We start from the raw sequence: 144,179 nt of genomic DNA, 5'->3' as shown, positions 1-144,179 counted from the left end.
AAGAAGGAAAAATGTGTAGAATAACGTGTCCAAGAACCTTATCATGGCAAAACACAGTTCCGATAGAGATAGGATGCGTTCACATGGAAAAAACCCCAAAAAGGGACCCGAAAATGGACGTGAAAATTCATACGAGAAGAACCAATTGCTGGAACGAAGTGCGATAAACAAGAAAAATGTCCGGGAGAAGGGGATTCACATGGCAAGTACATCAAAACTCAGTTTGGAGGGAATTAGGAGGAGTTCACATTGAAAAAATGTGAAAAATACGTACGAAAAGGTCTCGAAAACTTGCAAAAATGAATAGCAGATGAACTGTGCATCAGAATGACAGGGAGCAAAAAGAAAAAGTGTCAGGGGAATGGGTAGGGTGGGGCTGGCACATTATATCAGTGTTTCGAAGCAATAAAGGCACATTCACATGGAATAATCGTCCAATTTACGGGAATTGCGTAAAAAATTAATAACTCAAGAACCATCGGTTGAAACAGGGGTTGGTAAGAAGGAAAAATAGGCAGTTCCAAGGGGATGAACAGGGCTATAAGGTTAGATGTGAGTCTCAGTGAACGTTGGGTGCGTTCTCATGGAAAAATCGTAAAATAAAAGATAAAGGCAAATGGTCAAGGAACAGCCCCAGGGACAAGGTGAAATAGAACAGAGGAGTGGGAAAGGGACCCCATTAGAGCATAAAAAATGAATTTTCCGCAATTGGAGGTGGATAGATGTATTTCCATGATGATATGCAGAACTGATGCGCAAGGACGTGTTGGTGCGCAGGTCGGACGCAGATAGCTCACGTGGTGAATCCCGGAAGGTCCCCAAGAACAAAGTACTCTACTTTTTAGCACAAAAACCAATGTAAAAGCAAGCACGACATGAGACAAGAGACAAATTGGGTTCAATCTCCCCCATGCCTTGTGTGAGCGCTTCACAAAGCATGTATTTAATGTATATTTCCAATCTTTATGCTAAAAAATAGCCCAATTACAAAAATATGACAAGCTTTTAGCTTTTGAGTTTGCTTTCTACCAAAAATAGGAAAATAAAGCTAATGGACGGTGCCCATAGAGTTTGGCACGCCCAATCTCAATGTCCAAATAAAAATAACATATCCAGGCGCATAAGCGCATACAAAATAATAATAAATAATCGATGTCTCTATAGACATAATCAAAATATAGGCGTGGCGCCTATCAAAATATAGTCCAAAGGTCGAAAACCCGCTAGACTCCAATGCTTTCCTCCGCCACTGTTGCTATCTCTACACATCAACTGAAGCATTCACAATCGTTAGTAAAATAACACAATTAAACCGACAAAAGTGAATACCTAGCAGTCTTCAACTACATAAATAAATCAACTGGTTAGAAATAAATCCTAACCTTAATTTATTACGAGTGCGCACTCTAAACTCATAAACGTTTATTAATTTAATATGCATTTTGCGGAATCACCCGCTATGGAATCACCCATGTACACACTAAATTAATGAAACGCCCGAAAAGGACAGGCGTCCCCATTAACTTCTCGCACAAAGAATCCTCTTTGCGTATGAGCCCCGGTCATCTAAGTTTACGGAATCCACCGTAAAACCTCACGGAATCCACCGTGGAATATGCCTCCTGGCATCATACCCCCGGGGTGGGATAGCAATTGACCTCAATTGCTATTAGCTCAATGTGGAGCTAACAGAGTGGGGAAAGCATTTAGGTCTCTAGCGTGCATCCATTGTGCTTCCTCTACAGGATGGTTCTTAAATTTTACTAGATATCTAGAATACCTTCGGCCAGTTCTAGTGGTCATGTAGTCAGTGTCTATAATAGCTTCTGGTTCAAGTATTTCAGTCTCTTCTTCTAGTAAAGGTGGGTTTTCATAGACAGGGTGGATAGGTAATTGTCCTCTAAATGGTCTCAATAAACTAATATGAAAGGTATTATGAATTTTCCAATGGAATGGCAGTTCTAACTTGAATGCATTGTCATTAATCTTATGAATGATTCTAAATGGTCCGTAGAATCTAGGGGCTAATTTAACAACTGGATGTCTATCTACACTTTGGAGTCTACGCTTTTCTATTCTAAGCCAAAAATAATCATCAACTTTGAAATTCATGGCTTGTCTTTTCTTGTTGGCTTGTTTGGTATATGATTGTTGGGCTTTAGCAATCATATCCTTTACTTCATCAAAAATAGTGTTATGCATAACAGCAATATCATCGGCACTTTGTATTCTATTAGATAAAGATGCAACAGGGGTAGATAATCTATATCCATAAATAACTTCAAAAGGTGCTTTCTTTGTAGATGTGTGCGGTGTATTGTTATATGCAAACTGTAATAAATGTAAATGAGTATCCCATGTTTGAGGTTTAGAGATAGTGTATGCACGTAAAAGATCTAAAATAGTGCTATTTGTGGCTTCAGTTTGTCCATTTGTTTCTGGATGAAATGCAGATGAGAAATCAATCTTTGTGCCTAGATTTGCAAACAGTGTAATCCAAAAATTATTACAAAATCTAGAATCTCTATCTGAAATAATCACTTTCGACAATCCATGGTTAGTAAAAACAGTTTTCAAAAATAACTGTGCTGCTTGTGATGCTGTTAAAGTTTTCTTACATGCAATGAAATATGCTTGCTTACTAAATCTATCTACAATTGTCCAAATCATGTCATGGTTAGATTTAGTATTTGGTAAGCCAGTAATGAAATCCATAGATATATGTTCCCAAGGTTTAGATGGAATAGATAAAGGCATTAATAACCCATACTGTTTACCATGATGTCTCTTTATTCTTTGACAAATCAGACATTCAAAAACAAAATTAGATACATCTGCATCCATATGCGGCCAATAAAAATCTTCAGTTAACATGCGTAATGTAGAAATGATACCTCTATGACCTTGATATGGGGGACAATGAATTTCATTTAAAACAAAAGATCGGAATGGAATAGTAACACATAGTCTCTTTTCAAAGAACATGAATCCATCATTATATGACAATGAATCAACAGGAATGAAATTATTTTGAACTAATTTTTGCCAATCAGAATGAAAAGTAATATCCTCGTGATATGTGTCTTTCATAGCAATCAAAGAATCAAAAGATATGATAGAAATGTTATGAATTGCAGGTCTTCTACTCAATGCATCAGCAACTACATTTTCTTTTCCAGGTTGGTATTGAATGATAGGATGGAAACTTTGAATGAATGAAGCCCATTTGATATGGCGGTCAGAAATTTGGGGTTGGCTAAGTAGATGTCTAATGCTTTGCTGGTCGGTCTTTATCATGAATTCTGAACCCATTAAATAATGCTTCCATTGTTTCAATGCTTGGACAACTGCTAAAAGTTCCTTGTCATAAGTGGAATATTTAAGCTCAGAGGGTTTCAGCTTAGAACTAGAATATGCTATTGGATGGTTGTCTTGCATTAGCACGGCTCCTATTCCTGATCCGCTAGCATCGGTCACAACTAGAAAGAATGGTCTGTTAAAGTCAAGTAATTGTAGAACAGGGGCATTGGTCAATGCACGTTTGAGTAAATCAAAGGATTTCTGCTGGTTTTCACTCCATTGATAAACAATGCATTTCTTAAGAAGTTTGGTCAGTGGTAAAGCAAGTAATGAGAAATTACGTACAAACTTCCTATAGAAACTAGCAAGACCAAGGAATGAGCGTAATTCATGTACATTTTTAGGAATAGGCCAATGCAATATTGCATCAATTTTCTTAGGATCAACTTTAATTCCTTCTTTTGATACAATATGACCTAGATATTCTATTTCTGTCTTAAAGAATTCACTCTTGTCAGGATTTGCAAACAATTGATTTTCTTTCAGTAATTGAAAAACTAATGATAAATGCTCATAATGCTCTTTTTCACTTTGACTGAACACTAAAATATCATCAAAGAAAACAATCACACAATATTGATATTTTAGAAAAATACGGTTCATCATTCTACTGAAAGTAGCAGGTGCATTAGTTAATCCAAATGGCATAACTAAGAATTCGTAATGGCCAAACTGTGTCCTGAATGCAGTCTTAAATATGTCGGATCTATCTAACCTCACCTGATGATATCCAGATTTAAGGTCAATTTTACTAAATATAGAAGATCCTTGCAGTTTGTCCATAAGGTCATCAACTCTAGGTATAGGATACCTATTCTTTACAGTGATCTTGTTTAATGCTCGGTAGTCAATACACATCCGATAAGTATTATTCTTTTTCTTGACTAAGAGCACAGGTGCACCGAATGGGGAACTGCTAGGTCGAATTAAACCTCTATTTAGTAATTCTTCTACTTGACTCTGGATTTCTTTTTGCTCTATTTGATTGTGCCTATATGGGGCTTTGCAAGGTGGTTGTGTGCCAGGTATTAGGTCAATCTTATGGTCTTCTGGACGTGATGGTGGTAAACCTGGTGGTAGGTCTTCTGCAAAACAATCCTTAAAATATGCAAGAAATTCCTTATGCCTAGGGTGCATATGATTTTCTTTTGCGTGTAGTTCATTCACCCAAATAAGATATGATTTAGTATTCTTGCGTAGTGCACGTTTTGCTTGAGTATGCGAAAGCAGTGGAAACATATGAGATGCATGCATACCAAATAATGTAATAGATTTTCCTTGAAAATTAATATTCATTGTGTGTGTGGAATAATCTATTTTGGGATTATGTTGGTGTCTCCATGGCATTCCTAGAATAATGTCGCTAGACTGTAATGGGACAACTAAGAAATTTCTTCTTTCAATATATGGACCAATTTGAATTTCTAAATCTTGAACTTCTTGTGTGCCATTGTACCTAGTGCCTAAAAATGCAGCTTTTATGCGATAGTGCGTAGGTACAGTATGCAGTTTCAATTCCTTTACCAATTTTGCTTAAATAAAGTCATGCGTACTACCGTCATCATGCAATATAATTCTTTCTTTTCCATGTACCATACATTTCATAGTCAACAATGAATGTGAAGTAGGCATACCTGGTAAAGTGTCGGAAGTAGTAGTAGGATCATCTTCATCTTCAGTGAAATCCGGCATATCCTCATGCTCGTCTTCGTCCATAGCTCCAAGGTAGTTGATATGTGCTGATGGCTTCTTTGAATGACAATTTGCTGCGAGATGGCCTGGCTGGTGACACTTGTAGCATACGATGGGCTTGGCTTTGGTCACATTATTTGCAATGGCTGGGAGTCTGGGTATATTTGGATTTGCTTGTGGAATAGGCTTAGGATTTGGATTGACAATGGATGGTAATGCAGGTGGTTTAGGCCAATTCTTGCGGAAAGATGGTGATGAGAAACGACCTGGATTAAACCTTCTGAAATTTGAATTGAATTGTTTAGATCCATAATTACCGTTTGCTTGGGATGGCTGTGGTCGTCGATCTCTTCCGCGTAACTTATCTTCAGTGTCGTGAGCTAAGGAGATGGCATCTTCAAGGGTAGCAGGCTTGAACATATTCACCTCAGCGTAGTAATGTCCAAGAAGTCCAGACATGTACTTCCGCTTATGTGTCGTCTCTGGTACGTCTTCAAGCATGCGTAGCTGTAGGAGTGCATTCCAAAAACGCTCTGTATACTGTGGAATAGGCTCACGATCGCGCTGTTGAAGTAAATCCCATTGCTTGATTGCCTTCTCATGAAATTGCGGTGGAAAAATTTTTTGCATGAACTTCTTCTTGAAATCTTCCCATGTAGCAGGACATTCTATACTCTTGCGGACTACAGTCCACCAAAGTGATGCTCTATCTATCAGATGATTAGTAACACACTTGATTTTATCTTTCTCAGGATAAGTTTCCTCATGGAAATAGTCATCAAACTGGCTAATGAATGATAAAACAGTCTTTCCTTCTCTTATGCCATTGAAAGTGCGAAACTTGAAACTTCGTTTACTTATCTTGGATTCCTTGCGAATGGTTTGTGCTTCAAGAGTGGCATCGATGGTACGGCGAATCAGATCTTCAGCTTGAGGTTCTTCTTTATCAGTGGATGCTCCTTGTAGCTTTGTCAATTGCGCTTGCAAGGCTTGCCTAGCTCTTCGCTCTTCGTCCAATTGCAGCATGATAAGATCCAGCTTTTGTTCCATGGTAGGCTCGGGTAGGTCGTCTTCAGCCATAGGATCATCCATATGTGGGGTAGTCATCCTGTAAAACTCAACAAACCTTTCTCACTCAAAATCAGTTAGCGGGATGAGCGTAGCTCAAATTTGGGGTTACAAGGCTATGTATTTTTGGGTATTTTCTTCTTCAATTTTCAGAAATTCTGAAATATTTCTGTCTCCGTTTGCTGAAAGTACTTCAACGAACTTGTAGATAGGTAAAACAGCTTGCTGCGAACAACTTTCCAGTTCAGAGTTTTTGCAAACGAACAAGTCTTCTATGAGTTTCGAGCGTTAGTCAGTTCTGATTTAGTCTGACTTGCAGAGTTGCAGACTTAGCAGACTTGCAGAGTTGTTGACTTGCTGAACTTAGGGAAACTTGTAGAACTTAGGCCAACTTATGGAACTTGCAGTACTTCAACTTGATAAACTTGCCAAATCTGACTGAATGTGTGTGACCTGTGTAGCTTGTGACTTAGTTTGATTATGGAACTTATGGCTTACTAAGCCCAATGTGAATTTGAGGTATCGCGGCATGTTGACGTCGCGTTTGAACTCGGCGAGAACATACTGACGCCGCCCGAGATGGAATTTATGAGGCTAAGCTTATTAAAGCTTAAGACTAAGCTTTATAACTTTTGATTTTTAAGCTTTTAGGCTTGTAGTGATGAAACTTAGCTCTGTTTTTTTTGACGACTTGAAGAAGGAGATGAATGCGTGATCCTCCGCCTGCAGAGCCTGGTCCTTCGCGATCTGACAGTTGAAACAGGGGTTCTTGATCGCCAGAAGTCTGCCTGTATCGACGGTTCGCGACGAGATTGACTGTAGAGGCCGTTTGTTCCTGGAGCTCCGACTTCGCCCGAGATTGGTAGCGATTGGAAGCCCTTGATCTCTGCTCCGCTCTGATACCACTGGTGCGCAGGTCGGACGCAGATAGCTCACGTGGTGAATCCCGGAAGGTCCCCAAGAACAAAGTACTCTACTTTTTAGCACAAAACCCAATGTAAAAGCAAGCACGACATGAGACAAGAGACAAATTGGGTTCAATCTCCCCCATGCCTTGTGTGAGCGCTTCACAAAGCATGTATTTAATGTATATTTCCAATCTTTATGCTCAAAAATAGCCCAATTACAAAAATATGACAAGCTTTTAGCTTTTGAGTTTGCTTTCTACCAAAAATAGGAAAATAAAGCTAATGGACGGTGCCCATAGAGTTTGGCACGCCCAATCTCAATGTCCAAATAAAAATAACATATCCAGGCGCATAAGCGCATACAAAATAATAATAAATAATCGATGTCTCTATAGACATAATCAAAATATAGGCGTGGCGCCTATCAAAATATAGTCCAAAGGTCGAAAACCCGCTAGACTCCAATGCTTTCCTCCGCCACTGTTGCTATCTCTACACATCAACTGAAGCATTCACAATCGTTAGTAAAATAACACAATTAAACCGACAAAAGTGAATACCTAGCAGTCTTCAGCTACATAAATAAATCAACTGGTTAGAAATAAATCCTAACCTTAATTTATTACGAGTGCGCACTCTAAACTCATAAACGTTTATTAATTTAATATGCATTTTGCGGAATCACCCGCTATGGAATCACCCATGTACACACTAAATTAATGAAACGCCCGAAAAGGACAGGCGTCCCCATCAACTTCTCGCACAAAGAATCCTCTTTGCGTATGAGCCCCGGTCATCTAAGTTTACGGAATCCACCGTAAAACCTCACGGAATCCACCGTGGAATATGCCTCCTGGCATCACGTGTCCCCACACTTAAGACCTTATTGGGCAGGGTAGATTGATCGTCACGACCATAGACTTGTCAACCGATTGGACACTGGCGTCTCCACACTTAAGAAATTACATACACTTGCAAACAGAAAAGTAGGATTAGAAACACTTGGCCCATTTCGCGTATGGTCAAAGGAACCGTCACTACTACAGAAGGGTTGGGGTCGGCTGCACTGCAGGAGATACCACGGCTCACTCTAGCATTCAGTCAACATGGTAGGGACCATGCAACATAACCCAGGGAGGTAGCTAGTTGATCAAGTCCATTGGGGGAGGTGTCGTGGACGAAGGATAGTCACACAACTCACGAGCACTCAAATGGAATGAGAGAATAGTCACTCGCCCCATAACTTACATCACTCGAGGTAATATTGATGGAAACCCAGATCTCACATCCGGTTTAGAAATCGACAAGGGGGTGGTGCAGAGCGAGTATGCAAGGGTGCATAGTTGATGGTACATCAATGCGTCCAACCCCGTCTAGCATAGGTGCAAGCAGGAAGGCCAAAGAGCCTTGCAATGTAGTGTACAGAACAGAGTGACGTGTCATGTGCTGATGGTAGAGACCCATCTCGTGCGTGCATAGGGAAACAGAAACATACATGACGCCAATGGTCGTAACATCCCTCAATCCTCACCTCTCAATAATTGATTGAAGAAACACCAGTCACACTCAACCCACCCTTTGTCGCACTCTCTGTTGAAAGATACAGAGGGTAGCCCATTCCTAAAACCCATTGATGTAATCCTCACCATCACTTGTACAAAGGTTGTATGCCTTGTGTGCATTTGATGGTGCAACTATGCATCCGCTCTGTACCGGCATACAATGCAATAAGGAAGGCCAGGGAGCCTTATGGTGCAGTACACAGGAACAGATTGTGCGTTGTGCATTGAGAGGCCCATCCCGTGCGTGCAATACTCCGTTCACACATCTCACCTCTCATTTGGTTTGAAGGAAAAAATTGGTCACTCACCTCACCCTCTGTCGCACTCGTTGATAGATACAAAGGGCAGCCCAGATGCACGTCCCCATTCTGTTAGGATGAAAGCTCACATCACTCAAGGGGTTGGTGATGAAGATCATGTCTATTGTTGTTGTCATCAGGATCTTGAAGATGAGGCATACCTAGGGAGGCAACCCACAAGTCTCGTACTGCAATGATTTGTAAGAAATGTCATCTATTAAGAAGGACAAACGGACTGATATTGCTGAGACGGCGCACCAAGGGAGGTGGCTTCAAATTACCTGCTGAAAAGGTGCAGCTAGTGAGTCAGCTATCCTAAACTACAGGGTGTTACTACATTTTCCACAGTCAGCTTCCCGTCCAAGGGTGTTTCAATCTTTTCTTGGAACGAGGCCTGTTATGACAGGGAATTTCTTCCTTTTCTCCCATAATAATTTTATCTATTTTTTTTCTATTTTTTTCTTTTTTCGTTAAGAAAGAGAATGGTAGAAATACCATGTGTCAGGACCAACCTTGCCACCATTGTTGGATCAGACGAGAAGAGAACAAGGTAGGGTTGAGAGCTATCTGTGAGGGGCTAGCAGAACGAGACTGCCTCATGAGGAGAATCATAAGGGCTATCAGAATCACGAAGAGAATGACAATGTGACACCCAAAACGGAGAGGGTAGGTCGACTGTGATTGTCAAGATCCCCAAGGAGGGAAGTACTTCTTCAGACGATAGCCATTGATCAAGAAAGGATCATCAGAGGCATCAACAGTCTGCACCTAAACAGAGCCATTAGGATTGACAGCAAGTACCTTGTATGGGCCCATCCACCGTTGTTGAAGCTTGCCAATAAACTTGCCAAATCTCGAATCATAGGCTAGGACAAGATCACCTTCTTTGAACTCCTTATGCTTGATGAAACTATCATGATAGGCCTTGCATCGTGCTTGAGTGGTTTTCATGCACTGTAGGGCCATCCACCATATCTCATCCAAACATTCCAAGTGCAGGAGGTGGCGTTGCAGTGACTCATCATCTCCCAAGCATTCTTTAACTGCCACTCGCAAAGAGGACAATTCTAGTTCAACAGGGAAGACAGCTTATGTACCATACACTAGCTGAAAAGGGGTCTGTCCTCTATAAATGCCTTATGGGAGGTTATGTATCCCCAGAGGGCCTTTGTAAGTCGATCGTCCCAGTCGCGCAACAACGATGTACAGCAAGCGTTCTTGTCAGGATCGAGCAAAGGATGTGATTGGTGACTTCAACTTGACCATTGGCTCTAGGGTAGTAAGGAGTGGACTTGCGATGTCAGATCTTATACAGCTCCGTCAACTCCTCCATGATTTGGTTAAGAAAATGAGTACCTCTATCACTTAGCAACTTGAGGGGACTGCCAAAACGGGTAATAATATTCTCATACATGAATAGGACTACGCTGTTACCATCGTCCCCTTCAGGACTTTAGCTTCACACCACTTTGTGGCATAATCCGTACATACTAAGATGTATCTATTCTGCTTCCATCTGGTGGGTGGATCAATGGGACCCACAAAATCAGTCCTCCACTTCTTGAACGGCTTTAGGGGAAGAATGGGTTGCAGTGGCATGGCACTTGTTTTGGTGGGTTTTCCCATTCGCTGACAAGCATCACATCTCTTGCAGTAGTCATGTGCATCCTTGTGGAGGGTAGGCCATCAATATCCTGCTAACAGAGCCTTCCTGGCTGTCACTTCTCCTATGAAGTGTCCACGGCATGGTTCGTCATGGCATGCTTTCAATACTATGTCGATTTCATTCCCTGCAACACATCTTCGCAACACTTCATCTTTGCCTCTCTTGTACAGTGCAACGCCTAGCAAGGTGTAGGGGGCTGATTCTAACAGAACTTCTTCTCACGAATTGAGATGCCAAGAGGATACTGTTGAGTTGCCAGGAGGTTGGCTATGTCAGCATACCAAGGAGTAACTATTTCAACTAGAAACAAAGAAGCATCAGGAAGGTCTAGATCATCCTGTTCCCCTTCTGCAGTTTGAGGGATCCATGATAGATGATCGGCTAGGACATGGGAACGGCCAAGCTTAGTGACCACTTCAAAATCAAACTCCTGGAATAGGAGCAACCATCTCATCAATTGTCCTTTAGCATCTGCTTTGTTCATCAGGAAGGACAGGGCTTCATTATCTACGTAGAACTTAAAATGTGTTGACAGTAGATAGTGTCAAAACTTCTCCTGTGCAAACACCATTGCCAAGCACTCAAGCTCTGTCACTGTGTAGTTTCATTCCCTATCAATGACCTTTTGGCTTGATATATTGGTTTATTTAATTTAAAGGGGGCCTTTTGACATAGAACAGTACCTAGCCCTTCAATTGATGCATCTATGTGCATGTGAAACTCCTTTGTCCAATCAAGAGGCTATAAGATAGGTGCTTGGATAAGGCATTATTTTAGGGTATTAAAGACTTCTTTATAGTCATCAGTCCAAAGAAAATCTACATCTTTTCTTAGGAGCTTGTGCAGAGGGACTGCCTTGGTTGCAAAATGTGCAATAAATCTTTTGTAGTAGCCCACATGGCTAATAAATCCTCTCAATTGCTTGAGGTTTGTTGGTGCTGTCAAGGCGGCAATCATCTCAATCTTCACCGAGTTTGTTGCAATCCCTTGTGCAGAGACAATATAGCCCAGAAGAACTCCTGATGAGACACCAAATACACATTTGTCAAGGTTGAGAGAAATCCCATACTCTCTACATCTGTCAAAGCATTGCTCTAGTTGTCATCAAGATACACCTCAATGAAATCATGCAAATGATTCTGGAAAGCAGGCATCATTACTCGTTGGAAGGTGGTAGGAGCATTACAGAGCCCAAATGGCATCACTCTATAGGCATAGGTCCCCCATTCTGTGGTGAAAGTTGTTTTGGCTTGGTCCTCTTCTGCAATTTGGACTTGGTTATATCCGCTGAATCCATCCAATAGGGAATAGAGCTCATGGCCTGCCCACTGTGTCCAATAGTTGGTCTGTAAAAGGGATAGGGAAATGATCCTTCTTCATCTTCGAATTGAGCTTTCAAAAGCCCACACATATTCGAAGTTTCCCGTTCTTCTTGGATACTACCACAATGGGTGAAACCCACTCACTGTTAGCCACGGGATAAATGAACTCGACTTTAAGAAGTTTCAATAATTCAGCCTTCACCATAGCAAAATAATTAGGATTCATACGCCTTTGTCTTTGCCTTACAGGTTTGGCATCAGGCTCTAGGTCAATGTGATGTTGGCATATTGTGGGATCAATCCCCTTTAGGTCTTTGTACAACCAAGCAAACACGTCTAAGTTCTCCTTTAATAGATCTCGCAGGACCACTAGTTCTTCTTTTGAAAGATTGAGATCCACTTTTAGGTGACGTTCAATACCATCAGTATCCAAGAACGTCACTTGTCTTTCACCTTCCACTTCATGGATAAATGTCCCACGGATTGCTTCTGGATAGAGATTTGACTCTTTCAAGGGAGTAGTGTCATCATCTGATGTTCCACTAGAACCAGTGTTCTCCTTCTGAACAGATGACTCATTTGGCTGTTGAGTTTGCTAAAAGGGTATCAGAGCTTTGTTTGCTTCTATGTGAGTGGTGATTTCTTCTGGACTTAGGGATTCATCTTCAGAGGATGTGTCCAAGAATGTCACATAACACGAACCTTCTAGAGGCCGTGGCTCCGAGGGCTCCGATTTTTGTTGATAGGGAGCATCATCATCATCTTTTCTCCAAAAATGAACGGTCAAGGCGACAAGAGCTACTGGTGAACTTAATTTTTATGCCTTTGATCCATTATTTATGTAGATTCTTCATACTTTGTGGTCTATTAGTCAACCCAAATGGATCCAACACCCCGAGATCTTCGGCCTCTGAGGTCTCCGTAGAGACATCGACAAGATCATCCACTATCAAAGGATCTTCTTCAACTGCACTTTCATAGCCTACTTCGTTTTCTTCCTCATCATTTTCATATTCTTCCTCTGGAGGCTCTGTCTCTGCTTCTGTAGAAGCTCTATAGGAGAAGAACATATATTCTGCCTCTGCGTCTCCTTCTACTTCTGCTTTTTTCTCTGGCTCTGTCTCTGTTACTGTCTCTGCGACTGCCATGTAAAAGGGAGAACAATACATCCATGCTTCTATTTCACTGTCAGAGGTAATTTCATAAGTTAATTCTAGTTGAGGCAGGAGGTATTCTCCCATGGACAAGGACTTTGCTTCCCTTGGTAGTTGGCTTACAGTGCCCACTATTAGGAACTGTGCCTCTATTTTCTTGGGAAATATCTATTTAACAACCTCTTCATCTCCTAATGTACCATTTGTTACCTCGTTGGAGGATTTAGTTATGACTTCGATGGATGTGGATCCGTTACCTTTTTGTGATCCATACAATTTCAACACCACTTTGTTGGGTCCTCTACCTAGGGTTAGGGTTCCTTTGAACCAATCCGTCCTAGCTCTCGCTTCAAAAAGCCAAGGTCTTCCCAACAATAGAGGGTATGAGGTCCCATAAGAATTTGGTTTGACCACCAAATATGTCAGCCAATAGTCTCTTCCTGCAAGGGTTGTTTTTACATATGGAAGGATGCCCAACGATTTAATTCTGCTTTGGTCTGCCAATATGATAAGCCACTGTGTAGGTTGAATTCCTTGCAACCCTAAGTCCTTCATTGTCACATCCATCATTATGTTTACTGATGAGCCTTCATCAATCAATGCATCTAAAATAAAGCATCCTTCTATCCATACACTAATCTCTTAGCATTAGCCACATCTACTTTCTTCACAGGCTCTGCGGCCTGATGGGGAATGGGGCTACACCCATTTTTATCTTTCCTCTTTCTTCTAGCAATTGCAGCATCGGTACTTCTTCTATTTTCGAAGGTACTTCTACATCATCTGTCTCCTAGACCTCTAGTCCTATTTCTGGGACTGTCTCTGTGACTCTCTGTGGCACTGCAGTGCTCTGTATTGCACTACTCTGTCCTATACTGCTCTGTCCTTCTGTTGGCAGGTTGAACTTCACAATCTTAATAGGAGAATTATTTTCGTTCTGAACAATCGGTTCCTTCTTCTTGGCGCACGTGACATCGACAACTTCCAACTCTACCAAATTGGAGGCAGGCTCTTGTACCTTCTGTTGGCTATCAGTGCCATTCACCTTTACAGGGGCTGGACTTGGACAGTCCTTTGCAGTGTGGCCTTCTCCTTTGCCTCGGCTGCATAAGGGCTTGTAATCCACAAATCATCTAGGGTTTGGACAATTCGGGGAGATATAAGCCTTTTCTCCACACCTGTAGCATTCCACTTCTAATCTCTAACCACCGCCAGACCGTCGTCCTCTGTAACTTTGAGAGGGAAACCTCCTTGGACCGAAATTAGGACCAAATTCCCGAGGCTTTGGTCCAATATCTTGTGTTGTCATTTTGGATTCTAGCAAGTTGAATCTTACATTTTCATCCAAAAAACTCTATCTCATCTATAATGGTATTTGGATCCATTGCTCGTCATTGGCTCTCTTGCTCAAACTTTGCCATGATACCACAATCTGTTGTGGAGTGCATTTTGTTGATACACTCCATGCGAAAATGCCGTCCGTGTGACATGTTGCACTGTATATTTTGTACTGTACATTGAAACAGTCAATTAGTTGTCGCATATAAAATCTAGATACGAAAAACCCTAAACATGTCATCACCTTTGGACTACATCCCCTTGATAATTTCCACTCCTCAGTTGAGACCTCCGCCCCTTAGCGAGACATTGTGCTCAAAGCTCCATGCAACCATTGCGTTGACATAAACCGTAGCATATCCTCCATATCCTCGGGATATCGAATCGGTCGATGGTGCATACTACGTTAAAATTCAGATCACACTTCTTCTCGATTTTTCCTGGCTTGCTCGTACCTAGCAAGCCACATCTCCATGAAGTTGTGGTGCAACATATAAAAATGATTCCCTTTCTCCTCCATTGCAGCATCCATTCTTTTTTCCACCCCATTTCCAACCACCACATCTCTAGTCAGTCTATCATCGTCCTTCAGCAACCATATCATATTGTTGTCTGAATCCACCATCGGTAGCCACCACTGTGAAATATGCACTAATGTGCCCGAGACACCAACCAACCTTCTAGCCAAGCTCGTTATCGCACAAAGCCTTTCAGGGTTTTCATGAAGTGCTCCAAGAAAAACATCCATCGCATATAGATAGGTCCAACAATCTCCACTTCATCTACAAGATGCACCAGAAGGTGGGTTTGAATTGTGAGTATATTGGTGTGCAGATACTTCTCAAAGAGATAGACCGTCTCCACTAATCCCCGCCTTGTGGATTCAATACAGGATGTCTTGATCTCCTTCTATGAGATCCATTGCACTAAATTTGACAACCTGTAAATTGTCCCATGTATTTCTGAAGTGAGGCATCTTGTGATCGCGATCAACAGTACAAACTACCACAAATGAAGAAGCATTACAAACAACAACTACACTCCAAATAGCAAAATACGCAAGCCACTTACAATCCATTTGTAGTACAAACCTAACATATCTTATGCCAATCATGGGATTTTAGCCCTGATAATTGGTTGTCTTTAGAAAATGCGGACCTGAGAGAACGCATCATACCCATTAGAGTATGGATAGACTTGATAATTTTCTTCACAAGGTGCTCTTCTTTAGTGGACAAAACCTAAGGAGTGCGAGGTAGCTGCAAGCGACCATCAGCACTCAACTGTGGCCAAAGCGCCTCCATCTTGCCTACCTCCTTTAAATCCATTCATTCCCATGCAGTGTCTCTCTTTCTTGTGATGTGGTCTCATAGTAAGCTACCCACATTCTTGAAAATATGCATGGGATCCAACAAGCGGTTAATCTATAAGTGGGTCCAGTACGGCAACTCATAGAAAACTGAGAATCGTCACATTCTGTTTCGATGTGACTCCATGTGGACCACTTTTTGCTCGTACCATCTTTGGGCATTCATTCGTGCTAGAGGTCATCCAAGAAAACCTTCCCTTAGTTCACGACCCTCCGACAAGAAAGCAGCGTGTCCTTGATATACCATCTTCTTCATGGTTCATGACCTTCGGGAGTCTAACTATGGCCCACACAATGGACATGTATGATAACCTGAGGTAACTAGACCTATCCCAACACCTCTATCAAGTGAATACAAACTTGAACGAGCTATGATAGATATTGCCAATGAGAGCGGAAGCCTACTTACTTGAGCACTCTTTGAATCTCGAAAAGTCATCCATGGTCCACATGAGAATGGCTTGAATATTGGCGGACCGTGACCATCGCACTTGCTCATATCTTCCACGGTGAACCCCTCCTCCCACAAAATCTTAAGCTCATCGACTAATGGATGAAGATACACGTCCATATTCTTAACTTTGTAGCGGCCATGAACGAGCAAGCTAAGGATGAGGTGTCCTTTCTTTATAGAAAGTCGTGGAGGGATGTTGTAGTTAACAAGGACTACATGCCACACACTATAAGAAGCTGAGCACTGACCGAATGGGTTCCCGCCATCCATAGCAAGACCGAGTTGAAGATTCCTTGGCTCTCGGGCAAAGCCTGGAAAGGTAGAGTTAATGTGGCTCCATACTCGTGAATCCGCTGATATTCATCGAACTCCATCTATGGATCTATTCTGCGCATGCCACATTGTCAAGCTCGCCATGCCGGACGTACGAAACATATGATGTATACGAGGGATAAGCGGAAAGTGTCTAAGAACTTTTTGAGTGATGGTTTGCCCCTGTAAGTCCTGGCGATACCTATGAGCACCACACTTTGAACATGTCTCCATAGTCTCGTATTCTCCTTGAAACAGTACGCAATCATTGGCACATGCATAGATGCTATTGTAGTCCATACCAAGCTTTCGTAAAACATGTCGCGCATCATCACGAGACTCAGGCATGATATTTGCAAGTGGTAATATATGATACTTTAGTAATCTTTAAAAAAATCATAAAACACCTTGAAAAAGCACAATTGTTTTTTATGATGGTGTTAAAAACAAATCAATGAAGCGTACGTAGAAGGTACCTGAACAACTCGATCACACTCACATCACTTCACCCATATTTTTCTTGCACACTTAGGAGTGCAAGTAGTATCTTTAGACGAGATACTCGGCACCCATCATATAATGGTATGGATGCTTCCTCTCTAAGCGGATCAAATATCTCAACATCCATGGGCATCAATGCATCGATCATTGCATCCATCTCAGGCTCCAAGATTGTAGAAAATTCTAGAAGGCTGGATGTCTCCTCTGGTATTGACGGTATAGATTGGGTAGTACCTTCCAAGTGGTGGATCGACTCAGGCACTCCATCCATCGCACGCCCACGAACTCTTCTAATTGGTTGCAAAGGGTGCATTTCTCCTTGGGATGAGACATCACCTCCCTGTAATAAATTCTAGTGCCACATCCAATGTTTTTCTATATGATATCCAATTAGTTTGCAAATATAATGCATGATTGATATACACTTTTCTTACCGTTTGCTCAAAATCTGAGATCGCCTGATTAATAATCTCTGATTGAAACTCGCCGAAGCGTCGTATGTGTTCCATAGACAATCGACGTTTTCATCTAATTGCCAACTTACATTAAGAGTAAGGACATGGGACACTCTAACTAAGATACGTCTCGTGATCTTGAACATCATGGCCTTCATCATTTTCCATTTGGTCTACGTTACGACAAACAATTTGTTTTTGTTATCATTGTTTTTTTCTTTCTTAAATTGTTTGAGAAGGGATTTCTTCTCTTGTAACTCAACAAAATTAACATATGTAAAGTCTCCACCTGCCTACAAATGGGCCTACAATATGTAAAGTCTAATATGCTATGCATGGGGACAAGGGAGTAGCTACCCTATGTTAGAGTGTTTCCCGTTTCATGGTATTGCACCGGACCACTACTACTACTAGTACTCACCTTCTCGAACACACCAAAGGTGCACCTTTAACAAAACCTCTCTCTCTCTCTCTCTCTCTCTCTCTCTCTCTCTCTCTCTCTCTCTCTCTCTCTCTCTCTCTACAAAAAAAAAAACAAGAAATTAAGAAATTAAAGAGCTACCACTACCACTACCACTACTACAATAACAAAAAACAAGAAAAGAAGAAATTAAAGAACTACCACTACTAGTAGTACTACTACAAACAAGAAAATGAGAAATTAAAGAACTATTACTACTATACTACTACCACCACTACCACTACAAATAAGAAAAAAATAAATTAAAGAATTACTACTACTACTACTACAATAACAAAAAATAAGAAATGAAGAAATTAAAGAACTACTACTACTACCACTACAAACAAGAAAAGAAGAAATTAAAGAACTACTACTACTACTACTACTACAAACAAGAAAGAAAAAATTAAAGAACAAGATCTTACCCTCTCTTTGTTTTCTATCCATTCATTCTCCTCTCTCCCTCTCTCTCTCTCTCTCTTTCTCTCTTTCTTTATTATGTTTCATATTTATTCCCTCTCTCTCTCTCGTTCCTTCTTTCTTTTTCTCTCCTCCTCTCCCTCTCTCATTTCCTCTCTTTCTCTCTCAGTATACATCATTTTTAACAAAAACAAGCAAAAGAAAAAGAGAAAAAACAAAAACAAACCAAGAGAGAACAATGCACTCACCGCAAAGGTCCGAGGATGGATTTGGCAGCTCCTCTTCGCAATGGCGACTTCTCTTCGCCCTTCATACACTTCCTCCTCTTATTCACAAACGACGGTAGTGGCAGCGAGAAGCTCTCATTCTACCTCTTTCTCTCTTTCTCTCCCTCTCCCTCTCAAATGCACAATGCAGTTTGCTCTCTCTTTCCCTCCCTCTTTCGTGCAAAATGCCACGCTCGGGTTTCGGCCCGCTTTTTTTCGTCTGAGTACCGTCACTATTTGCATCGCCACTAATTAGCGTTGAAAATGGCCATTGTTATTCTCTTATATCCTTGTAGTGATATATGTAATGATTAAAAAAAGTGGTACATTCTCAAATTGTTGCCATAAATTACTAAAATCATTCTCAGATGGGATTCGTAGAAATCATTGAGTCAAAGGTTTGATTTTTTACAATAAAAATGTGATTTAATTTTTTTAATACTATCAAAGTAAAGGTGTGTTGTGATTAAGCATGGTCATAAGGTGATGATTAAGTGCATCAATAGAAATATTAATATGCCCAAGTTGATATTGGATCATAGCATGAAATTTTTGTATAAATGAAGCCCATTTAATATGCTTATCAGATATGAAAGATTGAAAAAGTAAATGTTTACTAGCCTGTTAGTCTATTTCAATAAGTACTTTGGATCCCATAAGATGGTGTTTCTAGATATCTAATGCATGCACTACAACCAATAGTTTTCTATCATAGATATTGTAATTTTGTTCTAAAGGTTTTAACTTATGGCTTCAATAGGGTGGTCATTTCGCATGAGTATTGCAACTATGCTAGATCCATTAGTATATGTTATCACTAGAAAAAAGGAATGGTTAAAATGGGAAAATTGAATATAGGAGCATGTTTTAAGTACTTTAGTATATCAAAAAATCTTTGATAGCTAGCCCCCAATGAAAAACAATATTTGTATGCAACAAAAGAGTTAATGATAGAGCTATCAATGAGAAATTACACACAAATTGTCTATAAAAGCCAGTTAAACTAAGCAAAAGAATGAGCTTCATAGACATTCCTAGGTATTAGCCACTCATTAATAGAACTTACTTTTTATGGATCAACTTGTATACCTTTAGTGGAGACAATGCAACCTAGATATTCAATTTGGATTTTTTTTAAACACTCTTAAAAGGGTTAGCATAAAGATGGTTATGATAACAAATCAAAATTAATTATTAGATGTTCTTTATATTCATTTTGTGATTTACTAAACACCAAGATATCATTTAAAAATCGTGAGCCTAACAAAAGTTGCAAGTACATAGTTAAACCAAAAGGTATTATAATAACTCGTAATGATCAAATTGCATATGAAAAGTCATCTTAAAGATATTAGCTGAATCCATTCCAATATGATTATATCTAGATTTTAAATCAATTTTTATTGATAATTTTAGCTTATTTTAATTCGTCTAATATATCGTTCATTACGTGAAATCAGATATCTAATTTTCATTGTGACATTATTAAGTGAATGATAGCCAATACAAATTCTAGATGTTTTGTTTTTCTTCTCTACAAAAAGTACATGCAATCCAACGAGTGAAGAGCTAGGTCTAATGAGGCCTTTGTCTAATCACTCAATGACTTGTCATTGGATTTCCTTTTGGTGTAGTGGCCTATGTCTATATGGAACCTTGTGCGGAGAAGAAGTTCTAGAAAATAGTTATATCTTATGGTTTGAATCTCCTCATGAAGGTTGTAATTGTGAGAAATAATCTTTGGCAAAAAAATTATTTATAAGTGTCAAGAAAATAGTTATATCTTATTATCTAAATCTCCTCAAGAATATGGTAATTATGGTGGATCATCTTTAGCAAAACCAATGTTTATAGTCACTGCAAGGGAATGGGCAAAGATAGTTGCAACAAAAAAGTTCAAGAGAGAGCAAGAGAGATCGTGGCTTTGAGAGGGAGAGGGAAAGAGAGAGAAAGAGAGCTTCTCACCATCACCACCACTGCCATCAAATGCAAAGAAGAGGGAGAATCGCACAAGGGAGAAAGAAGGGACATCGCGAAGAGGAGACGAAGAATCCATCCTCAAGCCTTTGTGGTAGATACATTGCCTCTTCTTGCTTTGTTCTTGTATTTTCTTCTTTTTCTTTTGTTTGTTTTTCTTTGTAATGAGATAGAGAGAAAGAGAGAAAATGAGAGAGGGAGAAGAAGGAAGGAAAAAGAAGAGAGAACGAGAGAGAGAAAAAAGAGGAAAGATAACAGACAGAGAGAGAGAGAGAGGGAGGGAGAGGGAGAGGGAGAGGGAGAGGGAGAGGGAGAGGGAGAGGGAGAGGGAGGGAGAGAGAGAGAGAGGAGAATGAATGAGAGAAACAATGAGGGGGCAAAGAGAAACAAAGAGAGAGGCAACAAAGAAAGAGAAAGAGAGAAAGAGAGGGGGGAGAGAAAAAGAAATGGAGAATGAAGGGAGAGGTGGATAAAAGGGTAGAGAGAAAGGAGAGTGAAAAAAAAAGAAAGAGATAGAAAGAGAAGGGGAGAAAAAGGGACGGAAAGAGGGAGAAAAAGAGAGGGAGAGAAAACAACAAATAGAGAGTGAGAGAGAATGAGAGAAAAATGGAAATAAAGAGAGAATTAAAGAGAATGGAATGATAGAAAAGTAAAGGCAGAGGGGGAAGAGAGGCATGAAGAGAGGTGGGAAGAGAGGGTCTTTTAATGTCTTGTTTTATGAGTTTTTTATTTTCTATCTATGATTTTGATTGTAACAAGATGCGTTGAGTGTGAGTGGAGAGGGAAAGAGAGAAGAAGTGAGAGTGGGAAGGGAAGATAGGGGAGATAAGGAAACATTGAGAGGGAGGGAGGGGGAGAGAAAAAAAAAACAAGGATGAAGGGAGGCAAAATAAAAAAAGAGAAAGAGAAAGAGAATGTGAAAGGTGGGAAGAGAAATAAATAAGGAGGAAGGGTGGCAAATAAAAAAAGGGAAAAGAGAGAGAAAGAGGAACGAAGAGAGAAATAAAAAGGGGTATAGACCTTATCAAGATCTTCACTGATGAAAATATTGCAGATTTGCTCACGAAAAGTCTGAGTGCTTTGCCTTCCTCACGAGATTGATGGGCGTTGGATGAGATGACGTTTTTCCTCATCTTGTTGTACATGTGTATATTATATTGTCTTTTCCTTTTCTTTTCACTCCTCACTGGGGCAGATTCGCCTTTAAGTGGGAGCTTGTTGGGAATAAAGGTGCATCTGCCTAGCCGCCCGTGTATTACTACACTAACAGTACCCGCCACTATACACTGCAGGTGGTAGGCGCCAGTCATCATCACTTTATTCTTTATTCTTTTAGTGACAATTTGAATAAAGGAAGGCCCGATCACACATTGTGACTCTTGGAGTTTTCATTTGGTCTCTCTCTCTTTCTTACTCTTACTCTCTCGCCATAGCTCTTCCAAGTAAGCTTCGATCCTTCTCACCTTTCAAGCCTTAGTGGCTACAATATACTCTACCTTTGTAGTAGATAAGGCCATGCATTTTTGCACTCCAAACATCTAAGAAACAGTGCCTCCAACACGTTGAGATTTTTGCAATCACATCTACTTCAGTCTCTTTGAAGGAGCAATGAGGGCTTAGGACAAGAATCCCATAAGCATAGAAGGAGGATGTGCTACCTAGACTTTCCTATAAAGCATTGTACTTGTTTGTCATTTTCACATGAGATAAATACAATGTCACTGCCAGTCTTATACACAAGAATGTGTTTATGAGTCCAAGTCTCAATCTTGGAACCTAATTCACTTATATAACAAGTCAAGTCCTTGTCTTTGTCCATGTCATCATGATCTTAATCTTCGTCTTTCATCCACCATAGCATCTGTCATGCTCTAAAGCCCACATCTTTTTACATGGTATCAGAGTGTAACTGAGCATGGCTTAGCATGTGTTAGCTCCATTTCACTCTCTACTTAACCCAATTTGAATGCTAAACCCATCTCCAACTTCATTTGCATTCCTACCTTCCATGAGGCTTCCATGGCAGCAATACCCAACAACACCCTATCAGCTTGAAGCCTTCATATTTTTCTCCACATGTCAAATTTCTCTGAACTTCCTTCTAGAGAAGTGTTTCTCTACTTCCAAAGCTCCTCGTTGGCACATCAATCATTGACATTGGGCAAGTATAGCTTCAGCATTGCCTCTTTTCAGAGTTGTTGTCATACTTGTGTATGTGGACAACAGCACCTACCCAACTTGGAGGATCTGGATCTCTACATACAACTCATATCTTTATCTGAGAGTTCTTCTGCGAACTTACTCCCCAGCTCAAGGCACCCCTCCTAGTTCGTTCATGTTGCTGCTGCATCTCCCACAAGGTCTGATTCCAACCATCTCCATAGGGCAATGATGGCCCACATAGTAGGCTTCTATCAGCCACAAGGGCTTGTGACGATCCCTTCGTGATGATCACATAGAGCAAAAGAATAGCCGCCTCTCAGAAACCCTAATCCTTCCACCATAGTCAAAGTTGACTAAGTTTCATTTCTCACTTCATTTCCTTATCTTTACTAGTTGGAAGGCTCAAGGGACCCCCTCCAACTCTCATCTACTCAATGCCACTGATTAATCAACAAGGAGGACAAGACTTTGAGGATTTTTGAAGATTTCAAGATCTCAAGCTCCGTTTCGACCTCACTCTTCCCACTCTTCTCATTGGAGATCTAGCCTCTCTCTCTCTCTCTCTCTCTGAACACCCAAGCATTGAAGGGTTCACATCAATCAAGGAGGGGAATACAACTTGAAGACTCATTGAAGATTTGAAGATCTCTCAGGGATCTGGCTTCACAAGTATCTCTTGATACTAGTCACTTAGTGCTTTCTGGGCACTTGTGCTTGTTAGCACATTCAAAATCATTTCTTCTGCTAAGAATTTTGGAGCTGATTTGCTGTTGTCCCTGCAAATCCAACATGGGAAAAGACTCTCCAACAACTCACTTCAAAGAAGTCAGGTTTCACACTTGGCAAACCCGCATCAAACTCATCCTAATGAAGAAGGGCCTATGGGCCATTACCATTGGAAAAGAAAATAAGCCTCGTGATGCAGACCCGGAGATCACTTGGCAAAAGAATGATGATAAGGCTCAGGCCATTATCAAATTGGAGCTAGACAACAGCTATATCCACCATGTGGATGACTATGATACTTCACATGATACATGGAAGAGACTTCACACCTTGTTTGGTGCATAGTCTAAGTCATCAAAGTATGGTCTCTTGATTGAAATTTTCAGGCTTGATATGAAGTCCAACACATCACTTGCCACACATCTAAATTACATGGAAGGACTTCTAACCCAACTTACAAGAATCAACATTAAATTGGAAGAAGATGTTTTCATTGGTGTTTTGCTTAAAAGTTTGCCTCTTGAATATAATAATGTATCAACAACTTTGATCAATATGCCAAACCCTAAGCTTGTTGATATCCAAGCATCACTGTTAGAGGAGGAAAAGAAGCTAAAAACTAAGGAAGGACCAAGCACCTCTAGAGATGAACAAGCATTATATGTTGGCAACAGGTACAAAGGCAAGAAGGACAAGCTTTTCTATGACTTTTGCAAAAGAACCGAACACACTAAGAAGTTTTGCCGCACCAAAAAAAGGTCCCAGAAGGCCTATCTTGCTATAGTTAAAGAAGAAGAAGACCATGGAGAAAATGAAGAATAAGACCACTAGGAGAAGCACAAACCTCATCAGTCCTTCTATTCGAGTAGACTTTTTTACCCTTGTATTGCCTAGCCCTAATGCTTCGAACATAAACTTGTAAACCCCTCATGTAACCTCGTACTACAGTCTCTATACACTTTGTGAGGCCCCTGTTACAACCTCTGGATGTCCACCATATTTGTGGTACCCACACTTAGCCTTTTCTGCGATAGCCTCTAGTGTTTTGCCATGTCTATAGTGTACCCACACTTTACAGGTGTTGCTTTCACTAAAGCCTCTATACGCTTTGTACTTCTAGTTGTGATTGAGGAGGGGTGTTGAGATGTTTGCAATCACACCTACTTCAATCTCTTTGAAGGAGAAGTGAGGGCTCTAGACAAGAATCCCATAAGCACAAAAGAAGGATGTGCTACCTAGACTTTCCTATAAAGCATTGTACTTGCTTGACATTTTCACATGAGATGAATACAATATCATTGTTAGTCTTATACACAAGAATGTGTTTATGAGTCCAAGTCTCAATCTTGGAACCTAATTCACTTGTGTAACAAGTCAAGTCCTTGTCTTTGTCCATGTCATCATGTTCTTCATCTTCATCTTTCATCCACCATAGCATTTGTCATGCTCTGGATCCTGCATCTTTTTACACAACAAAGGTGAAGGCATAGCCATAGCTGGACTTTCTACTGTCTACATGTCCTACTACATAATCAAAGTCAGTGTATCCCACAACTCTTGTATCTTGGCCACCATAATATATGCATGTATTTGTAGTTCCCTTAAGGTATCTCATGATACCCTTCATGGCATCCCAATGTTGCCTACTAGGTGTAGTCATAGAGCGTGCCACAACTCCCACTACAAATGTTATGTCAGGAGACAAGTGGCTATCATGGAATACATAATGAAAGTCAGTGTATCCCATAACTCTTGTAACTTGGCCACCATAATATATGCATGTATTTTTAGTGCCCTTAAGATACCTCTTGATACCCTTCATGGCATCCCAATGCTGCCTACCAAGTGTAGTCATAGAGTGTGCCACAACTCCCACTACAAATGTTATGTCAGGACAAGTGGCTATCATGGAATACATCAAACTGCCCACTACAGATGTATAAGGGATCTTGGCCACCTCAATCTTCTACTCATTTGATTGTGGGCAATTAGCTTGACTAACCTTCACATGAGAAGGTAAAGGATAGCTAAGAATCAAAACACTTATAGTCAATGGTTGCAAGATATTGCAATCGGTAAGCATTCGCATTCCCTTTAATGACATGTACCAAAGCAGCAATCCATAACGATACATGTGATATGGTAGCCATTACCAAAACATGGTCAATAGACCCAAATACAAGTAAGGAATAAAGAGCACCAAACTTGGCACCTCGTGCAAGGATAAGTTCCTATGGGTAACCTTCAATAAGGAATCACCGAAAGATACAATATAACCTACATCATCCAATTGTCTAACTAGGCTTTTGGTCAAAGCCTGAACATGATGTATATCATGCAAAGTAAACATACTACCTGAAGGAAACTGCAACTAAACATCTCCAATACCAATGATATCCAAGACTAGGTCATTATCTTGTTGAGTGAAGTATATAAGATCACATCCCAAGTATAGCAAAAATTTATTATCTATAAATATATGATTGCATCACAAAATTTTATTTGGACTTTCTATTACATGAGATGGCATTATGTGGATGGAAAGATTGTGGTGATTGATCAAGACTTACAGGATGACATGGATAACACTATGATGATGTTAGAGGTTTGTTGGCTAGAGATGAGCTCTTAATGATACTGATCAACGTAACTTATGATGGAAAGGGGGATTTGTTAACAAAGGAAATGTATGTAGGTACTTGGGATTTCCTATAAAAGCTAGAGTTAATGAAGGAGGGGAGTGCTTTTTGATGGATTTTGTAATATAGCATTGCTTTTTGGGATATTTTATATATAGTTGCTTTGTTTCCTTTCCATTAGTGCCATTTGCTCAATCTTTAGCCTTCCGAAGTGCTTGTTGATGGTATTTTTTCCCAACTGTGCAAAAAAAGATAGAGCTATTTGAAGAACAAAAAAAGGAAAGTACTGCAAGAAAATATATTTTGTGGCATCTATTGACATGACAGTTATGCGTGTGTGTATAGCTGTCTATCATGTGTGTATCTTTAATATAACAGTTGACAACTAGAGTTAGTCAATGGTTAGTCACTAGTCACTTAGAACTAAGTTAGATATACTTTGATTTCGAGTGTGATGGAAAATCTCACTAAGAGTTGTTTGCTCTCTCTTGCCTCTATCTCTCTCTCATCTTTCTACATGGTATTAGAGCCATGAACCCCCATGACTCCATGAAGCAATGGAAGCCTAGGAAGCTTGGAAGCTTGACAGAGAGTGGGAGCTAGAGTATAGAGCTAGAAGTTGGATCTGAAATCTATGCAAACAATAGAGTGATGGCAACCAAGGTGTATACTTCAAGTGGTATGTATTAGAGAGATATGAGTCATACCTATGTAAGAGCCTATTGAGGCTTAGTTTTTGGGTTATTTGGTATGTATTCAAGCTCTTAAATTGAGCATTATGATCAAATAAGGGGAGCAACTAAAAAAGCGTGACTGTTGAAAACTGCGCATGTTTTCAAGCAGCAAGAAATGGGCAACGTTAACAGCACAACAAGAATTGATTTCTTTATGACAAACATTAGATTTGTAGCATCAGCACCTTAGTTGAGTAGCTCTACTAAGGCTTGACATTTGGCAAGTGTTTTGATCATTGTAAGAGTGTACTCGGTACTGATTGTGCTCAATTTTAGCAAATAACAAGCAGCATTAAATCTGGAGTGGATTACTGTGAGATTATACTTGTGTGGGCAGCAACATTATTGACAAGTCGAGCTTCTTTTGTGTCTACATTTGGTAGATGGTTCATTTTTGGCTTGGCATTGTGTATTTAAGATATTAAAGTGAGCATTTTGATCAAAGAAGAGGAGAAAATGAAAAAAAATGCAAATGCTTAAAATTGCACATGTTTTCAAGTAGCGAGAAATGAGCAACATTAAGCAACACAACAAGCATTGATTTCTTTACGAAAAACATCAGATTTGTAGCATCAGCATCCTGGATGAGTATCCCTATTGAGGCTTGGTATTTGGCAAGTGTTTTGATCATTGCAAGAGTGTATTCAGTAGTACTGATTGTGCTTAGTTATAGTAGGTAACTAGCAACATTACTAACAAGTCAAGCCTCTTTTTGGTCTACATTGGGTAGATGGTTTACTTGTTGGCTTGCCATTGTGTATGCCTTCAACCTCATGTATTTGGGCATGAACATGAGCCTAAATTTCACTTATTAAAGTGCATTTATAGATCTGAAATATTCTACAAGCTTTCTTGAATATTGATAGTCCAAGTTGATCGATGGCCTATATGGACATCATGGCAATAGAGTTTGCATCTCGGTTGTATGCTTTGGAAAGGTTGGAGGCTATTGAGCTAAAGTTAAGGAATATACTATGCAAATGAAGACTTAAACAAAATATGGAATAGAATGTATCTCATTGTTTTAAATCAATGGGATGTATATGAGCATTAAATGAAGAGATTTGGATTGTCTTTCTGATGATATTGCAATCGACTGTTGGCTATTATAGATTTTGGTATGTCATCGAATGTTAAACCATGTCTACATGTGTAGTGGGTAGTCAATGTAGCCTCATTGGAATGCTTTTGCCCATGAATGGTATGTACTACTATGACATCTATTTGGGGATGTTTTTGACATACTTGTAAGCTGAAAACACCCTAGTTTTTTTGCAATCAATTTAGTATCATAAATCTATGAATTGAAATTGTCTTACATAAGCAGTGTCTAGCAAACACTTGCTTAGTGATTGGTTGACCTAGTTTGCAGGGAGTCATGCACTATCTGGTCACTTGTTAACTATTAAAGAATGCATTGAATATATAAAGCTGCAGATATGGCAAATGCTGACAAGATTGATAATATAACTCAAATAGTGGGTGACAAACTCGATAATAATAACTATGCTATCTAGAAGTTAAGGATGGAGAAGTTTTTCATCCGAAAAGATTACTAGGACTTGGTTATAAGTGTGGAGACTGAGCCCAAACTCCCCAATAGGAATGCAACTCCTAATCAGCTTAGGGCACATCAAGCATGGACTAAGGGAGCTCGAAGAGTGAAAATGCAAACAAGGATAAATATTGCCATTACTGTGGCAAGCATGGCCACATTGCAAAAGAGTGCTAGAAAAAGTGGGCTAATGGGTCAATATGCATCTTCTAGTCATGTAGAGAGCCTAAGACTAGGGAGAGACTATTTGCTATGACTTATGTACGCAACAAGGGTAAGCAACAAGAAAAGTCTAATTTTGTTTGGTATAAAGATTATGGTGCCTCAAACCACATGACACCACATTGCGAGTGGTTTGATGAGCTAAAAACATGTGCTAATGGCTATGTATGTACTGGAGATGATTCTCAGCATGACATAACACACACATGGATTGTTCCTTTGGTTATGTCTGATGGTAGAAAAAAATAGTTGCATAATGTATTGCATGTTCCATGGATCACCAAGAATCTATTATTTGATGGTCAGATGGCCCAACAAAACTTGTAGGTCTGATTTAATAAAGATGGCTGCTTTATAGAGGAGTATGGTAGAGGATGTAGATTGGTTGTCAAAGGCCAAAAACATGGTAGGATGTTTACACTAGATGCAAGCATCCCTAAATTGGATGCTTCTAGGTTTCCTCATGATGGGGGCAAGTGTTCGAGACATTGATTTATGGCATAAGTAGATTGGACATATAAATGTCCAAAAGCTGAAAAATATGCAACATAAGGACCTTATTACATGGCTACCAAGATTTAAGTATGTTGATTTGGGACATGTATGCTTAGCATGTCAATTTGGGAAACAAGCCAAGTTTCCATTTGCAAAGAGTAAACAGAATAGTAGTAGGCCATTATAGCTTATGCACTCAAATGTCTGGGGACCTATGCATAACGCATCACTTGGTGGGTCTAGATACTATGTGACCTTGGTGGATGACTATAGCAGGTACACATGGATATACATCATAAAGCATAAGGATGAGGTTTTGGATAGCCTTATGGATTTTAAAGCTCATGCAGAAAAAGAGCTTAATTGTTATGTTTCATGCTTATGGTCTAATGGTGGTGGAAAATACATGTCAAATGAGTTTGACATATACTTAACAAAGCATGGGATCAAGAGGCAGATGACTTGTAACTATACTCCTCAACAAAATAGAGTGGCCGAAAGAAAGAACATGGTAATTATGGAGATAGCCTTGGCCATGTTGAATGAGAAGGACATGCCTTTGCAGCACTTATGACTGTCTATATTATGAATAAAACACCTACAATATGAATACATGCAAAGACACCTTATGAGTAGCTGTATGGCTACAAGCCTGGCATCCAACATCTGAATGTATTTGGTAGTATTGCCTATGTTCATATTCTAGATGACAAATAGAAGAAAATTGACCCTAAAGCAGTGGTGTGTTTTCCTTGGATACTCACTGGAAAGAAAGGCATACAAGTGCATTGTTTCGACTATTTGAGAAATATTGCTTGACCTTGATGTCATGTTTGATGAGCTAACATATTGGTATGGTGCTAAGCAAGCTATAGTATATGATGATACTTCACAGGGCATGTACATTGAAAATGGACAACAAGACACTATGTTTACTAATGGACCTACTCAGAATGCATCTGGCTGTGTAAGTCCTTGGACAGAGGCAAGCTACAAAGGCATGGATCTTCATCCCACTGACATGGATATATCAATGAGGGGGGAGATAAAGGAAAAGAGAAGAGAAGATTTTTTATGATGTTACAAGTCCACTAATTTTAGGATATGACTCTTTTGAGAGTCCAGATAGCGAGTTTGGCATACTTGCAGTAGTTACACCTGGAGTTAAGTGGAGATACATACTGCTTCATAAAAGAGTGGGATCTAGTTCATCTCTATTGCGAAGATTGCAGAGAGAAAAGAAGCTTACCTACAATGGAAACTTAGTGAGACATTATGCATACATGACAAAAGTGCAATAATACAAAGAGCCTACATCTTTTGTAGAAGTAGTTAAGGATGAAAACTAGTGCAAGGCTATGGATGCTCAATATGAGGCTTTGTTGAAAAATAAAACATGGGATTTGGTTAAGTTGCCCGAGGGAAAAATGCCTATTGGATGCAAGTGGGTCTATAAGGTAAAGTGTAAGTCTGATGGCTCACTAGAGAGGTATAAAGCCATATCGGTCAGGAAAGGATGTGCTTAGCAATATGGGCTAGATTATGAGGAAACCTTAAGTCAAGTTTCTAAGATGGCAATTGTACAGACTGTTATTGCATTGGATGCATCCAAAGGCTAGAATCTTTATCAGATAGACCTTAAAAATGCTTTCTTGAATGGTGATTTGTAGAAGAGCTTTATATGGATCAGCCAAATGGCTATGTGCATCTCAATTATCCATCATATATATGCAGATTGAAGAAAGCATTTTATGGCTTAAAGTAACCCCCATGGGCATGAAATGCTAGGACTACTTCCTACTTGCATGCACTTGGATTTCAGCTAGGCAAAGCTTATCAGATCCTATTTACTAGGAAAACAAAGATAGAATATGTGATTTTGGTGATCTATGTAGGTGATTTGGTGATCATGTGTGATGATATACAAGGCATTAATGACATAAAAGCCATGTTGCAAAAATAATTTCAGATTATAGACTTGGGAGAGCTAAAAATTTTCTTAGGGATTGAAATTATACATATACCTCATGGAATCTAGATGCTTCAAAAACAATATGCATAGAATAAACTCCATATTTGAGATTTCGTGAATTTCCCATCAATATGGGAAAACCAAATCAAAACAGATTTTGTGAATTTTGGGAATTTCATTAATTTGGAACTTGGTGCAATGGAACATATTACTGCTTATGGTTGTTTCCAAGAGATTGAAAAAAACTCAAAAAGGTGATGTTAATAAATACATTAATTTTAATGTCCTTGAAAATATTCAAGGAAAGTCTTCAATCGATGGATTCTTGTAGATTTTCTTTGGCCTTCAATACAACCTTTGGGGGGATTTTAAATTTTTTGGGACATTTTGTACCTTTCTTCATTCAAGAGAAGACAATGCTATCTATTGTTTCCCATCGTTCAGGATCTTTTTTGTTGTACATCCAATATTCATCCCAATAATTAACATACACCTCTGCATCTGTAGCATTTTGACGACTACAAACTAGTGCCCAATATTATATGCATACCTTGTTGAAGTTTTTGGAATTTCTATTTGTATCAACCTCACTTTGTGTAACACCAAGCCATATTGGATATACTGGATCTGAAGGTCTAACAAGCACAATGTCATCTTTCTTTACATCAAGCATTGGTTCAAATGCATGTTTGGGTAGTTTGCTCAAAGGACCACAATAGTGTTCATTCAGCTCTTCCAATCCAGTAAGTCATCTACATTATCTACATCTATATTAGTTACATCACTTTGTGTTCTTGGCCAAAAATCCATGAAAAATAAATCTTCTTGGACATTTGGAGTTTGAAGAGTGTAGATTATATGTTTCCAATAATCAATCACTGGTGTTATAAACTTTGTAAACTCTGCTTCAAGTTCTTGTACATTTGACCATCTTTCCCAATACTTCAAATAATATTTAACTCCACTTACTACTTCTTGATGATCCTTAACATACTCAAACACCCTTTGGAAGAGAAGGCTTTGATGCAAAGTCTCTCTTCCATAATTCAATGCCACCTTCTCTTGGTAACCAGTCTGAGGACTTTGGATGCATCTTGTATTGCATGACAGGTGTATCTCCTTGCATATAAAACTGAAATTGAAGAGGTTTTGAGTGAGCAACAAGTGTATATTTGGAATCACACAAGTATCCCTCAATGTATCTCTTAAAGTCAGGCACATGTGTTAATAAGAAAGGTGTAGGACTTGTCGTATGGCATGATTGAAAATGTTGCATAAGATGAGGAAAAGTGAAGGTCATGCTCATCCTTAGCTTCTCTAAAAATTTACTAAACATTGCATCGATTTCTTCATGTGTATGACCCACCATGAGAAACCCAAGCTGGATCATCTTGAATGTTCCTCGTGCAACAAGCAATGAGAGATATGCAAAGACATAGTGATTTTTGTTTTCTGATCCACAATTATCAAGTTGAAGTAGTAAGTTCTCTGGCAATCGTTTGAAATGATGATGGTCATTCTCTGGTGTATTATCTTCTATGCATGATTTATTTTGTGCAACACCTTGATGGTGGTCTAGTGCTTTTTTCGAGTTGAGGGCATTTAGTAGCACAGAGGTTTATCTCGGCATTCCATCTACTTGTAGATCATCATTTTCATTCCTATGTAGTCGCTCCAAGTTTCTAAAGCACAACGACAATGAGGCAATTGTGAAGTTAGGATCATGAGGCCATAGATCGAGTGAGAAATGTCCATATCTACCTTCTCCATGTCCATGTGTAATCATGCCTGTTAAAGAAACTCGTAGTTGAGTAGATCTTTCAGTCTCTTTTAATCGAAGCCTTAACCTAGGGATAGCTGTCTTTTGCTAGTCCATTTTATCATGTATGATGCACAAGTTTTTATCTGGATCTAACGCTAAGGCCAAGCGCCAACTGTAGTATATGTTCCGACAACTTTGTTGTTGTAGCATGTGACATTGACGCTTCTTTAGAAGCACATTTCGCTCTTGAAGACACTTTGTTGCTGCAAGTTGCTCTTTGATCTCTAAGCAAATACTATATTTGAAGAACTCACTTGTCTTTGCTAAGGTTACATTCTTGAACTTTGTGTTCCAAATACGATTGAAGGTGGACAAGGACATTCGCTTACATCCAATACCACTCAATGTTGTATTTACTTCTGCCCATATATCTACTTGCTTGTAAACATCTGGGATGACCAATTGTGTCTCCCTTGATCCATCTTGCATTGTTCTACTCTTGTGTGGCATTTGCTCTGCATTCTTCTTAACAAAGTCTCTAAGGATGGCTCTTCCCATCTCTGTGTGATCCCAAATTGCTCTTATTACCCCCTTGTTTCCATGCATTGCCCTCCTCACACCATGCTCAAATTATGTTTTGTACCTGTAAAAAGATGTATTTGGAATTCCATGAATCTCATACCATGCCCTTCCACATACCACTTGTCCATTGAAGATGAAGTTGTACTTCCTTGTTCCCAAGTGATCAATCGTGCATGATGATTCAAACTTGTCATAAACATAGTTTGTGCAGCCTTCAAATTGCAATCCCCAAAAGTATTTACATAATTGTTGCATTGCTCCTCTATCAGTAAAATGACAATACTTCTCTTGGCAACAATCAATCATGGAAACCTGTGAAATGGAGTCCATAGAAGTCCTCAAGTTTGCACCTTTAGGGGCAATAATTCGAGGCTCTTTATTGACCATACAATATGATCTCTTCTCAACAAAAAATGATTCTTTTGTAGAAACATAATCTTCATTGGTATCTTCCATGTTTTTGGTACAAGCATTTGTAGAGATAAACTGCATGTATGATTGTTGTTGTAGCAGCAATGCTCCATCATCAAAGGTGACTTGTTTAATAGGCCATCTTTCCAAAGTGGCACAATGGAGGTTGTCATCTATGTATGTTCCTATGGTTTGATCAAGGGCTTTAGCTACCACCACACCAACATCCTCTTCTCCTAGAAATTCAAAGTTTATCACATCATATGGAAAAGCCAATAATGTACCCCCTATCCCAACACACACAGTGTTGCCTTCTGTCCATAGTATCACTATACGTTCTCTCCAACTTTCACGAATGCTAAGCACATCAATATCCTCAGAAGGTAGGACATGGTTTGATTCGTAATCATCTCCTCCGTCATGAATTATTATTGAGTTTGAAACAACCACCACATCTTTCTTTCCCCATTTTGCAAAACCACCTACAGCTTCATGAACCTTCATTGCGTCAATTGTTGGAAATGGCAAATATGCTGCTACATTTAAACATTTATCAATAGTCATTGAAATATATCCATCTTCAAGTGTTTCTCCATGGCATGTCTCATTTGGATGCATTGCATGCACTCTCCCAAGTGCAACAATCTCATGATCAACTAGCAAATTCACAGTTTCTCCAAAATAAAATTTGTTATTCATGATACTTGTACAAGTGAGAAAATGGAGATTTTATCAGTTGTATGTTGTCACCTCTCAGAAAGAAGAAAATAGTAATGAAATTGCTAAATACAATGAAGTATCAAATTTCATTGAAACAAAAAAAGCACTTAAACATTAGATAGAATTAGTCCAACTTCCATAATAGAAAGTATTAATGGAAACATTAGATTTGACCATATGGCCAAAGACAAACTTTCTTATGAACTATGCCCTAAAGTAAATAAGAAAAGTTTCTTCTATTATTTTTAGTTACCCTTGATTTTACTTTATTTTATTAGCTACTCTTTGAGTAAGCAAAAACTTCCTTGTGTGTTCTCATTGGAAAAAGATATAGCAAATGTTCAAAACTTGTACTATATCTATTCAATACGAGAACAATGATTAACATTATTTATAATATGTATAAGAAAAGATTTAGCCACCTGGTCAAAATCTATTGTATGTATTCCATACCATAACAACTTTAAAAATTATTTGTGATTCCCATAGGAGAAAACATAGTCAAATGATTGAAACCTTTGTTGTATGTATTTCACATGACAAAAATGATAAAAGTTCATTGTGGTTTCCATGGAAAAATATTTAGCCAGATGGTCAAAACCTCAAGCAAAATACATACAACAAGGATAAAAGCTCATTGTGATCTTTATGGAAAAAGATTTAGCCAGATGGTCAAAACCTCTATTGCAACTATTTTACACAAGACTTAGGATTAAAATTCTTTGTGATGTCCACAAAAAAAGATTTAGCCACATGGTCAAAACATGTATTGTATGTAGCCTGGATGATAGTAAGGATAATAATTGTTTGTGATGTCCATAGAACAAGATTTAGCCGAATGGTCAAAGCCTTTATTGTATGTCAACAAGGATAAATAATCTATGTGATCTCCATTAGAAAATATTTGATCAAATGATCAAAATCTTTATTTCATATATTCCACATGACAACAAGGATAAAGTTATTTTATGAGAAACTTTAACATCGTGCTTAAATGTTGAAACCACAATGACCTCTAAAGAATAGAAGATTTCATTCCCTATGACACAAAGTTATAAAGATTGAGGAAATTTTAGCATCAATTAGAAGCTATTTGAGAAGGAAATATAATTTTTATCATGGTTAAATATTTATAAATCTTATACTACCTACTTGTTGATAATAGTAAAATGTATCATATTCTATTTTTTTAAGTTATACTATTTTAGTATAAATCATGTTATATTAGTATATCGTACTATGTGCATATTATGGAATATATTATCAAAATATATTTTAAAAATATATGTATTAAATTAATTCAGTAATAATTAATAAATATAAATTAAATATATTAAATCATATTTTATAAGATTATGTATATTTAATGTATCTAATATGTAATGTGTAATATCATTGAGGATTTTGAAGCCACCTTAGTGATAGTTCGAGAGTAGAATCTCTAGCAGGGTAAGATAGAGAATATGTAGGCAAAATCTCTAGTTGTGAAAATAGGGGCAATATCCCAATGGTGGGTTCTTAAGGAGGGGTGAGGGGGAAGGAGCGGGTCTGGGAGAAATGCCCCTGGTGAGAGTTTGAGGGGAACGTCCTCTTCGGCGGAGGTTTGGGAGCAATGCCCCCAGTCAGGGTTTGGGGATAGTGCCCCTTGTAGGGATATGGGGGCAATGCTCCCAATGGGGGGTTCGAGAGGTAGCACCCCTTAGTGGGGGTCTACGGGCAACACCCCTAGTAGGGGGTTGGGGGTAGCACCCCTAATGGGGGTTTGGGGGCAATGCCCCCAACGGGGGACTGGGGAGCAACACCCCCTCGTGGGGGTTTGGGGGCAATGCCCCCAATAAGGGGTCCGGGGGTAGGGCCCCCGGTGGGGGTTTGGGGGCAACTCCTATAGCCATTACGTGATTTTTGAAAAAAATAGCGACTTGAAATATTTAATAAAATTAAAGAATAGATAGAAAAATAAGATCTAAATCTACTCGTATTCCATAACAAGTTATGGTTATTCGAATAGCGTGATACATTAAATGATCCCTTTCATGAGGTCGGTCTTTACAACTAATCATGATGTTTTTCAAAATGAGTTTCTCTTCCCCTCCCTCTCTCTTCCACGCAACTCTCTAACTTGAGTGTTTTCTCTATTGCATTTTTACAATTGCAGGTTTTGCATCTCTAATCCTCTGTATTTTTATCTTTGCTCATGTCGCCCCTCTCTTACTACAAGTGTTGCAGCCCTAATCTTTGGTGATTCTATCCCTCTCTTCTTCTTTGACTACTCTCCACTATTTCATTTTCTCAAATTGAAACAAATTGTGCAAAGCAAATTCTGGTTCGAATCAAGGTATTATGACCAAAACTACCTGCATCTTCAAATTAGAAATCTTGCTCCAAGGCTTCAGCAATTCAACCGGGCAGTGAGTGAATGATCACCACTCCACAGCGTGTCTACTCTACTTCACATGTGATTTTTATTACGTTGGCACACATTATTAACTTCTACTAATTACAATTGTTTCTCAACTCTTCTCTACTTTATTTTTGATTTTGAGTTAAACTACATTGATTTTGATCATTTCAATCCATATAATTACTACAAATCACAATACTACTCTTTTGTATGATTAGTATTAAATAATATTAAGATCAAACACCAAAATTATTTTCTAAATAAGAATCATTTATGAAAATTAAATGCAATCTTTATTTTTGTAGCAATGAGATTAGGCACTCACTCTTGAGAATTCAATGTATTCTTCTTCTTCTCGATTGCTTGATTGATCTCCTAGAGCGCCTGTCTTTTTGCTATCTATCACTACCTTGCAAATGACAGCTTCTTTGCTATGAATATGAAAAACATGATTTCTTGCAATGCTGAAAATACTCTTTTTGGTGTGAATATGAAATATTTGATTTGTGTAATGTTGAAAAAACTCTCTTAGATGTGAATATGGAATAAATGGTTCTTGCAATGCTTTTATCAATGAGTGCTTTCAAAATACTAACCTTTCTTTCTATTCTGTGATACTATATACCTTAAGGTTTCGTCTCAAGGCTAAATCTAGCCTTATATTTCTTGTATCCTTCAATAATATTAGAGCATTTTATCAAGTTCTTATACATTGTATTATACTTTACTATATAGAACTTTCCATTATACTGTATTTTCATAGTAAAAGCACTACCATCAAATTTTATGGTTACATTCTTTATAATTTTGCAATAAGCATATGGCTATACAATACTTACAAATACTCGATATGATCTTGCCATAGGATGTAATTTGATCTTCTAACAACACATATCATGATCTTTCATCAATCTATAGATTAGACCATATGGTCAAAATTTTTATTATAATATAAGAAGTACTTTTTGTTATTTTATTCAATACAATCTGAGATTTGGCCATGAGGTCAAATCTTTTATTATAATATAAGATGTAATTTATGTTATTTTTCCCAATATACTGTGAGATTTCGCCATGCGGCCAAATCTTCTCCTTAATCTACCTCTTGGCCAAAATAAGGACTCTTGTAGTATCACAATATTTTGCAACAAATCAACCACTTTGTTCATTTTACTACAAGAATGACATTTCACCATTTGGTCAAATGCTTTCTTATATTATCAACCCTTACTTACTTCCAAAAGGAAAGGCTAGTTTCTACTTATAATTCCTTACTTTCTATAATTTGCCCATGGGTTAAATCTCGTCTTGCAACAAACAAACCACTTTTTTAAAAATTAATCCTGAAAAATTAAGACTAAATCTATGGTGGGTTCAATTACACAAATTTTGGGTATGCTAGATTTGGTTGTATGGCAAAATGTTATAAGAAAAACATATTCTATATTATCTCCAAAAAGGAAGACCATATTCTACTTGGAACTCCTTGATTACCTACTATATTTATAGAAAGTTTTGCCATGTGGTCAAAACTTGTCCTTAAACAAACAAACCACTTTGTTTCCATAAACCATTTCTTTCATTTCAATTTTTCATAACTTCCTATCTATATGTTCATATATAAATATCATATCATTTTACCACAAATTAGCCACTTTTTCCATTCCACTGCAAAATAAAAATTGGCCATATGGTCTAATCTTTTATTTTGTTATCAATGCTAGCATCCAAGAATCCCCCAGTATTGTTTCATTCAACCATATGATCAAATCTAATCTCATACGTCTTGCAAACCATGAGACCACTTTTTCATTCCATTATAAGATAATATTTGACTATATAATCAAATCCAATTTCACAACATGTTGTAGCAAATGAATCACTTTTTTCATATGGTTATGAAACTAGATTTGGCCATATGGTTAAAACTAGTTTATAGAAATCGTCTTAACTTATAGGTTTCACCATGAGGTCAAATCTCCACCTTTCAAGTGTTTTTTACATTACCTTATATTGATATCTATGAGATTTGCCACATGGCCATATTTGTTTATATTTGAATCTCATATCACAATAAACAGCATCATCTCTTTAACTAGCCTTTAAAAACCTAAGGTAAAAAACCATGGCAAAGTTTCTAATCTTATAGATAAGTCTTATGACTAAATAGAGTTTGACCACATGGCTAAAACCAATGACAATATTTCTACAATATAGCTCCTTTTAAGGGAAACTTACATGTGCACTAATTAAAATGTTAACTTTGGGCCAAATGGAATCGTGAGATTGCTATATAACCACATTGATATATGGGTGGATCTCATATTAGACTAAATCTCATTCTTTGATTAAATAGGATTTGACCACATGGCCAAAAATCTTAGCAAAATTCCTAGAGTATGATTCTTGCATAGAAAACTTACATGGAGAAGAAATCCAATGTTAACTTAGGGACAAAATCATCCATTACATTTTTTACATAACCACAATGATTTTTCACTATATCTCATACCACACTCACACTCAACATTTCATTATCACTTGACCATTTAGTTAAGCCCATGGTCAAGTCTCACTATTAGTAGAATTTGATCTTCTCACACCGAAGTCCATGGAAAAGTTTTTACTATATGATTCTTGCAAGAGAAACATAATTAATGCTAACTTAGGGACAAAATAATCCATGAGATTTTATACATAAGCGCATATATTTATGGTTTGATTTCATATCACACTTAATCTCAAATTTCAATATTTCATTTCATGCAAGAGTCCCTTTGGAGTACATTTATCTTGTATTTCGTAAAATCTTGTGTTGTTGTGTTTTCAATTTTCAACCTAGAAATCTTATACATTTATTTGGGTTTTGTGAATTTTGAATATTTTTAAATCCACTTTTTTCTGACAACTTTTTCTCTTTGTAGAACTATTCAATGGCAAAGAAAGATAGCATATCCAAAAAGGAGACCCAAACCATTGATAGAGTTAGTGGTGATTTTGTGTATCCATGGTATGTGGATGTTTATGATAGTTAAGGAAAAATGGCTGACAACGTTCTCTTATTTACTTTAAAGAGTAATATTGCATTTTTTCAACAAGATGATGTCATAGAGAAGATAACAAATGGATGTGTTGGGAAAATGGGAATACCATGTAATCTTGTTAAGATCAAAGGGAAAAATGTAGTATACAAACTTGATCCTTTATCATTTCACTTTGCCCATATTAAAGAGGACAAAGAATACTCTTTGAAAGCAATGGGATGGACCTTATTTGAGGAGATAAAGGGCACAAAAGACATTATATTAGCATTCCAAGCTGTCCAAAATAGTGAGTTACTTTTCTTATTAAAAAAAAGGTGATCTTCCCAACAAAAGAATGAAGCTCCAAGATAAACAAATAGACTTGAGATATTCACCTTCTCCTCAATAAGAAAATAATTCACCAAATCCCACAAGCTCAAAGTCAAAATCACCTCAACAAAGTTCCTTGTCTCAAGCTCTTGTTGTTAGTATGGCTACTAACACTACTGAGAATGATGCCAGTTTACCTTCCATGCTAGAAGTTACACCTGCAAAGCCAATAATTTCTCTTGAGGTCAAGCGAGTAGAAACAACATTTGATTTTCCTGAGATAGTTAAGAAGAAGGGAAAGAAGGAAGAATTAGGATTTCACATGTTTGAAAAATTCTTTCCATTTGGTCCAACAACACAATTTCCTATTCTCGTTGATAGGTGTTATGAGGCACCTCCTTTGTATGCTTATAGGTCACTATGTTGGGATTATGTAGAGAAGCTAACCACGTATTTCATAAAGAATCCCATGAATCCAATGATAGCAGCATATCTTATGCCTTTTGTACAAGACAACAATGAGAAGAGACCCATGCATGGTGATGAGGTGGATGCTAATAAGTTGGACACTTATAGTTATTGGATTATATCAGGGCTTCACTCAATTCATGTAGCAAAGATATATATTCAGAGTAATACTACACATTGTCTAGCAACCAAGCATTTATACACCATGAGAAATGCTAGAATATTAGTTGATTGTCCTTGCGAAAATGTGCATAGAGCTTTCACGAATGAAAAATATGGAATCACATAATGTTATGAAGAATGCCCCTTATGTTTAGCAACTTCAACAATTAAGAGATCTATGGATAGCATTTGGTTCTCCACCAAAACCCCAACAAGGTCTTTTTAAGACAAGCTCTCAAAGAGTACCATGGCAGGTGATCACATATAAGCTTACCTTCTCTTTTGTGAAGATTAGTGTGATGCTCTTTCTTTTGTTCCATGCTCACTATTTTGATCTTCTTTTTGTAGAGATTTGTGGCATACATTGGAGAAAATTGTGCATCTAGAGATTGCCATATGATTATTAGCTTCCAAGAAATATTTTATGGTTGGATCAAAATCATGAAGAGATACTCTAGAGGTGAGCTTATATCCCAAGAGGAGAGTTCGAGAAAAAAGGAAAGGCAACCTTCTCCTACTGCATTTCGTTGCCTTAAGGGTTTAAAGGATGGAGACATTCTTACACTACAAGAGGAGATCAATGAAGGTCATATCCTTTTTCTTAGAAACAAATGGGATAAGGAAGATATGATTGACATGGAAACAAGGGCTAAGCAATCAAGCAAGATATGGTCCTAAAGAAGGAATTAGTCACTCTTTTCAATGCTTCAGTTCCAGAAAGTAGCGTTGTGATGAAGAATTGGGAAGAGCTTGTGGATGATTACAATATCAATGATGAAGTCTACACAAAGATTTTAGCCATTTGCAATGATTAGGTATCAAAGAAGCTCACACGTGGAGCTGATACAGGGTCCCCACCAAATGGAGCAAAAGATATTGTGAACTTCCTAATTGGAAAAAAGCAAAATCCTCTTCAATCCTCCACTACTTCCCCTTGGCATGTATATGTTGTCGAATGCAATCTAGAAAGCTTTGATCTTATGCATAATGTTTACAAAGATCCAATTACCATTGGGATTGTTGTTCTAGATGCAGCACATGGGGTTGAGGAAATGAAATGGAACTTTATAAAGTTTGGAAACGTTGTATCCACTCTACTACAAATGACATGTGAACCTAAACAATTCATGTTGTTATCATTTCTTGATCGAAAGCAAATGGCAGCTTTGGAAAATGCTCTTGCAAGTATCGCATGCTAGTTAGCAGTGTTGACTTCCTACCAATGGATAGAACGTTTGCTTTTGGATCTATAGATTCTTTTGTGGTTTTGACATTAGTGACCATGTAGAAAAGCTTCATCAATTTTGAGTGATATATAAATAATGTCAACAAGCCTTCCATTTTGGACTTTGAAGGCTTGGACAAGGAGTGCAATGATGAAGATCTTAAAGAAGAACAAAGGATTGCAAAGGCCATTTTGAGAAAGAAAATGAAAGTTATGGAAACTACAATCAAAGCATTCAATGATGCTCATGAGGTTGTATTTGATGTATATGCAAGTGGACTTAAATCTAAGGTGGCATTGGTAAATCATATGAAGACTATTGCAATGGTTTGCAACACTCAAGAGCAAAGAGAGCTATAAAGAATGGGATTAGAGGGTCCTACACGGGGTTAGCATATGCGAATACCCAGTTACACTGATGGGATATTTAAGGTGTGCTAGGACCTGATTAGGGTACCATTTGATAAAATACAAATATGTCTCCTCACCTTCACCTTCAGCTCCCATAGCTTCCTCTCTCTCCCCTCTTTCTCTCTCTTTTCATGTATTTCTCTCTCTTCTCCTAGTCTTTCTCTCTCCTTTGCTCTCTTCTTCTCTCTCTTCTGCAGTCTTCTTCCTTCTCTTCTTCTCTCTCTCTCTTTTAGTTAGATTAGTTAGGTCTCCTTCATTACAGTTGGTATCAAAGCTTAGTTCTTGATCCTTCCTTTCTCTCTCCTTTCCCTCAAATCTAGTCTCATTTTCCAACAATAAACCCTACTTTTTAGGTACACAGGCATAGATGGCAGCTTTCTTGGATGACACATAGGAGCTATGATAGGAGGCTTGGCCAAATCTGGAGGCAAGGAGACAAAAATAGCAACTTGTTTTCAACTTTGAGGTAAAATTTTTGGGCTTTTTGGGTAAAGGAGATCACTACAGGACTAAGCAGAGGTCTACATTGGTTACTTTTTAGATATGAGTCTTCTTCTTCCCTCAAGCTTCTTCAAGGCTCCATGGAAGAACTTCCCTTCTACCCTCCCTCTCAAGCTCGTATGGCATCCCAAAGCATCAGATCTTGCTTCTCTTTGTAACTTTCGAGTTCCAAAGGTTGTTGCTTGACATCAATAGCTCTTTTTCCATCTAGCACCTTATTTGTGGGTGAGTTTGCTTGCTTTATAGCTCCGTGAGCATTGGCAAGAAGAGCATGTTGTCAAGCAAATGGCATATTGTTTAAGAGCCGCATAAATCTTTGCTATGTGCCATTCTGGAATGAGTTAGGAATGCCTTCGAACTTTCCTCCACTTGAAGATCCTGACAGTTGGCTCATATCAATTTTGGATACAGGAGAACTTTGTTGAGCTCTTCTTGAATGTTTTGGTCAGTGTAGCCACTTCAATGTGCCTGTCATTAGGAGTAGTCTCCTTGGATGCTGGGAGGAGCTTTGATATCGATACCTGAGCAGGAAATGCAACTTCTACCTCAGGTGTTGAAGAGGGAGAAGCCAAAATAGAGTGGGCATCAACGTCTGTCCTAGTCTGAAGATCTTCACAAACAGGCTTCTTACAAGACTGTACAATTGTGGAGGAAATATCTGCAAGATCCTCTATTTCAATTCTGCATGTATTATCTATATCTTCACGTATATACAAAAGGACATATGCCTCTTGCCAAAGCACAACCTTTTCACTCGCCCTTGATACCATAGAATCATTCATGCAATGCCATGTGGCTGGAGATGTCCTAATAAAGCAAAAATAATGGCCAAACATTGTTGACCATCCGGAATGCACAAGTACAGCGTACAAATTATACTTCAGCTTACTCTCCTGGATGTCTTTAGTATTTCCTCCCTTGATCATAAAAGGTCTCAGGTCAACTGAGGACTCATAGTCAATTTCCTCTCGATTTTACTCAACAAGATTGAAGATGATTTGAAACGCTTGAGATGGACTGCAAGAACTTGTGGAGCCTTTTCAAAAGCCAGCTATTTTGTTCTACTAGATGTATTTTTACAGTGCGAACATGAGACCTTGTTTTCTTCTTCCAAAGCCTCCACTACTATAAAATTATACAATATGTCTGACACAAAGCCTTTATAAGGTCAAACTGCGCTTGCCTGAAGCAGGTGATGGATTTGAAACTCTTCATCAGGTTTTCAAGGGCCCTATTATCATAGAGCTTGAATCCATGTCCTGGAGCTCCTATTGCTTTGATGATGAACCACCAGGGCATTTGCTCACCATTGAAGACGCGGTAGTGCGATCCAGGCGATGCTAAGCCTTCATTAAGCATGACATCGACATTGAGATCAGAGAAGACTGATGACTGAACGAAGCTACCCTTGCCAGCTTTGCCAAGACGGTGTAATCTTCTGGGATGTTGAGGAGGGATCTAAGGGCAGATTTAGCATTCTAAATTTCAATCTCTCTTATCTCGAGAGAGTCATCCAGGTTTACCACATGCCATGCATCATTTCACAACTAGGTCTATCACATTGATACAGGATCTCTACACCTCTGTGGATTGATGTAAGAAACCATCCAGATGCTCAGTGCTTGTTTTGAATGATCTCACTGCACCTACTATCCTTTTTTTTCCAGACTTTGCCTCTAGAGACCTCCCAAATCTTATCTAGCGACAATATCGTCATATAGCAAGACAACCTTTTCAAGATTGGGAAATAAAGAGGCTAGGACATTGAGAAGAGTCTCATTTTTCATCTTGAATAAACCCAAAGCAGGTAGGCTTGATTGTAGATCCTTTGTCTGCTTTTGTATATTCAGATAAGAGACATGTCCAGAACCCATGGCATAAATGTTATTCACTTCACCAACCACATTAGTAGGTGTATTCTCCCTAAACCACATCTTCATTGCTGGATAGTTCAGGGTATCTATTAATATATGAAAAAATTCTTATGAGGTTCCTTAGCATAGAACACAGTAGAGTTTACAACAACAGAGGCTGTGAGCACATTTTTTGAGTAGACCACATAGTGAGAGAGTTCTAGATCCTCAAGCTTCCATTCATCACCATTAACTTGGTCTATCAACTGGTTAAAATGCCGAATAGTTAGTTGCAGTGAAAGACAATGGAGACCCCTTGGCATGGTTCTAGCTGCAAGTCTGTTAAGAGAGGCACCCTCCTCTTTCAGTGCTATGACCTCCTCTTCACTAGCTAATAACGAAGCTTTCAACCTCTTCATTAAAGCCTCACATCTACTTTGTTGGCCCTTAGCTTTGGATAGAAGTCGTTGAGAAACTTTGGTCTTTTCTATCACCCTGTTTCACCAATCAGCATTTGTCTCCTAGATTCAAGAAGCAATTCTTCGGCTTTTCTGTGTGACTGCAAATTCACTGGGCTAGACTGGTCTTGCATAGTTTGAACAAGAGAGCTAAATTTTTCAAGCTCATTCTTCAAATTAACAATGGAAGACTTGCGGATGTAAGCAATGTTCCTACAAATACTCCATCATCTTTGACAAAGATTGGGCTGCAAGAAGAAGGGCAACCACAAATTTCTTAGAGAGGGCAGCCATTAACTCTTCCCCAAGCTTGAATAAGGTATGTCAATCCATTCTTGGTCTCTCTTTTACATCCAATTGTTGAGCTCAACCACTTGATAAGAGAGATGGAAGAATTGCATGCCTTCTTGAAGCTTGAGAGTGCCAATTGAATTCCCATCCCCATTCCACAGTCTTGAAATGCATGCATGGCTGAATGCTCTTTAAATTTCTTTCCCCATTGATCAAGATTTTACTCTAATCCTTAACCGTACTCTTGTCTTCAGTCTTGACTGATAAGAAAGAAATTTGTAAAAAGGGTAAGTCATGCAATCAGTGAGTCACTGAGTGCAGAGGTAACCCCTTCCCCTATCCCATTTCCTTATTGGTCATGCATCTCATGAAAAGCCCAACTCTTCAATTGAAATTGCATAGCATGCTGATTTCTTGAATTAAAAATCCCTACCATGTATACATAGACCAGGTGAGTCGGGAGCAAAAGAGGGAACCCTGAAGCCCCCTCCCGATTAAGACCCTAACGGGGTGCACAACCTGGCCCGAGGGGAACTTTGCCCACCTCCCAGTGATCCAGAGCCCAAAATATCTTGCAAGTGTAGGTACACTTGAATGAATAGCCTGATCCTGAGCCCAATCATTTACATTCCACAACCTTGTAGATGTATTGGTAATGAGATGTATCACTTGGGAATGTATGGTGGATGTATGCAATGATGGGCAGGGTATGCAATCAAGAAATGGTCTCAGCAAGAGAACTATTGATGCAAATTATGTATGAATCTATGTGGCATTGAGAACCACCATTGAGGCCCAGGATGTCTTGGAATAAGCACCTCAAGATTGGGATAATGTATGCTCATTGAAGGAGTTCTTGTAGGGTGTTGCAAACAACCAGTCCCACACAGACAGCCCTCAAAAGTCAATTACAACAAAGCCTTCTTGTGTGACTGAGCATAGATCCCATAGCTCAATTCAAAGAGGGCATCATTTCCTTTGGTCTGAGCCAAAAATCTCCCCATTTTGCCCTACGGTTTGGGAGATACACCCAATTTTGTGCTCAGAGGTATTGTGGGACAGGCAGCCCACAAAAGTCAATTATAGCAAAGCACTAATCATTTACTGTGAGAGATATTTTTACATAGCATTGTAGAGGGGATCAAGAGCTTTAATTTGAATTAGCAAGTTTGGCAATCGAAGCTTGCTAGCTCTAGATATTGCCATTTATGTAACAGGGGGTCTAGCGGACTACACTTAGGATGGTAGGCCACAAGGGAAAAGCAAAGGCCCAAGAGGACTTCCAGCATGATATAAGGGACTCACGTGCCTCAGTGAATGATCCCCAAGAGGATCGTGAAGACATGTTTGAAGATGGTGCCCCCAAGATGGACCGCTTGGCTATGCTTAACCATACTTTATGCCAACATGAGACCCGTCATGCCGACCGGCATTGAGAGTTGGAACAACGCCATAGGGAGATGGAAACCCGCCAAGATCAGCTTCATTCCGAGATGATGGCCAAGATGGACTTACTCATCGAGCTCATGGGCACTCTCATCCCCGCCATCGCACCCTCCTCAGCTCAGTCCAAGGAGCATGTTCCTTGCCGTGAGGCCAGTCGCCCTCCTCCCTTGGAGACTGGGCGTAGCCCACAAGGTTTTGGTGGCACCCATGGCTTTCCCCATAGCACTAATGAGACGGGCGAGCCCTCCACTTGACATGATAAACCCATCTTTCCCTCCCCCATTACAAACCCTTAAAGCCCAACTTTGGGACAGCAGCTCCCCCGATATGGAAGCTATATGTATACTCATGGGAATGGCCAGGAAGGGCCTAATGAAAATTTTGGGTAGCATGGAATGCAAGGTGTACATGGGCAGCATGCACATGGCAATGGGCAGCATGCACATGGAAATTTTGGGCAGCAAGTCCCCAATGTTCAGTTTGGTTCACATGTATTGCATGGGCAGCGTGGAAATTTTGGGCAGCAAGGCCCTAATGCAGGTGCACATGGGCAGCATGCACATGGTAATGGGCAGCATGTGCATGGCAGTTTTGGGCAGCAAGGCCCCAATGTTCAGTTTGGTTCACATGTACTATATGGGCAGCATGTTTATGGGCAACAATATGGCCAAAGTTTCGGTAATAGTCAGCAACAAATAGATGTACATGAGCAACAGGGCTATTATCACCATATGCAGTATGGACAGCATGAGTATCATTATGAGCAGCAGCCACATTGGTATGACCCTCCATATAGACAGCATGAGCATTATGGTCATGGGTAGCCATCTGTTGTACATGAGTAGCATATCTGAACTATTACTGAGCTGACCAATGGTGATGATCATGTGTCTAGATTGCTATCTAAGGCTGAACGCATTAGACACCTTACTAGTGATAGGATACGGGAACTGCATGCTGCGGGCTTATGCTATCAATGTGTTAAGCCGATATCTTGTGATCATCCAGACAAATGTAGAGCACAAAATGCAAAAATCCTATTTGTATTCGAATATCATTATGCCAAGGATAGGACAGATCTTGCTGAAGACCATTTTGTTGTGGTTCCAAAGCAAGACAAACTTTCATTCAAGAAAGAAGATCATGTAGATCTTAAAGATCATGCTCATATTACGGATCAAGAAAACATGTCCTTTTAGGAGACCCTTTAGTCTATACACATGTCACACAAGGGTTGATGCAGTACACTTTTCAACTTGTGCAACCCCATGTGTTATTGACAGCATCCAAGCGTTGACTGAGCTTAATCATATGATGCTTATGGCAGACCCGATGCAATAGCTAGTGATACTGACCATTTTAGCTTTACTTGTGGATGGTAACCCAATGCATGGAAAGGATAACCACTTTCCATTTGACCCCGATGATAGTGCAGAGACCCACACTTTCACCTTCAGCTCCCATGGCTTCCTCTCTCTCTCTCCCCTCTTTCTCTCGCTTCTCCTAGTCTTTCTCTCTCCTCTGCTCTCTTCTTCTCTAAACTACAATCTTCTTCCTTCTCTCCTACTCTCTCTCTCTTTTAGTTAGATTAGTTAGATCTCCTTCATTACAAGAGGTTGAAGCACAATTGCGGAGGGTCCACGAGAGTGCTAAACAAAATTCAAACTCCCAAGAGGTTCCTTCTATACTGAAGTTCAAGTTCTTGAAGTACCACCCGAGGGCATAAAAGAATCAAGCCAAGATATAGCAAGTCTAATTATGAAAGAGAAATTAAATGCTACTTCAGGTGTTTAAACTCCATTCCTTCTCCTTTCATCAAGGAAGACACATTGATGTAATTTTGACTTTTTTCTTGAGAAGTTACTTCCATTAGCATTTGCAATATTTTCTTTCTTTGGTGATATTACTTAAAGAAACTATGTCTTTAGTTATTTAATTTTTTACAAAAGGCACTAAGCATGTTTGGTTTTAAAAATCTATCTAAGTAAATATTTTGCCAAAATAGTATTAAATAGCTCATTAAAATTTATCATCCTTTGTAAGGATAACTGTTTAATTGTAATCTAATGTGTAAGAATACTTATCATAAGGAAAAGTTTGAGCTAGCTATGCAAAATTTACTTAAGTCTATTTTAGTTCTTATTTCAATTAAACTCTTATATGTGTTGTGTAATGATCTTGTCATGTTAGTTTTGGTTAGATTTGTCCACATGGTCAAATCTCTTATCTCTTATAGCCTCTTTTACTACATCACTAGTGTATGTTTATGCATGTACCTTAGAATAAGAGAGCCAACAATATATTGCACACCCCAAAAAAGATTCATTGCATCTCCCAAAGGAGTTTTACCTTAGCAGCAAATATTGCAACAAAGATTTCCCTCCAATATATCTTTTGAGATGTGTATATGGAATATTAAGGTAAAATCCTTGTTACAATTCATGTGTTTAAATATCTATGGGATATAACTAGTTCAAAAATAGAATGATTAGTCCTTAAGAAGAAACTATGAAAACTTATCCAAATAGAGTATAGCTTATCTCAATTAAATTGTCATGTGTCACTTAAATGTGACATAGTTTTGGTCATATAGTCAAAAGTATCATGTTTAAATTTTCTTTTAATAATTAGGACTAATAAACACTTTCTTTGTACATGCCATTTTGAAGGCCTTTTTAGAAACTGAGTATGTTTAATATTATAATGATAATATAATTTTTACAAGAATCTATTGTTACACTACAAGGATTTGAGCTAATAGCGACGCCGATTAGCGACAGCGGATAGCGGCATCGCTATTTGCGACGCAATAGCGACCCAAATAGTGACACTCCACAGGGAAAAAAAGCAGCTGAAACCAAGCGCGGTTTTCATTTTGCATTTGCGGCTTGTGAGTTTTGAGAGCAAGAGCGAGGGAGAGAGCGAGTGTCGTGAGAGAAGGAGAGGAAGAAGACTTGCCGCCGCCGTCGTTATTCGCAAAGGAGAGGAGGAGCCTTCATCGCAAAGAAGAGCCGCCCTACGCTCACCATATCTCATCGGTGAGTCTCCCTCTCTCTTTCTTTTGCTTGTTTAAGGTTTAAATCACTCTCTTTTGCTTGTTTAGGAGAGGAAATGAGAGAGAAAGAGAGGGAGAGGGAGAGTGCATTCTCTCTCTCCCTCTCCCTTTTGCTTGTTTAATGTTTAAATCACTTTCTTTTTTGCTCGTTTAGGAGAGAAAACAAGAGAGTAAGAGAGAAAGAGAGGGAGAGGGAGAGGGAGAGAGAGAGGGAGAGAAAGAGAAAGAGAAAGAGAGGGAGAGGGAGAGGGAGGGGGAGGGGGAGGAAATGAGAGAGGGAGAGAAAGAGAAAGAGAGGGAGAGGGAGGGAGAGTGCATTCTCTCTCTCCCTCTCCCTTTTGCTTGTTTAATGTTTAAATCACTTTATTTTTTGCTTGTTTAAGAGAGAAAATGAGAGAGAAAGAGAGGGAGAGAAAGAGAGGGAGAGGGAGAGGGAGGGGAAGGAAATGAGAGAGGGAGAGAAAGAGAAAGAGAGGGAGAGTGCATTGTCTCTCTCCCTCTCCCTTTTGCTTGTTTAATGTTTAAATCACTTTATTTTTTGCTTGTTTAGAAAATGAGAGAGAAAGAGAGAAAGAGAGGGAGAGGGAGAGGGAGGGGAAGGAAATGAGAGAGGGAGAGAAAGAGAAAGAGAGGGAGAGGGAGAGTGCATTCTCTCTCTCACTCTCCCTCTTGCTTGTTTAATGTTTGAATCACTTTCTTTTTTGCTTGTTTAGGATAGGAAATGAGAGAGAAAGAGAGAAAGAGATGGAGAGGGAGAGGGAGGGAGAGAAAGAGAAAGAGAGGGAGAGGGAGGGAGAGTGCATTCTCTCTCTCCCTCTCCCTTTTGCTTTTGGAGAGTGTTAAGATATATTGTGAGAGGGAGAGGAAATATAAGAGAAAGAGAAAGAGAGGGAGGGAGAGGGAGAGGGAGAGAAAGATAACATATATTGGAATGATAGCATATTCATGATTATGGTAATGGTATCCACTTTACTTTTTTTATGGGTACCATTACATCGACTCCTTAAGGGGGCTAAAAATTAGTCATACCGTTTATAAAGTCTAATTGGGAGATTTAAGATGCACGATAATAGACTTATCGATAATGGTATGCAATGTGCTTTGCCATGGGCCACGTACATTGGTGACTCTTTAAGATGGCTTAAAATTGGTCATGTCCTTCATAATGTCCAAGTAGGGGATCTAATTGTGATATGCATAATTCATTGTTTTTGTATTAACTTTATAGGCATAACAAATTAGAAATCATGCCAACTAGTCAACGGAAGAACTAAAAGAAAATGATACCCTAGCTAATGGTCATTACGGTACTTCATCAAAATGAACCCAAAAGTATTGTTATAGAAGAAGAATCCCTTAAATTGAGTATAGGATATTTTCTCTCAGGTCTTATGACTATGAGTAGAATTGATTGAAATAAATTTTATTACTATAGTTGATAAATTTCATAGATGGCATTAATTTTAATATGCGATCCTAGGACAAAAAAACCACATTTCTAAGATGCTTTTTGTTGAGACTCATTTATTATTAGACTAAGAGATCCTCAATGGTGCTCATAAATGGATTACTTATACTCAAAGCCCTCTAGTGCAGTTTTTTACAATAATGAATAATTATCTACCGGGACAAACAAATCCTTGAGCATGATAAAAGGCCGAGATATAACATCAAAAAATCTCTCAACTACTATGTACAATGCAAGATTTATGGTCAACTTGCAACTTGACGTACATCTCCATAAAGCTATCCATTTAAGCCTCGTTTGCTGTAATGTAGATAAGATGGAAAACGAAGAAGGTCTTATTGTTCAAGATCATGAGACGTATCTTCATCAGCGTGTCCCATGTCCTTGCTCTCAATGCAAGTTGGCAATTAGACGAAAAGCCGATAGTCTATAGAATATATACGATGATTTGGCGAGTTTCAATCTAAAATCATTGATCAGGTGATTGCGGATTTTCAGCAAACGGTAATTTGAAGTTAATATTAATAATGCATTGTACTTGCAAGCTAATTGAAGACCATACACAATAAGATTGGGTCTTGTTGGCAAATTTTCTATCCAGGGAGGTGATGTCTCGACCTAAGGGGAATTGCACCCTTTACGGCCAATTAGAAGAGTTCGTGGATGCGCGATAGATGGATTGCAGGAGCCAATCCACCACTCGCAAGGCCCATCTATACCGTCAATGCCAGAGGAGACTGACAACCTTCCCGACCTACCTACAATCTTGGAGCCTGAGATGGAGGCAATGATCGATGCATTGATTCCATGGATGTTGAGACATCTGACCCACTTAGAGAGGAAGCATCCATACCATTATATGATGGGTGCCAGGTATCTCGATTGAAGACATTGCTTGCACTCTTAAGTGTGTAAGGAAAATACGGTTGAAGCGATACGAGTGTGACTGAGTTATTCAGGGACCTTGCACATAGGCTTCATTGTTTTTTTTTTAAACAGTATTATTGCAAACATTTGTGCTTTTTCAAGGTGTTTAATGATTTTTTTCAAGTTATTGAAATATCATATATTACCACCTGCAAATACCATGCTTGAGTCTCGTGATGATGTACGACATGTTTTACGGAAGCTTGGCATGGACTACAATAACATCCATGCATGTATCAACGACTGCATACTGTTTCGAGATGAATACGAGACTATGGAGACATGTCCAAAGTGTGGTGCTCACAGGTATCGACAGGACTTGCAAGGGCAAACCATCCCTGAAAAAGTTCTCATACACTTTCCGCTCATCCCCCGCATAAACCACATATTTCGCATGTCTAGCATGACAAGCTTGACAACGTGGCATGTGTAGAATAGGTCCACGGATGGAGTTCAACGAATATCAGTGGATTCGCGTGCATGGAACCACATTGACTCTACCTTCCCAGGCTTTGCGTGAGAGCCAAGGAATCTTCGGCTCGGTCTCGCCATGGATGGTGTGAACTCATTCAGTCTGTGCTCGACTTCTTACAGTGTGTGGCCTATAGTGCTTGTCAACTACAACATCCCTCCATGGCTTTCTACAAAGAAAGGACATCTCATCCTTAGCTTGCTCGTCCCGGGCCACTACAAAGTAAAAAATATGGACATGTATCTTCGTCCATTAGTTGATGAGCTTAAGATTTTGTGGGAGGAGGGGGTCACTGTGCAAGATATGAGTAGGCGCGATGGTCGGCGGTCAGCCAAAATTCGAGCCATTCTCATGTGGATGATGCATGACTTTCCGGGATTGGGAGAGTGCTCAGGTGAGCAGACCTCCATTCTCGTTGGTAATATCTATATTTTATTTCATTCAATCAAGTATTTACTAGGTCGTGGCTCGCCTTACAGGTCTGGTTACCTCAGGTTATCATGCATGTCCATTGTGTGGGCCATAGTTAGACTCCTGAAGGTCATGAACCATGAAGAAGATGGTATATCAAGGACACACCGCTTTCTTGCCGGAGGATCATGAACTCAGGGAAGGTTTTCTTGGATGACCTCCAACAAGTATGAACGTTGCAAGCTGGTACGAGCTGAAAATGGTAAACCCGGAATCACATCCAAATGGAATGCGATGGTTCTCAGTTTTCTACGAGTTGCCATATTGGACCCACTTATAGGTCAACCACTTGTTGGATCCCATGCATATTTTTAAGAATGCGGGCAGCTTGCTATGGGACCACATCACAGGAAAGAGAGACACTATAGGGTCACGAATGGATTTGAAGGAGGTAGGTAAGATGGAGGCGCTTTGGCCGTAGTCGAGTGTTGAAGGGGGAGTGCAGCTTCCTCGCGCTCCTTGGGTTTTGTCCACCAAAGAAGAGCGCATTGTGAAGCAAGTAATCAAGTCTATCCGCACTCCGACGGGTATGATGTGTTCTCTCAGGTCCGCATTTTCTAAAGATGACCAATTTTCGGGGCTAAAATCCCATGATTGGCATAAGATATGTCAGGTTTGTGAATAGAATAGATTGTAATTAGCGTGGGCATTTTGCAATTTGAAAAGTGGCCATTATTCATAATGCTTTCTCATTTGTGGCAGTTTGTCCTACCGATCGCGATCGCAGGATGCCTTACTCCAGAAATTCGCGGGGCCATTTACAAGTTGTCGACTTTGGTGCAATGGATCTCACAGAAAGAGATTAAGATGTCCTCTATTGAATCCACGAGGCGGGGAGCAGTGGAGACGGTTTGTCTCTTTGAGAAATACCTGCCCACTAGCATGCTCACGATACAAGTTCACCTTCTTGTGCATCTTGCGGACGAAGTGGAGATTGCTGGACCTATCCATACGCAATGGATATTCTTCCTGGAGAGCTTCATGAAAACCCTGAAAGGCTTTGTGCGACAACGAGCTCGTCCAGAAGGTAGCATGGCGAAAGGTTGGTTGGTGTCAAAGGTGTTAGTGCATATCTCACAATGGCTACCAACGGTGGAACCAGATAATGAAATGCTATGGACGCTGAAGGACGATGATAGAATGACTGGAGATGTGGTGGTTGGAAATGGGGTAGAAAAAAGAATGGATGCCTCAATGGAAGAGAAAGTGAATCGCTTTTGTATGTTGCACCATGCCTCCATGGAGACGTGGCTCGCCAAGTACCAGATTGTAAGGCAAGATCAAGAGGAAGTGCGAGCTGAATTCCAATGCAGTACGCATCATCGACCGATTCGATATCCCGAAGGCATGGAGGAGATGCCGCGGTTTATGTCAACATGATGGTTGCATGGAGCCTTGACCGCAGCATCCAGCGAAGGGACAGAGGTCTCAATGGAGGAGTGGGAGTTCTCGAGGGGATGTAGTCCAAAGGTGATGAGGGGTTTAGAATATGTCGTATCTAAATTTTATATGCAACATCTAATTTGAGTGTTTCAATGTACAGTACAAAATATATAGTACAGCGTGGTCGCGCGGACGGCATTTTCGCATGGAGCATATTGACAAAATGCGTTCCACAATGGACTGTGGTGCCATGGCAAGGTTTGAGCAAGAGAGCCGGCGACGAGCAATGGATCCGAACACGATTGTGAATGAGATGGAATATTTTTGGAACTTGCAAAGTATTATTACGGTGGATTACCGTAGCTTCTCCATGATACTATTCGATGTGCAATGGTTCAAAGTGGTACTTGGAGGAGCTAGAGCAACATCTGGATTTCTCAAAATAGAGTCCGAAAAAAAATGGACGGATTTGCACGACACCTTTGTGTTGCCGGCCCATTGTGAACAGGTGCATAGAGTCATTTGCTTGCTAATTGTAATACGACATGGTTTATGTCACAATGGTTTGAACTCGCTTTGTACGTGTTTGTGAATAGGCAATCTTCTATCCAAACCCCCGACAACCTCAATGGTGGTATGTTATACCTTCAACTCCTCGAAGTGCGAGAGTATATGATCAAAGCGACGTTCCAGGCATAGATGAAGATAATATGCAAATAGAGGGGTCGATATTACAAGGGGTGGAGGCCACCGCAAGCTTGGAGCCCGCATCGGCTAACAATGATGGAAATACAATAGTCCAAGAATTTTTTGAGAACGAGACAGACTCGTTCTTTTGTGGTGACATGTCTATCGACCTTCCAGTGTATGCAGAGTTGTGTCAGGAGATTAACATGGGACCATAGAATACTTCATTCTTGGAGAATTGTATTACTCAATTCGTTGTTTAGATCTTCCATAAAGGTACATAAGATATGCATTTTAAGAGGGATTTTTCAAAAATGATTTATATTACTGTGCTTTGTATAGTTTAAATTGATTATTCTAACACCATTTTTTATTTGTGCAGGTGACATTTTCAGGATGAGTCGAGGGATGAGCGATGAGGAGTTTCATGACATGATGGCACGCATGTCTCCAGACCAGCTCGCGAGATTCAGAGAGATGGCAGACCAAGAGCTATCTCGTTCTTCATCAGGGCGCTCTGCTAGATCTGCTTCAGCACGATCAGATGCTTCAGCTTCGAGCAGACGATCTCGACGCTCACGACTTGGGCCAGAGGGAGGAACTGCATCGGGATCAGGGGGGTGCTCCTGTGGAGACACGGATGTGGTGTCTCCATCTCGTCATTCAGCGGGAGCTGCATCACCTCCAGGATTTGTCACACCTGTGGGGATATCTACTCCAGTTACTCCGACTTTTGCGCAGCCGTCAGCAGGTGGCACCCCTTTTGGTGGTACCCCCTTTGGTGGCACCCCTTTGAGTGCCACTCCGAGAGAGGTTACCCATGTCGGTACACCGGATGTAGAGGGGTCTCCTGGATATGCCCAGGAGCATGACGGAGATGGGAGAGGACCCATCTTAGGCAGACTCCTAGGGTTATGGATACCTGGTTGATAGTAGGTCAGGAGCCATCATCATGAATGATGAGGGGAGGAGGGTGATGGCTCGTATGAGAGAGTTGTGCCAACAAGTTTTTCGGCACAACGTCTTGGATCATTGGAAGAGCATACAGGAGGGGAGCAAGGAATACATAGTAGCATCCTTGCACGAGGAGTTTCCGGTGCCAGCCGCAATAGATAGATTCTCTACGGGATAGATGATGGATTGCATACGTGCATACATGTCACATAGACAATCCGACGCACGCAAGGCAATCAAAAGTGGGGCTGCAAAGCCCGAGTGGTTAGATGCAGACGACTGGCGCCAACTAAGGGAGGAGGCTACAGATTTGCCAGGACGTTGGAGTCAGCAGTGGGAGGCGGCGAGGGCACGACTCGAGGCCGAAGTGGTCCATCATCTTGGGAGTGGCGGCCACAGGACATATTTGGAGGACTTTGTAAGTTTCTCTTTTGTTTTGCTTGTTTGTTTTTTTGAAATATTCTTTGTACTAACAATCATGTTTCTAACAGTTAGCATTTTGTTTTCTTTGCAGCACTCCATTACAAATCGCGATCCGCAAGGCCTTGAGACTCTATATGCAAAGAGGCATGGTCTCAATGCATTGATCGACCGATTGTATAGACGCGGCGGCCTTGTAAGTCACTCATCTTTCTTGTCCGTAGTTACCATGAGATATTTAAATGCATTATTGTATAGTGAATTGATATGTTGTTTCTTTTTCTGCAGAATCCGTTTGATGCTCCTTTGCGGCGAGACAAGCTTTCGGGGAACGAGGATTTATAGCTCGCCCTTGGATCCTTGGAGCTCACACACCTTTAGTTTTTAGTCGCATGATCTATGTAGACATTTTCTATGTATTAGTGATATCCTTTCATGATTGTACCAATCGCATTTTATGCGATCATGTATTTATTTCATGTATCAGTTTTATGATTTCAGTATACATTCTTTTTGTTTGCAAGCGCTTTGTATGCAATAGTGCAGAAACTATTTTGTATGGCTCTCATACAGCACACTGTCCTATATGTGTTGCCCTGTCACAAATTTTTTTCCCTGTTACCGTTGCTATTTGCCTCACAAATTTACTGCGCGCGTCGCTATTGGCCTCGCTATGTGCGTCGCAAATTAACTGGTTGTGTTGCTATTTGCGTCGCTATTTGCATCGCTAAATGCGTTGCAAATGCGATGCATATAGTGATGCCAATAGCAACGTTTCTATGGCGTCGTCAATAACGACGCTTTTTGCGACGACGGGGGCAAATTTTGTTGTTTGTATTTTCGTCGCTTTAAACGTCGGTATAAGGTCTATATCTTGTAGTGTTAGTATCTCAAGTATACTTATAATTAGCAATAAAAAGTAGGTATGGAAAATTGACTTTATTAGAATAGATTTTGCTTCAAAGAAATCATCATATATATTTTTTTCACCTCATGATATTACTCTTGGTTAGATTTTTCCATATGGTTAAATGTCTCTTTTCTTAAGACATCATTTATTAAGTAGTACCTATGTATGTATTTATCAATGTGAAGTTAAATTGCTTTAGTGTTCTATGTCAGTTTATAGCTTAAACATTAAGTAAAATGACGAAGAAGTAAATGAATCTAATGTGCTTCTTTTTCTTCTTTGTAACTTCAACTAAGACATCTATGGTTGGATATCTAACAGATTCAACAATAGTAGAGCACGATGATGTGATTGATGTGTCCTGATAAGAAATGCAACACAGTTATGTGTAATACTTGATCTCAATGGTATTCTTTTACAACGATGCTTTGCTAAGTCTAAAAGGTTTCAAAGCTTTCAAACGGGAAAGCAATGGCTTGTTCTTCAACCAGGACGTATGGAGTTTATTGAAGCCCTATTTGTAAGATTCCAAGTGGGAGTTTGGTCAACAACTTTACATAACAATGTCAAGGCAGGTATTAAGTGCTTGGAGATCCATGCAAAAATGAAGTATCCTTTCTTCATGATTTGGGTCCAAGAACAATGTCATAGACATCGACTCAAAATCATATATAGGCCGAATAATATGGGAGTAGAAGCAATGTTCAAGCTTCTGAAGTATGTGTGGGATCAACATGGAGATGTTTGTCAGCATCCAAGACTATTCTCATAGATGACAATCCTTACAAAGGATGTCCAAATCCTGTTGAGAATTGCATTTATCCAAAAACATTTGATATTGATCGTAAAGACTCTATCTTGATCAAAGAACTTCTACCATACTTCACTTGCTTAAACAAATACCATGATACACATGAAGTCATCGAGTTTGATCGATATGAATAGGATCCAGTTCAATATGGACATGAATTGTGTGCTCAATTCAAGGTTGTTATTGATGAATGGACTAGAGCAGAGAATGATGGTATTTCATCTTCATCATCAGCACCGCACAAGACCACAATTGATAAAGATGGTATATATGTTCAACCTTCAATTACATCTTGCTTCAAGAGACCATCTATTATACAAACATCCTCAACAAATGGCTCATGTCATCCGTCTCTTACATTGAACAGCTCACAATTATCCATGTTGAAGCAGACTCCTTTAGTCTCTACTTTGAAAGATATGGAAGCAATGCAACTTACTCATGAGTTAGGATATTACAAACATTTCATAAATGGTAGTGCAGCTAAACATTTTATACAAAATCTACAAAATTTGTATTTTTTCAATATACATAATGTAACAAGGCGATGACTCTATATGAACTAATTTTGACTTTCATAATAAATATATCCCTTACATTAAAGGCTTTTGCATGGCTATAAAGTATATACTTGTTAGAAATTTAAAGTGTTTTATGTAGTTACCTTGGTGTTTCTAAACACCACCAATATCAATGAGAGAATCCACTTGATGTTTTTTATTCTTTCAATAACATTAGTTAATTGTATTGAAATTTCTTATAAAGTGGTTTAAATCCTATTTTATACTTTATGATCGTCTATTATACAAACATACTCAACAAATGCCTCACGTCATCTGTCACTTACATTGAACAACTCACAATTATCCAAGTTGAAGCAGACTCCTTTAGTCTCTACTTTGAAAGATATGGAAGCAATGCAACTTGCTCATGAGTTAGGATATCACAAACATTTCATAAATGGTAATGCAGCTATCTACAAAAGTTGTATTTTTCCAATATACATGATGCAACAAGGCAATGACTCTATATGGACTAATTTTGACTTCCATAGTTAATATATCCCTTATATTAAGGGCTTTTGCATGGCTATGAAACATATACTTGTTAGAAATTTAAAGTGTTTTATGTAGTTTCCTTGGTGTTTTTAAATGCCACCAATATCAATGAGAGAATCTACTTAATGTTTTTTATTCTTTCAATAACATTAGTTAATTGTGTTGAAATTTCTTATAAAGTGGTTTAAGTCCAATTTTGTACTTTATGTCTTAGCTAACAAATAAGTTTTAGTTAATAATAAAATTTATGTCTATTGCTTTGGAAATACAAACCATTGGTCAAAGGTTAAATCTTTGGTCTTAGAAAAATCATAAACTTCTAGTTTGGTATATAAATGTTCATTTTATGATATGCAAGTTCATTTAGCTAGTCAAAGTATGAAGCTAGTTGATTTTGGCCAAAGCCAATATTCATCTTGTCCATATATTGTCAACATAGATAGAAATTTTGAATAAAAGATATTTATATATCATGCATATACATACAAAAAATGTAAATGGAGTGAGTAATTATTTAATATACTTGTGTCTAATAGTTTACACAAAAAAAGAGCCATCACATCATAGGTTATCCGAAATTATTACTATATGGTATTAGGTCAAGTTATTAAACCACACCTAGTTAGTGGTGACTCTTTTTTTAAGGTCCTAGTTCATGAAACTTATACATGTCACTTTAAATGATGCTATATCTAAAAGAAAAAACTCATATTATAATATATTCAAATCCATAACATTATAAATTTTGGCCATGATAACATATTTTCATACAATGTTTAAGGCTCTTGTATTCTAAATTCTCTCTCCACTCCTTCAAACCTTTGTATTCTTACATTAAACTTGGAAATTTCCTAGCTATATACTAGTTAAGCCTCCTTGATGTTTCCACCATCATACAACATCATATTTTGTTAGTATGTTGTAAAAGATATAGGTGAAATCCAAATCTCCTAATAGGCACATAGCTTACATTCATCATTTAAGCTCTCAAGATGTGTGATCTCATATTTGTAATATACAGAGTGCCCTTTAAAGATAAACATAAACATAATGCTCTCTTTCATTCACAAAAGTATGACATTCATTAAAAGTGGGACTTGGGAAATTCCCAAAATCTCTAATATGGTGTTAATATGTTAAAGAAGTACGACATGATGGACAAACCCATGGACGCACCATTAGAGCAAAATGTAAAGCTAACTGTTGATGCAATAAATATGATAGAGACTATGACTATGTATAGATAGATGGTTGGTAGTTTGATCTATCGGACTATCACTAGACCGGACTTCACTTATGTAGTTGGTTTGATCAACTAGTTTATGTAGTAGCCAAGTAAACCTCATCTAGATGCTATGAGATGAACCTTGAGATATGTGAAGGGTACATTGTCTTATGGGCTATTCTATGAGCATGTAAGCCTCTTAAGCTTATAGGTTATAGTGATGCAGATTGGGTTGGTTGTATGTATGACAAAAGATCAACCAATGGATATGCATTTGGTCTTGGAAGTAGCATGGTCAAGTAGAGTAGTAAAAAACAACCTATCGTGGCTCTCTCAAGTATAGAAGTAGAATATGTGTGTAACATTAGTTGTATGTGAAGTTACTTGGCTGGTTAAGTTGATGGATAACTTAAGGATTCATGTGGATAAACTAGTCAAGCTATATTGTGATAACATAAACAGTGTGCTCCTAGAGCAAGCAATCCAGTCTATCATGTTAGGTCAAAGCACATAGAGATCCATTACCACTTCACTAGGAAAATGGTACTTGGAGGTAGGATAGACCTCATATGTGTAAAGATTGAAGACTGAGTGGCAGACATATTTATCAAATCACTTGGTAAAGATAAGTTCACTCATTTTAGATAATTTCTTGGCATACAGGAAGTGACTTAAGCTTGAGGGGGAGTGTTAAGATATGTAAGCTCAATCTATCTACTACCTACCGACATGATAGATTTGTGTGTGTGTGTGTGTGTAGTTATCTATCATATGTGTATCTTTAATAAGTCGGTAGTAGCTGACTTCGCTAGAGTTAATCAGTGGTTAGTCACTAGTCACTTAGACCTAAGTTAGATGTACTTTACTTTTGGGTTGTGATGAAGAATCTCACTGAGAGTTGGCCTACTCTCTATTGCCCCTATCTCTCTCATCTTTCTACATATCCAATCTGACTAATCTTGTCATGCTGTGATAGAAGTGAAACCACTCTTGATGAGGGGTGACATGAAATGAAGCCCATGAATCAAGCAGCCAACACTGAGCATAGGTAGATGAGACATTAGTCAATTGCAAAGCATCAAGAGAGAAAAAGCTGCAAGTATGTGGTCATCATTAGAATCAATTTGCATGACATTAATATCTTTTAATCTTGATACTAAAATTGCTAGGGACAATGCTACAATCATCATTCTTCTCTTGCACTTTATCATTTCTATTTTCTTTGTGCTTGTCATCACGCATTTTGTGGCAATATGACCAAATATGACCTTGCTTCTCACAATAGTGACAAGTCAATGCAGACTTATGGCCACATGACTTACTAAGGGGTTGTCCATGTGACTGAGAATGAGACTTTTGGGAGTCTCTTTCATGGAGGTCATTACCACTCCTACCACTATTGCCCAAGCCTGTCAAAGCATGAGAGGTGCAGGAAGCATCAGCATTCTTTTTAACCTCTTCATTCAAGAGTGCACCCTCTATCTCTTGCAAATTTAGCCCAAATCAATACACATATTTGCACACATAGCAGTATGGAATGTGTCCCATTACTCAAGTAATGTAACTGATAAGAACAAGGGAGGAAGATTGTTCTTAAATTCAATTCCTTGTGAAGACAAGTGGCTGAAAATAGAATGAAACTCATTCGAGTGGGTGAGTATAGAGGTCCCATCCTTCATATAAAGGTCCATGAGTAGCTTCAGCTAGTACATCTAGGAGGTAAGGCTCTACTTGTCATAGACATTGCAAATCTTATCCCATAACTCCCATACAGTCTACGTATCAGAGACAATATTATAGTAGACCTACTTAGAGAGTGACAAAATGATTGTAGATTTACATAACTCATCTACTTTGGCCCAATCCTCTACATCAAAACGTTCAGGCTTCACACGCTCATGTCTCAATGGCTTAATCTACAATTTTTGCACTAGAACCTACTAGATTTGCACCTCCCAATAGCTTTAATTTGTGCCATCCAACTTCTCAATGTTAAACATAGCATTGTCATTTGACAAGCATTTGACCTACAAACCATAATGCAAGAGTTGAAAGCATAATCCAAGACAAATAGGCTGCTGTGAATGATAGCAAAACAACCCAAAAATCACAGCCAACTTAAGGGCTAAGCAAGAGAAACTACTAGAAGGATGACCTATCCATTAACTGTAATCAAGTAATTGTAAAACCCAAGTGACTAGCCTCAAATAGATTGCATAAATTTGAAATGATGGGATGCTATGACAAAATACAACAATATACAAACAACAACCATGTGTGAGCAATCAAGAAAGAAAGACCAAGGACAACTAGCACTCAATGATACATGTGGTAGGCATAAACATCATGCACATAGGAGATCTCAAGGTAAAGAAAGGAGAGTTGTCGAATGCATAAACCATTGAGCAAAGCTCAATACATAGCCCAAAAGCATATAAATATCAATGACAGCACACTAACAAACATAAGTGACATCCAAAGTAAGCCATCAAATTGTCGAGTATAGGGCAACTACATCCAATACATATTAAGAGAGCATGTACATGAAGTGTCCCACGGTCTAAGTGAAAGTAAGCTCAAGCTCAACTACATAAATCCAAAGCTCTATGAAACTTGCAAAGTATCACAATATTACTTCCATTAGAACAAAATTGAATGCCAAAATGAGCAATGCAAGCTCAAAAGATCAAGTACATGACATTCGAGTATCCAAGATACACGAAGCATAAGCCGAAAGCATAAAACCCAATAGATTCTTCAAGCCTATAACTGTGTAAGCCACTGAAGTGACAAATGCATGATCATAACTAAGATCAATGTAACAAAGCCCAAACTCAGCTCAAAAGCATATCATAGCGTATCAAGAAGTATATATAACAATTGAAGTAGCAATACATCCACTGAGTATCTTGTAAAGCATTAGTGAGCATTAGGCATAAGCTTTTCACTGATAAATGCTTACTACCGTGTTATTATAGCATTGAAATGATAATGAAATTTGAGCTATTTTAAGCTCAAATCAATCCCAAAAGCATAACCATACCATCTGGGTACCAAAATAGCATCCCCAAAACATCAAACATGCATTAATGAATTTACTATTTGTTGTACTAACTAGGATAATTCTATTCTATTGAAACAAAGAATAAAATAGCATCCTCGAAGAATCAAATGTGTATTATAGAATTTACTATTTGCTGTCCAAACCAAAATTGTTCTATTCTATATGATATAGAGAAGAAAAAACTACACAAAATCAACTCTATGAGTCTCAATTCTCTAGCTCTCGTCGCACTCTTCATTTCTAGCTATAGAATGCCTCGATTTAATACTATATGCAAAAGTTATGGTCAAAATATGATAGTATTGTCAAGTTGCCATAGTTGTACGTGACTTCTAAAGCATGCTCTATATCCACTCAAAATAAATAGAATGATTGATTCTCAACTAAAAAAGGCTCAACTAAGCCCTGAGAAGCTAGAATCAACCTAGAACAAAGCTGGAAGAATAGCTTGGAATTACATGAGCGAATTCTTGTTGAAGAACTCTTCTTATTACCACCAATAGGATTAGGACCACAATAGCAAGAGGTTGTGAGTATTGAGTAAAACATTGTGCATTTGCAAGTAATATACACATTGCATGCACATAGACTTTTGACTGTGCTTGTACATGAGCAATAAGGCACAGTTGGAAATAATTTATTTGTGTATGTGGGGAGTACTAAGATGGAAAAATAAAAGCCTTGAAGAATGATTAAGAAAGGTATTACAAAGTGTTTGGATAATGGCATGTTACTGAGCCAAAAGGGATGCAATAAAAACCTTGTGATAGGGAGGATATAATAACTGGGAGGAAACTCTACGTGAATGTAAAAGGAGAGATATAATGAAGAAGGGAGGATAGTCTAATATCATTGTCCCCTCCCCCCTTTTAAGTATAGAAAATAAAAAGGAGCTTATAATATCCATCTTCTTGCACCCATAGTTTATGTGATGTAGCCACATCAATAGTGTGATTTTCAATATGTTAGGGATAGCGCGAAACTTTTGGAGAGAAAGACTATAGTAGTTGCTAGATTTTTTAGGTAGGAGAGAGGAGCCCAAAATAAAAAGAAAGAGGAAGATAATGACTTGACAAACTGGTCTCTCTTCTTCTTGGAAATAAAGCCAATGATAGTGTCCAAGATGATGTTGTTATCATTCTATATATAGTGTTACACTGTGTGATTAATAGATGATTGATAGAGCCTTGTTTTGCCTCGATTGACTAAGTCAAACACTCATAGAGAGAGAGAGAGAGAGGAGACATGAGTCAAATATGGAGTCAGAGAGCTCATTTATTAACATCTCTTTATGTTGGACTGCATCGTCATATATTTTTCCTCCTCACAGAGCTCACAGAGGACAACATCTATTGCTTGTAGTGGCACTCTAGCCTCACATTGCTCCTAGTCCAAAAGAATGCTAGTTGGGAAAGAAATTTTATGCTAGTAGGTAGTGCTTCCTCACTCACTTTGCTTTGCCGCATCTAAAATAACCATCCAGATCAAGTTGCACATGTGCTTCATCCTCACTCCCATTTTTAACCCAATCTATCCTAAGAGCCGCACCATGCACAAGGTGTACTACTCTCTCTCCTTATCAAAATATAGGCTATATCATGACTCCATTCGGAACTTTTATATTAAAAAATGAATAATAGCAAATTAGAAGCCTTGTAAATTGTCCATTGTAAAAAATCATTATGAGGAAAATACCCTCTCTCGCTCACACACACACGCACACACACACACACACACACACACACACTCTCTCTCTCTCTCTCTCTCTCTCTCTCTCTCTCTCTCTCTCTCTCTCTCTCTCTCTCTCTCTCTCTCTCTCTCTCTCTCTCTCTCTCTCTCCCCCCCCCCCCCTTAGAGTACTAAGAAAAAAGAAAGCTTGGGACATGTAGAGGGGGGGAAGAGGGTTTGTGCTACATGTTCCAAACAAAGAGGAAAAATAAAATATGATTTTAACTAGTGGATGTAGACCAACTACATAGTGGATAACATGATGAACCTTTGAAGATGGAGATAAAGGCAATGGTAGAAAGAGTTATGCATATGAGAGAACCATGCTTAATGTTGGTAGGTCCTCCAATCAATGTTAAGCTTTGATACCAATGTTGTTGATAACCCACCTTAATCCACAAATTCACAAACTAATTGGCCTCCGAATAGAACATGAGGAAAATAGAAAAACAAGAGTACAAGAAGAGCTCGATGCAAATTGGAAGCACTCATCCTCCCATGCATTGAGAGGGCTATCCCCAATGTGTGTATCTATAGATTTCCATTACTCTTGTGCCCAAAAGTAACATATTGCATCCATAATTTTGTCTCTTTTTGTGAACAGCTCCCTTCTCCCTAATGTCTAGTTAACATCCAAAAAGTTACACAATATCTTGAATATTTTAGGCTCAAAATAATAATATTAGCCAAGCTTACAAGCATACAATAAATATCTAGCACTTAAATTGCATGAATATCAATATTAATTATTACTGCTCTATCTAATGCTTATGAATCTTTCTCAAAGTCCTTGATCTAAATATTCGATGCCAACACAAAACACATAAAATGTGTCTGTGTTCCTCCTGTGCCAACAATGCAATAAATGCTTGAGCTTCTATGTCTACTAGGTCATAATGATATGTCAGCATTCTAATCATGGTATCAATTTACTTAAAAGAGAAAGGCATTGACTAATTGGTTTATTGTCCTAAATTTTCTACCATTTTGACAATAGTTCTTTTCTTTGAATTTGGTTTTAACCTAATAGGGGTTTTGGGTCTAGTAGAGCATACCTAATGGAGATGTGCATATCTTACATCTAGGTTACTCTTTGAATCAATGGTCTTATTCACTTCTTTGTGCTAGGGGCTCTTATTTAGTTGATATGGGAGTTGTCTCAAGAATTATGACTATTTGGGTTGCACATTAGCATTGGAAGTAGTAGCTTTATGCTTCATAGTGAATGGGGTAGCAATAATGGAAGATAATTGCGGGTTTAGATTCTTGGTGGATGGATTGGAAGAAATGACTATTGTGTCAAGGGCTAAAGGTTGCTTGTGCCTAGCTACCTACGTTTACTTTGTGCACAATTCTTGTACACCTATACACTGTATGTGGCAGCCACCCTTCCTTGTCTAGTTTATTATTTATTATTTCTATGACAATAGAACAAGGGAAGGCATGTTACACATTGTGATTGTTGGAGTTTCCAAATACTATTTTGTTCTCTCTCTTGCTTGAACCTCCATAGCTCTTGCTTCCACTTGTGCTTTAACTCTTGCTCCACCTTTCAATTGGTATCAAAATGGGTATTTGAAAAGCTTCACTAACATTCATTTCAGCTCGAGAAGAGAGCTTCATCATAGTTTTATGGCAACCATTCATTGAGGTATAGGTGAGTCCCATTGCTTCCCATATCGATCACAAACCTTCTAGCCTTGATCTAGACCTTTCCTTAGATGGTTTAAGCTTCAATAAGTGATCATTGAGATTCAATAGCATTAGCAATAATCTCCAAGATAGCTAGTGTGATTTGCACCTGTTTAGTTGTCCCATATCTTTGATTAAATCGTCTCTTCCAACTCCTGCTTCAGCTCTAGGATCATTGGCCGCTCATTTGCCATCCTCCTCATCATTGAAGGCTTCCATTTGTGTTTGAGTGGTTGAGGTGTCAAGTGATTGACCTATTTTTCAGGATAGACCTATTGTATACTCTTTGACAACATGTATTTGAATGCCTATTGTTTCACTAATACTTATGTGATGCTTCTGGGGCAAGTTTGAATACCCGAATGATGCTTTTATGCGCGGGAAAGTCTTTTGGATCCATTAGAGCTCAATATAGCTCCATTACTGAATGGTTCTTTGCTAACATACCTTGTGGACATCAAGCATACACTATGAAGGCTTATGTGTTGAATGCTTATAGGCAGTTTGGGGATTCTATCTGGATGTCTTGATGCTTGGCATTGATTATTATGCTCAAATATGCTTATATTGAGCTCTAAGCTTTGGATTTGAGCTTTGTTAGACACATACTTGCAATGGCTATTTGCTTTAGTAGTTTCCCAATTATGGGCTTCAAGGCTTATTGTGGGCATATGCTCCTAGATGTATTCCTTCATGTCTTTGGCCACCTCAATATTATGAGACACATGTATTGAGCTTTGCTTTGCTCATAAACATCTAGATTTTCTTTATGGGAGTACTTTGATGTTTTTCATTGTAGAGCTTGATTTATTCGAGACAGTTGACTCTTGCTTATGTATATATGCTTAGTCAGTTTCAATATACATTGTCCTTGCAAACATCAATGATTGTGGGCCGATTTAACTTTGACTCGTACACTCAGTACTTCCTCTTGTTAGATGGGTATGTCAATCTTGGATGCATGCTTGGTTATGTACTTGAGCTTCATTATTTATATGGAGCGAGCTAGTTGTGTAGATTGGTGGATCTTTGTTGCTTTTGAAGATCTCTTATGCACAATTGGCTTATGTACATGCTACTCTTTCACTTGGAACTGCATTCTTTTTCTCTCCCCCAACATTTTATCATTCCAACTTCTCTCTCTCTCTTCAAATTTTTCTCCTCCACATTTATACTTGTGGAGTGTTATAGATATCGTAAGAAGTTGTAAAATTGTAAGATGGAGTTGGTAAGCAATGCATTTTTTCATTGGAGGGGAGGAAGAGATGTTAAACACCATTGCTTTCTAGGTATCCCAATGACCTGTGCTTGTGTGGGTGCTAGCATGGAGTGTTAGTCTTTCTTATTGATACAAATTAGCATCCTCTCGCTTTGTGTGCAAGGAAATCTAGGCTGTTTTGTGGCAAGCTGCCATGCCTTTGTTTCCATTGCTTCTTTCCTACGCATTGCATTTCACTTTCCTCATCTTTCTCTCCTTCTCTCTCTCTCTCTCTCTCTCTCTCTTCATTCTCTCTCTAAGTTTTTATTCTCTCTCTCTTCTTATTTCTCTCTCTAAAGTGTTTCTTTTTTCTCCCTCCATATCTCTCTCTCCCCTAAAATTTTTCTTTTTTCTACCTCTCTCCCCCAAAATTTCACACACACACACACACACACACACACACACTCTCTCTCTCTCTCTCAAAACTTTCCTCTAAGTCTTGACTCTCTCTCCAAATTTTTCTTTACTCTCTAAAATTTTTAAAATTCTCTTTCTTGCTCTAAATTTGTATTATTCCTCTCCCATAAATTCCCCCTCTCAAAATCTATTCTCTCTCTCTCTCTCTCTACACACACACACACATACACACACACACACACATCCTTTTTGCTCTCTCTCCCCACATTTTTTGTCTAATTTTTTTTTCTCTCTCTCTACTTTTTTTTTCTCCTCCCTCTCCCCCCAAAATTATTTCCCTTTAAATCTCTCCATTTCTTTCTCTCTTTATCCAAAATTTTCCCTCTCTCTCTTGCTCTCTTTATTTTTGTCAAAATTTTCCTCACACACACTCTCTCTCTTTGCTTTTCTTCTCTCCAAATCTACTTTTTCTTTATTCTCCCTCTCTTCCCCCAAAATTATTTCCCCCTAAATTGCTCTAAACTCTCTCGCCCACTCACACACTCGAAATTTCTCTTGCTTACTCTCTCTCTCTCTCTCTCTCTCTCTCTCTCTCTACTTTTTCTTTATTCTCCCTCTCTTCCCCCAAAATTATTTCTCCCTAAATCGTTCTAAACTCTCACCCACACACACACACACACTCTCTCTCTCTCTCTAACTTTTTTCTTTTCTCTCATAAATTTTTTTGCCATCTAAATCTCTCCAAACACACACACACACACACAAATTTTCTTATTCTACTCTCTCTAATATTTTTTCTATCCAAACTCTTTCTCTCTCTCTCTCTAATTTTTCTTTTCTCCACATTTTAAAAAATTTTCTCCCACTAAAATTTTCTATTCTCCCTCTTGAAAGTTTTTTTTCATCTAAAGTTCTCCAAACTCACACACACACACAAACACACACACACACACACACACACACTCTCTCTCTCTCTCTCCTACCTCCCTCTCCCTCTTCACACTCTCTATCTCTTGCTCAATTTTATAGTTCTCTCTCTGTGTCTCTTTGTCTTATCTCTCTCTCTCTAATAGGAAGTGACCCCAGCCTCAGCCACCCCTCTAGAGAGTAGTTATAGACTTTTTCAATGTAGTTGAACTCCTAGCTGTTGCCACCCCAGACACTACATCTCCTACTAATAGACGTCATTGAGGGACATCATCAGGCGGCATCACTATTGACATAGCTACAACATTACGCAAAGCATGACGCCCTAGAGTACCTACTTAGCAACATAGGCATGCCCATATGTCTCACATTTGCATCATGATTGCTCATTACAAATGCAGATTGGCGTTGACTCAATCGGAGGTAGCTTGAGAGTCTTGATGGATTCCATAAACTAAGGGGGAGATACTCTACACTCTTTTAATATTTTTAAACCTAGTTTTTTTTAGCTTTTTCAAATTTCCATACTTCTCCTTCCAATCTTCCGTGTAGACCTACACATAAATTTATCTCTATCTATTCTTCTCTGATGAGAGATGATGATACTAGTTATATTGGTTATGGTCTCATAGGCCATTCTAACCTTTTAGGGGTGTTAATAGATATTATCTTATATATATCTCTCTCTCTTTGTGAGCTACTAGTTGCTCCCACCAACATTGCATGCTTAAGCTCCCGCCAAAGGCATAATTTGCTCTTGCACCACTATCACTACCCTAACTCCTACCTCCCTAGCTCATTTGCTTGCTTTGGCCCCTGCATTGCTCTTGTTGCCTATTGACACATTGCACACACAGAGAGAGAGAGAGAGAGAGAGAGAGAGAGAGAGAGAGAGAGTGTGTGTGTGTGTGTGTGTGTGTGTACGTGCACTATGTTGCCCCAAAAGTTGTTTGAGATCATCATGCTACCACCAAAAGCTTTGGCTTTGTCGTTTGGCTTTGCCAATAGTTAGAGTGTTATTAAACTAATAGAACTCAATAATGGATACCCAGACTATTTTGGAGACCAATTTTGAACCTAGAAAAGTTGTTAAGAACATGAATAAGTATCCCATAGATATATATTTGGGATATTTATATGGATGTCTTTTTCTTGTTTTTCCTTCATTGGACATGTAACCACATGACAACAGGCATGTGAGAATTGGCCAAGGGCAATATATTTGTAGCGACCTCCTTGGAGATATCTAGATGCTCATAGGGGACGGAGGCAAGAGTAGCAATGACGGTGTTTGAGAGGTCATAGAAGTTGGAGACGAGGAGGTCTCGCTCCATCAATAGGAGGAGGTTGCTATTGTGGTAGCAATAGGAGATAAGAGCTTGGATGTTGTGGAAGAGGAGTGCAACTGTTGAAAGACTAGTGGCATGGAGTGCGGGATTCCAATGCCCAAGTCGTGGACCTCCTAAAACAAAGGGTTTGAGTAGGCCCACACCACTATCTCAACCTCCGCAACTGCTTGTCCATGAGAGAGAGAGAGAGAGAGAGAGAGAGAGAGAGAGAGAGAGAGAGAGAGAGAGAGAGAGAGAGAGAGAGAGAGAAGATGTCTTATTTGACAAAAGTATTAAAGTGTTTTTTAGAGGGATTTTTCAAATTAGGTTAAGTTTGAGAATTAAAATTGGAATCATTTTGGTGCTTTGAATATTACCAAAGCTAGAGTCTAAATAATGAAATAGTATAGTATTATTCTTTCCTTTAAACTAGTTGTTCCTTGTAAGTGGGATTAGCCCCACTAATGATCGGAAATAATTTATGTTTAAATGCGGGCTGTCATAATCAATGATTCATCATTCTCATGATAATCGAGCTTGACGACGAGGATGGACTGAGATGCGTCTGATACGAGATGCTCGGCAGGGCATTGCGGGAAAGGTGCCCCGGAGCCGATGCTACCAAGAGGGCATCTGCATGTTGGCGGCGGCCATGCTCCTCTCATCATCGTCATCACCATGGCGAAGATCGAGCTCCTGCTGCGAGGGAGCGAGTGGATTGCGTGGTGATAGGAGCTGGCGTGGTGGGCCTGGCTGTGGCCAGAGCTCTGAGCATGAGGAATAGGGAGGTGCTGGTGGTGGAGGCTGCCCCCACCATCGGCACCTCCACTAGCTCCAGAAACAGCGAGGTCATCCATGCGGGCCTCTACTACCCTCCAGGATCCCTCAAGGTCTGTGTTACCATCATCACCTTTCCCGTCCTCCTTCCTCCAAAAGTATGTCACCGTTTGGTATTTGATTAAGTCCTACCAGGATGCCTCAAGCAAGTAGTCATCAGTACCACAAGAGGCTTTAGACAAGTTCCCTCTACAATTCCCACATCAGGATGCCTCAAGCAAGTAGTCATCAGTACCACAAGAGGCTTTAGACAAGTTCCCTCTACAATTCCCACATTGTGAACTATGACAACATCATGAGCTTCTGTGAGGGAGGGACCGTATACCTGGCTAGGAGTGGTTGGGGTCAAGGTGCTGAATCCTCAAAGCTTTGAATTGCCCATTGTTTGCAAATCTCTCTAGCCTTATATCTTTTCTGCATAACTGCGAATTTTGGATAGTTTGAATTTGAATGGCTAGATAATACTGGGATGTAATCATCTAGAATGACAAAGATTTCTAACTGAGAATAACTTGTGCAGCCTTATATCTTTTCAGCATACACTGTACATCTTGGATAGATTTTATTTAAATAGGTAGATAATACTACTGTGTAACCATTATTTAGAATGACAAAGATTGTTAGTATTCAATTCATTAGTGACAAGTATACACTTTGTGCTTGGAATGCATCTTAGATGCCCTTCTTTGCTTCCTGATCCTGCCTTGCACTTGCAAGGTTCATCATGTTGATATTTGACAACCTATAGCTGCATCAGGCATACTCGATTTTTATCGGAACCCAAAATTTTCGTTCTTTTCACGGTGTAAGGCAAGGGACATGATTCAAACTATTTTTCAAATTTCCTATGTGGCTGGGCAGATGCTCCCAAATTCAGAGGTACTTGCAAGCTCTATCCAGTATGCAGAGTGAATTCCCCAAATAAAGATCTCAAGGCTTATTGACATTGTAGGTTATTGTTCGATGGATAATTGTAAAATTTTGTGAAATTGGTGTCATAATAGAAGGGAAGAGATTTGGAGAAAATCTCAATCAACTTAACCCTCAAGATAAGTCTAAAAATTAAATGCTTGGGGCATTGGTGGGAACTTAATCCTTGCTGGCATGCATGGGATAATGTTCCCCACTCTAGACAATCTATAAGAAGATCAGAACATCTTGCTGCCAAACCATATCGATTTATTGAATGGAAATTTCCAACTCACCATTGTGCAAAGACATGACCTCAAGCTCTAGGACAGCTGTAACTGAGTGCTTGGAAGCATGACAGACAATATGGATAGATCTCGACTAGCAAAAGAGGATATGCAATTCTTGATTGAGAGATATAAGGTCTAAATGCACATGGTATTGTTTGACCATGCCTCATATATGGAAAGGTTGGTCCCTAAAAAGATGACAAGCCAATGGTAAAAATAAGAATGATGTTACAAAATTTACTTTGGCTAAACTTAGTCTCTATGTACTTATGAAAAGGTGAGCTGAAATGAATGGTGAATGAACAATCTCCATAAAGTCTTGCTCTCATTGTAAGGGAAATCCCCAAAAACATATTTGTACATGATTGCTCTGATTTTCCTGCTGCCAGGCATTGCTGTGTGTTCAAGGGAGAAAGGCCCTCTACTCTTACTGTCAAGAGCACAGTGTGCCTCACAAACAGTTGGGCAAGCTTATTGTTGCCACCAATGCTAATCAAATTCACATGTTAGAGTCTATACAAAAACTAGGAAGGACCAATGGTGTTGAAGATCTCTGCCTCATCAGCAGCACTGAAGCTGCTGACTTGGAACCACAATTAAGGTGTGTCAAAGCTTTGTGGTCACCATCTACTGGAATTCTAGACAGTCACTCATTCATGCTGTCACTCCAGGTATATTCACTTCTGATCTACATGCTTGCAATGCTTTTAACTAAAATGTTGCTTCTAAAAATCAACAGATTTATGTATCTAATCTATGATTTTTGACAAAATTAATGATCAAATTAGTTAAGCAGTAGGAGCAATGTTCTTAGTGTGTTCTTTTAGAGTTACCAGATGCCATGGTGACATCCTGCTACTATGAAGAGAGAAGGGTGATTTTGGCAGCCTGTATATTCTTGTAGTCCTTGGTCTCTCCCATTGCTTTTAGTTTATGAACTGCTTTTTTAAAGTCGGTTATTATAAAAAAGGGCTAATTGGGAATGTCATAGAACCTTTGTGCTTATGAATGCCAAGCTACAAGGTCAGAGGGTTTTTTCCCCCCCTCCCCTGCCCCCCCTTGGAATGCACTGCAAGGGGGGGCGGGTTGTTCCTTCTCTGACCTTGGAATGCAATGCTTGAAGACCTTTTTTAGTGATTTGAGGCTTTCGGGAGCTGCTGCTGCTGTCGTATTGGTCAAATTCCATGCATAAAATTTTCTGCAGCAAATCCACAGCTCTAACAGAGTGGGAGACTGCACTAGAGAGAGTCTGAAAAAAGAGGTGGAACTGTTTGGGCAACCAGCTCTTTCCCTTCTCTATTTGTGAACAGTGAATTGCACAGTCGCAATGAACACCAAAAACCTACAGCAGAAGGGAACCTTTGGTGGAACCTAAGTGCCACCAGATTGAGGAATCAGATGTGAGTGTGAGATAATACAGATGCACTGGATGCTTATGATGCACTCAATAAGGATTTTCACAAGAGCAGAATGGTTTTTGATAAAGCTCTCACAACCCTCAAATATAAAATGAATTGCACTCACTGGTGCAACCTATTAGAAGTTTTTCTGCCAGAGCAGTCATGATCTTCTTTGCAGTCACTCGTCTGTCTGTTATTGATATGGCCTAGTGGATTAAGGCAATGGTGGTTTGTTCTTCCTGTTAGGGTTTCTGTTATCACCTTGGACATTCAAGATGGGTGTCCATATGTTAGCAGTGTCAGCTCATGTGTGAGTCTAGGCTATGCTTGATATTACTGGGTAATTTAGGCATTTTATAGTGGTCATATGAGTGATTATTTAGGCACTTATTGCTGGCCGACCAGCTGCCATATTTGGCATATTTTGTGCCTATTTATTCAGTGGCTCCTTCTCCTTTCATCCAGTCATCATCATTCTTCAGATGGTTTTCCTGTTGGAGAGAGGAGCCAGTGTTGGTGCCCACACAGCGAGTGACTCACTGTTGTACGCGTCTTTCTCATGTTTGGTATATGGATTCCATTTCCCAAGCACATCTTTGAGTTCTCTTCCCTTGCAGTGTTCTTTTGTTCTTTTGTTTCCTTTCTCTTCTATCTTGTGTTCAGCAGTTTATTTCAGCACTTGTCTATGCTTTCATTGCTGCACTACTTCTGACATGGTATTAGATTGTAGGATCTCAGTTCTTGTTGCGATTTTTCTGTTGATTACAAGTCCTTTTTTTCCCTGCTGATCAGGCTTGTGTTTTTTAGAACAGCAACTTGCGTTTTTAACTTGTGTTTGGATTTCAGTCTGCAATCGTCAGTTTGTTGCATTAAGTGCTTCACCAACTTGTGTTCTTGGTTTTTTGCTCTTAATCGTGGTTGGATGATTGTTATGAGGACATGTATTTTTGAAACCTCATTTAACATGTGGATTAATTTTTAATCACATGGTTAAGTAAATGTTGCATATGTGAGGTGTAACTGGGATTAGAGTAAATTTACGAGTATAGCAGCTAAGAAATGCGTTTCTTTGAGTTTGAAACTTACGAAACGTTTCTTAAAGTACGAAACATTTCTGAGAGTAAAAAACGTGGGTGTTTTTATTTTTTTTATTTTTTTAAAAGTGAGTTGGAACTCAAAATATGGTTTTTTTGACAAAAACTATTGGCCAATGTTAAATATGATGATGATGATGTGTAATGACTCATGAGGGCTCAAGATTTTGGATAAGAGATTGATTTTTTTGTGATTTTGTTTAATTATTAGACTTTGTCAATCTAGTTATCTATTCTTGTCTCAAGATTTGAATATTATACAACTTTAGTCTAATTTATGAGTTATTTATGATATATTATGATTTATTCTTGATTTTGACATTTTGTTAGTTTGTTTTGAAATGAGAATCATGATATTGCAACTTGACTCAATCCATATTATAGATAGACTATTTATATGTTAATTTCAATTTTTTTTGTATGATATGTATGAATCATAATGCTCGAGTTCTAAACCATAGTATAGCTTGTCCAAAGACTAATTTTAACATAAGTGACAAGTCAATAATGGATCATGGATATGTAACGTATAATGTATTATTCTCAATTGACTCTATTATCACTCAAACTCAATTAGCCATTCTTTGTTTAAGAGAGAGTTTCATAGAGGTTTAGAATCTCTTTCCCTAGTCAAAACTATTAAAAATTCCTATATAAAAAAATCCACGTTTCTTATTTTACCCTCTCTTGAAAGAAACTTACGAAATACGTTTTTGATGTTTCGTTTCTAAACGTTTCTAACGTTTCTGGCTGCTATGTTTACGAGCCCACTACTCGAGGAAATCATGGGATTTCAAAGGTGAAAGTTGCTATAGGTTATGTCGCATAGGTACTTGGTGGTATCTAGTGCCAGTTGTTGGCCTAGGTCATTCATTTGGCCATAGCTGTCAGTTCGTGATAGAGAAGTGACGTTTAATGGTACCTAACGCCAATTTGATTGTCAAAGATGGTGCAAAGACACTCGAGAATGAAAGTTGCCTAGCTAATTCAATTATTGGCTAGTCAGATTATTTTTCAGGACATCGTTATAATTATTAATTTGTAGTATTTAAAGACTGAAAATTAATATTTAATTATGGATAATGCTGGAAAATTCATTTGAGAAGGTTGCCACTTGTCAAAAATGCCCTTGTAAGATTGAAAAATGTCTTTAGAGGTTGGAGAGAGGCATTTGTGTATTCAGCCTGCAAGAGAGAGGGAGGAGATGTTGGTTTGATTTGCAGCCATTGGAGGACCTTTTAAGGCAGTGAGGAGCAGAAGAAGACCAATCAACTGTAAGTGACGGCATCTATGGGCTGTTTAGACAGGGTAGCACAATAAATGATTGATTTTCTTCAGTTCTTTGCATCTACAAGTTGTTGAGATAGGGCAGTAGCAGTAAATGACAATTTTTTTTTTGTTCTTCGCAAAGAAAGTGCAAATTTTCTCTCTCCTTAGCATCCTCTCTCATCTCCCAGCCTTTCTATAGCCTTGCTCCGAAGATTACAACATTGAGATTAGCAGAGGTTGAGAAATTTCAGATTTCTCTCTTGTAAATCCTAATCTGTAAACATAAAAAATTAGGGTTTAGTAGTAGCCTCGGAAAGTGTGCCAGAAAGTGGAAGCTCCAAGACTTGGATTCAAGAGGACTGACGCTGTTTTTAGTCAAATTTAAGTGGAGAGATTAAGAAATCAATGAATTTGGGGCATTTTTCATCTTTGTCGAAGCGGGTGAAGGCCAATTGATCGCCCGAATCAAGGGACAAATCAGATTGAAGACTTGCTGTTCATTTTGGATAGCAAGGGAAGTTGGAATACCGAAAGGGATTGGGAGAATTCCATTGTATACCAACTTCGGAGAATCTCTAGGGAAAAAGGGCAACTGCTTCTGGCTGCACACTTGATCTCAAGGGAGATGAGGATTGCGTGAGGACCAAAGTCCATATTAGTGGCATTGTCAAACCAATCAGAAAACCCCTTGGATATAGCGGGGGCAAACGATCAAATCGCCATGTGACCAATGGATCTACCTTGTGGGGGTGGAGGATGAACTCTCTCAGTGGTGGAGGTGGGGTTGAAGTGCCCTCGAACTTGATATGCTCAAGTTTTTAGATAGGGAGGAGAGTCTCTAGTCTTGGGTGGACTAACCTCGGCCTTTGAGTGACATTCATCATCAAAATGGCCAGCCTTTGGCAATGCTGATAACACCTATTCTTTTTAGGGACATTTTACCAGCCCATTTTTAATCATGGAGGGGAGTTACTATGCTCCTCACTAATTGAGATACTCTCGGTGTTGTTCCTTTCACTACCTTGCTTCATCTTTTGGGAAGTCAAGGCTCTCTCTGAAGATAAGAATTGGGTTCTCTTATGAAATTAATTGAACAACTAAGCATAAGGTAGTATGAAATCAGCTTTTCTTCTTGGACAGGGTGGTCAGTTTTCTTGATTAAGCACTAATTACAACAAGTATAAAATTCACAAAACTAAAAAGGCATACTTTACCTCTTTAATCTTGGATATTGGACACGTCATGGGCCCCAACAACTGAATTCCTTTGATCTCCTTTGCTAATCCAAGTGTCTCTTGTTGTCAAAATTGACCAATAAACCTCCAGACCAATTTACCTCTTGGTTTACTTGGAGATTGGTCTTCACGCTACTCCTTGAAAGACAAATTCAGCCCCAAATCTGATATTAGCTAGCTAACCTCTTGAATCTCCTTGAAATTTTTCAATTTTACTCGTTAGAATTCAAGTCCTAGGCTCTCAATTTTGAGCACACATCTCGAGGCAGCTATCAAAATCCTTATTTTTGCTGTAAATTAGGGTTTACAGTAGAGATTGATTGAAATCTCTTTCTCTGATGGCTCACACTGCTATAAAATGCTGAGATAACTTGAGAGATGGTTGGGGGGTGAGAGAGAATACTATAGAGAGAGAAATTTCAGAGTTTTATCGCTAGAAATGTTGAAAAACTACTACTGCCTTGCTCAAACAGCCATGGAAGCCGTCACCTACAGCTTAGGACCATTAGAAAGGCTGCTACCCCCTCTTGTATGTTGTCATCTGCACTAGAAGGACCTTAGGCTGCTCTTACCTACTCCTGGAGGGCTTCAAACTGTTGTCACATGCTGTAGGATTGATCCTTGTTGGTTGCAAATTACATCAACAGCCTCTTGTTGCTCGTTAATAGTCTCATTCTCTCTCTCACAATGGCTGGAATAGACTCCACGAGCCCCTGAAAACGTTTTTTTCAGTTGCATGGGCAAGTTTTCCAAGTGGCAGCCTTCTAATCCCATTTTTTAGTATTATCTAGCTTGTTAAATTAATTTTTAAAATATTAGTTTTGAAAATTAATTTAATAATTATTCTAGTGCTCAAAAGGTTAATTTCATGAGTCAATAATTAAATTGGCTAGGCCAATTGGTCTTTCAAGTATCCTTGAGCGGTTATTGACCCTTAGGCTAGCATTAATTAAATTAATTAATTAATGCCTAGTCTCTAATGTCACCACTGACATTAGTGGCCAATAAATTGGTATGGGCTCGAATCTGACATTGGGTACCACCTAATACTTGTTAGGCATAACTTATTACAACTTTTATCTTTGACACCCACTGCATTCTCGGGGTCCTTTGCATGTTACCATGAAATAATTGCCATGCTCATCACATATGCTAAACAACCTTGCACATTTGATTAATAAGTTAATCAATTGTTATCGGCAAATTAAAGCATCTCAAAATTTCACATCCTTATGATGTAGTAGTTGACACTCAAACTCATAGAAGGTGGGTAATTGGGGCAATGAGATAATGTGCTGGATGAAATTGGAGTATTTTGTTAGTAATTTATTTATGAATAAAGTGATTTGATCATCAGCTAACTCGGGTAAGCTAGTGGTAGTGAATTGAGCAAGTAAATGGCTATAGTCAACCAACTTGATAGTCAAATGATCCCTCTCAGTGATTTTGAATGCTTGCCGCTCATGGGCAAGGTTGATACGTTGGATATGATCGCGAGCCGTGTGGTGGTTGACTAGGTGTACGGAATGCTCAGCTGCAAGGTCAAAGTCTTGGAGTTGATAGTGAAATTTAGGCATAAGACCTTGCATTAGTGCAATGATGGCTTTGGCATTTCTACTTTTCCAAGAGTAAACTACCTCGTATGAGAGTAGGTTGGGGCTTGCGACACGTGGGTGGGATATCTTGTGTATAGGTTCAAACAAATGGTTGGATTGGAGAGAAACCCCTACCATTGGTGCAACTCCACACTTGGTTGTGCAAATGCAAACGTTATAAAGTGATAGGATGTGCTTATGTTTGAAGATCCTCCTACTGTGGTGTATGGTTGTATGGTGGAATGGTGAATGGTGATGTGGAAAATTGTGTAAATATTGATAGAGATGCAACGGAAGAAAAGAGTGGGATGGATAGAATTGAAAATTGTGGTGTGGAAGGAATGGAAGTGAATGAAAATTCTTTTTTAGGAAATTGAAAGTTAGATAATGATGCGTCACAAACTTTAAGAAACAAAACTTGAAGAAGGAAAATTTAAGTTTTTCTTGTATACATCTCTATAGATTTCTTTCGTCTTGATGATCACCAAAACCTTGGTCCTTGCTTGAAAGTAGAAATAATAGAAACGGAGACAGAAGTAAACACTTGTGTACATGACATAGGACTAGAAGGAGGGAAAGTAAATGAAGGTTTGTACTCCATGTGTGTCTCTCCAGAAGGATGGCGAGTCCCATATGGAGGTTCCGTTCTTTTTGGAAAATCAATAGTCTTGTGTGTAGAATCTAAGGGTGAACAAACAATGTTACCTTCCAATTGTTTTTGGGTTCGATGCATAAGAATTAAATCGCACACGGCCTATGAGATCTCATAGGGTTTGTAGATGCCATGATAGTTAGATGTCTCTCTACTAGTGTTATAACCTTGCTAGGCAAGTTGTGAAGCCCACTCTTGCTCGGTTCTTAGCATAGGATGTTACAGAGATTGAAGCTGTGAAGTAGTGTTCAAAGTTATCTTCCCTTTGATAGTTCTTGTTTTTGATGTGGATCTTTTTGATCAAGGGCCTAGGTTTCTTTAGAGAGTACCTAGCTTTGATACCATGTGAAGAAATACTCGAACACAGAATACAAACACAATTGTATGAAAAAGCACAGATTGATAAAAGAACTCAGTAGGGTTAGGGTAACTCAGACACAATGAACATTGAAGATGAATGAATCAATACAATGCTCAAAGAAGCAAACACACTATGCAATGTGGATACCAATCCTTGAACTCTTGTGTCTTTGAAGGACGAGGTAGAGGGTATGAGTTGGAGAGAGTATCGTACTCTGTACAGATCTTGAAACACGACAAATAGCCTTCAAATGTGTACAATAGCAGCAAATGTGGATTGAGAGAGTTTGAATCAGGCCGAACATGTTTGGGACAGCTCGAACAGTGGACAGCAGCTGGAAAAGTGTCAAAATGATGAGGGCGGCTATTGTAAGCTGAAAATGCAGCAGTAGATGACATGGCAGGCTAGTAACATGCTGGATGCAGTAAGCATAGGTTGGAGATGCTTGCGGCAGCAAAAAAGCAGTTGTCTAATGGTCATGTGGCTGATGGTGATGGCTGGGAACAGTGGCAGCAGGCTGGAAACTGCCACCAGCAGCTATATGCAGCAATATGAGGACTGGATGCAAGCACTTGATGATGGACAGCAACTCGAACTGTGATATCCTACATTGAAGGGGTGTGGACAACAGAAAACTAGGTGCCAATAATCTTCAATATAGGATTTGGCTGAGTGGTGGGCAGCCTATCTATTTATAGATGTATGGATCCTCTCAAACTAGGGTTTGGCACGTTGATGTGAAGAAAATTGCTAGGGTTTGCACTGAGGACACACAAAGTGTATGACCATGACAGAAACACAAAGAGACAGACATAGACACAGAGGGCAAAACTCAAACCCTAAACGCAAAACTCAAAACAGAAACTCAAACACAATTAGAAGAAGGGAGAGAGAGAACACAACTCTGAAGTGAATGAATGTTGTAAATGAATGTAAGAGTGTACAGTGTGTTCAAGGGCAGAGCAATGTTGGAGTGTGACGTCCACCAGAGACGGATCCCAAGTCTGTGATCACCAGTCGGAGTGTAGGAGTGCTGAATAGTGAATGGCAGTAGGCTGGTCACCAAAACGCAGCAGTTTGGAGGCTGGAAATTGGTAAACGCAGCAGTGTACCGCCAATCGGAGGCTGGAAACCGTGCACAGTCTGCTGTAAACAGTAGGCTGAAACAATGTTTGATGTGGCTGGCGATGACTGGATGATCAGAACGCAGTAGATGATGATATTGCCAGCAACTGAGGTCAGCATGGATGAAGGTGCCAACAGTAGGAGCAAACACGGATGGAGTGGTAGCAGTCTCGAGGGTTGGACAGCCATGTGGAAGGAGACTGATGGTTGAAATCTGCACGTGGAGTGAGAAATCTGAACAGACGGAATAAGGCTGAATGCGGGTAGCCTGCCTATTTATAGATGTGAAAGGGCCCCCCAAAAATTAGGGTTTCCATTGAACTCTCTCGAACCGCTCCCCGTTTTAGGGTTTTCACTAAACTCTCTTGAACCTCTCCCCGTTTTAGGGTTTAATCTAAAAGAGCATTTTTTAGTGTGTTTTGGGGCTGTTTAAGAGGCTTATTAGCAAGTAATGTATATTTTAGCTCAACATCTCCTCTCATGCCCAGAGCCGAAAGGTTAGGCTAATCATTGTGATGTTTACTTACCCCAAGGCGTCCCACCTCAAAGTAGCTAGGGCATCGGACAAAGGGTGTACATCAATTGCCCAGTGGCCTACCAAGACTACAGAGGTGATGGTTATCTTACCAAGGGAATCCAAGTAGTCACCCCAAAGAGGATAGGGCATCGGACAAAGGATGCACATCGGCTGTCTAGTGGCCTACCAAGCCCTACAAGGGCGGATGAAACCACATGGAACTTTTTTTAAAATAATAAGTGAGGTAAATTTTATGGGATGTGGCCGATTGAGTAAAAGTGACCTAGAAGACGGGAGTAGGGAGGGTACACCCAACACATCACAAAACAATACAAGCTAACCCATCCATTCAGGGTGTTGATGAGGAAAAATAGATGATGAGGTATCCATGTGATGGAGGATGGTGGTGTGGTAACAACAGTCGCCGGTGGAAACAACTTAGGATCCACTTAAGTGGTGCTCTGTACAATGAGATGCAAAGTATGCTATATGTTGAAGAATGCTCATGCAGCATGTGTCACTTGGATAGTGTCCCTCATGGGAAAATTGTTCACTTGCCCAAGCGCCCTAGTACAAAGATGATGAAATCATGCAATGCAAAGGGTAAGGTACAATAGGGGGGAAAAGCCGATGTCGAAGACAAAGTGTTGAAGCCTGTAGAATACCAAGAAGGGTAGGAATCCCCTCTCAACCTGGATGTAGATGTCGAAAAAGGAAGAGGAGCTTGATGTCGGTCTTTGTGTGGTGTCGAGAACCATAAGGAATGAAAGAAGATGAAGTAGATGAAGCACCCCGCTAGAAGAGCAAGGTAGAAGTCACCACCGTGATAGCATCGAGAGATATGTTGCACAATTCGCCTCGGGAGGGGAAACCGCCATGCTGAAAGAAGAGCAAGCACTCCTAGGATGATAAAACCATGAAAGGAATGGTGCCCATCCCTGCATCTCTAGCCCAGGTAGGACCAAAGCAATTTGCAAGTTAGCCCTACACTGAAAGACAAAGCCTTGCAAAAGAGATGAGAATCTACAAACATAGAGGTTAGTGGTGAGATGCTCCACAGCAAAACATAACAGAAAGAAAATCTAACTCAAAATAAATGCAATGAATGTATATCTGTGTGAGTAAATGCAGCGGAAGTTAAAAGAATGGAAAAACTAAGGACAATGAATCCTATGGGCCGCCCTACTCTAAGAGTGCGAAAAATGAATGCTAGATTGACCTAGGGTATCCGAAAGGACCTAGAGACGTGCTAGTCTAAGAAGGTGGCCACCATCGCGTACATCCAATAGTAGGGCTCTGCCAAGGGAATGCTTGACGAGGTGGGGAGGAAGGTGAGATAGATGCATGAAGTGCAACGGGATCGGAACCTACGGACCAATCAACCAGTGCCTTAGGGGGTAGTGAAAAAGATGGGCTACTGAGGCTGTACTCGAGCCACATGTCCAACAGCAACAACGGGTGCTGAAGGAGCAGATGAAGTAGGAGCGGAAGGCGTAGCCCCACTGGATTGTGTAGTCGCAGCGGTCTGCTGAGGCTTTTTAGGTGGAAGACCTTGGGCCTTGAAGTGACACTCCTTGTCCACATGGCTTGCTCCCTAGCAGTGTGTGCATAACCGGTTTTTCTTAGGGAGTTGCTACCAGATAGGTCTAGACTCTTTGGTTCCATTTGAGGAAGAGGAGGTACCCTTTGATTGGCTTGCCTTTGCATCTTGTGAGTTCTTGCCATTGGTGGTTTTCCCTATCGAAGAAGAGGCAACCAACCCCCTCTGCTCTGAATAAGGCTGGGATGAGGATTTCTTGTGGACTTGATCATGCAGCCTCGCGTAACGCAAAAACTGGCACTCAAACTTATACAAGGTTGGTAATCAAGGTTGGGAGATGATGCGTTGAATGAAATTGAAGTATTTTTCAGGCAACTTATTCAAGAAGAATGTAACCTGATCGTCATTTAACTTTGGAGAGCCAGTAGTGGCGAACTCGGCAAGTAACTGCCTATATTCAGCCAGCTTGACTTTTAGATCATCCCCTTCCTTAATAGAGAACTCTTGAAGCTCAAAGTCAAGATTGATGTGCCGAGTACGATCACAAGCCGCATAGCGGTCGAGAAGGTGATTCCAATGCTTCGACGTGAGCGGGAAGTGTGGCAACTGAGAGTGAAACTCAGGAAGCAATCCTTGCATGAGCTCAACATTGACTGTGACATTGCGGGCTCTCCATTGACGGATGTAATTAGGGTGAGCTAGTTGAGAGTTCGGCATAGGCTCTAGACCAATGTTGAGGTCCCAAAGACCCTGAGACTCAAGCACTTGTTGTATGAAATTAAACCAAGCGGTGAAATTTGACCCGCTAAAATGAGTCTTATTCGTGAAGGCATTCTTGGCCATTGCAACTGGAGTGGTAGTGCTCGGAGATGGATAGTGTGAAAAAGTGTAGTGTGGGTAGGATGGGGGAGTGGAGTACACTTGGGAATGGGTCCCAGAGTGCCCACCAGGCATGCGGGTAGTGTGCAAGGTGGATCCATAGGTAGGGATGGGTTGACTAGGCATGGGCATGGTAGCCACATGAGAAACCCAAGGAGACGGGATGGGAACACGGGGAGCAGAAGATGGGAATCCCTGCATAGGTGTAACCCAAGGAGAGTTTGAAGACGCACCATAAGCGGAGGATGGAAATCCTTGCGTTTGAGTGGTCATATGAGATGTGAAGTTGGGGATAGTGAGGGGAATGCCCATCACAGTCGACCCAGGAGTTATGGGTGTGCTCATTTGCTGAAAGGTGAGAGACACTGTGTTAAAGGGTAGCATTCCCCCTAACGAAGTACCATGGTGCAAAGAGGTAGAGAATGGGGTGGAGAAGGAAAAGATACTAGGAGCGGATATGGTAGATCCAACCCCTAGGATGTGTGATGCGAATGTGGAGTGTAATCCAAGGTTTTGGAAAGATGATGAGAGGTGATCAAGGTGTGATATAGAAGAGGGTGGGATGGGAGGGAAGTGAGAAGTGTGTGTGATATGCTCAAATGAAATAGAAGGTGTAGATGTACCTGAATTTTGTTTGCTTCATGAGCCCCCTCTATTGAAGTTCACATACGCAAAGCCATTCAGATCGTGTACCTCGAAAGAAAAAACATACAAGGGTTTTGATTCATGCAACACAAAAGAATTGTACAAACCTGACATTGGACCTGGTTGAGATGATGAAGATGGATCGCCAGACGTTCCGGATGCCGTATGTCCTCCATGATTGGAGAGGTGGCCAGCCTCACCAACCGGTCCGGATGTGGTAACAAAATTGGTAGGAGGGGTATAAACATCACCGTACTTGTTGCGATAGTAGTCCTCAAAGTCCTCCTCTATCATGCTAGTGAAATCTGGAATAGGAGTAGAAGAAGGTGAAAGTGGAGTGTCGTCCTCCTCATTGAGTCCATAATGCTGTCTCAAGGCCTCCAATGATGAAGAAGCCTGATAGGACATCATAAGAACTGGAGAAGAAGGTGTTTGGGACATTGTGGTTTGGTAACGAGTCGTATTGTGTGCCTTGCACAAAGACTAGCTCTCCACAATATCCGCAAGATACTCTTTACAAGTGCACCGACTCTAATACCATGTGAAGAAAATTGCTAGGGTTTGCACTGAGGACACACAGAGTGTACGACCTCGACAGAAACACAAAGAGACAGACATAGACACAAAGGGCAAAACTCAAACCCTAAACACAAAACTCAAAACAGAAACTCAAACACAAACAGAAGAAGGGAGAGAGAGAACACAACTCTGAAGTGAATGACTGTTGTAAATGAATGTAAGAGTGTACAGTGTGCTCAAGGGCAGAGCAATGTTGGAGTGTGACGTCCACCGGAGATGGATACCAAGTCTGTGACCACCAATCGGAGTGTAGGAGTGCTGAATAGTGAATGGCAGCAGGCTGGTCACCAAAATGCAGCAGTCTGGAGGTTGGAAAATGGTAAACGCAGCAGTGTACCGCCGATCGGAGGCTGGAAATTGCGCACAGTCTGTTGTAAACAGCAGGCTGAAACAATGTTTGATGTGGCTGGCGATGACTGGATGATCAGATCGCAGTAGATGATGATGTTGCCAACAGTTGACGTCAGCATGGATGAAGGCGCTAGCAGCAAGAGCAAGCACGGATGGTGTGGCAGCAGTCTCAAGGGCTGGACAGCCACGTGGGAGGAGGCTGATGGCTGAAATCTGCACGTGGAGTGAGAAACCTGCACAGACGGAATAAGGCTGAATGGGGACAGCCTGTCTATTTATAGATGTGGAAGGGCACCCCAACAATTAGGGTTTCCACTAAACTCTCTCGACCTGCTCCCCGTTTTAGGGTTTCCATTGAACTCTCTCGAACTGCTCCTCGTTTTAGTGTTTTTACTCTAAAAGAGCATTTTTTAGTGTGTTTTGGGGCTGTTTAAGAGGCTAATCAGCAAGTAATGCATATTTTAGCTCAACAGTTGGACATAGACATTGTCTAGGAAAGCGGTGATTTGATGGTAACTCTAATAATAAGCATGTTTTTGGGCTGTAATAAAGAGCTCATTAGTGTATAATGCATTTTTAAGCTCAACATCATGGACATGAGACACTTGCATTTTCAGCTAGGCCTGCAAATATAGCATTGGCAAGTTGATGGGCAGCAGTAGTTATGCCAAGGGCAAGAGCAGTTGCACAATGCCATCTTTGGAGCAGTTATTCAGGATGAAGGATGAAAGTGGTCATCTTGAGGATGGGGGACTGAGGGCTGATTGTGAAGTTGTACTAATGGTGACCATGGAGGGTGAAGCTGAGTGATGGTGATCAATTTAATTATTAGGGGATGAAAGAGTGGCTTGCCCCCATAATCTCCTTCTATAGAACCTTTTAAGGCAATTTTCTCATCAGAAACTCTAGATTCATCTTTTGCATTAATTGTCTTGATTTGCATTTTGGGGTTATATGAGAGCCAAAAATAAAGAAGTAATTATGAGATTAACTAATGATATATCTTTGGTAGCTTAACACTGTCCTCTCCCAATTGGGAGTTGTGCAATCTCACCAGGAGAATGTTACGTTTGATGTGCACCTCTCTCTGGCTTACTTCAATACTTTGGGTAGTTCCTAGATTCTTATAGGAGGAGCCAAAGATTGGGAAATATGTGGAGGAGGAAGGATAGGCATGGTAGATTGAGATGAATAGGTTTGCCTGTACAACTCCCTTGGAGCTTGGAGAGATGGAGATTCCCCCTCTGGAGGGAGCACAGACCATTGATGATGAGGAATGCTTTGATGAAGATAGAGAACCTCCATGATGTGAGAGAAAGTATTGATACAAAATGTTAGTTTGTGTGCTCTTGAAAGCTCAAACATTCATGATAAGTCAAGTGTATAAAGCCTTGGGCTCTAATACCAGGTGAGGATTTGATACCAGAAGTGCAAACAAGAGGGCATGAAGAGTCTGAGCAAGATGACTACCAAATGAATGCTCAAAATGAAATGAGTGAAAATGGAAAGCGTGAGTGGAAAATCCTTTGCTTAAGTGAGGTAAGAAATCGATGTGGAGTGGTAGGACCGGTGCCAATTGTAGGCTTGCAGTAGAGGGTGGAGCATAGGGTCAGGAACACTTGAAGAGGTGGTCTGGGCTCTGCGAGGGCAAAAGAGCAGCCAGCCACCTGTTGATGTTGGAGCTGTGAAGGAAGAATACTGAAAAGCTGTGATTTACTGTGGGCACAGTCCAGAGCAGCACAGCTGTGTTTGAGGCTCAAAGGCTGTACAAGGCAGCTGAACTTGCACCTTGTGCAGGACAGTAGCATGGCAGGAAAAGGAGACTCTGGTCACAGGCGGTAGCAGCAGCAGACTAGAAAAAAGGCTGTGATTTTATCATGAGTGCTAGGATGGAGGGAAACAAACTCAATTGCCTAGAGCAGACAGAGCACTCGAAAAGCCTGCATATTCCTTTTTGGGGCTGTATGAGAGCTGCACAAATTGTCCAAGAATTGAGGATTAAGTTTTGGTGTAAATTTTCCTGGCTAAATATATTGTATGTTTGTTTATTGGGGGCGGAGCAGGGGGAGAGGGAGGAAGGGAGGGTGGTGGTGGTTGTTTTTTTTTTTTGGGTTTTTGTTTTTTTTGTGGGGGGGGGGGGCGGTGTGCGGCTTGGTTCAGGTCTAGATGGCAAGGTGGAACTGGGGGTTGGGGGCAACCTTGTGGGCTGAACTGATGGTAGTGGTGGACATTGGCATAGACAATTGTGGAAGAAATGTGGGAGATTTCTCATAAGTTCTTAAGATCTACTATGTAAAAGAGAAGAGAAGACAATGCTGCATGAATTGTGATCGATCTGATTGTCTTTAAGTTTTCATATGATGAACTGCTTTGTTTTGTATCGCATTTGTCACACAAGTACACGCAAAATGGACCTTAGGTTTTTCTGTTCACACTGGATATGTCGCAAAATATGGATCTCAAAACCTTATGTTTAAAGAATCTAGAAGATTTTCCTTAAGTTAATGGCAGTATTCTCATATTTTACAACCTTTTTCAGGCAGATGCTGAAGCACATGGAGCAACCTTTTGTTTTAATTCAGCAGTTGCAAAGGGGCGTGTGGTTGCAAATAACCTAGAGCTACATGTCTGCAGCACATCCAATTTGACTTCTGAAAATGGTGTTGATCAAGTTAGTGCTGATTCAATCATCTTGTCTGCCAATACTGTCATTAATGCAGCTGGCTTAAGTGCGCAATCAATCACAAAGAGATTACATGGGTTTCCAACTGAAGCCATACCTGCAACCTTCTATGCACGTGGTTGCTACTTCAGCCTTTCAGGTTCAAGCAAGCCTCCATTCTCTCATCTGGTGTATCCTGTACCAGAAGAAGGTGGCCTTGGAGTTCATGTAACATTGGATCTTGGTGGTCAAGTGAGATTTGGTCCAGATGTCGAGTGGCTGCATAACTTCGATGAGTCAAGAGCTTACAAGTTTCAGTAAGATCTTCTGTTTCCCCATTTTTTCTTATATTTGCTAGATTGTCTAAATCACCACTGCATAAAGTTTCTTGCAAAGGATAATGTTCATGGATCAGAATATATGCAGGAAACACATTGCTATAAGTTTATGTGAAGTGATCCAATCCATGTTTTCAGTCCTGCATATATATATATATATATATATATATATATATATATATATATATATATATATATATATATATATATATATATATATATATATATATATATATATATATATATATATATACATATGTATGTATGTATTTATGTGTGTATGTATGTCCTTTTTGGTCTTTTGCTGGGTGGCCCTAGACTTCATGATAGATAAATGTGAGTCTGGTTGTTGCAGAATGGTTAAATGCCTTTTTGATGGTGCTATATTTGCATCATGAAGTGCCAATTGACATTACAAAACAGATCAAACTTCAAAAATTTCCTGCCACCAAAGTGCTGGCTGTATCAGATGGCTAAGTCGTGCATCAGGCAAGAGATGGAATGAATCCTTGATGGTTGTTTAGCATTCATAAGGTGATAAGTGAAAGGGCCCTTGTATTCTCGTAGAGTGTGTAGAATGTTGATGAAGGACATTGAAATGTATCTGCTGGAGGCTATACCATGCTAACCACACACCTGGCAACATTCTAGGCATCTAATAATGGAGAGGTCCTCCAGATGGAGGTGGAACTCTATGTTTGTCATCAAGTTGTCAGTGAAATCTTGAGTCAGTTGAAGAAGAATGTAGAATCTTTGCAGCCAACATTTCTTATTTTGGAGCAGTTTAAAAATCAGCCACAAAAAGCTAGATGAACTTTGAATCTATGTCATCCTGCTTACTGTTGCATGCAGAATATTCTCAAACAAGGTTCTCCTCTTGCTTTCGATACAGGGAATCCTGGCCATAGCTAAGAGTCAATGACAAATGTTCTTGTTTCTTGCTACTCTGAAGGAAGAGATGTAGGGCCAAGCTTCCTTTTTATGGTTTCTCTTGCCACAAGAAACTCTTGATAGGGGACTTCAGCACGTTTCATTGGAAATGGACTCCCCTTTGTGTTTCTTTTCTTGTGTTTTTGTTGGGTATGGGATCCAATTCTTGAGTTATGAGCTTGCTTAATTTCATTTCCTGGTAACTTGATAGATGAAAGATTAAAATCAGGGATTGAGAAAAGGTTGGAGACTGTGCATGTAATATTGGAGGTAGGAATATTTGGAACTGACTCTTGTAGCAGGTGATTAAGTGCTGCTGTTCCTGATGCTTTTGCTTCTATTTGGATGATTGTCTATATCAAGTGCTGTCTTGTATACTGCATTACTGTTTCACAAAATCTTGAATATGGGAATGACAAATATCTAAAAGAGGAGGGTTCAAATTTATGGTCACCTTAAATGTTTCCATTTGTACAATTTTGGCTAAAATATCCATCTCTCTGTATTGTAACTTGTGGGCAAGGGTTATACATTTCCCCCTACACTCTGGTCCATGTGTAAGGTGAATCCTTGAGGTAGATGAGCAGAGAGAATTGAAATATTGAATGGTGCAATTGTTGGGGGACAGCTCACTTATAAGGAAGAGCCATTATAGTTGTCCAACAAAGGAGGATGCTTGATGGCCCTCAATAGTTGTGAAGCTCCTTGCTTGACAATGAGGGTGTCATGAATGAGGCCAGAGAATTGCCACAGACTATTCAAGCACCCAAAACTGGAGGACATGAATAATCTAGCTAGTTATCATAGTTCTTCAACAACAGGTCAAGCTTCTTGTTTGACAATGAGGGGTCATGTAATCTATTGTCTACATGCTAGGGATCTCCAATTTGCAGAGGGCCTAGGCCTGGTGCATCTGCGAAAATATCGCACCCTAGTCAGGAAGGTTTTAAAAAGTTCAAGAAAGAAGGTTGTCACCCAAAAGTCTGCTGTATTGAATCATAGAACCAATGTACAGGACTGTGCTTGGAAACAAAAGAACAGAGGAGCTGACGTTTGAAGTGATTGGGTCAATGGTGGGGTATGAATGGTGTATGCCTGTAGCAAATTAGGTTGGCTAGTAACTGACATTTATTTTTTGGAGGTTTCTACATTGTTGTAGCTTACATTAGGAAGTTCAAACTCTTCAACTCCAAGGCTACAATAACCAAGATACATTTTGCAATGCAGATCATGATGGTTACAATCTAATTCTTGGTATGCCTTGGAATCATAGTGTACAATTGGCTATCTTTTCTTGAGAAAAGAGGGGAAGCTCACACACAAAGGCAAGTAGGAGTAGCTGGAGATATCATACCTATGGTAAGCCATATAGGTCTTTAGGGAATCAAAGATTGTGTTCAATGTTATTTGATTTAAGCCACATTGATCCAAAGAGCGGTTATCACTAGATCAAGCTGATACTGTAAGATGTATGCAAAATTTCTTTGCACACTTCATTTTATCTTTATGAATTCTTGGTGGCTCTTTTTGGATCAGACTCATCAGCCTAAAGGACTAAGAGTGCTAAGTAGTATGAATCTAGGATAGTGTACCCTAAGGGTGCTAGCCTAAGTGTGTGGCCAAAATCATGCACAATTGTTAGCAGGTCTCTGCCAATGAAGTTCATGTCGAGGTGGCGAATTAGTTCTAGGTGGGGGTGCACGAGGTGACCTAGGAGTGGATGCAAAGAGTGCAATAAGAGAGGGATTAGCAAATGATCACTTAAGCCTTTAGGAGTACGAAAAGACAAGGGCTGCTGAGGCTGTCCATGTGCTGCATGTCTAGTAGCAGCTATGCCAAAGGAGTAGATGGGGCAGGAGGAGGAGGTGTAGCTCTAGTCAACTATTGAAGGGAAGTGGATGTAGTCATGGCCTACTGTGGTTTCTTAGCTAGGAGACCCTGGGCCTTAGTACGACACTCCTAATCTACATGGCTCAATCTCCAGTAGTACGTACAAAACCTATTCTTTTAAAGGAGTTATTGCTAGCTAAGTTTTGCTTCTTTGTTTCTGTTTGAGGAAGAAGTGTCACCATTGTTTTGCATTTTCTTCGCACTTTGAGAGTTCTTCATAGGGAACAATAATTCACATTGGAACTCATAGAAGGTTGGCAACAATTGGGGCAATGAAATGAGATGCTAAAGAAAGTGGAAGTATTTTTCAGGCAACTTGTTTAAAAAGAATGTATCTTGATTTTCATCTGACTTTGGTGAGTCAGTAGTGGTGAATGCAACAAGTAGCTGCCTATATCTAGCCAGCTCAACTTTTAGGCGATTCCCTTTCTTAATAGAAATCTCTTGAAGCTCAAAGTGGAGATTGATATGTTAGGTTTGATCTCTCGTTGCATAATGATTAAGGAGATGACTCCAATGCTTAGATGTAAGAGGAGAGTGTTGTAATTGAGAATGGAACTTGGGAAGAAATCCTTGCATTACCTCAACATTGGTTGTGGCATTTCGAGCTCTCTATTAACGGATGTGATCACGGTGAGCCAATCAAGGGTAGACCAATGACTAGGTCCCAAACACCTTGAGATTCAAGCTCTTGTTGCATAAAGTTAGACTAAGTAGTGAAATTTGACCCGTTGAAATGAATCTTATCTGTGAAGGTATTCTTGGCCATAGCAACAGGAGTGGTAGTTCTGAGTGAGGAATAAGGTGGTTAGGATAGGGGAATGTAGTACACTTAGGGATTCCAGAGTGCCCAACATGCAAGTGGGATGTGTACACAGTGAACCCAAAGGTCGCCATGGGTTGATTGGGCATGGGCGTGGTAGTCGCATGTACAACCCAAGGAGGAGGGATAGGGACATGATAAGTAGAGGATGGAATCCTTGTGTAGAATTGACCCATGGATATAAAAACTGAACCTCAAACTCTCGTATCTTTGGGATCAAAGGAGAGGTTATGAGCTGGAGAGTATATCATATTTGAAACGGATCTTGAAATACAGCAAAGCACCCTCCATGTGTTGAACAATATCAAACACAGCCAGAGAGGTTGGATTTGATGTAGACAGGCAGTGAGGAGAGAGAAAGACAAAAAATGCAAGTACTTGAGAAGAGAAAATTTGGGCGATAGTTGGGGATAGCAGACGACTGTGCGTGAAGTGTAGGTGACAGCTGGATGAGAGAAATTCAGCAAATGCAAGAATTGGATGATGGGGACAATGTCTGATTGATGGCGACAACTCCAGATGATGACGTCTAGCAGCAAACACATGGTTTTAATAGTAGGTTGTCCAGCTCACACGTGGAGATGAAGGCTGGAGTGAGGTACTAGATGATAGCATACAACAAAGGGAAGGTTTGGTCATGATGTCCTATGCGAAAAGGGTGTGATACGGCTCTTGAAACTTGCGAAAACAAGATTGAGGGAAAGTGGCGTGCTGCATGGCTATTTATCGAAAGTTTGGGGCACCCAAATTAGGGTTTGGCATGTGGGACACAATAACTCTTTAGGATCGTGTTTCTTTTTAAAATAGTAAGTTTTTTAAATTAATTAAGGGTGTTTTGGGATTGTTTAAGTGAGGCTAATCATTTTTAGCTCAACACATCCTCTTAGGCCCAAAATGAGCCATGAGAAATAAGCCCTTATATTTATTTTTCTTTTATCCCAAGGCATTCCACCCTAAAGCAGCCAAGGCATTGGGCAATGGATACATGCCGGCTATCTAGTAACCTACTAAGACTATAGAGGCGATTATCTTACCAAGGGAGTCCAAGTGATCACCCTAGATAGGCTAGCATTGGACAAAGGGTGCTTGTTGACTGCTGCCCAAGGGCCTACCAAGTCTTGCAAAGGCCGATGGAATCAACAAATGACCTTTTTTTTTTGAAGGACTTTGTTGTAGTTTGTCACAAGATTTAGGGTTAAAGTGATAGTTTCAAATCAGTGTTTGTCCCATTGAGTCACTGTATCCCGAAGTATGGGAAAGAAGGACGTATAGCTCCACTACCTTCAGAAAATAAGTAAAATAATTCTACACACTACTAGGATAAGTGCCTAGCGATTCTAAAAGATGTGTGTACACCAATCATATGGAGAGTCAAGCAAGGTGATAGGTGAGTAAGCAAGATAAGCAAATCTAGCAAGCAAGCATAGGGAAAAATTGAGTTAGGAGACTGCAATGTGCAATGCCACGAGTAATCGACCACTCCAACGGTAATCGAAGAGGGATAAATGCGCACAAACGCATGTTTATGTGAACAAAATGCTAATACATAGGGTAATGCAAAGGAAGATGCAAGTTTTCATGTTCATGTAGAATGCGATACAACGATGCTACTTGGATAGTGCCCTCAAAGGGGACTTTTTCACTTGCTGAAGTGCCCTTTTACAATCATGTCATTTTGACAATGTGGATGAAGTTGTAAATGTACATAATGTATAGTACAAAGTAAATAAATATTTGAGAATGAAAAACTATAAGTATCATCATTGTCACTATCAAGAGAATGAAACTGTCCCCTCTCAAACTCGAAGGAGAAGTAAGAGGGAAGTACCCTTTCCCCGTTAATTTGAAGAAGTAGAGGAGGGTGTACCCAAGCCGATGCGAGATAGAAGGTATTGTAGAACCAGCTTGTTGATTGCCTTGGTCAAAGTATTTGCAAAATTGTCACTAAAAGAGACAAACTCTAGACAAATAGTGCCTAGCTCAACTTGCTCTTTAGTGAAGTGGAAGTGAACCACCATGTGCTATGTTTGAGATGTGATGATTGGATTGTCCGCAAGGGCAATGCCACTTTGGTTGTTGTAGTAGACAACTAGACAATTGTAGTTACATCACAAGGAAACTAAAGTGTAGCCAACAAGTTCCTCAGATAGACAGCCTTCGTAGTACCTATAAAAAAATTTGGATAGTTTGCCCCTGTCGTGGAAGTTGCCACCATCTCTTGCTTATGGCTACCCCCAAGGTGTAAAGGTAGCCGCCATCGTAATGCCGGGTGTTAGGATCTCTTGACTAGTCAGAATCAATGTGCCCCTACAAGTATAAACTAGTACCATTAGTCCATCCATAATTATAGGTGTATCTTAAATATCTTAACACATGAAGACAATAAATCCAATGAGACATTCCAGGTGCATTAAAATATTGACTAAGTATATTAACTGGGTATGCAAGATCTAGCCTAGTATGAATCAATGAAAGTAATTTCCCTATAACAGAATAATAGTTATGAGTATTAAAAGGCTGACTTGAGGTATCCTTATGTTGATGGAAAGTGGGATCAAGAGGCATGGCCACTAGCTGAGTGCAATATTGTTTCACCAACTATAGGGGGTACTTTTTACTGTGACAGAAAGATACTTCACTCGGATTGAACAATCTCCATCCCTAAGAAATGAAACAACAAACTTAAGTTGGTCATCTTGAATGTAGCACAAAGTTTTACTTTGATTTATGGAATGGCTGTAGATTTGAGCTAGTGAGGAATATATAATCAATGTATAACATGATATAGCAATAGGGCTGACCTCTGTGCTAGTGGTGTGCACATATAGATTTCGATCGTAGGGGGTAGAATGATATTCATGAGTTTGTAAGAACTTGTCCATCCCATGCTACCAAGACCTTGGCGCTTGCTTCAGACCATAAAGAGCTTTCCGCAAGTGAAACACCTTGTCATTCCGATCGATGAACGAGAGGTGACTCCACATAGACTTTCTCCTTCAAATAACTGTTTCTAAAGGCACTTTTGATATCCATCTATTAGATCGGCCAATTGTGGTGAGCGGCAAGTGCAATCAACATACTAAATGATATTAACTGAGTGGTAGGTGCAAAGGTTTCTTCATAGTAAAATTTGTGCTTTTGTTTGAAATCTTGCACTACAAAGTGAGCCTTGTATTTATCTAAAGTATTGTAAGCGTTTAGCTTGGTTCTATAAATCCACTTTGTTCTAATGACTGATGAGGACGATCCACCAATGTCCAAGTCTCATTTTGATTGATACTATCAAGTTCCTTTTCCATGGGCTCATGCCACAAAGGGTCTTGGAGAGCCTCTTGCCAATTGTTCTAGGGTCCTTCGGAAAGGTATTTGATGGAACGATCCCCGAATCCCACATGGTCTATTGGTATCAACGAGGTAAGAAGTTTGGTGGAGGGGGACTTGGGAGCTGACTTGGTTGTAGAAAGGTTAGGAGCGGGCAATAGACCTAGCCCAAAAGGCATGATCTCATATGACGTAAGTGGAGGTGAGGAGACTGAGTTTGGCGCAGAAGACTATACTATGCTCCTCTCGTCCAAGGATCGAACAAACGGCAGGCTTTCTCTTGGAAAGAATAGTCCACAAAGATGAAAAGATTAGCTAGAGGGGTGAGCTTTCCTATCTTCCCATTCGGAGTGTGCATATAAGTATGACTACCGAAGATTCTGAAGTGAGAAACAATAGGTCGAGAGCAAAAAAGTGTCTCGTACGGAGTCTTTTTTGGGACTTGCAATTGGACATTTGTTAAGGATGTACATCAAAGTGTTAGCCTTTAACCCAAAGGCGCTCAAGGAGCTCTATTGCAAACAACATAGAGTATGCCATATTCATGACCGTCTGGTTCCTATACTCTATGACTCCATTATGTGTGAGGGAGTTGGTAGAGGTGAGCTGGCGTGCAATGTCTTACTCTTGTAGAAACTTAGAAAACCTGTGAGAGATGAACTCGCCACCAGAATCACTACTTATAGTATTCACATGACGACTAGTCTAGCTATGAATGAGTATCATCGAAGCAGTGAAATAAGTGAAGGCATTTAACTTGTGCTTAAGAAAGTATATCCACACGTACCTAGAGAAATCATGTACTACTAAAAAGAAATATAACGCGCCATTCAAGGTGGCAGTGGATGTGGGACCTCAAAGATTTACATGAATGAGCCTAAGGGGTTCCTCGGCATGTGTGGTAGTTTGTTGAGGGAAAGGTGTATGATGCTGCTTATCTAGTTGACATACTTTACAGACCTCTTGAGATAGTTTTAGGTGTGGAAGCCCCTCAACCTTCCCCTGGCATGAGAGCTCATAAAGAGAGTCATAGCCAAGATATTCTAAGCAAAAATGCCAAAGATGCTTAGAGTCTGTGGGTCCTGTGCGGTGGCCAAGACTTGGAAGCGATGGAACTTCGAATCATTGATAGTTAGCTCGGTAAGAAAAAGGGTCATGTGGTAATGACCATTAAGTTGAGCCTTGCCATGAGCAATCACTAAATGAGTTTGAGAGTCAAGGACCTCGACTTTGGTTGTTGTGAAGAAAAGTGCTCGTCCCAATTAGCAAAGCTGTTGAATGGACAACAAGTTTACCCCAAGTTGGGAACATGATAGACATCATCCAGTGAAGCTAGAGCCAAATCCTAGTCACTGGGAAAATTGACATGACCTTGGGATTGAATCTTGATCGAGGAGTTGTTTGCTATGCGGACTGTCCCGGCTGCAAGGGCTCGAGAAATGAAAATGTCCTCATAGGGGTCATGTGATGGGTAGCTCCACAGTCTACAAGCCAAACAGGTGTCTCATAGATGTCAATGAGACTCGCATCTGATGTCTCTAAGGAGACGATGTGGGCCTTTGTAGACTAGTCAGCTAAACTCTTTCGAGTTGAGTAGTTTGCCAACTATGATGACTAACTGGTGGCAGTGAGGGTCTAGCCTTGCCACTACTCTTGCAAGGGATTGCTACTATCGTGCTTCCCTTGCTGGGGGTTACCCGATTGGGGTGTGGGGGTCAGATTCTTAGATTTTGGTTGTGTGTCTCTTGCCTTAGATCGACACTCGTCGTCATAATGGCTAGCCTTTTGACAATGTTTACAATACCTTATTCTTCTTAAGTACATTGTACCTTCTAGGTTTGAGAGTGGATTGTGTGGTTCCTTGGGATTCACTAGTCTTGTTTTGATTTTGATTATGATTTGAATTTTGTTTGTCCTTGCCCTACTGCACCTTCTGAGAAGATGCAATGAGAGCCCCCTCTATGAGGGATGTGTTATGAAATCGATTGAACAACTATGTGCAGTGCAGTAGCTGCCACTTAAACTCATAAAATGTAGCATCTGAGACTGTGAAATCCCCTATTGCACAAAATGGAAATGATCCAAATTGATGTGAGGGGTCCTATCGCGAGCCGCATAGCAGTCAGTTAAGTGTGCCCAATGCTTGGATACTAAGTCGAAATGCTTAAGCTGAGAGTGAAAATCAGGCAATAAGCCTTTTAAAGTTCGGCAATAGGGAAGGCGTTAGGAGCCTTCCATGAGCATACAACCTCTTATGGAACAATTGCGAGATCAGGTTGGGATTTAGCTTCTGCACTAAATCCCATAGATTCTGAGAGTCTAAGACATGCCTCATGAAGTTTGACCAAGTGGTGTAGTTTGACCCGTTGAAACAAGTCTTGTCATTAGAAGCGTACTTGGCGGATGAGAGACTAGAACCATGAGGTGTCTGTGAAGGTGGATAGGTAGGGTAGGGTGGAGGATAAGATGGTGGTGGTAGTGGTGGACAAGGAGGAGGAGGGGACAAGGGTGGATAGGCGGAAATAGGCTGTTGATATCCAATGAGTGTCAATTGATGTGGAGGTACCAAAATAGACATAGGTTGATATGATACCATAGGTGGAGGTGGAGGCACTAGGACACGATAGCCCTATCCAAATGTCAGCTGGGGCACAACATAATGACTGGATGGTCCACTAGGTAAAGCCATGGAGGCAAACTGTGGTACCAAATGATCCACACTCAAGTATGTTTTGGATGTAGTCCCAGAAGGATAACCTAAAAGTGTGTGTGTGGGAGGTCGAGCCTTTGTCACATGTACATGTTGATAGTTGATAATTGAGGCTTATGAGATAGTGCATCAGTCACTACATTCTTTTTGCCATCTGTGTACAATCTAAAAGTGAAACATAGACCAGAAGTTTACCCTCCGCATATGCTTCTCAGATAACTTCTTCTGAGTAGGGCAAAGTTTGATGGTTTATCTACACCGTGAAATGAGCCCCTAAAAGATTGTTTCCGTGTGGAAAGTGCACCAATTACAGCCAAGAGCTCTTTCTCATAGACTTGCAAATTCCTCTTTGCGCCATGGAGAACACGACTCTCATAAGCAATTACATGGCCATCTTGCATTAAAATAGTCCCAATGCCTTTCTCACATGCATCACACTACACAACAAATGATTTCTTGAGATTAGGTAATACAAGCACAGGATTAGAAGTTATTTTATCCTTTAGTTCATTAAATGGTGAATCCCCACAGCTATTCGTCTGAATGGTATATTCTTCTTTTGCAAAGTATGCAATGGAGAAGCAATTTCAGCGATGTTTTGTACATAGTTCCTATAGTATCAATAAAGATCCAAAAAACTATGGATCTCATGAACATTTCGAAGTTGTGGCCATGAACGCATTGCCTCAACCTTAGTAGGATCCATACAAATGCCATTAATTGATAATACAATGTGGCCCAAAAAGTGAATCTCAAGCAGAAAGAATTCTCTTTTCTTGTCACTAATCAACGATTGGTGCCTCCACATCTCATTGCCAAATGCTTGCAATGCTTGGTCTCATTCTTCGAAAAGACAATTATGTCATCAAAGAAAGTGCCCACAAATTCCATATGCCATGGAAATATGTGATCAATCATTCTATTGAATGTGGCAGGAGCATTTGTAAGCCCAAATGGCATGACAATAAACTCATACAAACTAAAAGATGTTCGGAAGGTTGTCTTGGATATATCCTCAGGCCTAATCTGAATCTATGGTAACCACTTTTCAAGTTTATGCGGTTGAAAATTAGTGCCCCTTGCAATTTGTCCAAGATATCATCGATCCTAAAGGTTGGAAATTTGTTGTTTATCGTGATTTTGTTCAAAGCACAATAGTCAATGTACATGCGCCATGACCCATCCTTCTTTTGCACTAGAAGCATCGGAGAATAAAATGGAGATGAATTGGGCTGAATCAGCCCTTCTCTAACAGCTCATTAACCTGACTTATTATCTCTTCTTGTTGGGTTGTATTGACTTTTGTAAGGTGGCTTATTAGGAGGGCTATTGTGAGGATCAAATTATGCCATGATCCTTAGGCCTTTAGGTGGCGGGTGTCTTGGAACTGACCGAGAAAAGCAATCAGCATACATTTGCAAAAATGACATGTGATCTTTATCCAAACGAGTCACATTCTTAATATTTTTATTATCACTCTTATCCTTAATGAAAACCAAGTAAGGTGAAATATGATTTTTCATTACTTTGGAAATAGGTGAAGTAGATACAACATGGATATATTCCCCTTTCAACTATACATCCAAAGTATGAACTTTGCCTCTATGAAAGAGGGCCACATTCATCAATCATTGTATGCACACGATGGCACCGAGGCATACCAAGCAAGACATCACATCCTCCCAAAGGAGCAATAAATAACTCTTCACTATCCACATAACTTTGAATGTGCAAATGAAGTTTTCCAATGGTAGGAGTGACCAGCTTTGCATGTCCCTTGCATGCCATACCAATCTCACCCATGGGCCCGGTCTCATCCTCTTTGATGCCAAAACAGGTTGCCATATCAAAAGATGAAATTTGATCATGCCCTTGGATCAAGAAAAATCAATGCATGCTGATCTCTAATTTTGCTCCATGTCCTACAAAGCTCGATATCATCATCATTGGGTTGATCTACCACTATGTCAGACACTTAACTGACAGTGGTTTTGTCTTTCTTTCCCCTATTGTCATCTTTCTCAGCTTGTTGCCTATTAGGACAGCTCCTTGCCATGTGCCCTTTTTGCTCACAAATAAAGCATTTATTTATCATAAATAGGCTGTTGCAAAGAGGATGCATTTGTTGTATTTACATGAGAACCAGTACTATTAGATGCACTTGCATGACCAACACCAAATCCTTGTGCTCCAACAGTCCGTGGGGGTGTATATACATGTATATATGACCCACTTTGGGCCCCCCAAACTCTCCTTGCTATCCAAAGTGGCCAACAATTCTTCAATTTGATTTGCCCCTTGATTAAGGCAATCAATTGGCCTGCACCCACTTCGAAAAGAGTGAAAATGCCCCAAATTTGATGGCTGGATGGCCCTCCACTTGATTTCAGCTGAAAATCACCTTCAGCTTGAATAATCCAAGTCTTGGAGTCTTCAATGATTGGCATGTTTCCCAAGGCACTGCGTACTAAGCCCTAATTTCTGTTGTATATTAGGGTTTATATTAGAGAAAATTGAAATTCCTCAGCTTCCAAGGATCCAAATGTTGAGATCTTTGAAGCAAGGTTGTGAAATGGTTGGCGAATGAGAGAGAATACCGAGGAGAGAGAAAATTCAGAGTTTTGTTGTGAGAAATGATTGAAAAATCAGGCAAATATAGGTGTTGCCTTGTTCCAACAGCAATAAATGTTGTCGCTTGCACCTGGAGACTCAAAATTTGCTGATGCCCTCAGCTTGGTAGTCCAAATGCCTAGGATCTCAAGCATGTGTTGGCTGCTTCATATCTGCAAATGCATGCTGGTAATGGCTGAAACTCAGCTCACGATGGCTGCTCCAACTCCTCATGACTTGTTTCTAGCAAGAATGAATGATTCTCTCTGGCTTTGAAGCCTTCGTTTTTGCTCTCCTAGCCTTTCCCACGTTTTTTCTAGTCTCCCTTTGGAAAATTTAACAAGTGGCAACCTTCCAAATGAATTTTGAGTATTATCCACATTATTATATTAAATTTCAGTCTATCTTTTTAAAATTAATAATAATTATTTTCGTGCCCAAATAAGTAGTTTGACTAGCTAGTAATTAAAATGGCTAGGTTACTTCATCTTTGGAGTGCCCCCGTGCCATTTTTGACCATTAGATCGACATTAAGTACCATTAAATGCCATGTCTCTAGTGTCACCGATTGATGCTTATGGCTAAATAAATGACTAAGGTCAATAACTAGCACTAGATACCATTTAGTATATGTGAGGCATAACTAATTGCAACTTTTGCCATTGATATCCATTGGTTCTCTCGGGCTCTGGGCTCATTAATTTATACTAACGTAAATTGTGCCTCACATGTGCAACATTTATTTAAACATGTGATTAAAAATAAATCCATATGTTAATTGAGACTTGCAAAAATGCATGTCCTCATGACAACTGCACAAAATGCAAGTTGGTTGATGTGGGCAATGAGGCTAATCTGGAGGGCAGCGAGCTGGAGTAATAAATGCAGATGTCTGGGGTAGTAAATGAAGTTGTCACCAGTTGGAAATTGTTGTCAGGAGTAGTGGACATGTGCTAGGTGGAGGGGCTGCAATTGATGATGGCTAGATAGTAGATGGTGGTGGGTTGCAGGTGGAAAATAGGGCGCTAATAACAACATAGAGGGCGAGGATTGTTGTGACCTATAAAACAAGGATGGGCTAAATGGTGGGCAGCCTGTCTATTTATAGGTGTAGAAGGATCCTCTCAAATTAGGGTTTTGCTCATGGGATATAGAAACTCTCTAGGACCATGCCCTGTTTAATGAAACTTTGGTAATTTACATGTTTTGGGACTGTTTTAAAGAGCTAATTAGTTTGTAATGCGTTTTTAGCTCAATAGCACCTAGATTGAAGAGCCTAGCATTAATATGATTTCCTTTCAAATAATGGGTTAGCATCTATTTTAGTTTTGTACCAACAATGGATAGTATGGGAATAATCACTTGTTGTCCATCGACTACACTTTTTCGCTTGATCTTAGACCTTGACTAAACCTCTATGCACAAACCTTGTGGATGAAGGTTGAGGTTTTTCAAGGCATTTGATTCTCATCAATGTTTGTGTTACTCAATTTGACATTCTTGCTTTAATGTTGTCTGCAATTGCGAACGTTGATACTTGTAAAATGGAATGCTCTTCTACCAATGTAGTTCGACATCTCTAGCTTCAGCAAATTGCTTAAGTGAGCTATTACACACTCTTTCAAAGGTGGCTCTTGGTAAAATTTCTGTCTATCTTTGCACCCTTATCTCCTTCTCTGTTAAGTGGTTATTTAGGGGTCTTATTTGGTGATTCGAGCCGTTTTGCTCTTGACAAGGAAGCCTACCTCCCATCATGCATTGGTTGATCCTCACCCTTGCATCTTTTGAGGAGTTATATTCAATATTCAAATTGTAAAAGAAATTATAAGCTTAATCTAAGATTTTGTATTGCACATACACACGCCCATGCTGGCACTACCATGGATTACATTACCCAATGGTTGGTATGGAGATATGCTAGGGTTTGCATTGAGAAAATATAAAATGTATGAACACGACTAGAATAGAATAACTTAGACAAAAACATAGAATGCAAAAAATGCAAGAGAGTAGAATGTGATGATGAATGAATGAATATTGAATGTAAATAAGTAAATGCACACAATGCTCAAGAGCAGAGGGAGTAGTAGCTTTTCAACGTTTCTCACAATGAAACTTTGAAATTTCTCTCTACAAGATTCTTTATCTCATCCCCTAGTTATCTCTCAGGTTATCTCAGCATTTTCTAGCAATTTGAGCCATCTAAGGAAGAGATTTCAATTAATCTCTATTGTAAACCCTAATTTACGGCAAAAATTAGGGTTTGACAGCCACCTCAGGATACATGCTTAGAATTGAGGGCCTAGGACTTGAATTCCAGTAGTTGAAATTGAGGAATTTCAGGGAGATTCAAGAGGCCAGCCAACTAATATTAGATTTGGGGTTGAAATCGTCTTTCAAGAAGTAGGGTGAAGGCCAATCCCAAAGCAAACCAAGGGGTAAATTGGTTTGGAGGCTTGTTGGTCAGATTTGATAGCAAGAGGCACTTGGATTAGTGGAGGAGGTTAGAGGATCTCGGTTGTATTCCATCGATTTGCAATAAAAGTTAAAGAAATACTGCAAGGGGCGCCAGTTTTGGGGCCAACAAGTTGTTCATTGTCTAAGATTAATGTGGTAAAGTGTGCATTTTCAGTTTATGTAAATTTTATGCTTGTTGTAATTAGTGCTTACTCAAGTTATTTACCACCTTATCCGAGGAGGAAGGCTGGTTTCATGGTTCCATCACTGGGATACCATCAATTCCCTTGACTTGGTTGTCCCAAGGCACTTAATTGAAGGTTAGAAGCTTTGCTTTAGTGCTGAAATCGTATTCAGCTGAGCATTATTACAAGAATGTCTTCAAGTAGTGAGATGGGATAAAGCAAGGATAATGCCTCTTGATCTGAAAATTTAGAAAGTGTTGGGAAAAATGCAATGCTAGATCTTGGACAAGGAACACAACATGGACAACAAGCTGAAAATGTTGGTTTAGACCAAAATGTGGATCCTTCTAGGCCTTTAGAAGCTAATGATTTGCAAGAGAAAGAGGAGTTTGATGATGAGTTTAAAGATGATTTGAGGACAATAGGTGAAATGTTTATGCAATTGACAAATGATCCTCAGTTAATGCGCTTTTTGAACCCCTTAAAGGAGGATAGAAAAGGCAGCTTCGGGACAGTAAGATGCATCGAAGGAAGAGCCGATACAATAGCATGATGTTTCAAATGTGGGCAGTGAGTATAAGCAAATGATGCTAGTGGGGCAATTGATACATATGCAAGGCTAGCTTGGAAGTGCCAATCCAATGTTTTTTGGATAGCAAGGCATACATGCAATTATGGGACAGCCAAGATACTTTGGTGGTGTTACTAGTTTTCATGCTATGGTGGGCCAAGGACCATATATGGGGATGCATGGTACAACTCCTTATGGTATGCAACAATCAATGCGTGTTGTGCAAGGCCCAATGTATTCGGGTATGGCTCATAATATACATATGGCATGATGTTAGGGTATAAAGTGGCAAGTTGGGCAATGTATATATGTAGCCGAGTGTGTTTGGGACTCATGGTATTAATGCTGGTCATGCAAATGCTTCGTATAGTGTTGGTTATGATGAAAAATGCAACTAGTAATGCATGCAACATATGGAAAAATGTATCTTGATATGATTGGTAGTATGCAAATTCCCATGCACACTCACATTGCAATGGTCCACAGTATGCAAATAAGAATGTTTCTTAATTCATTTGGTGCTCCTAGTATGTTAGATACACACGAGGGGCTAGTCAATTAGATGCAATGTTGCATATCAGTTAAGTTGAAATTGCAGCAGCATGAAAGTATAAAGCATTGCAATGCTTTAGGAGAAGAACGGCCTACAACCCAGTGAAGGTTTGAGGCAAGTAAAGGTAGTGGTAAAGTTTTCATATGCTTCTTGGTGAAGCTTTAGTATTGTTTTACCAATAGATGCAAAGTGGATGACTTGGCAGACCATCCTCAGTTGTTGTAGCTTTATCGAGATGCCTTTTAGTTAGAGCTGACTTTGGTTTGGGCTCAATTAGGTTCAACACAGTAGGGTTCAAAGCATTGCCCGATGCTCAAGGGGGAGGTAGCACTTTCACTCCACCAGTTGTGGACAGCTCTTGTATGTAGTGGATCTCGGCATTCAACATGTATCCAAGGTAGTGTATTGATAGTATGTTTACCATGTGCTCACTACTCAATGTACTAGTCATTGTGAGATGTATGCAAATGATTATGAGTTTCACTTGGGTAGTGAGAGTTTTTGCCTCAGTTTTGAGACAAATTTTTTGATTAGTTTCAGCTCAATTTTTTATCAGTTTGAGAACCATTTATGGTTATTTGGGATTGGTTTTGCATCAGTTTCTAATCAGATTTTGCAATGAGTTTGTGATCACTTTGGGGTCACATTTGCAGCAATTTGTGATTAGTTCTCAGATCAGCAAGTGATCAGTTTATGCTCAGATTTCAATGGTTTGCAGGTGGTTCCATGGACAGAAGTATGTTAGTATATGCCGTTCACAGTTTCAGCCATTGTTTATGCTGAGAATATGCTTTACTATGGTTTTGAAGTCAGAATAGTTGAGAAACATGAGTTATGGATGCATCTAATGGGGTTCTAGCAACAGTTCTGGACTAATTTTCAGTTTTATGTTATGTATATGCTGGATGGAAAATTTCAGTAGGTTTGGGGCATATGGCATGGTTGGACAATAGTGGTCAATGTTGTGATTGTGATGCTTACGGAGATTTCAGTGCAATATGCTTTTCCTTTGGCACTATGCAGTGCAATTGAGGACAATAGTGGTCAATGTTGTGATTGTGATACCTTATGGAGATTCCAGTGCAATATGCTTTTCCTTTGGTACAATGCACTGCAATTGAAGACAGGTGTAGAGATTTCAAGGGGATGGTCTATCACGAGGACGTGAAATTTTATTAATTTGCTTAGCATTTGATAAAAAGCTAATCAAATGTGCTAATGTCACTTGCACATGTGAGGTGCAAGTTAATTGTTTCACATGTGAGGATCTAAGACCTAGAGATATAAGTTGGTGCCAAGGGCAACCTACAGCATGTGACAGCAGTTTGGAGTTCTCGAGGAGCAGGTGATATCAGCCCGAGGTCTTTTTGGTATAGATGACAACATACAGGAGAGGGAAGTAGTCTTTCTGGTGGTCCTAAGCTAAAGATGATAGCTTCCATGGCTGTTTAAATAGGGCAGTAGTAACTTTTCAGCATTTCTCACGATAAAATTCTGAAATTTCTGTCTCCACAGCATTCTCTCTCATCCCCTAGCTATCTCAGCATTTTCTAGTAGTTTGAGCCATTAGAGGAAGAGATTTCAGTCAATTTGTGATGTAAATCTTAATTTATAACAGAAATTAAGATTTGATAGAACAAACTCAAAACAACTTGTTGTAGATGATGACTAGTAGTTAGGCATTAATTGGAACAAAAAAAACATTGATTGGTGTTGATCGTGATAGGGGGCTAGAGGAGTTGGTGGCACCAAGGTAGAATGCATGGTAGCTGCTGGAGGAGATGGTGCCAAAAACATAGGTGCAACATGAAAGCTCCACTAGGTCAAGCCAATAGTAGATGAGCGGCTCTAGTAGTATCAAATTGATGGTGTCAATAGGTTGGAAACAAACGTAGTCCAGTGGATGATAAAGGGCACTTGTAGGATGTCCATAGTAACATTTGGAGATGGAGGATAGCAGCTAGTTGAAGAAGATGGCAGCCATTGAGAGGGAGGACCAAGGATGCCAAGGATGCAAGTGGCCTAGTACACACTCTATGTATAGAGATGGATCCAAACAAAAGTGGGGGACTTTGTTGGGACATTGAAACACACCGAGTGCATTTGAGTTTTGGGGTTGTTTAATGAACTAATGAAGGTTTAATGTGTCATGCATCTTTTTTGGCTGAACATCCCATCTCAGGCCCAAAACCAGAACTAGGAGGGACTACCAAGCAAAGCTTACCTTGAGAGGTCCTATCCCAAAGTGGCTAGGGCATTAGTCAATGGGTGCATGCCAGCTGCCCAAGAACCTACCAAGACTTTAAAGGTAACGGTTCTCTCTTCTCAAGCGTCTAAAGGGCCATCCCAAAGAGGTCCAGGTGTCAGAAAAATGTGCTCATCAGTTGCCTAGTGGTCTATTAGGACCTGCAAAGGTGATGTATTAATCAATTTGGATGTTTTTACTTTTTTGATGAAACAATGCCCAATGGGAGAAAGGGATGGTTGACTCATAAATCACAAAACAGAGAGCATGGACAAAGTCATCGGCAAGGATGTCAATGATAAAGTAAATGATGTGTAGAGTTATGTGGAGGTGATAGAACCATAGGTGGAGACTTTTTGGGATCCAATGTGAGTAAGGTGTTGATAGTGTCCTACTCAATGAGATGCATAGAGCAATACTACATAATGTAAATAAGAATGTTCATGTAACAAGGTTTCACTTGGACAGTAACCCTTACGGTGGAAATTGTTCAATTTCCCAAGGTGCCCTTTTACAAAGATGATAATCATGTAATGGAAAGGGTAGATACAACGTGGAAGGGATGCTGAGGTCGAAGACAAGAAGACAATTCTGAAACTTGGAGATACTAATGGAAGGATAGAGACCCCCTCTCAACCATGGATTTCAATGTTGAAGGAGAGACCTGATGTTGAGCTTGGTGTGGTACCAAGAGCGAAAATGAAGGATGTAATTTGATGATGAGGGTAGACTTAACACCCCTTAGCTGGAAGAGCCAAAGAAGTAACAGCCAGTTGGACACTCGGAACAATACCTCGATCTTGGGAGAGAGCTCCTATGTTGATCAAGTGTTGTAGGCAAGCCCAAATCTCAACCTTGGGAGACGGCTCCAGTGCTAGTAGTGAATCGCCAAGAAAGCAATCCACCATGCAAATGGACCTAGTGGATGAAGAAGGAAGACTTGACACCCAACTGGTAAAGTAGGGGGAGAATCAGCCACCTAGATACTCAGGACGTGTTCCTACTCGATCTTTGGAGATGGCTTCAATGCTTAATAATTGCCATAGGCATCTATGAAACTTGACCTCATGAGATGGCTCTTGTGCCAACTAAGAATGTTAAGGCACAACCACCATGGTACTGGTGCATGTAATAGAAAAATAAACAAACTAATGTAGTAGATGATGATAAATAATAAAAGAAAGATGGTTGCCATGGTAAAGGAAAATGATCCCCCAAACTCAATCTTGGAAGAGAAGATACTATCTTCATCTCCATTCTGATGGTGGCAATATTCACGTGATGGAGACAATATTCACCAAATCAATAGCTGAAAAACGAAACCTTCAGCCCAGTTAAGGACCAGTAGAAACCTACAATGTTAGTCCTGAATTGAAATATAAAACCCAACATGTAAATACATGAACCTGAATATTGAGATGCTTTTGGTATTGTGCTGAAGGGAAAAAAATGAACCACAGTGAGTGTAGATACAATGGAAAAAAAGGATGAGGCTAATGTACGAGTAAGCCTATGGTAGCCTGAACTAGCCTAGAAAACTAGCTAGAGTGCCCAGAAAAATACTGGCCTAATGCAACCTAAAGGATATCTAACCTGACAGCCTAAGGGTCGGTAACCTTGTGACCAGTAGTCAGGCATCAGCTGGAACAGCAAAAACACAGGCTAGGGTTGATGTTGAGGGGCTAGAAGAGCTGTCAAATATGAAGGCAGACTGGCGGCAGTTGCTGGAGGAGATGGTGCAGAAAATGCAGATACAACAACACAAAAACTCCACCAGATCAGGCCGGCCACAGATGGCTAGCTCCAACAGCAGCAAACTGATTGTGTCAACAGGCTAAGAACAAATGCAGTCCACCACATGATGAAGGGGAGTTGTAGAATGTCCACGGCAGCAGCTGGAGATGGAGGATTGCAGCCAGCTGATGAAGATGGCAAGCACCAAAGGGGGAAGACTGAGGATGCAAGGTATGCAAGTGACCTAGCATACTCTCTATTTATAGTGATGGAACCATCCAAAAGTGGGGGAGTTTGCTTGTGGGACACTAGAACACACTGGGTGCACTTGAGTTTTGGGGCTGTTTAATGGGATAATGAAGGCTTAATGTGTATCAAACCTTTTTTAGCTTAATAGTTGCTTGGGGAATGGAAGGCTGCATTTTTCAACCTGTTGCATTTGTCGAAGAATATTTGCGAGACTCCATGGGTGATAAATGCTCAAGCTCCTTTGCTTATACATAGCCTTCACCAAATGCCTTTCTATTGGTAGATTTTTGACACGTGTTATGGTCCATCTGACCTGCACTCAGGGTTTCCCTCCCATTGAAGATCTCATTGTTCGTAGTGATGTTTAATATCAATTGTAAATGTTAGTAAATGCGTTGCTATCACAGTATCCATAGTGCAATCAGCACCTTGAGAAATTCGCAGTTGCATCATAGCTTTAAGGACATTGTGGCGTATGGTTTGCAGTTTCTCCTTGGGATGTTTACAGCTCAGAACTTTCCATTTTTCTTAAAATGTGATTCACCTATTTACTGGCTGGTGAGATTTATATTCCTCAGTCTGCGAAATGCACAGTACTCTCATAGCTTTGGCAATAAGAAATAATAAGGCCATTGTGGCATATTGTTTGCAGTTTCCTGCTTGAAATGTTTAGTCACCTTGTTGCTGGCTGGTGATAGCTATAGCAATCAGTTAAGTCTCTCCCATTTTTCTGCATGAGATTGTGGAGATGTTTATAACAATCACTTCTCCCTCTTGGAGCTAGCAACAGCCCTTCTCTTACTGACTGACTACGCAATGGGATTTTTACAGGTTTGACTATACAGTTGATGCTAAGAGGGCTGAAAAGTTTTATCCAGAAATTCACAAATACTATCCTTCTTTACCAGATGGGGCTTTAAGAGCTGATTATGCTGGTATACGACCAAAAATTTCTGGGCCTGGTCATCCAGCTGCAGATTTCCTTCTACAGGTTTGTGAGAATTGCATCTTTAGAGGCTGCATTGGTCTATACATTTGAATGTTTGTTTCGGGGCCTCTGACCTGCTACAGATCTGAGAACTAAGTGTGTGCGCGCAGATTCCTACATGTATGCACAGCTAGCAATCAGATTTCTGCTTCGTAATGATCAAAGATCACCTCAAGGTTCATAGTGTCCTTTTCCTGATAGCTTACTTCATTTTATGTCACACCTCATAAGGAAACATTTAATATTTGACACATGAGCAACCAGATACATAGCAGGTGATGGAGGATACACATGTTAAGCATGCAGATGGTGGGTGTAATGCAGCATGCCTATCAAGCTTGTTGAATGGAAGGTGTGGGAATGTGAGGGAAGCCCTTGGAAGGGGGAGGGGAAAGGAGATTGTGACTAGTGGTTGCAGGTTGGGATTGTGCCTTGTGCAGATGGGGATAGCGTGGGGATGAGGTTCAAAAGATGCCATATGTGGATCCAGCCTGTGGAGGACACTAGTATCTCAAAAGGGGTGTGTGAGAGATGCATGACATTATCAAAACCCTAATGAATGAATTCAGCTCAGATCGGCTGAGGGGTCATGTAGGACAGTCCAGGCTGTAGTCAAAGGGGACATGCAGAATTTTTCATTGAGGAGATTGGTATCTTGCATGGTTGCATGGTTATCTGTGTTTATTGGTGGCATGTGCTGAATTCCATGCAGCTTCTTAAGCTTTCATGGTCCTTTCTCCTTACTCATTTGATTGGCTCCTAGCAGGAGATACTCTGCTTCAGAGTTTGGTGTCCTCCTGACCTCCAAAAGGCAGCGAATTCCTTATAGGCAGAAATGCTGGCGGCCAGTTCCAGGCTATTGGATTGGCTTGATAAAGGCTTGCAAGGAGATTGGAGATAAGTTTAATTGGATGGCTTGATTGGGATTGCAGACAATCCATGATGCTGTCATCCTTGGGCAACCCCGTGTTTATTCTTTTCATTGCATTTGCCAGTACCTTTGGGGTGCCTAGAGGCTATAGCTAGATTTGGTCATCCCTACAAGAGCTGCTTCAGTAGTATACTCCATTGCCTGCTTTTTTGTCTTCTTCACCTTGACAGGATTGGATGTTTGTGAAACCTGATGATTTCCAAAAAAGATCAGCTAATCAGATCTACCATAAGATGGCAGAGGACAAGATACGGGCCATTGAGAAAGCCAATAAAGCATGGCATGTCCTAAGGTTTCATGACCTACTTTTGCATTCCTTCAGTTTGGAGGGGGGCACTAGGAGCTTGAGGGGGCCAGACCCTCGTGTGTTTGGATGATGTTGTTTTCATGGATGTCAGGCTGTACAGTAAGTCAAAGGACCTGGGGTTGTGGACTGGGGACTGCTTGTGGGTAGCTTGCACAGTGGCTGGTAGCTTTCTGTTGTTACAATAATGCAGATTTTGCACTTCTAGAGCAGATGGATTTGTCTTGGTTTCATAGGTTCAAGGGTTCTTAAAAGTATTGACTTGTAGGGCATCTCCACCTATGAGCCGACTCAAACTCCACAGTCTGGGCAGATTCCAGAAATTGAAGGGTCCCAGTCTCTTCTAGTGAGCTTTGCATAGTCACATTAACGTTAGGCTGCGCTCGAAACCTGTACCTTAAAGAGGGCATGTCATGGTCCTTAATATGACTATAATGGTGTCCAGAGTTTGGTCATGTGGGGTTGCGTGTGAAGCATGAAACTTCCAATGAACAAAGTGAAACCATGATACACAGAAGGGCTGCTGTGCCTAAAGCTTTTTAGTCTTTCTAACCATGAAAATTTTTATGATGGGAAAATGTTTACTTGGGGTGATATATATGATGAGTTTTTTTTCTCTTACAGGTGCCTGATTTTCTTAAATACTTTCCATTTTTCATTTCAGGGTCCGCAAATTCATGGCATATCTGGGCTTGTCAATCTTTTTGGTATCGAGTCTCCAGGTCTTACTGCATGTTTAGCCATTGCAGACAGAGTTTGTTCCATGACTTCTTGAAGCAGTTGAATGATCATCACACAGATCTTTCAATCCTTCTGGAGAGAAGTGCAGGTAACCATTAGCAAACAATTACCGAAAATCAAAGTTTTCCTTACTAGTTATGATGCCGGTCAATAGAAGTTCATTGATTATTTTCTATGGTTTTGGCAATCAATTATCCTGGAGAGAGTTGCAGGTGACCATTTTTAGACGCATCTTGTTACAAGGATATGTCAGTAAATAGAAGCTGATTGATAATTTTGTGTTGCGGCAGCAAAACTGGTCCATAAAAAATTTTCAAAATCCCAGCAAGTTCAGTTGGCTTGCCATCTGGTGATTTAATTGTTTTCACATTTTGATGGTTCTCTGCTTTGTCATGACTAAGCTCCTAGGAAGTTTTGGTTGGATTTCAACAGGCTGAGAAGACCCAAGTCCCAGGCTGATTGTTATACATTGGCAGGCGAGTTCGGTTTTGTTCTCATGCATTTGAGGAGATAGATAAACAAAATAATGATCATCAATGGTACCTAAGGTTGATGGGAAAATGATTGGATGCAGCTATAACTGGGCATCATGAAGATAGACACACTTAGTCCGAGGTTGGAAACAAAACCTCTTAACAAGGCTAAACATTACCCTTGTTTGCAGTTTTTGATAGTCACCATGCTTTTTTAAAAGGACACATAAATCCGCAGAGGGATGATCATAGAAAAGCCTGTCAAGGACACAGTCTTACGTTTTTTTTCTTCAGCACCGTAGGTACAGTCTTAGAGGTAGGACAGCTCTTCAGGCTTTGCAAGAGAACAGCTTCATGTATGCTTTCCAGCTCTAATCACATTTCAAGCTTTAAGTTTTTCATCATTAAGCCTCCCACGGTCACCCAAAAGGACCTCTCTTACTCGAAAGGAGATGAATAAGCTAGGCTTCTCTAAGGCTTTCCTTTTAACTTCAAAGAGATTTCACCTGAGCGCATTCCTGGAAAAGATGAGCTAAGGATCCCTCTCTTCTTCCACAAAACAAACAAGCTGGTGAGATGCCTTTGAATTTGCTCAACTTTTCCTTGATAGGAAGCTTATTCATCAGAATGTGCCATAAGAACAAGTTTAACCTCTGGGACCATATCTGAAGGAGAAAGCTTTCTCCAATATTTGTGACTTTCAGAATCCAATTGGAGCTCTCTTTATTGAAATCACTTCTGTGTTTGAGCTTCATCAATGGCTTCCCTTCACGATGCTTCCAATGTGCAAGAGGATTATACATGCTAAGCACATAGGAAGTCAGCCAATCACCTTTCAAGTTGTCCAATAAGAGTGGAATCCAAGCTTCTTCTTCAGACCCAATATTAAACTCGCTAAGAATCTCATTACAAGGCTTTAAGCAGAGATTGACCTCATCCCATGAGTCAAACCACCTCCGAATGCCTTTCTCCCAGCAAGACAGTGATGTACTGGACTACTCCAACAAAGGCATTTGACCACCCTGAAATGCACTCACAGTGACCAAAATTGACAGAGCAAGTGAAGGATCACCTTTAGAACCATGTCTTCCTTTCCACTCAGCTTCCATAATACCCACCTTGCAGTTATGCACCAACCCATGCGCAATAAAGGATGCTGGAAATTTTCATGTTACCTGGGACGAGGAATAATTTATACCACCGATCCAGAGGTTTTAGCTTTTAGCCCAAGATCGGCGCCACCTGCAACCGAATGTAGCGAAATAGCCTCACTAGGCAATTATAGTTAAGCCTCATCACTCTGCAGTGTAGAGCTTCTAATCCCAGACCACCTTCTTTGGGAGAGGTCACCCGACTCCACGCAGTGGCATGCCACTGTCCATTCAAACCAAATGACCACAGAAAAGTTCGTATCAGCTACTCAGTCTTGCACCAACAAGACTGCGAAAAGGGAGGCACAGCCCTGAGCCCCAACATATGATATAAGAAGAAAGCACTGATTTAGCCGTCACCAGCCACACAAGAACATAACGAAAATTGAACCATTTTTGCAAGGATTTTGTGATAAAGCCAGTGAAAGTACTGTTTGAGAGTTGCCGACCCATAGAGGACACCCAAAGTAGCGGAAAACCTGCCCTGGCTGTATCAACTTAAATCCATACTAGAGCAACCACTGGGGATGCTCCTTCCAGCTTAAAAAGATCAGCTCTGTTTTTGTTTACTTACTATAGAACTAGAAACAATAGAGAATTCTGAATATAAGGCAAGCAGGGAGTCCACTGATACTATATTCTCAGGAGCAGATTAGAGTTATCATCAGCAAAGAATTGGGAAGGAAGATACTCACGATTGGGGATTCTCATCGCATACTAATTCCCAAACCTTGCAGCTTTATCAAGAGAGGAATTGATCATTCTACAGAAACCATCGCCAAAGCCAGCCTTCATTAAGACGCCTAAGGCAAAATCCCACCCAACCCTGTCGTATCCTTTGTCAGGCCCATATTCAGAAAAATTGCCTCTTTATCCCCATCCATTAGAAAGCATAGTCTCTTTCGACAGAAGATGCCAATGAGAAAGCATAGCCACTTTCCACAGAAGCCAATAATGCGAAGAAAAAACCTGTGCCCACAAATCTATACTGATGTGGTGTATCCGTAGCTTCATACGTTTGACAGAACCAGCGTTCAAATTCCTGCTCCGAGGGGACCATCAGCAGAAAATAGAGAAAAAACGCTGGCCATAGCCATGGAGTGCGTATCATATGCAGCTCACTCCTCTGAACCCATCAAATTCACACGTTAATAGTCGCTATGTTTTGGCTTGGCGGTGGTATCAACATGACAATGAAATTCTTTGGCCGCGATGTTCTAAAAGCGAGAAGTAGCTAGCTATGTCACCGAGAAGAAACTCAAAGAAGTAAAATTGGAAGAAACCATAGCTTACTGGATAGGTGCTAATTGGTATGCCAATGAGGAGGTCGTGAGTTTGAATCTCACATGTAGAGTAAACTAGGCGCTCCGCGCCTAGACTCGCGCCGGTGCTTCGCGCTGGGGCAGGCGCGATTTTCGTGGCGAGGGTGGGTGCTGGACGCGTGGCACCCACCCCCGCATTTCTTTGTGGGGAGGTTGGGGACTGCCATGTGGCACTCGGCCCCAACCTCCCCTTAACTAATAGTAAAGATGGGTTATTAGGGGGTTACCCACGCGCCCTCCCCAAGGGGTGGGGGGAGTGGGTCACAACTTTTGCATGGGTTACTCCATGTCTCAAGATGGTGCGCTACTCTCAGCTGTTGATCCCATGTCTCACCTCCATGTGGGATCGTGAGGAGGATAGCCTAGCTCGAGCTAGCAGTCCAAATCATACGAGTACAAGGCCTCTCAAAATAGTCTAGGGGGCATGGACAAGAGAAGCCATAGTATGCCTTCATTTAGGTTTGAAGGAAAAACCTTAATATACTTCAATATGTACTCCCAATTAATTGCTTTGCCTTTTATCGCATACTAATTCTATTGCTAGGAAATTGCCTTGCCACCACATGAAGGCAATTTAATAGCCTTCTCACTTGCACCTTACATGAAAGGAAAAGGCAGCCATGCAAAGAGCCTTGAGATGCTTGAAAGCCACATGGGATCAATGTGCGTGCCTAAGAGTTTGAAAAGATCAATTAGACTTGAGTAGTTTACTTAGGTGTCTACAATTTTGGTACAATTGTTTTGAGTCTTGAGCATGCATCCTCATTCTAGATTTGTTCCTTTGAAGCATTAAGGATGAAATTTTACCTTGCTTGCTCTCCCTTGATTGTTGCCCTTCTTTGTGGTGGACAATGGAATTATCTAGTCAAATTCACAGTTTATTAGTGTGTTTTGTGATTTTTCAATCCCTTGTGTTCCCTCGAGTGGGCGCCCTCAATGTTTGGACATGACTTTGGTGCAATTGATTTTCTTCAATATTGAGGCAATATTGGTGGTTATACTGTCCTTTGTCTTTCTTGATTGCTCTTTTACAATGCTTGTAGGGTTTTTTTACCAATTTCTTAATTGTCATTTCATTTTCAATCTCTCAGGCTTGACAAAGCATATTGTTTCAAAATATTGTTGCCCTGTTCCATAGCTTACTTGATGCTTGTAAAAGAGGGAAAACATAGTTGCTGTACTCTTTTCAAATTTCATATCTTGATAATGCCAACTTTGATGACGATTTTTTGTATTTTGTAAATTTTTGTAGGCTACGAGATTAGCTATTTCAGTAAAGTGGATCTACATTCTTTAATATTGTATGATACAATAAATATAATTACAGGTACACTAAGAATCAACATTATATGAGGATAAAATAAGAAGTAGCTTGTGAAATTTGAGAGATTATTGAAAATGCATGTACTATTTCTCCTAGCATTTGAGAGTATGAAAGCTAGGACTACTTTTTACAAAAGGTTTTGAAGGGTCCTAGGATTGTTTTGATTGATTATCAGACCTTAAGGATGGCATGGTTGATCTAGTACATTTTGATATTGAAAGAGCTATTCATATTTTCCTACTTAAAGTGAGAAAGCATTTTTGACCCAAAGATGACATGTTAGTATATGTGGATAATGGTTACATGATCATTGAAGACAAGTGTTGGAATATACGTTTACATTGAAGCTCATAGTAGGCAATCATTGATCAAGTATGGTGACAAGAATGACCAAGTTGTTGAATGTGTTTCTGAAGGCCTTCTAATGGAAGTTGATCACCTAAATTTTCACCATAAAGAGGTGATTCATGGTATCGTCCTATGTTCTTGATATGCTTATTGTGAATCTCGATTATGTATGCATAAAATGAGTTAAATTGCAATGTATCTATTGAAAGCATGTTTTGATATTACGAATCAATTAATTTTTTCTAAGTATGGTTGCACATAGTTATTGTATCATACAACCAAGGATCAAAATAGAAAGATATGTATATACAGAAAACTTGGTTTTGAAGGCATTTGCTTGGCTCATAAATTGCTTATGCTTGCCTTATAGATTATTATTGTTTCGACAATAATTATGTCCACTTATGGAGGTAAGTTAGCATCAAATTATTCAAATATAAGATTGCTCCACTTATTGCATTATAATAGCACCATGTATATTTTATACCTATTATTGTTAGTTTTATTATCATGTGGAGAGCCTAATGTTGTAGATACTAAATTGAAAAAATGTTTGTATTACATAAAGGAGAAGTAGAAGATGCAAATATGGTGTACTTGGATGCAAAAGTATGTATTTTTATTTTTGGGAGGTTGGGGTAGGACTACGTGTGTAGTGGGGGAGGGGATATGTGAGGTGGTGAGAAACGTAGAATACATAATGTTGACTTATTTTGATGGTGTATAGTAGGGTTGTGTGTATCGCAATAGTTATATTTTCACGTTTATGAGATGTAGTTGGTGCATGATGTATATTTTTGTTTCTTTGGACAATTATGCTTATAAGCGATGGTTGTATGGGTTGAAACACCTCAATTGATTGAAGAGCCTAAATAGTTAGTCATATTAACAAATATACACGATCATGTCTTCTTAGCACTAGTCTTGTACCAAAATCTTATCATTTTGAAAACTTTACTTGTAATGATCCATTTATGATTCACAAAATTTTGAGCAACTTTATGAAATTATAACATTAGTGAGGTTGATGGGTAGAACAAAGAATACATAATTGTCATTACTTATATCAAATAAGAAATATTAGTTAAAAATTATGTATAATTAGTTTGACCCTTAGATGGCGCAACTTTAGATGCGGATAACAAATCAAAAGCAATACCAGTTTTGAATGTGTGAACAAATAATAATTTGTTTGATAGATTCATTGGTTAGAAAAATGACATGTTTATTATATGAATGATGTAATCTATTTAACTAATTTGAAATATATGAGGTTAAAATTTTGAAGGATCAACCCAAAGTAGTTTTGGCAGTGTCAAATCAATATTATGGTATTGTTAATTCTCTTGAATACTCAATAACGTCCTACAACATTAAACTGTTCAGGTAGAACCAATGTTAAATTATAAGTACATGCTTCCAAAAGAAGCATTGAGACATTGAAAGTTTGTAGGTGCCTTATTGTGAAGGAAATTGGATGTTAGGTTAGCAAGTGGATTGAGATCTATATGAAAAAATGTTTAATCATGCTTTAGTTCAAGTTCTTTGTTGTACCTTGAATTGATCAATGCTAGGCTTATGATCTTAAGCTTTATTTCTTCTTCATGAACTCTTAAAAGAACAAAATTAGGTGAATTAGGATAAATATTTGTTGATGCTCCTAACTAGCAGGGGACTTTGTGACATTGTTTTGTTTTGTCACTAGCAATCTTGTTATAGTGTATTAGAAGATTTGGAAGATTTTTGGGATTTGCAAGGTGAGTGTGCCCATAAAGGTTCTAGTAATTTTGGGCATGAACCAATGATAAGAGAACCTAATTGTTAGCCATATCGGTAGGTATATGTATGCACTCTTTGCATGTCTATACTCACATATACAAAGGAATTGTCAAAGATGTAGTATCAAGGCCTTTTAAACCTAAGTACATATATAGAATCTTGTGGTATAAAGCAAAAACATAAATTTTCAAAGGCAATAATACTCCTTTGTATAGTATTAGAGTAAGAATCTAGAACCTAATTAATTTATAGTGGAAGTTTGTAGAGCATAAGAGTATATCCCATCTTTCAAAGTATTTTCGAGTAACATCCTTTGCTTTAAAATGTAAATAAATAGGCCCCTCTTTTGGTGCAGTACATGGTACTGTTATGAACTTGGAATAATAGATTTAGAGCTATATTCCATTGCTCTAAATTGTTTCCAAGCAAAATCATGTGCTTTTAAGTAGAAACATGTGACACGTGAGATTTGCAACATCGGTTGGTGCTATTTTAAATCTAGAAATACTTTATAATACTTCTAAGTGTAACAAGTTATAGTATAAGGTTAATAATTGAACAACTACTTAGTTCAAAGTGAAAACAATTATTACTCTAAAGCTATATCATAGTGCATTAAAAGTAGAGATCGATGGTGTAAAGTGGACATTTGTAGTGCTTTAAGCTATATTGCATGCCTTCATTATTGTGTAATAGTGTTCTCAAATACATTGTAAGTGCAATAGTGTTATGTTTCAAAGTAGACAATGTAGTTCTCTACTCCTTGTTAGTAATGGATCATAGCTTGAAAGTATTGTTAAGAGTGTTTAAATAGTGCTTTAAAATATGTAACATTGTTGATTTTTATATGTAATTATGTTTATATGGCAAACTCAACTCCAACTCTTTCCAATGGTTGCACACTAGACATTAAATTATCTAAATGATACTTTGAAGGGTTGAAACCATTTTTTATGCATAAATAGAAGGGCCAATATACATGTGCATCTCATTTGTGAATGGTTCTTTTTAAGGATGCGATGAATCACGTGCACCATCCCCAATTTAGACTTTGCTCACCATCTTGCAAATGTGATTGTCATGTTTGTGGAGTTGCTAAGCTAACCTCTTGCAGTAGTATCCAATGTGAATATGAAAATGTGACCTATATTTCGAAATTGACATTATTTGAAGGATACAACCACCATCCGTATGAGTATTTGGTTGGTGTGTGCAATGATTGTGGCATTAAGAAGTTGAATATATGTAATAATGAAATATCTAAAACAAATAACTTACACCACTACAAAATTCATGGAGGCTATAGAAACATGTATTGATGAGGATGGGAAAAATAAGACAAAAAATGATATAATGGTTATAAAAATTTCATGTAAGAACTTTGTCAACTTGTTTCAAACACTTTCTAAATTCATGAAGCAAAGCTTTATATGGAAATGGTAAGTTGAGGGATTCAAGGACTATCTAATGAGATTTCCTTAAAGATATAGTGGTCTCAATGGTAGACTTTACTAAGAATCTCTCTTTCAAAGAGCAAAATAAAATTCAATCTACACATTGGCATTCAACTTTTCACTAAAAATTCATACGTTTGCATGATGACTAGGGAGGTGAAGAAGAATTCTCATTCTACATATCAGATGATAAGATTCAGAACAATTTATTTGAGTGATCTTCCTACTTGTCATTTGATGCATAGCTGAAAGTAAAGGGCATATATTGTAACAACTTTGGTTTTGGCCTGATGGAATGGCATAAGAACAAAACATTTGTTCTACTTTATTGCAAGGCTTTGATCGCACATTATTACAAATGACATGGAATTTCTTTTCTTTTAGCTATGGAAAGCGGGCACATGATGGATATATGTAGCTATCAAGAGTGCACTCACTCACGGACAAGTAAAGGTAGGTATTGCCTCTCTCAAAGTTAGGCTTAATGTTGTGCAAATTTTAAGAGTTAAATGCTTGCAATCATTAGAGCGCATAGATAATTTGAAGAATAAAGTATCTTTGGAAATTAAACTTAGTGATTTGTGCAAATTGTGCAAGAGGCATCCCAAACTCTATACCATCCCATTGTGTCAATAATTATTCAAATATAGATTCTTTTGCCCTATGCCTAGGATGTTGTCTTGATTTTGTGAGTTGTGAATTGAACATAGGTGGAGAAAATGCATTGACGAATCCCATGTGAGAGAATGGGAATATTACCATTTTTGTATTTGATGATATAAACAATAGGGATTATGAGGCGGATAATAATGAAAATGCCATCTGTCAAGGATGTTGTCTTGATTTTGTGAGTTGTGAATTGAACATAGGTGGAGAAAATGCATTGACCAATCCCATGTGAGAGAATGGGAATATTACAATTTTTGTATTTGATGATATAAACAATAGGGATTATGAGGTGGATAATAATGAAAATGCCATCTGTCAGTTTGAAAATCCTCAATATGTTAGCCTCCATGGTGCTTTGCTAAAAGGCCATTGTAGAGTAGATAAATAATCAAGGAAGTTGAAGGTCAAATAAATGTATATAAGGTCACATTAGATATGCATGTGCATGAAGCTATATAGAATAGCATACCACTTTAGCTATAATTTTTGCAACAAACTACTAATTATATATAAAATTAGAGCTTCTTTAGCACACTTTTTAGAATGCAAATTGAATTAGCTAAAAATTTGAAAGTTCGCTTGGAGTACTCATGTTTTTTCTTGCAATTCATCCTTTGGCTTGCCTATTAGTATTGATATTTTTGTATGGGTGTTTGTCACATTTTTGTGAGGTAATCTTGAGTACCCCATTTTTAGATGGCATACAATATTCCTTGAAGTGGTTCTTGAATAATAGACTAAGCAATGCCTAAACTTTTGTGTCACAATTTGATATGAATTTGATATTCATTTGTTAAAACTTGGATAGGTGATTACATCGTCTACTAGACCTTGATACAAAATAGCAAAAAGAGTGCATCTAGAAATAATGCACATAAACACATTTGTATAAACATATCAGCATAGAGCTTAAGCGTCATCTCTAGACATAGAATGGTGACTATATATAACTTGTATTAACTTGGTTGCCTATTATATTCTGCTCTCCATCTAATAATCCATTCATTCTTGTAGTCATGCCAACAAGATAGAGGGTGTGAACAAGTGTAAGGTTTGAAATTTTAGCTACAAGCCATTGCTTTCACTAGTGACACATTGACACGTAGGTAGGATTGCATTTCATGTCTGTGCATGAAGCTTCTACATGATGATTGTAGCATCCTATGAATCCCATAAAAGTCTTGGATCCAATCTTCACAACCAACAATGTGCTTGTAACATTGTATGTCGTTTGCCTTGATCAAAAGTTATGCAATTTACTTTTGTTGTTGGCTTCATCAACTAAGATTTCTTTCCTTCTTTTCACTGAACCTCTTAGGAGTAGATTTTTTAAAACCTTTCATGCCTCTTAGAGAAGGTTGTTGAAATTAGTCCCATTGCCTTGTCATGTATGCACCATGTCCAAAAAAGATATCCAATTATCCAAAGCGCTAGTCTAAGAAAGCATTTGTATCTAACTGATGTGCTTTCTTGGCATCGGTCAGGTTAGATCCCCCCTTTGTATCTCCACATGTTACTTGGAATTCTTCCACATCATCTACATGGTTGCCATCCTTTCTACCGGTTGCAAGAGATGGTCCTTTTGTATCTCCATGTGCCATTTGAACGTATGTCAAATTTTGATATTATAGATTAACAAATTTAATACATAAGAAAACGTCCATTCAAAATACACATTTTATAGATAAAACACAAAAAAAATTAAATGGCCAAGCTTACAAGAATAAAACAGAGGGCAAAGGATACATTTAGCAATATGAAATGATATCATTTCCCTTTGTGTTTTCATTACAACATGAAGCCATGTGGCCTATGAAGTTTTACAAAAATATCATAGTATTCTTCTTGGTAGAAGGAGGTTAATCAAGAAGCATTCTTTGGAGAACCATATAAGAAATGGGGGGAGTAAGACTAGATGGTGAGCTTCTTGCGTGCAAATCGTTTATTCATAGAAAAAATAGATGTAACAGGTTGTGTTTTATTACTAGTTAAGGTTTGTGTGTTTTTCTGCTTATTCCTTCCTATTGCATTTGGTTTTAGTTGTGAATTTGTATATACATATAAAGTGTGATATCATGGATAAAGGATGCACTATATTTACTGTCAATTGTATCAACAATCTCTTTTTGATATGACAATCAAGTGAATCTTAACAAGTGTAGGAATTGATATCAAATTCTTGTTTATCATTTGAATATATAGTGCATCTCAAAGTGTGAAAGTACTGTCATTAACAATAACCTTAACACTATTTTACTGACCCCTTTAATGATACAAAATGAGTTATTGGGGCATGTGACAATACTACCCTTAGGAAAAGGCACAAGAGAAGTAAGGAAAATGCATTGTGAAGTAATGTGCTTAGTGGAACTACTATCAAAGTACCACCCATTTGAATGCACTATAGGCATGTAAGAACCATCTAATAAAGGGTCATAATTGTATTGGACACTAAATGTTAATTCTACATTGCATATTTTGAAATAGAAGGAGAGGCATCTTTAACATTCATAGTAGCCTCTTTGTTCTTAGACTCTTTTATAGCTAATTTAAGATATTCCTTAATAATAAGATGTCTTGCCTTCTTCCAATACCTACAAAAGCTTCTACTCTAAATTTTCTTCTCATTCTTATTGGTCTTCTTTGTTAGAACATGATCTCTAGATTTTTGCTTATTAGTAGAAAATATAGCTTTTCCTTTACCTTTTGGACTAGCCATAAAAGCTTGATACATAGCACACATTATGGACCTACTTTGTTGAGATTAGTTTTGAAAAAGAAAACCATATCCTCAAATGACAGAGCATTGTCATTCATCATCAATAGAAGAGTAGACACAGAGTAGACATAAAATTCCGATAGGAATCAAGAAGACAATTGAGAACAATCTACATAATTGATGTGTCTAGTAGAATCTCATCTACAAATTTTAATCATCAATTGGAGAGTAGATGTAAAACTTTGATAAAAATAAAAAAAGACAATTAACAATGATCTACACAAGTGAAGTACTTGATTAAATATCATTTGCACAACAATTAGTTGTTCCATAAGGTCTTTTATCTTTCGTAAAAAACTATCCATAATGTGAGCTTCATCCATGTGTTCACTCTCTAATTGCTTATGCAAGTAAGCAATACATGCCTCATTTCTTCCTTGATACAAATTTGCAAGTGTATCCCAAGCCTCTTTAGATTTCATGTATGAGTGAATGTGCAAGGTCATGGTATGTTTAAAAGATAATGCAATCAAGACATGGGTTTTTGCATCTCTACCATTCTAATGAATATGCTCAACATTAGGTCCGTACTCTAGCATTAATTGTAGTAGTATTAAAACCTACAACATCCTCCACGTGACTTGTTTCTATTACACTTGCACCTTCCACAACCACAATAGGATGTACATAAAATCTCTACACAATGTTCCATAACCCTTTTGCAACAAATACACAACATATCATGTAAGCCTGTAGTGGATCAAAGCTTCCATCCAACTTACCTAATAGCCAACATATAGAATACATAATTGTTGCTAGCCATAGACATTGACTCTTTTGAGGCAAAAGTTGTCAACCTAAAGGAAAAACTACAAATGACATATGATGTAAGCCTATAGTGGATCAATGCTTCCATCCAACTTATCTACAATAGCCAACATTCAGAATACATAATTGTTGCTAGCCACCATAGACATTGACTCTTTTGAGGCAAAAGTTGTCAGCATAGAGGAAAATCTACATAAGACCAACCTATGCTATGTTGCATAGTATGAAGTGGATTATAAAAGGCCTTGCAAAAATGAATGCTATAAAAAATTTTTCATGAAAGGATGAAATAGACATCATAATACTAGTATCAGTATAAATAGAGCTCTAAATGATAACATCAACAAACTTTTGAATGCTCACCAAGTCTTGTCTGGCTTGAAGGAGATGAAGTGGGGGGTATTTAGGATCTTCCTAAGAAGTCTCTCTAATGCCAAGTATTGGATTTAGGGTTGCAAGTATGCATACACATGGCTCAAAGAAGAAGCTTGAGATTACACAACACAAAGTGTATTGAGAAATATCAATGTAGAATGTTTACAAGACTATGCCACCCTTAGAGTATGTAGGCGTATATACAAAGTCAAGGAAAAATCACTTCCTAGTGAGGGAAAAAGTTTTTATGGCAATTTTAAGTGTATTCCCACCCATAAATACCACAATATTGTAACAATATATAATGATTGGGATTGGTTGAGGTAATCATATATATTTGATTCTTTTATGTCGATATTTTCTATATGTCTTCCATTAGTTCTTAAGCTTATATGTATTTTCTAGATCTATCAAATGGATGTTTTAAACAATAATATAAAATGGAAAGAACACCCTACCTTCAAGTCCATTCTTGATATTTCTTATGGAAAGGTTGATTTATGTAACGTGCATAGACTATGTCACTCTATTTTAAAACATATCATGCTTAAACATGGTTTCTTGGAATTTAAAGCTAGAGATAAGGATATGCCAAGTGTGGAGATTCAAGTGGTCATGCTAGAATTATAAAAGCCTTGAAAAAAATAAGGATTTAAAACTATAAGTGAGGGATGAGAGCTAATAGATTTATCTTCAAGCTATCAAAGGAGGTGGAGTAGCAAGAAGTATAATAATGAAGTATAATTTGATCTATAGTAAAATGCAATTAATATTCATGCAAAAGATGGTATTACAAGTGAACAAAATGCAAGGTGTGGGCATCCATTCATAAAACTTATGTAACTTATACTATGGCCCAAGAAGATTGGAATCAACTTTATCACATAAGGTTGAAAGAAACATAATACTTTTTGAGAAAAACATAGAATCCATGCCAACAAATCATGTTGCAACCTTTTCTTCACAAACATGTAGTTATTTTGTTAATGATGTAGGGATAGTGCTATAATATTACTAGCTTATGGGGCAGACTTCCAAAAATATAAGAGTATAATGTTAGTTCACTAAGAGGTGTTTATTTGAAGTAAGTGTATCACATGGATTCATCAGGAATTAATTTGATAAGGTTTGGGTAAATTTTGAGGACTAAACTTAAAGAAGGGGGTTTTCCTTACACATTGAAAGAATTTCTAAAAGTTTCTTAAGAAAGCGGGGTGATTTTATTACATCATACCATCTAAGTAAAGCTGTTACTAAAATACCCCTTGAACACACATAATATGTAGGGTATTTCATCGTTGCATCCTTGACATTAGTATTGTCATGGATTATGCAATAATTATGGTTGGTAAAACCAACATAGTAATTGTGTTTAACTTGCAATTTAAGCCTTGATAGCTATATTAAAAGTTAATGATATAATAAAGATAAAATTTTGGTCGATAAAACATAAATGCATTTTGTTTGCAATGATAAAAATTACTAATTGTGTTTAACTTGCAATTTAAGCCTTGATCTCTATAGCTATGTTAAAAGCTAATTATATATTAAAGATAAAATGCAAAAGACACTTATGGCCATCATGTAAACCTTATTCTTTTACATTGCATTGATGGACCAAAAGATTATGTGAGTAGCTAGCAATTATTTTCTTCAAAGAGTACCTTAATCTCAAAAAATGGATCATGATTTGGTAACAAGGTCCTCAACTAGAGAGGCACTTGATCACATGGTGCAATATACTTTTATATAGATATATGTGGATACCCATAATTTCTATCTATAAATAGCCATTTCAGGCAATCAAAACTCAATTTTGGTACTTAAGATTTCAATGTTAGGCGATCATTATGATTTTGGGTCTAAAAATGACCCTACTTTTCACTTGATTTGCTCAACGATCCATATTTTTAGCCTAAAGAGCACAAAATTGCCTAAAATAAAAACGTTAGTAGCTAGATCCATCCATGTTAATGATGGTAGATTGTGTATGCTAGGACTTTTGCATCAATTTGTTGGTCATAAGAAGACAATTGTTCCGACTATGTGATATTCTGGCTATCTTCAACCTTGATTTTCTAAACTTAAAGTCATGTGCATGTGCACACACACCAACACTCACCCACCCATGTGCACATGTGCTAAAGTTGCAATCACTTATGGATATGTGCTAAAGCGACAATCATGCCCTCTAAGCTAATATATGGTATTGCAATATTTTGTGAGTAGTATCTAATGTTGCACGAGGCTCTAATTTCCCACTTTTAAATAGATTTCACACACTACATCCTATCAATAATATTCAAGGATTTGATATTCCACAACTCTTGAAGATGTTTGAAAGACTCTTAGTTCTATTCACTTGGGTAGCATGGCATTGCAAGTTGACATTATTGCTACTAAACAATACATGCAACTTGAAGCAATGAAGAGCATTATGAGATACTTGAATGTCACTAGAGCTATGTGCATTTTCTTTGGAAGGAAATATGCATCTCTTCTTGGGTATAAAAATGCCGATTTTGTAGGGAATGGGCTCTAGGAAGTCTACAATAGGATTTGTTTTCACATTCACAAGATGTACATTTTCATGGGTCTTTTAATTGCAACCATGCACAACTTATCTACCACAAAGGCCAAATATGCTGCAACCATTGAGGAACATAAGAAAACTATATGCCTTATTTAGTGAGAGATCTAGGCATTGCAAGAGTGGTGTCCATTTTGCATAGTAATAGTGAAAGTGGCATCTAATTGGCATGGAATCCTATCTTTCTACAAGCTGGGTATCGTTATCGTATGTGGCATTGGTGCTACCAAGCTATAGATTTACCTTAATAATAAAAAATGCACTAATTCATGTGCAAACCTTATGGGAAATATGACTTGTCTCAAGATACTCCTCATAAAATAGGCTTTCTCTATAGACCTATGGGTCTAAATGAAAGGAAGAAACTTATGTTTTTGTGCCATGCTCTAGCAAGTGAGGAGATCATGTAGACTATATGCTAATTTCATAATGGTATTGAGTAATCACAAGGGAACATACCAAGCTTTTTCCTTGTGAAACGACCCAACATGTTGCAAAAAGTGCTACATAACCCCATGACGATATATTCTTCCCCTTATTTTGTAAATGATTCAATCTTCATGAGATTGATTCCCAATAGTTGCTATTTGTTGATACGATACTTGATGCAAGTATATCTATGAGTAATGAATCTTGTTCTTACCATGTTGATATAATCATTGTATGATGATATGACGATGTAATTAGGAAGGCCTATACATGCCAAATACTAATCCATATTGAGACTATACTCCATAGTGACATGCATGATACTCTTATAAGGGGAATTGAAAAGCACTTGTATATCAACAACCTACTATCTATGATACCGGAAGTTTTCTATGTTTACTATGGGTGTTATCATGCTAAGAGGAAAGGAATGTAGTCTTTGATGACTATAGTGCAACCGATAGGGAATTTCAATACCACAACAACAATTGATGTATTTTCCTACTTACATAACCAACATCCTTGAAATCAATGATATAATAAGCAAGGGCTCTAGTATAATTTGGATCTCAATTACTTATGACTGTGATACTAGAAGTTTTCTATGTTTAATATGGGTGTTATAATGTTGAGAGGCAAGGAATGTAGTCTTGGATGACTACAATGCAATCACCATGGAATCTCAGTGCTATTGCAACTAATTGATGTATTTCCCTACTTACGCAACCAACATCCTTGAAATCGATGTCTACAATAAGCAAGGGTTATATTTTATTTTGGGTTTCAACTACTTGTGAGTTAAACAGTCAATCATGTACTTTGCATCTCAATTGTATACGAGTTGATTGTTCCATCCTAGACTTTGCATCTACAAGTTGATTGTTATCATCATGTACTGTACGCTTTTATCATGTATGAGTTAATTGCATAATTATCTACTCTGCATCTAAATTGTATGTGAGTTAATTTCTCCATCATGTACTTTATATCTTAATCATATACAAGTTAATTACATAATCCTATAATCTGTGTCAAATTGTATGAGTTAATTGCACAATCATGTACTTGGTGTCTCAACGGTGAACATGTTAATTGTTCTACAATGTACTTTGTCTCAATCGTACATGATCTAATTGTACAATCATATACTTTGCATCTCAACCATGTACAAAGTTAATTATGCAATTGTATACTTGGAAAGTTTTGATATATTCTTATGGATGCAATCATGTAAGTAAAGGATCAATGTTGAGCTAATTATCAAGATTAGACACATCTGTAAGGACGTTTCACATGCCTATGTTGATACTTACAAGTATGTAAAAATTATTAAAACCTTTCTCCTAGGTTTGGTAAAATCATGCACAACTAATTGAAGGATAAATTCATCAATTAGAGGTGCTAAGATTTTCCCATCCTAAAAATCTCTATTCAAAGAAAAAATTCATCAAAATTGAGTTGCTACAGTATCCTCTTTTCTACACTATTTTTTACTATCTATTTATTTAAAACTCAAGCTTCAATAAATATTAAATAAAAAATTTATGTCTACTTAAATAATATTAATTATTTCAAACTTAGGAAATTTTGTTAAAATTTTTTTAATAAGAAAATTACTTGAATATGATATTATTAAGAACATTTAGCTAAAGTTTTAGTATTAATTTAACTCATTAAACTTTCAATTGTGTGAATAGTTTAGTTTAAATTATAAGTGATGGGCTTTTAACTAATTCAAAATAAATTAACTAAAAATTTAATCTAAATATCATATATTAAAAATTAATTAATTAATTGATCTTTAATAGAAATACTATAAAATTATCTTTGAGTCATTTTTAACAATTTATGAAATGTCTATGTAATATCTCAACTTAGAGACCAATCGAGCATAACAAACCTCTCTTGATTTCTAGAATTTATATGAGAATATTCTTTGGTACTAAAAACTCTTTTCTTTGTATTTAAAATTATATTGTACAAAATAATTATTTCATAAGATATAGGCTCCATATATACCGATGTTTAAAGCGATTAAATTATTCACCCAAAAAATTACCATTGTAATCTAAAACCATTGGTATATATGTCTTTACAAATCGGTTGCTATCTATGTTGCTAAGCATCGCTATCTGCATCACTATTTGCATTGCTGATAGTGACATGTTGCGATGAAAATAACAACTTAAATAGTGATGTGTGTAGATGTGTGTAGCCTTGCCACCCTTCCAATCACATGTGTTGAACAATGTTTCATAAATCATTTATAAATCGAGTATACAATTTTTATCAAAACACATACATCGTGAGATAACACTAAATTAGGGAATTTGAAAATTCTCATATAGTTTGGAAATTCCAAATATAGTTAGTATTTATCCACATGATCAAATATTGTCCCCTTACTTGAAAGTGGAGTCCACCTTAATTACTATATAGGTTGTCTTTCCAAGTGTCATTTTGAAGCATGGATTAAGATTCAACCACATGGCTAAATCTTTACCTTTTGTTTCCAGCCTTGATTTTGAAATATAGGGCTGCCCCAAAATCACTGGATAACTACATGAATCTTGCACAAAAAAAAAGATATCCATCCCTAACATCTCCAATAGTCACGGGTACATTCGGACAAGCTGCATAAAGATTCCTTGATGAATTGTTTGCCGCCCGCATGCACCATCTTGGATCTACATCAATTGGCCAACCTCCATTCTCATACAAATTGCATGCCATAACATTGATTTCAGAACCTTTGAAAGTGGGACTTGGAAGATTCCCAAATTCTCTAATATGGTGTTAAATGCTTTTAAAAAAAGGGTTCATTAATTCAATTTTCAAATAAGTACAATATTGATTGTGACATCTCATAAAACTACATAGACTGATAGGGAGGAGAGATCAAAATAGAGAAATGTATCCATAAATATCTCAAATTACAAGTCCATACAAAATATGAGAAATATATCTAAGGAAAGCTACATAAAAAGAGCCTGCATAGATCATAGGGCCAAAAAAGGAAGGGATGTGCACTCTTTGAATCCAAGTGACTAATATAGCTCCTAACCATTTGAGAGCTCATCTCGATGCAATGGAGTGTCTAGCGGACTTTGTAATATAAACAACCAAAGATTCATCTATAGTACACGATGCATAACAAAAAAAACTAAAAATTGGAAATAGGAAAGGACTTACTGGACCACCGTGCACATATAATCTACCAATAGGTGTAGTGAGATCATTTTTCTTTGCATACCAAGTCTCCAAACTTGTGGGGTTGTGATTTGAGTGAGTGTTGCAATGAAAAAAAAGTGGCATTGTTAGAAATAAGGTTATTAGTATAAGTAGTATACTTAACCAAAAGAAAAATTATGAAGTCCTCCAAAGAACTCCTATGACTGCCACTTCCAAGATGATGCATGATCCTTGCCTCCAATCGTGCCCTTGTTGCCTCCCATTGTTGCTGCCATCATCTTGGAGAGTCTATGGTCTCCTTCCTTCTGAGTCTCTGCCACTAATCCTTTGCATTCAACCACTTAGGCTTTAGAGCGCCACTCTTGACTGCCTTGTGTGCATCTAACTATCTATGTGACATATACGTACTTGTATATCATCCATCTAGTGAAAAACTGATTAACCGCCACTGTAAGTACCAAGCATTACTGGTACAAGGATGCTACCATATACTCCTTGCTCTCCTTTGGTATCTTCTCTATCCTATTTCTGATTACCACATCTCTAGTCAGTCTATGATCATCCTTTAGTGTCTACAACAACTTGTTATTTGAATCCACCATCAGCAGCCACTCCAAAATATATACCAATGCCTCCAGCACTAGCCAACCTTTAGCCATGCTCTCCTTTGGATGAGCCCGTTGTCGCACAAAGTCTTTCAGAATTTTCGTGAAGCACTCCAAGAAGAATATCCACCATTGGGTATGAACCTATCCTATAATCTTGACATTATCCATGAGATGTATTAGGAGATGAGTCTGTATCGTGAGCATACTCATGTTGGGTAAGGATGTCCCAAAGAGATAGATAGTCTCCACTACTCCTTGCCTTGTGGATTCAATGGAGGATATTGTGATCTCCTTCTGCGAGATCCAATGCACTAAGTTTAGCAACTTGTAAATAACTGAACGTATCTTTGGAGTGAGACACCCCACAATTGCGATCACGGTAATATGAACTGTTAGATTTTTTAATGTATTACAAACTATAGATCGACACAAAGTAAAAAAATACTAGTTGTACTTACTCAAGTCATGTACTATTAGGGCCAGGACAAACTTGACATATCTTGTGCCAATCATGGGATTTTAGTCCTATTAGTTGCTCATATTTAGAAAATGTAGACATGAGAGAATGTATCATACCTGTGGGTGTGCGGATAGTCTTGACAATTTGCTTCACCATGTACTCCTCTTTAGTGGATATGACCTAAGGAGCATGAGGTAGTTGCACACGACTATTAGAGCTTGATTTTGGCCAATGTGTCTCCATCTTACTACCTCCTTCAAATCCATCCGTGCCCTTAGAGTGTCTCTCTTTACTGTGATATGGTTCCACAACAAGCTGCCAATAATCTTGAAAATGTGCATGGGATCTTGAAAATGGTTGATCTTTAAATGGATCCAATATGGAAACTCATGGAGAACTGGGAACTGTCACATTTTTCTTAGAAGTGTCTCCTTGTGGACCTACCACAATATCCATATCTAGTCAACACAAACCTAAACAAGCTACATTAGATACCAACAATGAGAACGGAAGCTTGTTTACTTGAGCACTCTCGGAACCCTAGAAAGTCATGTATGGTCCACATAAGAATGGCTCAGATATTAATGGATTGCCTCCCAAAAATCTTGCTCATGTCTTCCATAGTAATCCCCTGGTCCCATAAAATCTTGATATCATCAACTAATGGAAAGAGATAGATGTTCATATTCTTGAATTTATAGCACCTAGGAATGAGCAAGCTAAGTCTCAAGTGTCCTTTCTTCATAGAAAGCCATCGCAGGATGTTGTAGTTCACAATGACTATTGGGTACACACTATAAGAAGTCAAGTAGAGTCTGAATTGGATTCATACCATCCATAGCAAGATTGAGCCAAAGATTCCTTGGCTCTCATACAAAGCCTGGAAGGGTGGATTTAATGTGACCCCATACTTGCGAGTTTGCTTGTATTTGCTAGATTTCATATGTGGACATGCTTGATATGTGAAACATGTGATGGATGTGCGATATAAGTGGAAAGTGTCTGAGAGCCTTCTAAGGGATGGCTTATCCCTAAAGGTCTTGTCGATACCTATGAGAGCAATACATTTTGACATGTTTCCGTCATCTTGTATTCTCCTTAAAAGAGTACATAGTCATTGACATATACGTGAATGTTGTTATAATCCATGCCTTGCTTCTACAATACTTGTTGCACAACATCACGAGAATTGAGCATCACATTTTAAGATGGTAGTATGTGATATTTTAGTAGCCTTAAAAAAATCCAAACACCTTGAAGAAATAAAAAACCTTTCTTATTTATTTATTAAAGACAGGGCAATGTAGTATATAAACAACTTGGTCACACTTGCATCGATTCATCTATACTTTGCATGGAGCTCATGGGCGTACAATGGATGCATTGCTTGGGATGGACCGACACTTCTCAATAATTTTTTTTGATACATATTTAATATTAATAAAATTTATTTCAATTAGAGTTTGATTGCAAAATATAATTGGTACACATTTTCCTCAGTGTTAACTCAAAGTCCAAGATCGCTTGATCAATAATTTCCAATTGAAACTCACTGAAGTGTCATACACGGTCTATAGATAAGTGATGTTTTCGTCAAATTGCAAGCTTGTATTGAGTGTAAGGACATGGGACATATTGATTGAGATACACCTCTGAATCTTTGATGTCTTGATTGCCATCATTGTCCATTTTTTCTATGTCATAACAGACAATACACTTCTTTCTCTTAATTAATCACTCCCTCTCTTCTCTCTCTCAACTAATCACTCCCTCTCTTCCTCCCTCCCCCTCCCTTCCTCCCTCCCTTTGTATTTCTATCTAGTTTTTTTTCCCTCTCCCTCTCTATCTACATATCTTCCTTTCTTGCTCTCTTTCTCTTTCCTCCCTATTTATTTCACTCTCCCCACCTCTCTCATTTGGCTTTGTTTCTCCCTCTCCCCCTCTCTATTTCTCTCTCCCTATCTTCCTGTCTTTCTCTCTCCCCTTGTCTCCTTCTTTCCCTCACTCCCTCTATTTATCTCTCCCTATCTCCACATCTCTCTTTCTTCCCTTCACTCCCTCTATCCCTTTCCCTATGTTTACCTCTCCCTATTTCTCTCTTCTTGACCATCTATTTGTCTCTCACTATCTTCACATGTCTGCATCTCCATTTCTATCTCTATCTCTCTCCTTTCCTCCCTCCCTCTCTATCTCTATTTCTCTCTCTCCCTCCCTCCCTCCCTCTCCCTTCCCCCTCTCTATTTTCCTTTCTCTCTCTCTAATTTTCTCTCTCCCTCCCTCCCTCTTTGTTTTTCTTTGCTCTTTTTTATCTTTATATTTATTTATCTCTCTCCCTTCCTAGCCTCTCTCTACTTCTCTCTTCCTTCCTCCTCTTTATCTCATTCTATCCCTCCCTTTCCCTTCTTCCTCTCTCTCTATCTCTATGTTTTTATTTCCCACACTTTCTTGTTTTTTCCTCCCTTCCTCTCTCCATTTTTTCTTTTTTATTTACTTTTCTCTCCTTCCCTCTATCTATTTCCTTCTTCCCCCCTCTCTTTATTTCTTCCTTCCTTTTTTATTTCTCTCTCTATCTCTACCTCTCTATATTAAATATAAATAAATAAATATATATATTTCTCTCTATCTATTTTTCATTATTTCCTTTATATTTGTCCCTCCCTCTCTCCCCTCTTTCTATTCCTCCCTATATTTTTCTCTCCCTCTCACACACACATTCTGTGTGTGTGTGTGTGTGTGTGTGTGTGTGTGTGTGTGTTAACCGTCAGATGAACAAGGTGGAAAATCTAGAAAATCTAAGACAAAGGCCAAGGCAAAAGTGAAACGAAAGATGAAGGCGTGCCAAGAAAAATATGGAAGCACAAGAAGTGCAGAAAAGTCCTAAATAAAGGAAAAAGTTACACAAGAAAAAGTGCAAGTTAATACTTTTGTAAAAGAGCACAAGTGCATCATGGTTTAATTTAAAGAGTATCGGGCTCTCACTCGTGCAATTTGAAAAGGTAGATGGACGGTAGGAAGGAAGCTAGGAAGATAGAAGGACAATGGGAAAAAGGGCCGGCCATGTAAAAAAGGGGATAAGGGGATGACCGCCCAAAAGGGATTTAGGGTTTTGTATATAAAGTTGAAAAGTGAATGAGAAGCTCATTCTTGTGTGTGGCCAAAAGTGGTTCTCTTCTTCTTCTTCTCCTTCTTCTTCTTGCTTGCTTGAGCTTATGCTTGAGTGAGGGAGTGTGAGAGTGTGAGAGTGTGAGGGGTGAGTATGTGAGGGTGAGGGACCGGGGAAGAGAAGCTCTCAATCTTCTCCTCTCTTCTTCTCATCTTTTCTCTTCCCTTGTCTTGCTCGCGACGATGGAGCTTGGAGCGTGGAGCTTGAGGATGGAGCTTGCTTGAAGCTTGCACTTGGATCATGGAGCTACTGGAGTGTGCAGGAGAGGAGGTAACTCGATTGGCATGGAGGTAAGCTCACTACACTCATGGATAGGTAGCGCATTGGCTATGTGAGAGTTAGCCATTAGTGCTCAGCTTGGAACGCTTGAAGCAATAAGCGGTCCATGGGTGTTGGCAGTTGAGTGAAAGCTCCCACATTTTGATTTTGTTACCAGGACCAACGGATTCAAGCCTTGAGCACTTGCACACTTCAAATCGAGCATCAAAGTAGGGTTTCCCCCGATGTTAACCCTCAAACAAACGAAGGTGGAAAATCCAGAAAAGCTAAAGCAGAAGACAAAGGCCAAGGCAAAGTGAAACAGAAGATAAAGACACACAAGGAGAAAAGTCCTAAATAAGGGAGAAAGGCGCACAAGGAAAAGTGCAAGTCAATACTTTTGTAAAAGAGTGCAAGCGCATCATGGTTTAATTCAAGGAGCGCTGGGTTCTCACCTGCGCAATTTGTAAATGTAGACGGGTGGTGGAAAGGAAGCTAGGAAGATAGAAGGACAATGGAAAAAAGGGCCTAGGCCACGGCCGGCCATGTAAAAAAGGGGATAAGGGGATGACCGCCCAAAAGGGATTTAGGGTTTTGTATATAAAGTTGAAAAGTGAATGAGAAGCTCATTCTTGTGTGTGGCCAAAAGTAGCTCTCCTATTCTTCTTCTTGTTCTTGTTCTTGCTTGCTTGAGCTTGTGCTTGAGAGAGGGAGTGTGAGATTATGAGGGAGTGAGTGTGTAAGGGTGAGGGACCGGGAAGGAGAAGCTCTCCATCTTCTCCTCTCTTCTTCTCTTCTCTTCTCTTCTCTTCTCTTGTCTTGCTTGCAGCAATGGAGCTTGGAGCATGGAGCTTGAGGATCGAGCTTGCTTGAAGCTTGCACTTGGATCATGGAGCTACTAGAGTGTGCAGGAGAGGAGGTAACTCGATTGGCATGGAGGTAAGCTCACTACACTCATGGATAGGTAGCGCATTGGCTATGTGAGAGTTAGCCATTAGTGCTCAGCTTGGAACGCTTGAAGCAATAAGCGGTCCATGGGTGTTGGCAGTTGAGTGAAAGCTCCCACATTTTGATTTTGTTACCAGGACCAACGGATTCAAGCCTTGAGCACTTGCACACTTCAAATCGAGCATCGAAGTAGGGTTTCCCCTGATGTTAACCCTCAAATGAACGAAGGTGGAAAATCCAGAAAAGCTAAAGCAGAAGACAAAGGCCAAGGCAAAGTGAAACAGAAGATAAAGACACACAATGAGAAAAGTCCTAAATAAGGGAGAAAGGCGCATAAGGAAAAGCGCAACTCAATACTCATGGTTTAATTCAAGGAGCGCTGGGCTCTCACCTGCGCAATTTGTAAATGTAGACGGGTGGTGGAAAGGAAGCTAGGAAGATAGAAGGACAATGGAAAAAAGGGCCTAGGCCACAGTCGGCCATGTAAAAAAGGGGATAAGGGGATGACCGCCCAAAAGGGATTTAGGGTTTTGTATATAAAGTTGAAAAGTGAATGAGAAGCTCATTCTTGTGTGTGGCCAAAAGTAGCTCTCCTCTTCTTCTTCTTCTTCTTGTTCTTGCTTGCTTGAGCTTGTGCTTGAGAGAGGGAGCGTGAGATTATGAGAGAGTGAGTGTGTGAGGGTGAGGGACCGGGAAGGAGAAGCTCTCCATCTTCTCTTCGCTTCTTCTATTCTCTTCTCTTCTCTTGTCTTGCTCGCAGCAATGGAGCTTGGAGCATGGAGCTTGAGGATGGAGCTTTCACATTTTGGTTTCATTGCCGGGACCAACGGATTCAAGCCTTGAGCGCTTGCGCGCTTCGAATCGAGCATTGGAGTAGGATTTTTCTCGAATCGGTTGCTTGAGGTAGATAGGTAGGAACCGAGGGAGTTTGAAGAGGTATTCGATCTCCTTAGCAAGTAGATTTCTGGTTTGTTGTTGAATATTAGAGTAGGATAATCCATCTCCATCTCTAGTTTTGATTTTTGTTGCATTAGGTTAAGGTTAGGATAGGAAAAAAGAAGGAAAATAATAGGGTTTTCTGTTGCTGTATAATAGGCTGAAATAGGCAAATAGGGGCACAAATTCAGATTTCTGGCTAGAAGAGTATGAGGGACTAACCTTTGAGGTCACAACATGCTGGGATGGGGCAATAAGAGGCCCAGGGAACCAGGAAAGGCCACATTTGATATCCTGCCCTCTGAGAAGAGAGTGTGCTTGAGAGCTAGGGAGAGAGAGAAGAGAGAGAGAGATGCAGGGAGATCGTCAACGTGCTGATTGATTTGAGCGCTACACCATTTTTAGGTACGCTAGGCATTTCCCTCTGTTGCTTTGCATCTAAGTAGGTGGCACGGTACGATTCGGTGAAGTAGACATCAACCTAGAGGCATCGCGTGCAACTCGCGGGCCGTCAGCCACGCAATTAGACCAGTTCGTTCGAGTCCCAGAATAGGATGTCTTTATCTTTGGAATCAGTCCGTCCGACTTTGAAAATCGGACCTGTTCGAAAATCGTCCGACTCCGAAAATCGGACTAGTCCTAGAATCGGACCAGTCCCAAAATCGGACCACCTTTGACTGTCAGATCGGACACTTGACCGTACGATTTTGAAAATCGGACACTCGGACCTTGGAAATCGGACACAAGGAATCGGACCACTCAGAATCAGACGCTTGTTAAAATCGGACGTCCGATTCCAGAAAATCAGACGTGACCAAAATCGGACCACTGGGACGATCGGACCAACCCAAAATTGGACGTTCGATTCTGATAATCAGACTTCTGAAAATCGGACATCTGAGAATCTGACAAAAAATTGTCAAAATTGAACGGGTATCTAGAACACAAATTTTGATGCATCTAAACCCCAAAATTGACCCCAAAGGCTACGTAGAGCTAAAGGCACATCACAGATCCATCACTGGGTTGAAACTTAGAGCAAGTAGTTCAAAATTTGGCTATAAACGATCCTCCAAATTGTGCATGGTGTTTACCGTAACGACCCCGTGGGCCGGGAGGGAACTACCCCCTTGGCAGAGGGGGCCTCTGCCCCCTCTACACCTCCCTGAAGTAGGTTGGAGAGAAAACGCGCACCGTGATAGGTCCTCCAAATTAGACCCTAGTGTAGTAATGGCTCTACACGAGCATGGATTCTCATTGACAAAAGAGCAACCAAAAGCCCATACCCGAACTAAGAGAAACAAAGACCCTAGAACCTCAATGGGCCAATCTAGCCAACAAGGGCAAAAAGGCCACACTACAAAAACACATACGTGTTGCATTCAGACTGCATCTAGTCAAAGCGGAAAGCAACAACATTAAGCTACAATAGGGAGAATGACTAGATATGACAGTCCTAATGATAGATGCTCCTTGAATAGCATTGCACTGACGATCCAAGACATCAGTGGAGAATCCACATTTGGTCATGCAGTTGGGGACTCAAGGGCATTTGTCAGAAGGCTTAAATTTACAAGCCAAGACCTAGAAGACGAAGACATAGTACCACCTGCTTATCTTAGGGTCAAACTCACCGCAAAAAGAGAGCATACTATCGATGCTCTGATTGATGAAGGAGCAGATTTTAATATCTTGACCTATGAATCATGGATCCTACTAGGCCAACCAGAGCTCACATTGACTAATGCAACTCTTAGCCCTTACAGGGGTAAAGCCATGCCTGAAACGAGAAGGTCAAGAAACAAGGCCAAGGACGGGCTTTGGACTTACAAATATCGTAGAAGACCCCAAAAGAAGCCTAAGCCTTATAGACGAAGGCATCGATGGAGGGTCAATACAACACCGAGATGGATATCCAAAGCGTTGCTACATGCTCAAGGGTATTATACAGGTAACCGATGGATTTGGGTACCAAAACCCCTTGCTAAACCACCTCTATTAGTTGAAGACTAGATTGCATCAAAAGCAATGAGGCACAGGAGGAAATCTAAGAGAAACTCCAGGTCTCGAGGCAAGAAACCAAATATGAGTGTTCGAAAGAAAGAGCCTCAACCTAGCATGCTTAATAAGCAGATGTCATATGTAACCATTGAGCGTGCACAAAAGCCATTAGTGACCAAAATGCCTTTAATTTTCCAAGAGGATAACAGGAATCATAGGCACAACATTGCTCATGGCAAGGCTGATCGCTCAACAAAGCAAATGGCACAATCGTCTAATAGCCTCGAGCAAATCATTCAGCCAGTGCCAAGTCCACCTAAGAGTCCTAGATCTCCTACACCCTCTTTTTCCAAACAGACACAGGAAGCATAGTAGCGATCGTCAAGAGCGGCTGCTCACTCCCAATCTCTATCTCCATCTAAGCTTCCAAATGTCCAAGAGGTGTGACATGACACTAGCCGTAGCTCTCGATCCCAAGGATATGCATATGCAACCTAATGGGACTAGATCAACTCATGCTCGATCTACATAAATGAATGCTCAAAGGGCAACAAAAGACACAACCACTTTCGATCGCCCTAGGGACCTGACACCGCAATCCACCAAGAGTAGCTAGCCCAATGGACTAGCCACTACTACTTCCAATCAGGGATCACAGCAGTCACAGCCCTTGGCCATGACAATGCCCCTTGCGGAACGTATCCTAGGTAGTTTACCTGTGGAGGAGGTGTTGCAACCAACTTCCTTGACAACTCTAGCACTTCCAAAGTGCCTAAATCCTAGGCTGGAGGAGTTAAATACAAGGGAATTGGCTGAAGAGCTAGACTCTTCGAAAAGGGAGGTAGTTGTATCCTCACAACCTAGCGAGGCTATATTCAGCAGGCCATGGCTATGTCCCATAAGGACACACTAGAGAAACAGAATGCTGAGACCCAACCAAACACATCAACGGTTGACCTGGTCTAGGGTCCTGAGTTGTTGAGGGATACACCTTCACTGACCAAGAAAAAGAGGAGAAAACAATGACAAAAACAGCAGTTGCAGGTGGTTGTGGACCCCAAGAACATTGAGACGAAGAGCGCTGGAGAGCTGAGGAATAAAGCATCGAGTCCATCTACCATTGAACCAATTGATGCCTCTCCTAATAGTGGTGAAACCTCAGACACATCTGTGTGCTCTGAAAAATCAAAGCAGTCGTTACCATCAACGACTGCTTGCAACACTTAATCCACCAACAATAGAACTTGCATTGACCAATCAAGAGTGGACACAACGCTGTCACAACAGGGTGACAAATCTATACCAGTCACATCCAAGGAGAACCATGACACAATAATGAAGCCTCAGGAGAAACATTGAAACCCCGAGAGAATAAGAAATCCTAGTGTTGGCCAAACTTGCTCATCTAGGCCTGAGCCCCTAGCTATGCTAAAGCCCATGCAAACTCTTAGAACCTTGCATGAGATAGCAACCGAGCAAGCCCTCATTGAACATAGAAGTGTCATAGAATGCTTAACTGAGTTGGATGCTAAGCTCAAAGTGTTCGCATGTGTCTATGTCCTGGCAGACATGGGCGCATTCCCTAAAGAGCAGCTTGAAGAATACTTGCCATTTTCCTTATCCTGGGAAGAGCAAGAACATCTTGACGAGCACTATAACAGGCTCTTGTATGAATGCATGTGACTCATCTCAGATGAGGAAGCCGATGAACTATGCTTAACTGTCACATTCAATGATGTGCTCTGCCAACCAAACCTCTTAGAGATAAAGCAACTAAAGAGACTATCAGAGGGTCGAAGTCAATTTGAGCAATGTTGGTGTGAAAATCGCGTTGCAATGGCCGAACTAGGAGCCCAGATCATGACAGTCTCAGAGGAGCGATTGGCCAAATGGCGGTCTCAATGAGACCCAACCTATGTGGCACCAACTTCCTTTTGAGTGCTGACTGCCATTCGGGGAGCGGACTTAGCTGAACCTAGCTAAGACAACTCTCTGTTTGATAAGGTTATCACTGAGGAGGAGTTACATGTTGCTAGTAGACTCGGATAAGGTTCCATGCTACTCGATGTTGCAAAATATCTATCGGTATTGAGTAAGCTGCCACGAGTACTAGATGCGTGTGCCACGCTCCAGTACAATTCGGAGTTTTACAATTAGCTTTTATCCTCGTGACATGACATGGATTCATGGATATGTATATAAATAAACAATGACTTTTGTGACCCTGTATAGACACTATCAACACACGAGCAATAATAGTCAAGTGCAGGGAGAAGAGTTGGGTTCAACAGACTAAGCTCCTCAGGTTCTCCTCTCACCACACATTTAGAAGTTGTGTGACCATTCCCACCTCCAGGTGGAGGGCATGCAACCCTCATTGCCACCATAGGAAGCCCTGACCAACATCTCTGATGGTGTAGACAAGGTATCCTCCCTTCCCATACACCTTTCCCCTTTCCGGTCTATCCTTCCAAGGATGTGCCCTGCATCACTTCATGGCAACCAGTCCACGTAACTTAGCATGAGCCAATATCTGCTAATGGCTGGAGGCCAAATGAACATCATCATGGGGGCCATCTCTCTACAACAAACACTGGATGCCTCACCCCTCCCCTTTGCGTCATATGTGCTTGATAACCCACACTAAAATCCCTTTCATGCGAATGGTTTTATCCTATATCAAGGCCTAATACTTGGTTCGCATTTTGCAGGTCCCCCTACGTGAAAGACATGGAGCACCTAGGGTAGCTGGCTTACAAAGATGCTCTCCGCTGTCAAAGGAAACATGCAGCACAAGCTCCTCTACCGGTGCGCTACGTGCCTACCCTCAAAAGGTATGCAAAGAAATGAGGTCCCAAGCGACATCGCCTTGGACGTAGTCTGAAGAATCCCCAGGCCAGGGGAGTAGAAGCTCAAAGAAGCACACAAGGTGCAGCAACACCGGTTGTGCAAGCCCCCAACAGATGCTCGGGCACCAGGTGCTCAAAGGCAGAAAGGGCAGCTTGAGACAAGGAAGAATTCGATGCATTGTTCAAAAGCATTTTGGAAACGGTTGCGGCAAGAGACTACACCATTCAGGTTCCTGCCAACATCTTCCCTACCCAACCTCACAGGAGCCCCTCACCAACAGAGCCTCAGTCGTCGCCAGACCACCCGGACTCACTCCGCCTCGTGCAAATCGAGTAGCCCCTATGATATACAAGCAACTTAACAAGCCATCCTGCCATAACTTTTTGTCTTTTGATTATTAAAGGGGCAGGCTCCCCACTTGTACACACTTCCCTTACCTATCGCTAATATATGCCATGTCTTTAACAAGCACTGGAATAGGCATCGCAATCAGCATCATAGGATTTTGAAAAAGTTATATCTTGACATGATTGCATTTGTTCGTTGTACTTGACGCATGCGACTTGCATATACTCTCATGAAGTGACAAGTGGATGCATGATGACACAGGCCTTCGTGCAAACGTGTTCAATGTCCAAGTCATCGCAAGACCACCAACCTCACAAAGAACCGCGACAAAGCCACACTGTCGAACGCGAAAAATCACCCTTGCGAGTGCCACATCACATGAACCAAAGCATAGTTATGGGCTACGCTCTCTTCCTGGGTCAAGCTCTAGAGTGGGCTCACGACGGTTGTTACCTCAATTGTACCAACATCGCGTGTCGCAAAGAGGTTTGCAGTATCTCAAGTGTATCTCCCCACCTCAACTACTGCTTCTCTAGCAACGAGGCTAGGGCACAATCATCACTGTAATATCCATTTCTTGAGCCTTCGAAGTGTGACATTTCCCAACCCATTGAAAGGCTAATAGCCTCAATATATTGCAATTGTTGTACTCATGCAAGTAAAAAAAAGAAAAAAAGAAAAGAAAATAAAAAGCATAAGAAAAGAAAAAGAAAAAGAAAAAGAAAAAGAAAAAGAAAAAGAAACAAAACAAAAAAATAGAAAAAGAAAAAACGAAAAGAAAAGAACGAAGTGATAAGAAGCACCCACGATCAGAGCACATTACCTAGGGGTCCTCAAGTTAGGTGCATACAGTGACCTTGATCGGCTGGCTCCGTCCCTAGTCCCCTAGCCCCCTAGCATCACCCACAATAGTTCAGGGCACATCAAGGGCAGGACATACCTAGGGAGCTTGTCTCACCTATGGTTAGACCTGTCACCCTGACCCATTCACACGATTCCCTCTTGCACTCTGCCTTAAAACCACTGCAATCAATTGTGGTAAGCACTGCACGAATGGCCATGAAAAGTACATTGTCCTCATCACACAAGTCCAATAGCTACTA

General features: G+C 39.5%; 1 protein-coding gene across 5 annotated transcripts; it reads left to right on the top strand.

The window, feature by feature from the left end:
- Positions 1-71,840: 71,840 nt before the first annotated feature.
- On the top strand, positions 71,841-117,653 carry LOC148038449 (uncharacterized). 5 transcript variants are annotated; one of them, XM_087672216.1, is made up of 6 exons: positions 71,841-72,221; positions 73,757-74,038; positions 89,149-89,588; positions 110,719-110,878; positions 110,986-111,051; positions 112,775-116,183. In XM_087672216.1, the coding sequence occupies exons 1-5, from the start codon at positions 71,907-71,909 to the stop codon at positions 111,007-111,009; spliced, it is 1,221 nt and encodes a 406-aa protein (XP_087528342.1). In that variant the 5' UTR covers positions 71,841-71,906; the 3' UTR covers positions 111,010-111,051; positions 112,775-116,183. The 5 variants fall into 5 exon arrangements, 3 of the variants coding, with proteins under 3 accessions (XP_087528342.1, XP_087528351.1, XP_087528327.1); XR_015689594.1 differs by lacking the exon at positions 110,986-111,051 and adding an exon at positions 117,050-117,653 and having other exon boundaries at positions 71,842-72,221; positions 112,775-112,939; XR_015689601.1 differs by lacking the exon at positions 110,986-111,051 and having other exon boundaries at positions 71,842-72,221; positions 112,775-112,939; positions 113,064-116,183.
- Positions 117,654-144,179: the final 26,526 nt, after the last annotated feature.

Source organism: Lygodium microphyllum, chromosome 3 (assembly GCF_053477565.2).
Source record: "Lygodium microphyllum isolate KBCC chromosome 3, Lygodium_microphyllum_v1.1.10, whole genome shotgun sequence".
In the NCBI taxonomy this organism is placed as follows: domain Eukaryota; kingdom Viridiplantae; phylum Streptophyta; class Polypodiopsida; order Schizaeales; family Lygodiaceae; genus Lygodium; species Lygodium microphyllum.
Note: the sequence above shows the minus strand (reverse complement) of the source record. Positions and strands in the feature narration are given on the sequence as shown.

Bases quoted from the DNA above. Each gene is read 5' to 3' on its own strand.
- LOC148038449 (XM_087672201.1), top strand. From the start codon at position 71,907: ATGCTCGGCAGGGCATTGCGGGAAAGGTGCCCCGGAGCCGATGCTACC. The intron at 89,589-110,718 runs GTAAGATCTTCT...GGATTTTTACAG, and splicing joins TCAAGAGCTTACAAGTTTCA to GTTTGACTATACAGTTGATG. The intron at 110,879-112,774 runs GTTTGTGAGAAT...TTTTCATTTCAG, and splicing joins CTGCAGATTTCCTTCTACAG to GGTCCGCAAATTCATGGCAT.